The sequence below is a fragment of the Ursus americanus genome, chromosome 3, assembly GCF_024610735.1.
Source record: "Ursus americanus isolate L20-20 chromosome 3, mUrsAme1.1.p, whole genome shotgun sequence".
NCBI classification, from domain to species: domain Eukaryota; kingdom Metazoa; phylum Chordata; class Mammalia; order Carnivora; family Ursidae; genus Ursus; species Ursus americanus.
In genome coordinates, this window is record NC_142129.1 from 7,025,692 (window position 1) to 7,167,597 (window position 141,906).

At 48.0% G+C, this 141,906-nt stretch overlaps 5 protein-coding genes, 4 non-coding genes and 1 pseudogene across 9 annotated transcripts; 3 read left to right on the top strand and 7 right to left on the bottom strand.

The window, feature by feature from the left end:
• The first annotated feature begins 9,396 nt into the window (after positions 1-9,396).
• On the top strand, positions 9,397-9,468 carry TRNAC-GCA (transfer RNA cysteine (anticodon GCA)). The gene has a single exon. It is a non-coding gene; the product is annotated as a tRNA-Cys (tRNA).
• Positions 9,469-11,115: 1,647 nt separating this feature from the next.
• On the top strand, positions 11,116-11,187 carry TRNAC-GCA (transfer RNA cysteine (anticodon GCA)). Its single transcript has one exon. It is a non-coding gene; the product is annotated as a tRNA-Cys (tRNA).
• A 2,874-nt stretch (positions 11,188-14,061) lies between these two features.
• Positions 14,062-14,235, bottom strand: LOC123789692 (U1 spliceosomal RNA; annotated as a pseudogene).
• A 3,644-nt stretch (positions 14,236-17,879) lies between these two features.
• Positions 17,880-17,951, bottom strand: TRNAC-GCA (transfer RNA cysteine (anticodon GCA)). The gene has a single exon. It is a non-coding gene; the product is annotated as a tRNA-Cys (tRNA).
• A 1,017-nt stretch (positions 17,952-18,968) lies between these two features.
• Positions 18,969-19,040, bottom strand: TRNAC-GCA (transfer RNA cysteine (anticodon GCA)). Its single transcript has one exon. It is a non-coding gene; the product is annotated as a tRNA-Cys (tRNA).
• A 12,681-nt stretch (positions 19,041-31,721) lies between these two features.
• Positions 31,722-51,358, bottom strand: ZNF783 (zinc finger protein 783). Its single transcript, XM_045792390.2, has 7 exons — positions 51,199-51,358; positions 48,413-48,814; positions 48,199-48,325; positions 47,905-48,033; positions 37,852-37,980; positions 36,809-36,901; positions 31,722-34,912 (listed from the first exon to the last, which is right to left on the bottom strand). Exons 1-7 carry the CDS (start codon positions 51,220-51,222, stop codon positions 34,074-34,076), a joined length of 1,743 nt encoding a protein of 580 aa, XP_045648346.1. The 5' UTR covers positions 51,223-51,358; the 3' UTR covers positions 31,722-34,073.
• Positions 40,801-42,104, top strand: LOC123788811 (non-selective voltage-gated ion channel VDAC2). Its single transcript, XM_045792392.2, has one exon. The coding sequence runs from the start codon at positions 40,929-40,931 to the stop codon at positions 41,811-41,813; it is 885 nt and encodes a 294-aa protein (XP_045648348.1). The 5' UTR covers positions 40,801-40,928; the 3' UTR covers positions 41,814-42,104.
• Positions 51,359-57,175: 5,817 nt separating the features above from the next.
• ZNF212 (zinc finger protein 212) lies at positions 57,176-71,072 on the bottom strand. The gene is made up of 5 exons (XM_045792391.2): positions 70,970-71,072; positions 62,120-62,509; positions 61,623-61,749; positions 60,025-60,114; positions 57,176-59,263 (listed from the first exon to the last, which is right to left on the bottom strand). The coding sequence occupies exons 1-5, from the start codon at positions 70,991-70,993 to the stop codon at positions 58,401-58,403; spliced, it is 1,494 nt and encodes a 497-aa protein (XP_045648347.1). The 5' UTR covers positions 70,994-71,072; the 3' UTR covers positions 57,176-58,400.
• Positions 71,073-79,289: 8,217 nt separating this feature from the next.
• On the bottom strand, positions 79,290-101,785 carry ZNF282 (zinc finger protein 282). Its single transcript, XM_045792393.2, is given in 9 exon segments — positions 79,290-80,143; positions 80,145-80,181; positions 86,398-86,511; positions 87,638-87,751; positions 89,628-89,747; positions 91,100-91,219; positions 91,758-91,884; positions 98,758-99,177; positions 101,508-101,785. Coding segments are annotated over 9 exon segments (1,944 nt in total). The 5' UTR covers positions 101,673-101,785; the 3' UTR covers positions 79,290-79,416.
• Positions 101,786-103,769: 1,984 nt separating this feature from the next.
• Positions 103,770-135,148, bottom strand: ZNF398 (zinc finger protein 398). The gene is made up of 6 exons (XM_045792394.2): positions 134,834-135,148; positions 131,439-131,834; positions 124,778-124,904; positions 124,112-124,225; positions 114,909-115,022; positions 103,770-113,612 (listed from the first exon to the last, which is right to left on the bottom strand). Exons 1-6 carry the CDS (start codon positions 134,855-134,857, stop codon positions 112,459-112,461), a joined length of 1,929 nt encoding a protein of 642 aa, XP_045648350.1. The 5' UTR covers positions 134,858-135,148; the 3' UTR covers positions 103,770-112,458.
• Between the last annotated feature and the right edge of the window lie 6,758 nt (positions 135,149-141,906).

Consider the following 141,906-nt stretch of genomic DNA (forward strand, 5'->3'; position numbering starts at 1 on the left):
AGAGAAATGGTTGCGGGCAAGTAATGTCATTATTATTAAATGACATGAAAAAGCAAGTGCAGTGTGTAGGTTATGCTACCATTTGTGTTTATTAATAAAGTCCAAGAGAGCCTCAGTGTTAGTTACTCCCGTACAGACTGTGGAAGGTCGGAAAAGAAACTGTTTATCTGGCTTTCCTCCAAGCACCAGAAGAGGGAGGCTTGTCAGATGAGTAAGAGGGAGAATCTTGACTGCATAACTTTATCACATTTTATTCTTTAAATCTATTTATTTATTCTTTTTTTTTTTTTTAAGATTTTAGTTATTTATTTGTCAGAGAGAGAAAGAGAGCACAACCAGGGGGAGCAGCAGAGGGACAGGGAAGAGCAGGCTCTTCACTGAGCCAGGAGCCCAGTGTGGGACTCGATCCCAGAGCCACCCAGGCATCCCTATTTATTTATTCTTAAGATTTTACCTTTATTAGGGGCACCTGGGTGGCTCAGTCGGTTAAGCGTCTGCCTTCAGCTTGGTCATGATCTCAGGGTCCTAGCATACAATCCCAGGGTTCTGGGATCGAGCCCCCCATGGGACTCCTTGCTCAGTGGGGATCCTGCTTCTCCTTCTCCCTCTGCCTCTCCCTCCCTGCTCATGCTCTCTGTCTCTCTCAAACAAATAAAATCTTTAAATTAAAAAAAAAGGTTTTAGGGGCGCCTGGGTGGCTCAGTTGGTTAAGCGTCTGCCTTCGGCTCAGGTCATGATCTTGGAGTCCCGGGATCGAGCCCCACAGTAGGCCCCCTCCTCAGCAAAGAGCCTGCTTCTCCCTCTGCCCCTTGCCCCACTCTCTCTCTCTCTCTCAAATAAATAAAATCTTTAAAAAAAAAAAAGATTTTATTTTTTTGGTTTTAGGTTCACAGCAAAATTGAGAGGAAGGTACAGGAAATTCCCATATACACCTGTCTTCCACCACCCCAGCCTCCCCCACTGTAAACACCCCCCACCATCGTGGTACGTCTGCGACAGTGACGCACATGTGGTGACACACCGTGACCACCGGCGGGTCCGGACAAATGTGACACGCAGCCACGACTACAGTATCACGCAGAGTACTTTCACCGCCCCCCAAAATCCTCTGTGCTCCGCCTGTCCATCTCTCCTCCCCCTCAAAACCCCTGGCGACCGCTGAACTGTTGACCATCTCCGCAGTTCTGCCTTTCTCGGGAAGCCGTACGGTACGCAGCCTCCTCAGATCGGCTTCTGCACTTAGGAATAGGCACTAAGCTTTCTCCACGTCTTCTCCTGGCTCGCGAGCTCGCTGAGCAATGTGCTGTTGTCTGGCCGCACCTCAGTTTACTCACCCATTCACCTCCCGAGGGACGGTTGCGTCCCACAGCATACTTTTTTGTGCTTTTTGAACATTGTATCATCTGAATTCTGTGAGTTCAGTATTTATCTTTCTAAAATAAAATTTACAATTTAAAAATAAACTATATAAGGTCTCACCCCCCCAAGGCAGTGGGGAATCCAGCATGGGTCTGTTCGAATGTCCTCCCCCTTTCTGCTGTGTTTTGCCAGAATCCCCAGAACCGAGGCCCCCTCCTCAGACAGGCCCGCTCCGGCCTCTTCCAGGCAAGCGGCTCCTGTGGGGCTCCCCCACCCCAAGGCCTGCGCCCTGGCGCTCCCCGGTTCTGCTGGAGTTCTCGCCCGAGATGCTGTATTCTCCTGCGAGTCAGACTCCTCCGTAACCGGAACCGGTCCTTCCCATCTTGCTCCGGAGGCTCCAGACAACACCTCCCCGGTGCGGCCCACCTTGTTCCACCTTGCAGACAAACACAAGTCCATCTGTGGGATGGGGCTTGAAGCCTGCTTAAAGGCAGCCCACCCAGCCTGGCAAGCTCATTTTGCTTGTGCAAACACACACCCTCACACTCACCCACACAGAAATTCTCAAAGACTAGTAGAAGCATGTTAAGTGGACATAGGAGCCAAATTAAACAAGTGCCCAGGGGCCAAAGGTGGGACTATTTGAGGATCAAAAAGAAAAAATTAGTGTAATTGATTGAAACACATAAAACATGCATTTAAAAATCCATTAATTCATTAGGATATGTATATTTTTTAAAGCTCTCACTGGTCAAATCTGGAGGTTGCTAAGGCATCGATTCATTATTCTGAAAATTCATAAATAAAAGGAAAGAATCAAGCATTTGTTCTATACCTTTCCTATTAACTATATTCCAACAGAACCAAAGAGCTAATAAAGGGTATCTTTCCTTATGAACCAGTTCTGAGCTGATGAGGCAGAGGATTGGAATAAAACCATCCGCAGCTCCTCACGACATAACAGATGTCGGCAAGTACCGCCAACACCTGCTAAAACCATGAGATAAATGTTTGACGGGGAGATTGACGGGGTTAACAACCCCTCAACACGCCAGTCAATCCCAATTTCACAAAAAGAGAAACAAGCAGACATGAGGAGCCTCCTTCTACAAAGTTCTTCCTGTGACATCTTCTTGCCAAAAGTTGAACTCTGATCAAGCCTCTATCTCTCATGGGCTTGGCCATGTTGAAAGTTGTTAAAGCTGAATACGATGGTTAATTTTACGTGTCAATTTGACTGGGTCGCAGGGCACATAGCTACTTAGATAAACATGACTTTGGGGTGTGCTTGTGAGGTATTTCCAGATGAGATTAGCATTTGGATCAGAAAAACCTAAGTGAGGCCAGTTGCCCTCCCCAGTGCTGACGGACATCATCCCATCCGCTGAGGGTCCGAACAGAAGGGAAAGGCAGAGGCAGGGCAAATCGTTCTCTCCCTATTTGAGCTGGGACATTGGCCTCTCCTGCCCCAGACTAGAACTTACAGCAGCACCTCTCGGTTCTCAGGACGGGAGGCTTGGACTGGAACCACATCACCAACCTTCCTGGGACTGGAGTTTGCAGATGCGCGATCCCGGGACATCTCAGCCTCCACAATCACGGGAACCAATTCCTTATCGTAAACCTTTCTCTCTCCGTCCACCGCCACCCCCTCTGTTGCGTCTGTGTCTCTGCGGAGAACGCTGACCAGTACACTGAATGATGGATGCCACTACTTTTGTATATATTTGAGATTTTCCATAATAAAAAATTAAAAATCCCTTTCCCATAGATAAGTATTTTTAAATATAACAGAAGGAAATTACACTCCCCCATTTAAAAAAAAATGCTATTTTCGTTTTCTGGTTCTGATGAGGGTTTGTATCATACATTAATTAGCCCTGCGATGGTGTGTGAGGAGGGCAACGTCCTTCATTCCTCTTAGCACCGTGGAGATAGGCTGACTTCTTTTTTATAATTTTTTTTATTATATTATGTCAGTCACCATACAGAACGTCCCTAGTTTTTAGGCTGGCTTCTCAGGGGGAACTTGGCTGAGAAGCAAGGAGAACAAGGACGCGCGCTCCAGAACCATCACTATGGTCTCGGGCTCATTAGCGCCGTCAGGAGCATCACTAGCAACACAGCGAGGTCGCGAGTGCGTGGACGCGGCGACGAGCGCTAGCTGCTCGGTGCTCCTCCGGCCAGCGCGGCTCCTGCCTCAGGGATTGGCGAAATGACTCAGCTTCCCCAGAGATTCAGGGTGGGGGGCAGTGCTTTCCTCCAGCTCCTAGGACCCGCCCACTTCTGTGCCTAGGCGGGCTGGTGACACCCCTAAAACGTGAAGATAAGATCGCCCCGTGAGCGTGAAAGCGGAACCAGCACGCAGCGGATGGGCTTGGCCATCAGCAGAAGTGACCCCAGAGATGTGTTCTCGAGCAGGAGCCCTCAAAGCGACTCCTTGAGATGGGAATATCGGTAAAGGGAGCTATGACGTCATTAGCTGCATCATAGCCCAACAGCCGACAGTAACGGGGACGCCCCGTTATCTCGCAAATACTTCAGGAGAGAAACCACACAGTAGGGAGCTGGCCGGTGTTTCAGCTAGTCCTGCCGCGCAGACGGAGACCCGCTTCACTCTGTGCGTTAGAAACACGTCTCACAATCCAGTCACAAGCTTTAGTCCCAGAGTTAGACTGTCTAGGCTCCTGAATTTCTCTAAGCTTTAGTTTCTTCACCTGCAACTTAGGGATAATAATCGTGCCCAGCTCAGGGGTGGACGAGAAGCCAGCGACAATTCGCAGAAAGAGTTCAACACAAGCTTGCAGGAAGGCCCCTCCACGAGCTGTCCTGTAAGGATGGAGGGTCCTGGGGTCAGTGGAGGGAGGACAGCTGAGTCTCCCCACAGTTCAGGTCATAGTGGGGTGGTGACCAAGATTTCCTGCCCCTCTGGCTCCTATCCCACCCCAGCCCCCGCCCCCAGCCAGCCAGGGAGAGCTTGTGTCCTTAGCACCAGAGGCAAGGGATGAGCCTGTGGGTGCAAACTGTCAATGCTCAGCCCTCTGGGCGCTGGTGGACGCAGCATATACAGACTGGCGCTGCCGCCAGCTCCGCCCTGGCACGGAAGGGCCACACGGGCATGGCGGCCAGTCCCAGGGAGCCAAGCAGAAGATGCCCAGGGGACCAGCATGGCATCGGAAGGGCCCGGTGCTCTCATTGGCGTCAAGACCAGATGATAGACCGGACGCCCACCCGCCCCGAAGGCGGAGGCACTCCAAAGCCCCTTCAGAACTTAGGCACAGCACTGGGGAAGCTATGGGGGACCCCAGAGCTGAGTCATTCGATTTCTGTCATTCAACAGGATGGGACACAAAAGAGAGACCAAGATTCATACACACTTAGCAGGTCAGAGAGTTGAGACACGAGATGGGGAAGGGATGCGTGCACTCAGGAGACGGGGTGACAGGACTCAGCCACCTATTGGGGCGGCCGAGGACACACGGAGACGCCCGCCCTGGAGGGTGTGAGTGTTCCAGCCTCTAGAGAAGGGACAGTACTTTGGAACGGGCATAATTCATGAAAATGCTCTGTGGCCTGAGGAGAAAACCCTCAAGAGCACTCGATTCCATTTGCTCTGATTGTAGCCTCGCTAAGCAACCTTCTGACAGCGAATTCGGTTTCCCGGGGAACCTGGAGGGCATTCTGCTTCCTATGGATCTGGCTTGGAGAGGCGGGCTCCGGGGTCTGGAGAGCCGGGTCAGATCAGGTGGCCCCGGGGTGTGGTGTGTGGGTCCGGGAGCCCAGCTCCATACCCGGACGACCACACTGAGCTTCTGCTCGGGATTAGCGTCTCTGAAGCCGATTGTTAGCCCCGTGGTGAGGGGCAGAGTCTGTGTTGAGACCTGCGGGACCGCAGGGGAGGGACGTGAGGGGAGAACAGCTGCCAGGAGGGCCTGTGGGAAAGCGGTGCGTGAGCCACATCACCCACCGAGCCATGTCCCGAGCCCGACGTTTCACTTTGAGCAATCAATCCTAGGAAAATCATGCGACGTGGGCAACGCGTATGCTTCTGCTCCTCAAAGTGGTTCATAATCCTGGAAAAAAATCATCCACTTTCCAACACTCTTGACTCTTTTTTTTTTTTTAAAGAAAGGCAGACGGCCGCGTTCAGCACCTCATTTGCATGTGTCTGGAGTCGGAGCTTGACTAGCCTACATCCTCCTACAGACCGACCTGAGAGCTTGTTGAACGTTCTAGCACAGGGAGCAGCTACTAGTAGACCCACGAGCTGGGAACCATCCTCCGCTACCGGGAAGGCCAATCTCACTTCAGAATCATCTCAGTACAATAGTAGAAAATTCTACCCGATAGAACAGGACAGCATAACCAAGAAAGATTCAAACAGAAATGCAACGCTGGCTCAATACTGGAAATGCATCACCGCTGAGCAGGGGCTCTTTGAGAGCAAGCACCCCGTGCCCAACCCCCAGGCCCTCTGGCCTGTCACACCTGGGCTTGTCCTTGCCTGCTCCCCTCCCCTCAAAGTTTGGGGCTGCAGCTTTCTCCACCAGCGGGCCGGGTGCCTCCCCTGGGGTAAGCCCAGCCCTGAGAGCCTCTGATTAGTCCCAGGTCTTAGTTCCTGGGAAAGGAAAGCAAAACAGAGCGGGAGATGCAGAAAAAGAAAACAAGAAATTAAGCATCTTAGATGCGGAGGGAATGAGTAGGATCCCTCCGGTACCCAGTAGTTACTCTCGTTGTCATCATCACTGTCATCACCTGGGAAGAGGGGTGTTCAGGCAGACATAGGTTCCTGAGCAGATGGGAGATGGAGAGCAGCTTCTGATGGGTGTGGAGGTGGGTGCCCAGAGAAGGCGCTCAGGCAGCTCCCCAGGAGACCCCCCTGTGGGAGCACAGCTTGGGAAAGACTGGAATTATGGAAGTATCTTATTGAAAGGACAGAAGGAGGTGGGGGTATAGCTCAGGGGTAGAGCATTTGACTGTAGACCAACAGGTCCTGGGTTCAAGCCCTGATGCCTCTATGTGGTGGGCCTTTCACTCTTCTGGAATCTAGCTTTCCAACAAGTAGTGAAGACTGAGTGTGTCATGTTTACCTCCTCAGCCACACTCATTTCCTGAAGGGATAGAGGAAATCTGCCCTAGGCTTGCTCAGTGTTTCCCTTGTGCCTAATTACTACCATCCTGATTTTATTTGTTTATGCCAAGCTTGCTTCAAAAAAAAATTGAATCCCAGGCAGCTTGCAATAAAAGTTTACATAAAAGACCAACCGATCAAACAAGTATAAACAGGGCTGACTTATATGAGGTTGTCAAAGTCATGGCAACAGAAAGTAGAAGGGGAGATGTCAGGGGCTGGGGGCAGGGGGATGGGCAGTTATTGATGAAAGAGGACAGGGTTTCAGTTTGGGAAGATGAAAAAGGTCAGGAGACGGGTGGTGGGGTTGGTTGCACAGCCATGTGAGTATACTTAATGCCGCTGAATCGTATACTTAAATATGGTTAAGGCAATAAATTTTATGTTATGTATCTTTTACCACAATTTTTTAAATTGAAGGGGGAAAAAAAGGCAAGGACCGAACATTAGGAGAGGAGGTAAATAATTATTCCTGAGAGCCCAGGTTAGGAGAAGCTACTACTGCTGAATATAAAATTCATCTCTGAGCTTCCTGGTAATCAAACAGGAGTGGAAACATACCAATTTATCAAGGGAGTGAAATATTTCATTAGCTTTGGAAAACAGCAGGCATTCACGTGATAGGTCTTTATAGATGGAACACTGGAGAGATGGTTACTGACAGGGCAGCCATGTACAGATGCACAGGTTGTGTATTATACAACTCCACCAATTACACAGTACCCTGCAGTTATGCAGTATAATGACCCTAGATATTGGCCACATTTTACCCCCTTTACAAAAAAAAAAAGTAGAAACTGAGCAATATACGCATATGTATATAGGTGTGAGTGTGCATGTGTGTGTATGTGTGTGTGTGGAGGGGGCAGAATTTGCCAGTTAACTACCCAATATACATTCCTCCCTCTTCCTTAGTAACAGAACCCTGATTTTATACCAAGTATTTATGTCCCACCCAAAAGACCACATTTCCTGGCCTTTCTTTGGCTAGGGGAGGCAAAGAGGGATAATATGCAGTCATTGGACAAGACTTCTGGGAAAACTTCAGAGAAGGACAAACACAACATGTCCCTTTTTTGGCCCTTACTCCTGCTTCCTACTTGGAGCATAGATGTGATGGCTGGAGCATCAGCTGCCAACTTGGACCATGGGTCAACCTTGAGGATGGGATCCACATTTCGAGAAAGGGTGACCAGAGAGCTAAAAGGAGCCTGTGTCCATAAAGATACCCTGGAGTGGCCATGCCAGTCCTGGTCTGCTCACCCCCACACATCCTTTGCAAAAGAAAGGCGTGTGTGTCTAGCTTGTTTACACCACAAAGGAGATGTGTTTACACCACAAATCAAGATGAGTCAGAAGGCTCAGGCTCTTTCCCCATCAACAACTATCAAGCACCTAGCTCAGTAGGTCTGAGTTACTCACTAGAAAGAGGCTCTTCCGACAAGGCCACTTCCTTGACCAGGAAGCTCCCACTGTTATAGTCAACCGGGCGCTCCTGAGGTCTTCCTAGCTCCCCTCCACCCCGTGACAATGTATAGCAGTGCCAGGAAAGATCCTTCTACAGGAGCACGTTCTGCAGGGCACCCAGATCCACCTGGTCCAAGCCCACCTCTCTGTGGAATAAAGAGAGTTCAGGGGCCATGGGCATGGGGCTGCTTCCTTGCCTGTAAGCTCCCCCAGGAACTTCCTGTTTTTCCCTCTAGAAATGCACGGTACAGTAGTGAGTGAGTCTGCATACCACTCCCAACCCCCCCAGCACAACAACACTCGCACTCTCATTTCTGGTGGGTTACTAGCAGCTGGATGCAGTTCCTTACTGGTGGAGTATGATTCGCCGGCTGGTTGGAAACAGTAGTTCTACAGAGGGCTTGCATAACTATCTTAACAGAGTAGTGAAGTCATCCCTCTATTCTGGAGGAGTTCGTGGTCAGCATGTCCTTGAGCCTGGTGCCCTTCAGGATATGCGCTGCTGAAGAAGCGAGCATGAGCCTGGTGCCATTCAAAGGGCTGCCCGTGAGCTGTCAATGCTTAGAAATTCTACAACAATCTGACATTGGCCAGCTCTGGTGTGGTGTGGGGTGGGGAGGAGGGTTCTCAAAGTCTGCAAGTCTGATGCACTGCTATTGAGCCATGACAGATTTTAGGAAAATAAAAATAAAGCTGATCCTTCACTGCAGAAAGTTGCAAAAGCTTTGCTTGACTTCATCCCCCTTGGAGATGCATTTGTCAGCAGCGTGGAACATAAGGCACTTCAGGATTTAGCTTGCTGTGGCAGCCAGAGCCCTCGGGTCCAGCAACGGAAGCCAGATTGAGCCTCAAACGTTTATTACAAGTATCTGTCTCACCAGGGAAGAGGAGGGGAAAGGAGTCTCCAGGCAAGCCTTCTAGGAACAATGCCCCAAGCCAAGCCGCAGACCTGGCGTGCTGAAGAGACACCCACACCCACCAGCACCACCCAGGACGGCGGGCCAGTCTGTTTCCACCAGAAGCCAAAAACGCACCACATCTGTCCCAAACATTCAAGGCACCAGCCTGACACAGCCCCCAAATCACAGACTAGAAAGGATCAATTCGCTTATATCAAAATGTAAATTTTGATAAGACTAACATTAAAAAGCTGGTGATGAACATTCTAGTCATTGTTCATGAGCGACACCTTACCCCTGGACTTCGCTTTCTGCCTGAGTACCAAGCCAGGTACAGACTTCGCGCTGTCAGATGGAAGCTACGGGGATCTTCCAAGCTGATGCCAAGAAGGGATGGTGCATTTTTGGAAAAGGAGGATAGTCATGGCATGAGAGGGTGCGTTTACACTTGCCTGGACCTAGCAGTTCTGCACTGAGTCCGAATGAGCAGCCTGTGAGTGGAAGTGTAAGTTTATTAATTACACACCTTCCCTAACAGGAGGGGGTATAGCTCAGTGGTAGAGCATTTGACTGCAGATCAAGAGGTCCCTGGTTCAAGTCCAGGTGCCCCCTTCCAGAGCCTGCTTTTTCCTCCTTCACCTGAAATGACAAAATTGAGTTGTACAGACACCGTCCTCTAGTTCCCCAAACAAGGACAAAGCTGGCTTAGGCCTAGGAACCAGCACGCTTATGGTCATTCCGTAGACTCAGCACCACCCTGAAGACCAAGGACAAGACCAAATCCATCCCCAGTGTTCTCTTTGAGGGTCTGTTTCCCCAGAGCCGCAATGGTCCCAATTTCAGTATCAGCCAGGGTCCAGTCCAGAGGCAAAAGCTGCCTCCGTTATTTTAACAGAGAATTTAACACAAATAATGGTTAACGAGTGTACCAGTTTCTTAAAGCTGCTGTAACAAAGTGCCACAAGCTGGGTATTAAAAAAGAAATTCATTGGCGCCCCGCTCTGGGGCCCAGAGTCTGAAATCAAGGCAGTGCCCTCTCTGAAAAGGAGGGTCCTCCCTGTGTCTTTCTAGCTTCTGGTGTCCGGGGCCGACCTCAGCACTCCTCGGCCCATCGATGCACTTCTGTCTGCACATGGCTGTCATCTCCCCGTGTGTGTCCCTCCGCTTCCTACCAGGACCCGGCCATGCTGCGCCCCACCCCGCTCCACCGCGACCTCCTAGCTACTGTCTCTCCCATGACTCCATCCAAGCGAGGTCGCATCCTGCGGTACTGAGGGAAAGATTCCAGCAGACCTTTTTGGAGATCCAACCCATAACAACCAGAACGTAGAGAACGGAAAGACGACAAGGAGAGACTGAGTATCACGGAGGTAGTACCTGTAGGGAGCAGCTACCACTCCGGGGTGGGGGGAACCAACAGAGGGGGGAACTCGGGACATCTCACGGACTTGGGGAGTTTCTCTGTGGATCCTGGCCTCAGATCTCTAAGGAGGCACTGGTGTCCCCAAAGAGTCGTGGCAAGGCGGGTCCCATGAGCACCAACCTTCATGTGCCAATCACGGTTGCTCCTGGGATGAGCTGGGTCTGCTAGGTGATGCTGACAGGGACCACAGCGGAAAGAACAGGTGCTCCGACCGTCCCGTCTCCCTCCGAGAGCCCTATTGGGGACCAACCAGGAAGCCACCTGGCAAAGGATAAGCGTGGTTTACAGAGTCCCAGAGCCAGCATCGCAGAGCAGAGCACAGAAAGGGGGCCTTGGAGCCTAGGGTCAATCATTTCTTCAGGTGGCTCATCTCACCCAGCAGTTTATGGGTTGAATACGCGGAGATCTGAGGTGATGAGAGAGGACCCTGCCTGCCTCCGAGGGTGGAGCATTGTGTGGAGAACTCTGACCGATCTCCAGTCTGTGTGTCTTCTACCTTTTAAGTGGTGCGTGCTTGGCCAGCCACTGGGCATTCTGAGTCTCTATTTTCAGGTGCTCAGCACAGAAACCACGATGCAAGTGTCAGGATAGATCCTTCCAGCCATCAGGGCATGCTTCCCAAGTTACTGCTCTGGCCCCGGAACTGAAGATGGAGAGGTTGCAGAGCTGGGGGAGAAAGCAACCTGCTGCTGCTGCTGCTTCTAAGGCAGGGAGATGAGTCAGCAGTAAAGCTGGTCCTGCAACTCAGCCAACCGTGCTGAAGGGGCATCTGGGGCGGGAGCTCTGGGTGTGGCTGCACAGGGAAAGGGTATTAATTGGATTTCACTGGTATAGCAGGGGGTATAGCTCAGGGGTAGAGCATTTGACTGCAGATCAAGAGGTCCCCAGTTCAAATCTGGGTGCCCCCTAACATTTTAGCCACTAGTGTGGTAAGAAAGTTCCAATTTCCTCTTCTCTTGCTGAGTCTGTTTTCTGAGTTTTCTTGCAAAGGGTGAAAAAGCAGAGATCACACCCAGGCAGGCAACTCTGCTCAGGTGATGTGTTTGTCCCCTCTTCTGATCTCCCCGCACTCCCCTCACCTGGTCCCTTCACTCGCCAGTGTGTACTTGGTCTCCTGGCTGAGGGCGAGGACTTTGTCCTTTGAAGGTAGCCAGAAGGAAATCTGAGATCATCTATAAAAGGGCAATATTTCAACTGCTGTATGACTTATCAACAATTGTAAAGGAAGCCAGAAAGCAGTACAATAACACGTTCCATATGTTGAGAGGAAATCACAGACAGCTCTGAATTCTATTCCCAGCCAAACTATTCTTCAAGAACAGACAAAAGCTGAGAGAGTTTACTGCCAACATACTCTCACTAAAGCAAAATTTTAAATATACAATTTAGAGAAAAGAAAAGTGATCCCAGAATGGGAGGTCTGAGACACAAAATGGAGTGTTGAACAGAGAAATTATAAGATATGTAAATAAATCTAAACAATCTTTGACCACATAACACAATATTAATGTCTAATTTATTAAGTTTTTTTAAAAGATAAAACTAAAATATTGGTTAACAATAACATACAAGTAACAGAGTGATAAGAGTTAAAGTATCTTTATGTAATTTGTGAGGAGAATAAAAATATTGATTAACATTAGAATTTTAAGATTTGAAAGCAGAAATTTCTAGTGTATCATTTCAAAAGCTGTGATTTTGCCAGGCAAAAGGGGATAAAAGAAAGCAGGGTAAATGCTGGTAGTCTTGCTAAACACTCATTAATTCTAATAATTTCTTTGTTGATACTCTTTGATTTCCTATGTATATGCTCATACCATCTAAGTAGTTTGTAAGTTTTATTTCCCTTGTTCCAATCCTTATAGATTTTATTTTTTCTTAGCTTATTGTACTGACTAGGACCTCCAGTGTAATGTTGAATAAGGACGTTGATAGTAGATATCTTGCCTCATTCTGATCTCAAATGAAAAGGTCTCAAAATTTCACCATTAAGTACATATCATGAACTATACTTTTTCTAAATGGTCTTTATCAAATTAAGGAATTTTTCTTCAATTTCTAGTTTGCGAAAAAAATTCTATCATGGATTGATGTGAAATTTTCTCAAACCACCTTTTTGCGTCTACTGAGATAATCATATGATTTTCCTCTTTTAGTCTATTTACATGGTGAATTACACTTATAGCTTTTTATAAAATTAAACATACTTTGCATTCCAGATATAAATCCAGGTTGGTCATGAAGTCCTATCATATATATATATATATATATATATATATATATATATATATATTGTGAACTTGGTTAGATAATAATTTATTGAATTTTTTGTACCTATGTTTATCAGTGAGATTGGCCTATGTGTTCTTTATACTGTCCTTGTTGGGTTTTGGTATCAAGATTGTGCTAGTCTCACAAAAGGAGTTATAGAATGTATATATCTTTTCTATTCTTAGATTTTCATGTAAAAATAGTTATTGCTAATTTAAGTATGAGATAAAACTCACCGTAAAACCATCTTGTCTGAATTTTTTTGTGTGTGTGAAAAAGTTTCAAATAACAGCTTGAATAAAATAACTACTTACAACTTAGAGGACTATTCAGCTTTTCTATTTTTTCTTGTGTCAGCTTTGTTAAGTTGTAGTATTTTTTAAGTTCTTGCTCAATTTCAGCATAGCATAGTGGCAAAGTCCTTGCACTCCTAAGACAAAATACATGGGTTCCAATTCTGGGTTCTAGCTGAGTGGCCTTGGTGAAATTGATTAACTCCCTTAGCCTCGGTTTTGCCATATATAATATGGGCATTATGATAGAAATGAGCACTGTGTTAGTACCTCGTTTGTGGAGATGTTATGAAAATTGAACAAATCAATATGTATAAAGTACATAAAATCATGCCTGCCACATAGTAAGTTCTTTGTTCATGTTTGTTAGATTTTAAAATTTTTTGTATATTGTTTTTCATAATGTTAAATAATCATTATTTTAAAGTCTAAAGAATATGCAGTTTTTCTTTTTAATTTCTGATATAGGTTGATTTGTTTCTGTTTATTTTTCTTGTTAGTTTCACCAGAGGTTAATCAATCTTTTCTTTTCAAAAACCGACTTTTGGATTTGTTAGTCCTGTCTATTCTGTGTTCGTTTTCTATTTCATTAATTTCTGCTCTTTTCTTTCTTCTCTCATAGTGTACTTTTATCCAGTTTTTCTAACTTCTTGAGATGGATTCTTAGTTTATTTCTATTCTTTTCCAGCATATTGCTCAAAGCTACAAGTATTTCTCTAAATGCTGATTTAGTATCCATCAATGGATGAAGAGATAAAGAAAATGTCACACACACACACACACACACGTATACACACACATACAGGGGAATATTAGACAGCCATTAGAAAGAAGGAAATCCTGCCATCGGTAACAACATGGATGAAACTGGAGGGCATTGTATTAAGCAAAATAAACCAGACCCCCCCCTTAAAAAAAAGGTAAATACTGTATGGTATCATTTATATGTAGTTTTTTTTTTTAAGTCAAACCCAGAAACAGAGAGTGGATTGGGGGTTGCCAGGGGTTGAGGGGTAGTAAAAAAGGGGAATGTTGGTCAAAGGGTAGAAAGTCAGTTATAAAGTGTATAAGTTCCAGAGATCTAATGTACAGCATGGACACTATAGTTAATAACACTGTATTGTAAACTTGAAAGTTGCTATGAGAGTAGATCTTAAGCATTCACACACACACACACACGCACACACACACACACACACACACGTAACTATGTGGAGTGATGGGTGTGTTAATTAACTTTTTTTTTCAGTCCCCCACTACCACAAATTATGCAGTCGAGTTTCCCACATTTGGGGAAATCACAGGGGTCCGCTCATCCGGAGTGCAGTGAATGAGCCTCACCCTGGAAAGAACACCTTCATGATCGTGGTATCTTCCCTGCCAGGTAAATATGGGTGTGTTAATTGACTTGATTTCGGTAATCATTTCACAATGTATATGTAAATCATATCATTACATTGTACACTTTAAATATATTGCAATTCTATTTGTCAGTTATACCTCAATAAAGCTGGGCAGGGGGAGAAGCTAAAAATTTTTAATTATTCATGATGTTTTTGTCCCCTTCTGTTAATTAATGAGAAAGGTTTTTAAAATTTTTCTACTCTAATTCTAGATGTGTTGATATCTCTTTGTTATTCTGTCAAGTTTTTGCCTTACATATTGTGAAGCTATATTACTGGAAGCATAAAAATCAGGAATTCTTACATCTTCCTGTTAAATTCAGCCTTTGGTTATTAATAATTTCTTTTATCTCTAGTAATATTTCATGTTTTAAAGACTCTTTTGTCTGATAAAAGATACTCCGGCTTTCTTTTTGTTAATGTTCTGCCAGTCACTTATTTTTTCATCCTTTTCTTTTTCAATCTTTCTGTATCCCAAACTTTAGATGATGTCTTTTGTAAATAGAACACAGTTGGTTGGTTGTTTTAACCCCAGTATGATAATCTCTGTCTTTTAACCTAGAGCATTTAATTTATTTACTTTTAATGTAATTGCTGATGTATTTGTATTCAAGTCTACCTCCTTCTTTTATGCTTTCAATTTATAGTGCTTATTTATGTTTTTCTCTTTCTTCCTTTTTTTGTTTGAGATTTTTATAATGCTATTATTTTCTACTGGTTGGAAAAATATAAATGCTATTTCTTCTATTTTAGTGATTATGCTAGAAACTCCATATGCATAGTTATTTCTCAAAGTCTGTGGCTAACCAATGGCTTTACCCTCTACACAGGTAATACAAGCATCTTACAATACTTTAAAAAATATTTTTTCTTTTTTGTTTACAATTTCTTCTTCTTTTTTTAAAGATTTTATTTATTTGACACAGTGGCAGGGGAGCAAGCACAAGCAGGGGGAGCTGCAGGCAGAGGGAGAAGTAGGCTCCCTGCTTAGCAAGGAGCCCAACTGGGGCTCAGTCCCAGGACCCTGGGATGGGATCATGACCCGAGGGCAGCCACTTAACCAACTGAGCCACCCAGGTGCCCCAGCATCTTAGAATACTTTTAACTGCACTTACTTTCCTCCCAATTTATATGCAGTTTTTATCTTTTACATTATCCCATAAGTTGCGTTAACCTCACTATTGTTATTTTTATACAATGTTCACTTAGGTTTATTCAGATATTTACTATTTCTTTGCCTCCTTACTACATCTGTCCTTCCATCCAAATCATTTGCTGCTGCTTAGAATATACCTTTTAGAATTTCCTTGAGTGCATGCATGCTATGAATGAGTTATTTCAGTTTTTAATTTGTCTGAAATTGTCTTTATTTTACCTTCACTCCTGAAGGATATTTTACCTGAGCATAGAATTTTATGTTAACAGTTACAGTATTTCATGGGGCACCTGGGTGGCTCAGTCATTAAGCATCTGCCTTCGGCTCAGGGCATGATCCCAGAGTGCTGGGATCGAGCTCCGCATCGGGCTCCCTGCTCCGCTGGGAGCCTGCTTCTTCCTCTCCCACTTCCCCTGCTTGTGTTCCCTCTCTCGCTGGCTGTCTCTCTGCCAAATAAATAAATAAAATCTTTGAAAAAAAAAAGTTACAGTATTTCAGTAGATGCAATTCCACTGCCTTCTGGTTTTCATTGTTACTCTAGAGAACTCAGTTGTCAATCTCATTGGAACTCACTGAAAATAATGTGTCTGCTTTTCAACGATGCTTTTGAGTTTCTTGTCTGTGATTTTCTGCAATTTTACTACAGTAGCTCTGGGTATGGATTTAATTTTGTTTCTTATGTTTGAGATTCACTTGGGTTCTTTAATGTCAGCATTGATGTCTTTCCTAAGTTGCAAAACATTGTTAGCCTTTGTCTCTTCAAATGCCTCTACTTCATGGTCTCATTTTCTCTTCCAGGAGTCCATTTAAATGTACATTAGACCTTCTCATTGTATCCTCTAAATTTGTTACTCTCTGTTCTGTGTTTGCCATGCTTTTGTCTGTATGCTTTATAATGGATGTTTTATCATCCCAATGTTCTAATTCACCAGTTTGCTCTTTGGCTGAAACCATTCACTGACTGTAACATGAACATACTCATTGAATTTTTAATTTAGTTATTGAATTTTAGATACAAAATTTCTATGTTCTCTTTTCACATCTTCTTGGTTACTTCTTATGCTTTACAGCTTCCTATTGAAATTTTAAATCTTCTCTCTTATCTTCTTGAAAACAGCAAGCATTGTTTTTTGTTTGTTTCTTTTTAGTGTGTTTCTGACAGTTCTAATATAAAAAGTCCCTGTGTTTAGTTCTGTGGTCTGTTGTTTCTATTGATTTTCATTGGTGGTTTTTGCCTCCTGGTGTACGTAGTTATTCATGACTACATACTGAACACTATATGCAAAAATGTTTTTGTAGAACTAATTTGAAGCCAGGAGGAGATGATAGCATCTTTCATTCACTTTTTCCAGGTATCTGAGGGGCTCTAGCAGTCAGGATACCTTAATATAATTTCAAGGCTTGAGTTTTGTAGGCTATCCAGATGTCACAAAGACCAGCCACAAATTCTTGCAGGGACTGTTTTCGTTCAGCTCACCCTTCCTCCTCAGGGTCCGAGCCCAAAGCCAGAGATGGTTTTACCCATGTCCCTACTCTAGGTGGGCCCAGAATTCTGGCTTCTAGCCCTCTGGTCCTGAGAGACTTCCAGAAATTCACTTAGCCTCTCTGCTGCCTCTCCTGGACTGAAAACCATGATCAGGGCCAAAGCAGCCTCTCATGTGGAGCTTTATCTTTCTGTTTCCCATTTGTTCTGAATCTCCAACTTGTATTTCCTATTTAACTAGTTAGCTCTTTGAGGCTTTTGATGAGATGTTTGTAATATTTCCCCAGCTTTTCTAATTTGTCCTCAAAGGAAAGATTGGTTCAAATTACCCTCTTCATTAAGGAACATGGAAATTCCTCTGCAGGATTCCTTATACCATTATGTTTTAAATATTTTGACTAAATTTTTTAAAATTATTATATAAATTAGGGTCTACTTCTAGCCATTCTCACCAAGGAAATACTGATGCAGATTAAAAAAGAAAGAGTGGTAAGACAGAAAAGAGGGAGAAGGGAGACTCAAGTTGTCTAAGTCTGTGGCAGCCCCTCTGAGAGATTCCCAGGGACAGGACAGAGGCTTTGCTTTTGATAAGTTCTCTAACTCTTCCAGTCAATTCTGGGAAGTAGGAAGATGCATAGCCACACTTCACAAGTGGTAGCAGTAAGAACAAAGAGATAGCCTTCTCTCTGGAGATTATAACAAGGTTGAGAAAATGAGACATTAAGAGAAAGGAAGCAAAGTCTCCCCACAGGCTATGAAGGGCAAGAGTCTCCAGGTAGGTAGGACTGGACTGAGCCAACTTCATCAGCCTCTTCAGTGAAATGTGACCCCAGTAGCTATTGTCTGGATGATGCTCAGGGAAAAATTCTTGGAGCTGGTCCTGGTGCAGATCCTAAATGTTTATCCCAAGACAAAGAGCATTAATTTAATGGTTATTTGTAGGGGGAAGAGGCAGAAATGCCAATACCTGCTTCAGTAATTTAAAAGGTAAGAAAGGGGGCACCTGGATTTGAACCAGGGACCTCTTGATCTGCAGTCAAATGCTCTACCCCTGAGCTATACCCCCATCTGTCTATGGTTCCTCATTATCACCTTTTCACCCGTGCACTGCACTCAGGATCTCTGTGTCCATATTTTGCTGTTTTCTTTTTTCTCCACATCCCAGAAGGTGGCAAGTCTCCTCCACTGTGGTCCACTTTCCTGTCTTCCCTTCTCAACCTTAACTAGTCCTCCTCTCTCCTGCTCTCTTCCTCAGGCTGTGTAGCAATGGCATCAACCTTTACACCTGGAAAGATCATTCAAGTCTGCACTAGTCTTTCTCCCTAGGCTGGCACATAGTCATCAGAACTACAGTGGTTGTTTCTGGGTCTTAAGTGAACCTCACACTCAGCCCAGGGAGAGCCTCCTCCATACTCCAACCCTCGGAGGGTACTTACTGTTTTAGTCATTCAGTCACTCAACAAACACTCTTTGAGCACAATAGGTGCCGGGCTCTGCCAACCATGTTTGAGGACACAGACTAATAAAACATCCCTGTTCCTCAAAGAGTCTTAGTCCAAGTAGGAAACAAACCCATGAGACAAAATATTTCCACAGAGTGGCAGAAGTCCAAGCAGAGAGCTCTGGGAACAGGGAGTAAGAAGCTATGCAGCTAGGAAGTCAGGAGGGGCTTTCTGGAGGAAATGGACACGGAGGACCCTGCTAAAATGATGAAGCTAGGGAGGACAAGGAGGAATAAGGCCAGGCGAGGAATAGAACAAAAATGTTTTTTAAAAGTGGGTCAGGTGTGTCTGGAGATCAGTGGAGCTTGAGACTGATATCACAAGGAAGGTGTGCTCATCAAGCCAGGAAACATTTTGGAAGTCTGGATTCCTGCTAATGCAAAGAGGGTCCTCCCAGACATTGTCGCTGGGGAAAGCCTGTGACACAGCATGACTAGCTGTGACCTCAAGGATCCCTCACAACCACCCTCTCTATTGTCTAATCCTGGAGATGAGGACAGAACAGAACACAGGCACAGACACCATCAGAATTATTTGCCTCCTTCTTATTTACTACTTCATAGCCAAAAGTGACTTCAGCAAGGGGGCACCCGGATTTGAACCGGGGACCTCTTGATCTGCAGTCAAATGCTCTACCCCTGAGCTATACCCCCAAGCCTGCCTTTGAACCCTAATTGCACCTCTTGAAGTGTGCAGTTGACTTGTTTCTGGACTGCTACAGACAAGTTCCTGGAAGCAGGCAGCCTGCCCCATGACAGCCTGGCTCTCCTTATCATCACTCACTCATTCATCCACATATAAACACCTATTAACCAGCTTCTACATGCCTGGCTCATCCTTCCTTCTCCTTCCATTTCCTCTTCCTCCCTCTCTGGCTCACTTATCTCTGCCACCCCTGCTCCATCTTTGCTCTGATGGGCAGTCATTGGCTTTTCCATCTGAGTAGAAACTGGGTCCTCTCTTCCCTCCCTGCACTGCGGTGCTGAGCACGGATGGAGTAGCAGGTCTGGGACAAGAACCTGGTCCTGACACTACACCCTGAGACACAGAGGACGCCCTTTCTCCCTTTCCACCTTATGCTCATGCACTTAAGCTGCTAAATGCTGTGGAGGAATCAGGTGGACCAGTTCCAGATTCCCACTCAAGGAGAAAGCCCAGTCTGAGGAGGGGTGGAACACTGTGATAGCTTGCTTGTGAGCCCGGGGCATGGAAGATGCTGGGTTCCAAGACTGCAGGTAGCTCTGCGTGATGTGAGCAGCAGGGAATGAGGAGGCAGCCAGGGGAGGGCCTGCCCTCTAATCTGAAAGACTGGGCACTGGTGGGGGACACAGCCAAAGAAAGCTCCTCCCACCTCAGCCCCACCCATTGATGGAGAAGCCAAAAGAGGGTCTGAGTCCCTGTTAACCCTTCCCGGTGCCCTCCCCACCCCCTCCTTTGTCCCACAAAAGTAGCCTTCCCTACAGTCTAGCTGCTCATAGGGCTTTAGGGAAGCAACTCTTTTGTCCAGAAATACTGAGGAAGGCCCTAGAGCCCAGGCTGTTGTGCCAAGTCACCTTGTACCTGAAGTGATTTCATACTTTTTGTGCTCTCCTCTTCTCTCCAGGGCACCGGGACACACCAAAATTGACCACAGACTCCTTCCATTGGGTCCACAGGTCCATTGACCCAAGGGGGTGATATTTTTAGTTCCGACTAACTGTAGGGGAAGGAAGTGGCAACTAGCGAGCCAGTGCAGCTGACCGAGAGGGAACTGGTCCCTGACTGGGTGTCCTGGGGCCTGCCTCCAGTCTACAGGGGGATCTTCTGTGAACCCAGGTGAGCCCAGTCTTGTGAGCACCTTCCCCGGACAGGAAGCTGGCAGTGAGGCTGCTGGCTGGCCCCTGCCCCACATGGGACTCCCAGCCCTCAGACTCCTGTCCCACACCCATGACTCCAGGTGCCACTCCAGTCCCCTCTGGGAAGGAGACTTGTTTGAGCAGCTGTGCTTGGAAAAGGGCCTGAGGGGCTGAAACTGCCAACGGTGTGTGCCCTGGGGTTAGCAGGACAGGGATGCAGGGGAGAGAAGTGTCTTGTTGGGCTTGGCCCCTGGGAGGTGGCCAGAAAGGGAGACACAGAAAGAAGACTCTAGGAGGACAGCATGTGGGAGAGGTAGGACTGCTGAGGCCTTGGGAAGGGATGATTCTCCGACACTGTTCTCGTTAACTGTGGTTACTAAGAAAGAAACCATAAGTAAAAATAGCCAAAATGTTAAATTTCTCAGGAAAGCAAGAAATGTAGGTTCTAAGCAGTGCAGGGCTGTGTAGTTGTCAACGTGATGAAGTGAATTCTGGCAGAACAGGGTCACGGCAGCAGCGGGGAGAGAGGACAGGACGAGAGGCTCCCTGACCCGTTTGTTACACACAGTGTTCCTGCTGCATCATGCTGAGGAAGACCTGGCAACTTCTACACTATCGTACCAAAAACCAGAAATATTTGGGCTTTTCCATAGAAGATTTCATAAAGTTTTTACTGATATGTCATATTGCCAACCATCAAAGAAAATTGGTTTCCTTCTGAGATTGGGAGTCAGTGGCATGACTCTGAGTTAGGTGAGTCAGGCAAAAATTTCTTCAATATGTCACCAAAAGCTCACTTAATAAGCTGGAACTTCATCAAAATTAAGAACCTGTGTTCTTTGAAAGACATTGTTAAGACAATGAAAAAGCAAGTCACAGACGGAGAGGGAGTATCTGCAAGCCACGTCTCGGATCCAGGACTTGCACCAGTGGACAGAAAGAACCTTCAAAGCTCAATCATAAGAAAACGAACAACGCAAATGAAAAAATGGACAAAGGATCTGAGCAGATACTTCACCAAAGAAAACATATGATGGCAATAAGCACATAAAAATATCCTCAACATCGTTAGCGACGAGGGAAATAAACATGAAAGCCACAATGAGAGACTACATGGTGCTGGAACATAAATCAGAAAGGCTGGTGGGCAGCAGCGTCGGTGAGGATGTGGAGCGGCTGGGACGCTTGTCCGCTGCCAGGTCAGCGTGAAACGGTGTGGCCACCCAGGAGAACAGTCTGGCAGTTCCTTAAAAGATGAGGCATACACCTTCCCTACAACCCAGATATTCTAGTCCCAAGTATCTCCCTGAGGGAAATGAAGGCACATAGCCATGCACTAGCACACACGTGTCCACAGCAACATTATTTTTAAAGCCAAAAACTAAGAACAACTCAAACGTTTATCAACAGGTAAGAGGAAAAACAGCAGAGTAGGCCTACCATGGAATACTTCTCATGGATAAAAATGAAGGAACTCTTAATACACACAACCGTAGGGATAGAGCTCAAATAATTATCTTGAGTAAAAGAAGCCAGACCAAAAACAAACCAAAAAAAGGGGTGGGGGAGTACATATGCTCTGATTCCATTTGTATAAAATTCTAGAACATGAAACCTAGTCTGTGAACACAGAAAGCAGGTCAGAGGTTGCCTGGAGTGGTGGCAGTTATTTTAAAGGACTAGTGGCCGAGGGGTGGGAGATTCCAGGCTCCACCTCCGACACACAGTGTATTTCATCCCCGTCCCACCTTACGCTCCCTTCCCAAAGCTCTGTGGCCTCCATGGGCCCTCCGAGGGCGGCAGCCCCTGCTCTTCCCCAGCAGCACCAGCACCAGCAATCAGTTGCTTTCACACGTGGCGGGGTGTTCACTGCTCCTGGGCCACTCGTCTTTTTGTCCGGGAAACTGAAGAATGCACAGCTGATTCATCCAAGCCCCTGGAGTCCGTGGTGGTTCTGCGACCCACTCCCCCACCCCGGGGTATGGGTGACTTTCCCTCCTTCCCATCTCCATGAGCCTCTTGGGAGTGCTCAGAGCAGCCAACATCAACAGCCCTCTCCTCTGACTGCTTGTCAAGCTACATGTCAGTCTACACATACCTCTCACTCCTGGGACATGACTCCCACCTGGAGTTTCCCTTCTGGCCATCTGGTTGTCCTTCCATTGTCTTTCCACGCACGGCTCCTCCTCTTTAAACGGGGGAACTCCCCACTTGTGAAACCTGCCTCCTAGCCTCATGCTGCGGCTGGGGGGGGGACGGGGTGCCCTCCAGGATGCTTCCTCACCAGCCTTGCTGGCTTAGGCCTCTGCTCCTCCATGCTCTGGTCATGCTTGGTGATCTCTGCATCCATGCTGATGAGCCTCCATCCCTGGTCCCTCAGTGCCTTGACCTTGACTCCTCTTCGGCCAGAGGACACAGCTGGGACCTGGTCATCACTAGAAACTGTCCCACCTCCAGAAGTTTGAACTCTGAAGTTCTGCATCCTCCCAGTAATCTCTAACCCTCCCTTCCACCACATCCACGAACCTCCCTCTGCCCTTCTTCCCTTTGCCCCCAGCTATTCAGCTCTTTCCTGCCTCCTGTCACCCTCCCACCCAACACAGATGCTAGGCTTCGCCCCTGTGCCTGGCTTCCTTGGCTGTTCTCACGGGGTCCCAGAGGGGCCAGGGCAGTGGGGGCCAGGGCAGTGGGGACCAAGGCTGCTAGAAGTTCCGGACTCTGGGAGAGCCTGTATTCATCATATTTTTTATTTTCTGTACAAGCATATCTCATTTTATTGCACTTTGCTTTACTGTGCTTCACAGATTCTGTCTTTTTACAAATGAAGGTTCAGATGTCAGTGGAGGAAGTGGAAACAGCCAGAGGACAGAATCAGGAGTGGAGCCCGAAGACGGCACGGAGCTGCTGCAGAGTCCGGACCGAACATGAGCGGACGAGGAGCCGCTGCTTCGGGCCGCGCCAAGCAAGGGGCTTCCTGGGATGCGGCTCATCCTGGCGGAGACACCGAGACGATGCTTGAAACGACCACCGAGGATCGAGAAGGTGACCGCAGCTCAGCCGATGAGGCAGCGGCAGGGCTCGGGAGGACGGACTCCAATTCTGAAGGCAGTTCTGCTGCGGGTAAAATGCCACCCGGCAGCACCGGCTGCGGCAGAGAAACCGTGACGGACGAGCCGTCAAGGCGGCGAACCGCACGCCTGTCTTACGAACCTGCACGGCCGCGCCGGCCTCCAGCGCCCAGCACCCTGATGGGTCGGCAGCGCCGCCGAGACCCTCCAGCTGCGGCAGGACTGACTCGCCGAAAGCTCGGATGGCAGTTAGCACATTCTAGCAATAAAGTATCGTTCAATGAAGGCATGTCTGTTGCCGTTTTAGACACAATGCTATTGCACAGCTCACAGACCCAGCGTTGTGTGCATGGAACTTCCACACACTGAGAAACCAACACATTCCTTGGACCTGCTTTACGGCAGTATTAGCTTTACTGCAGTGGTCTAGAACCGACCCCGCAACATCTCCCAGGTGCGCCTATACTAGGGATTTCTGAGGACAGAGACAGGTGTCACAGCGGAAAGAGCCCTGGGCAGGTTGTCAGGAGAGCCAGGAGAGCTCGGCCCACAGGTGACAGGCCATGAGCTACGACAGAGGCTCTCAGGCTGTCCTCCGACACCACAGATCACCTTCAAGTCACAGAACATTTGGGGGTATTTTTTGCTGAGCACATGGCCACCTAAACAGGACCATGTTTCCAGGCCTCCGCTGCAAGCTAATGTGGTTGTGTGGCTGGTTCTCCTCAACAGGGTGTGAGAGGCTCTGCTCCTACGGCTACATGAAATGGGACAATTTATTCAGCCACTCTGCGCCTTGGTCTCTTGATCTATAACACGAGTAAACGAAAGGTTGCAATGAAGCTTCAGTGGGTCAATACTGATAAAGTACATGGTAAGTACTAAATATGCGTTACTTAAATAAGAAGTAAATACACGTGCTGTCCTTAAAGGGAAAGAGCACCGCCCCCTCCCTGCCTCCCTCTGACAGACTACAGACGGTACTGAGCCATCTAGAACCATGGCGACAAGGCCCCATCCTGGGAAGGGGAGAGCAACAAGCTGGAAGGAGCCTGGGTCTGTGACACTAAGAGCCTGTCAGGGGAGAGCCAGCACTCACCACTATCTTGCTGAAGCCACTGGTTCATTACTTTGTTTTGTTTTGTGTTTTCTCCATCCCTGTCCTGGCAGCCAATCACATATCCTACATTAACACGGGGAGCATGAGTCAATGTCCTTCAAGGGCTGTGACCTCCCCAATGGCACCAATCTCTAAGAGCCAACTTCAGAATAGGGAATGATCACTGCTCCTCCTTCCTGCCTCAGCCATCAGGGTAGGCACGATTCTTGTTAAATCAATGAACGAATGGAGAACATTCCAGGCCACCAATATCTAACTGCTACCCACATCATGCAGCACTGAGCCAGATTCTGTCCCTAGGATGACAAGGGTTCAGCATGTCCCTTTCTGCGGTACCTGGAGGCACCTGTAACAGTCATGCAGGGAAATGGCCAGTCCGGCCCCCGTGCCCGGGTCCCACACACCAGGCTGGCTCCACGATGAATCCGGGTGCTGGACACCAAGCTCCTATCCTGCAGCCAGCCCAGGCTCCCAGAGACGGAAGTAGATCAAAATGTGCCGAACCTTTTCCTAAAGGTTCTTAAGCCACATCGTTAAGTGAAAACAACAAGCTGCAAGGTGAGATGCGCACTACGATATTTATGTCTCTGCAACCCTGTATTTTTCCAGTTCCCACGTGTATGAAAATGCATAAGAGAGGAGTCTGAGATGTCGTACGCTACAGTGACAACATGGGGGTCCTCGGGAGGGGCAGGTCAAGAGACCCCTTCAGCTTCATCTGCACCTTTTACATTTCATGATGGGAATGTACTCTTATAAGAATACTCTTGCAGAGTCAAAATGCCAACACTTTCAAAGGGTAGAGGCTAGTTAGTCTCTGTTCAGAGATCGCCAACCCTGGTTCTCAAACATGGACCTGCCCAAGGTCCCTTGAGGAACATGCTGAAACCCAGACCCCACCCAGACCTACTGAAGGAGAACCCACATCTACACTTTCCCTAGGACCCCAGGAGGAAGAGCCTGCCTGTGGAAGCATCCAGTAAATAAAACTGTCCCTGGGGCCCCCGTGTTTGCAGCAGAGGGCGCAAACAGCTCCTGGAGCAAACCCTGGGGGTGGGGGGATGGAGGAAACAGAGCTCTCTCTTGCTGAGTCTGGAAAAGCTTACAGAGAGGGTAGAAGGCAAGAAAGTAATGTTAAAACAGCAGGGATGTCTCAGGCCACAGGACAGACCCCAAGTCCCCTGAGGACATCATTCCTCCACCTCCCAGTGCTCACCTGAGCCCTACTCAGGAGCAAACCCCAGCTCCCTGGCAAAGCTGAGCTGGGGTTAGAGGCCTCTGGCCTGGGGGCACGGCAGCCAGGCCCTGCTGGCTGTGCACCTGCCAAGAACTGTGGTGCCTGCCTTGGGCAACCAGTCCTGCCACCCTGGCCGCAGGGATCCAGCCTGGTGGCCGCAGGCACCCTACAACAGCTGCCCAGGCTCCTGCCCTTCGAGCACTCACAGCAGGGGAGCCGTGCTGCTACCGGCCCTCTGCCCTCCCGCTCACTGCCTCAGCCTGCTGCCCGGAGCCCCCTTACTAGGCCTGCCCTTGGTTGTCTTATACACGTCACTCAGCACCCCAGTCAACACCGGCCTTCTTTCAGCTCTGAGGTCAATGTGACTGCATTCAAACACTCAAAGAACTTGCTTCAAAAGTAAGCCTTTCTTCCCAAATAAAATGTCTGAGTCTAGAAAGCAAGGAAGAGGTGTCTTGGCAGGACCCTGTGTTCTGAGGGAACCTGTCCCCTGCTTCAACCACAGTGGTCCTGCTTTGCCCTGTGTTACAAGTTTCCAGCAGTCATTCAAATAAAGGGTTACTCGCCTAAAAAAAAAGCCTTTGAAAACTGCATGTTGAAGACACTGCTACCATCTGAGTGGTAATGGTAACTGAGCTACTGTTGTTCATCATTCATCTCATTTCCCAAAGGCCCGGGCCGTGCAGGAGGTGGCACAGGCACTCCCTGGGCGCCGGGACGCTGGGTCTAGCCCTCACAGCAGCTCACTGCACCCTCCTGTCTCTGTCTCTCCACATGGGGGGACTCCTGACACCAGAATGCCCTTCCCAGGTGACGGTGGAATGCGGGGCCTGCACTCCTCTCTAGGGGACAGGCTCTGGGGGCTCTCACCCTGCTCCGCTGCCTGCTCTGCCTCCCCTCTCCGCTGGGCTCCGGAGCTTGGGCTCGGCAGCGGCGCAGTCTATGAGGGAGGAAAAGGGGCCTGGTCTGCCATAAAGGCAGTGACGGGGCGCGGCTCACCCTTGAAGGGAAAAGGTGCCTGCCAGGTGTTTAGAGTAGGATCCACCTCCCTTCAAGATGTGTGGAGGACAGCACTGAGTTTGGGGGGGAGCAGAGCTCCCCCGTGCTCCCCAGGCAGGCAGTGTAGGTGACCAGCCAGGAGGAAGGCTCCCATCCTACTGCCCCCACAGGGGATAAAGTGGAATCCAAGAAAAGCAAAAAACCCAAAGCCACCTAGTCCAGCCACCTAATTTGACAGATGGGGAAGCTGAGGCCCAGGACAGGGAGTGAGTCACACGTGGAAGTCAGCAGTCAGTCCGTGCATCCTGCAGCGCAGGCCTACCACGGCCCTCCCTTCCACATGCTCCCCTGCGTCCCCAGAGCCTGGCATCCTCCCTCTTCCTGTGGTCTCGCAGCACATCAGGACCATCTTCTGGAATAGGAAAATTGGTGGCCAGGTAAGGGAAGGAAAGCACCTTGCTCTGGGCCTCAGCCTCCCAACTGGGGAAAGTGGACAAAAAAGCTAAGTGCTGAGCTGCTCAAAGCAGTGGGAGAACTCGGGTGTGCAGGCTGAAATGGAATGGGGGTGTGGCAGCTACGAAATCTGTTAGATCATGTCTTACACAAACACGCAAGTGCACACGCCCTGGCTCTTAATCCACAGCCTGAAGAACTTCTTGTTCCAGGACTCAACCTCCTTTTCTAGACCTGGGGCATGCTTACGAAAATGCCTACAGTATATCCTTCACCCAGCAGTTTCTGCACAACTCACAGTGTGCAGAGTACAGCTCAGTGAGTCCTCGAAGTGCAAATATAAATCAGGGGAAGCCTCAGCTCAACAGAGATAAACAGGCTGGAAGGGGAGAGAAGATGTGTGTGTGTGAGAGCTGCCCCTGATGTCATAGGAAGGGCAGTATAGTGAGGAGCGGCTGCCAATTCAGTCAGTCTCCATGAGACCTTGGGCAAGTCATTTAACCTCCCTGCATTTAATTTCATGTCATTAAACCTAAAAATGGGAATTAAGGATACCTTCTACCTGCTTGAAGACAGCTGATCAAAGGATCTCAAAGTGCTTTCTGTTCTCAAATCTAAGAGGCTCATTTGATTCAATAAAGGAATAAAGTCAAGGACTCTGGGCCTAGAAGCCCCCAGGAGCCAGCCTCTTACCCAGGGAGATCAGAGTCTTGTGGTTCCCTTTCATGTGCTTGCGGAGCTCCTTCTGCTGGTGTTCCAGGCTGCCCCACTCCTGCTCTGAGTCACATGGCCACATCTTCTGTTGTCAGGGACACCTGGAAGGATAGGTCCCCCCACGCCAATGTGAGTCACAGCCATTTCAGAGAACAGTTAAAACCAGCTCCAGGCTCCTCTCCCCATGCGCAAGCCAGAGGGCATTGCTGGCCAAACCATCAGTCAAATGCAACCTCATCTCCAGCACACCTGCTTCAGGTAAAAGCAGGGACCAGAGGCTAGAAGGATTCAGGATCAGTGCTCCTGGGTTCTCGTCTCCTCTCCCAGGCTCACACATATCTTCTGTGATTTCCCCTACCTGAGCCAGGCCTCACCCTCAGAGGTCATTCTAGAGCAGCAAGCACAACCATAACCCTCCCGACCGGCCCCACGCCATCTGCCACGCAGCCATCTCTGCTGTCTCACACTTCTCTTCTGAGACTTTTCAAGCCTTTTAAAGTCAACCGGTGACTGGCATCAAGAGCCAAGAAATCCAGGGGCGCCTGGGTGGTGCAGTCAGTTAAGTGTCTGACTTTTGGTGTCGGCTCAGGTTATGATCTCGGGGTGGTGAGATCGAGCCCTGCACTGGGCTCCACGTTCAGTGCAGAGTTCACTTGGAATTCTCTGTCCCTCTCCCTCACTCACCCCCATGCTCTTTCTCTCTAAAATAAATAATCTTTTTTTTTTTTAAAAAAAGAGCCAAGGGGTGCCTGGGTGGCTTAGCCGTTAGGCGTCTGCCTTTGGCTCAGGTCATGATCCCAGGGTCCTGGGATCGAGCCCCACATTGGGCTCCCTGCTTGGCAGGAAGCCTGCTTCTCCCTCTCCTACTCCCCTTGCTTGTGTTCCATCTCTCGCTGTCTCTCTCTGTCAAATAAATAAATAAAATCTTTTAAAAAATAAATAAAAATAAAAAATTAAAAAAAGAGCCAAAAGGTCAAGTTTTGGCTGACATGGCAGCGTTCCCTCCACTATGAGTCTAAGGACGCTGCTGAAACCAAAAAAGCCCTCTCCACCCGACCAAGTTCCTGTACCTTGGGGGCCTCCCCATTGCTGCCCGGGGGCAGCCTCAGGACCCAGAAGTTCCATTTCTCAGCAGGTTCTCCATGTTCTCCAGCAGCCTCTGCAGCAGGCTGGACTCCTGCAGCAGGGTCCCCAGCACAGCCCACTTGCCCTCCGGCTGGTTCCCGAACTCCAAAGCCATCTTCTCACAGTGAGGCAACTTCTTCTCAGCTGTTTCTGTCCGCCTCTCCCAGCTCTGAGGTTGGCTGCCTGGGACTCCATCATCTCCACAATCTGAATGGCGGCCGAGATGGCCAGAAGAGAGACTTCTGCAGACTGGATGTGAGCCTCTCATGGGAGGCCAGTCCCCATATGCCATTCCTGCAACTAGACACAAGGAGGCGAGTCAGCCACCATGAGAGAGGTACCAGAGCCATTCCCAGCTACAGGGTCCTTTGGATGGGGGAAACTTGTCCTGGATGCCAGCAGACCTTACTGGTCAGACCCCCAAACAGACCCTAGCTGGCAGACTTTCAAAGACAGTGGATGCTGGACACCACAGAGACCCCAAGGGAAGGATCTTGAACCAAGACCCAGGGGCAATGGAAAATGAATAACAAAGCATTACCATCATGAATGGACAGAGTATAATGGATTTGAATCATAGCTCTACCACATAATAGTGATATTAGCTTAGCCAATTACTTAATCAAACTTTCTTCTTTCATCTGGGAACACAGCCCAGCAGAAGTGAGGAAGTGAGTGGCCCAGAAAACTTCCCAGGAGACCAGTGCACACTCAGAATGCTATTTCAGATGTCAAGTGTTCTAGAGCAAACCCACCCCATTACTCAGGACTCAGAGTTACCTCTGAGTTGTTCTGGCTTCTGTTGTTCTGGCTTTGGTATCTCTAAGGCCTTTCTACCCTGACATGCACTGGCATGTGACCTACTGACCTGCCTATTAGGGCCCTATGACCCAGATGCCCTGTTTACCAGCCACAGAGTGTCCTCCACACTAGGAAGCCAGGTCCTAGCTGCCAAGAAATGGAGCCAGAGAAAGTTGAAAGCCAGCACTTAAGAGTAGTCAGAACAAGGAAATATTTCAAAAAATATCCTGCCCCAGGACATGGAAAATGTATTGTATATTACTAGAAGTAATAAAATAAGAAATTCAGGAATGCCTCCCTGGAGACAGCTGAGGTATAATGGAAACATTCCTGGAAATGGAACTTTACTTGAACTTGACACAGTACCTCTCCTGCCATTTGAATCCTGCATGTTTTGGGGGTAGTTGTGAGGATGAAGTGAACTAAAGGTGTGGAAAAGCATTCAGCGTGTATTACTGGCCTTGGCACATGTTATTATTACTAAAACAAACATAAAGGCTGAGAGCCGACAATCAGAATGTGTTATGAACCAAAGACTGATTAGCCCAATTCTGTGCAACCGAGGTTCTCCCGATACCTCCTCCAAAAAACGCTTCGCAAAACGTCCATCAGACACCTGTGCCGTCCTTCCTCCTGCAGCACAATTGTTCCTTCTCTGAGTCTGGCCCTTGATCGGTACAAGGTGTAGCCTGGAGGAGGAAGATCTGGTCTGCACAGATTCAGGATGAACACCTTCTAGTCCTGTAACGCCCTGTCACAAACCTGGCACTCAGGAATGTATCTAAAACCATTTCAAAGCTGTTTCTACCAGATGACACCTCTCCCTTCAGAGCTGTGGAAAAATCTCATCTTGACAGTTCTTTTCCCATAGACCAGGGACAGACTAAGTCAAATCTGAGCCTGAAGCACACATAACCAAAAGTCCTCGGTAATGCAGAGCCCCTCCCAGCAGCAGTAGGAAGGACTTCTTGGGGAATTTCGGAAAAGAGCAAGGAGGCCCTCAAATGCATTCTGACAGGAATCAGAGTTCGGGCCTAGAAGAGTTTTAGGGGATCCTCACAGTCAGTTGCAAGGCTGTTCCACAGGAGGAAGGTGAGGGCCTAGGTTGGTGGGAAAACGGGGGTGACAATGGGGTGATGGTCTCCCTAAGGTGTCAGTGCTGGGGGCGGGTGGGTGAGCTGAAGGGCAGGTCCAAAAAAGGAAAGCCCTGGAGGGTCTCTGGAGTGAGGACGTTCACTGTCCACCCTCCCTCCCCCAACCCCTCCCTTTACCCCCCCCCTCCCGGAGCTGGCTCTGCCAAACGTCAGGGCTGGCGGGAACCTCGGAAATCTTCCCACTAAGTTTGCAGACTAGCAAACTGCGGCCGAGAAAGGAGAAGGTACTTTATCGTTTCCTCAGACTGCTCCCCTTGGCCGCTGCGGCCCTGAGCGCGCGCTGCGGCCCGGAGCGTCCCGGTGGTCATCATCCCTCCACTCAAGCTGCGCCTCCCCAATTCCAGGACATCCTCCGAGAGGGCGGCCCTTACCGGCCCCGGCCTCTCCGCAGGCTCCCCCGGCTCTCGAGCGGCCATCGGTCCTGGCCTGCCCGAGGAGCGCGGGAAGGGCGGACACGCCGCGGCCGAGCGTGCCGGCGGCGTCGCGACAGCCCTGGCAGGCGGCAGCCTTGCCCCGAGCGGGACCCGCCCCGCGTCCCGGAGCCCGCTCCTCATTGGCCACCCCGGGAAGCTCCGCCCCAGACCCGCGCGCGGCCGGTCCCCGCGGCCCGGAGCCAGTCTCCCACTGGTCGGGCGGGAGACCCCGCCCCGCAGCGGACACGCAGGGGGCGGGGCCGGCGGCTGAGGGCGCCTGGCGCGGGGGCTGCTCTCACGCGCGAGCGCAGTCCCGCACCCCGGGCTGTGCGGGGCGGCGGGCCCGCCTGGCGGACGGACTGCCCTGGAGGGCTGACTCCCGGAGAGGAGGAAGCAGGTTATGCGCACACACTCATTCAGTTCAACGTATTTATTGAGCACCGATGAAGGCAAAGGGCCGCCACCATCACAGTTCTTCAGAGCCTTTAGCACCAGGACCCCACCCTTCCTTGTTTACGAATGAGGAAGCTCAGACACAGAGCTAGGAGCCAGTCGAAGGCCAACCCAGATTCTAGCCTCCAGGGTTCTGGGGCACCTCTCTGCTCCTGCACCACGCTGCATATGTCGGCTCGTTTCAGTGTAAAGAACTTTCTTTGAACATCCATCGAGTGCCACGCAAACTCAAAAGCCCTAACAGGGAACCTGGGACACTGAGAACTTTGGAAGAAATGGGAGGGCCTGTGTCCAGCGATCACTCCGTGTTTGTGCTGTTGCTGGAGTACCTGCGTTTACACAGGACATTCAGCTTTAGAAAGGTTTAGGAACTCTGAGCCTTGAGGCATCCCCAGGAAACACCTGAGACTGCAGTAAGCTCAGAGCAGTTCCATTTGCACCATATCCTGTCTGAACACTTGCTGACAGCCCAGCCCTGACTTGTGGGGTCCCTGGTGAGCGCTGGGGATGCCAGCGCAGACAAGCAGAATGCACAGCACAGGAGGCTGGCAGCTCTTCTTCCCAAGCCCAGGGGAGCCTTGGTGGGCTCTCACTGACTTGTATACTCACCCTTGCCCCAGCGATGATGGCAATGTTCCCATCTGCCCCCCACTCTGTTCATGACATGGGGGGGGGCGGTCAGAGCAGCAACAAGAAGTGGCACAGCCAGGGACCAGGCACCTGGAAGCCCGTCTGAATGCTGGCCCCTTCACATACTGCCCAGGTAAATACAACAACAATTAAAATAGCCGAAGACCCAGTACTCCACTTTAAATCACCCAAACCAAGGGCTGGTCTATAGGCAGCACCCAAAGTGGTGTGATCTACGAGGCACAAGATGCTAGCTGCCATCAAGACTTCTCCAGGAGGCCTGATGCTATTGCCCGAACTTCTACGGTTTGAACCTCGTTGCTTTGGTAAGAATTTGTTCCACTGAAATACAAAGGGCTCCGTGGGGATATAGCCCAATGGAAAAGTCTCACCTCGCTCTGCACCCAAGGGACCTTCCACTCACTCTAGAAAATAAAGGTCCTTCCTGAGGGATTTGGACTGGGGCAAAGGGCTGGAGATGAACATGGAAGAAAAAGGCGGGCCCTGAACTTGAAAAGAAGGACGAAACCAGGCTTCCTATTTGCCCCACTGCCTCTAAGTCTTTTATGACCCTGAAAACCCTAAGGTGAGGTAGGATGCACTGGGGTCATTACCCCCTTTGACAGGTGAGGAACATGAGGCTGAAGGCGGTTTAAAAAATCCACCCACATCTCCTAGCCTATCTACTACCAGCTCCAAATTCTTGGAAACCAACCACTCCTTAAACGTGACAACTCAGGCCTGGTAGCCCAGGAGTCCAAGTTGGCTGACCAGCCTCACCCACATCAGGATCTTCCTCTCTGGGAGGAGCTTCCTGGGCTGGGTCTGCATCTCCCCCCCCCCCCCCGCCCCAAGGTGTTCTACGGGGTCCAGTCCATGGGGTGTGCATACCAATAATACTGAGACCTTGGGGGAAGGGTCAGCCACTCGAGGCCTCAGTTTCCCCCTCTCAACTAATAACCAAAATCAGTCATGGATGTTGGGATATTGGGAATCACTCTAGGCCAAAGAATGCATACCCGGGAAGGCACCTGACGTCCAGGGCAGCAGCCCAACATCCCCACCAACACCCGGGCTGATCTGGACAGCCCCTCTACCATCCCCTCACACAAGGAGCTGGCAGAATAATTCCTGCCCCTCAGGGCTCCTGGTCCCCTTTACATCCACACTTAACACTTACAAAAGCACTAGAAAAACTCCGTAAGGAGAAAAAAAAAAAGCTTTCAAAATAACACAGCAGGAAACTCAAATTTCCAGTGCCTACTCTTCAAACTGTCCACTTTGCAGTGACCTCTGTGTACAATATCAAAACTGCAGGCCCTCCGTGTCTCTATCGCTCCCTACTGGAAGGGCCACTCCTCTTGCCTGTCTCAGGTACCTGCCCAAGGCTCTCCCAAAACCTGGCATCCTCTAAGCCTTAAGGGATCCTTTCTAAGTCAGGAATGTAGGAAAGGCAGCAAAGAGTGACAAACTCAGGAAACAGGAAATTGAGGCATCTGGTCACACACATACTGTCACCAAAAAGGCCACTGCTTCCCATCTAAATGAAAAAAAGATCTCCCCAAAGCTATTGCAGAACGAGGAACCAGCGTCAGGCACAAGGGGAAAGGCCTGAAGGCGGACAGAAGTCTTGCTGGGGGTACCCCAGGAGAGCCGGAGAACACCCCTGCAGGCTCCTGCCCTCTCAGCCCTCCTCGCTGTGGCTGGGCCGGGGCAGCGGGGGACTCCCAGGGAGAGCAGTGGAAGCAGGGAAGTGCGGGCCCGCCTGGCCTCGGGCGTGAGTCTGCATGTGGACAGCCAGGTGGTGGTTCCGGTTGAAGGCCCGGCCGCACTGGGGGCACTGGTAGGGCCGCTCCCCTGTGTGGATGCGCTGGTGGCGGAAGAGGTCGGAGGGCCGGCGGAAGGCCTTGCCGCAGTAGGGACAGGCCGGCCAGCCCTGGCTGTTGCCCGTGTGCAGGCGCTGGTGCAGCAACAGGCTCTTCCGCTGCTGGAAGAAGCGCAGGCACTCGCTGCAGTGGTACACCTTGCTGGCCGCTGGCCGCCGCCCCAGGAAGGACCGGCCGGCCAGGGAGCGGGGGCCGCCGGGCTCCTCGGGGAGCCAGCGGATGACAGGGCCGGGCACCACCACCTCCCCCGGCTCCAGAGTGGAGTGGGCCTCCTCCCAGCCAGGGGGCGAGCTCCCTGGAGTCTCCCTGTGCTCCTCCTCCACGTGGGTCCGCTGGTGAATGGTCAGATTAATCTTCAAGCGGAAGCTCTGCCCGCAGTCAGGGCAGGGGAAGGTCCGCTCTCGCCGGCGAGGGAGGATGCGCGGTGGCTCCCCCACGGCCCCTGGTGGCCGCGGGTCCCCCGCCCGCACCCGTGGCACTCCTGCAGCATGAAGCCGGCCAGGGCCCCCAGTCCTGCTCCTGGGCCCCTTGGGCATTCTACACACGGGCTGGCTATGGGCCTCCCCCAGGAAGAGCTGCTCAGGCATCATCTCGTCCTCAGATTGTGCTTCTGTCTTGATGACCACACCACCACCACCTGGAGAAAGGAATGCATTGATTTCCAGTGTGCCACACTAGCCCCCACCCAGGCCACTCCACCCAGTCCTGGCCTCCGGCACATCCCTAGCCCCATCTGCACCCACCCTGCTCCTGCTTTCACCGAGTCCTCTCTCTTCCAAGTGCTCACAGCACACGTCAGGGACCCTGTTCACTTGGCCCTACCAAGCAGGCACGGCCTCCTAACACCATCCAGGTTGTTTACTGTCACGTGGCCCAGATGCTCCAGCGGCCCATTCCTGGAGGACAAGCCACGGACATGAGGAGAGAGGAAACAAAGCTGCAAAACTAGAATCGGGGAGCCGGGGGGGTCAGAGGTCAGATGGAGTGAAAGACAACAGGTGGGAGGATGCAGGGGAGACCCTGGACCCTGAGATACACCGGCTGCACAGGATCTCCAAGAGTTCTGACCATGTTCGCTCCCATCTATGAATGACAGGGAGCCCTGGGGGCTGGGAGGTGGCGGGTGTCTTAGCCATACTCTGAGCTACTCATCCAGGTAACAAAGTTACACTGAGCATCCACTACCTGTCTGGCACTTGCTCTCGAGGGACAGGCGGGAGACACGAGGACCTAGGCTTCCTGGCTGGACCTCAGTGTGAGTCACAGTTGACTCTGACATGGGACTGAGGCATGGGAACTGCCAGGAGAGAGGAGGGTTCTGAGGCAACACAGAGATCCCTGATGCCAGGAAGGAAGGTCCTGGCCACTGGCCCTACCTGAACACTGTGCATTTCTCCAGATCCTTCAACTGCTGTTCCCCTCTGGGTCTTTCTGGAATCAGCCCCAACTACTGGCTTCTTTGACCTCTCCCAGCGCCCAGCAACTCAGCTGCTGCAGCCCAAGGTCTGCTCAAAGGCTGACAGCAAACCTTCCCCTCTGCCTATTAAAACAAAACCTTTAGCCCCTTACGAGCAATTTCCAAGGTCTAGAACAAGAGCGATTTCTATTCTTGCTGAACTTAAATCTCACCCCAGGAGACTGCTGCAGAGGACTGAACCTCTAACTGCTGAACCTTCTGGGCCAGCACCTGATGTCAAGACCTTGGGGTACTTTGCTCAGTGCAGCTTCCCGGCAACCCTCACAAATAACTCCCGACAGAACTTCTATTTCTATGTTGGAAGTGACCCAGCTGTTTGTAATTTAGTCCTACAGCTACAGAATCAGTTAAGAGTCTATAAGAATGATCTAAACTTTGCATCTAAATTATTGTATTTAATGGGCTACCATAGTATTCCTAAACTTAGGGATTAGTGTGGGTCTCAGGCCCTATACCATGTGAAGGCCAAGGTTCCCAGACCTCTTCATTTGAAGCCCGTCTCCAGCTTGGACTCCCACCATGCCACAACCCCAAGGTGGGCCCAAATCTCACCTCTGCCTCCCACCAAAGCTGGTACCGGGTTGGAACCAGGTGAGAACTGGATCCCTTTCTGTTAGGACAGAAAACCACCCCAAAGCCAGAATGGGCGATAATTGCTTTCTTTTTTCCTGCTCATCAGGGTGTAAGCCCGGTTTTGTGGCCTCTAGGTGGGGGACCTAAATTTAAATTGTAGGCCACCACATACAAACTGCGAGACATTAGAGGTAGTGTGCCTGGACCACGGCTGCCCTGAGGCCCTTCTGTCACCAGACCACAAACCTGGTGCATGCAGCCTGTGTTCAAGCAGCACCTTTCCACCAGGCCAGATGTGATGGGGGAAGCCCAGGACCTAGATGGTCTGGGTTGCCAATCCCCAGGACCTGGGGATGAGGAAGGGACCCCTTAGTAAGAAGCCCCTCACCAGGGCCCACTGCGCCACCTCCCACCCCACTCCCAAGGGCCCCTGAGCTCCTCTGAGACTCTGCTGTGGCCAAAGGGCCTCCTTCCATCACTCACCTGGCCCCATGCCGGGCAGGCTGTCCCTGGGAGGGGAGGTTGGAGACTCCCCACCTGAAGATTCTTCCTCCCGTTTCACCGAGGCTGGAGGCCCTGTGAGAGAGACACTGTGAGGGCCTTTCCTGACACCAGGCTCGTGCAGGGCGGAACAGGATCTCCAAGCAGACCCCAGATATGCCTGAATGCCTGCCAGGAAGAGGGGCCCCAGGGCTCTGTCCAGAGGACTGCCCACTCCATGGCCTCTGCTTCAGAGGTGAGAGGACAGCCGTGAAGGCCATGCCCCCAGTTCCCATCTGGGCCAGTGCTGACAACTCGGTCACCCTGATGGACCTCCAAAGGACAGAGGGTTTGGGGAGGCCCCTGGGGCACAGTGCCAGGTCTGCAGCAGAGCAGGGACAATGAAAAGGTCCTCTCTCCTTACACACTGACTCGGGAGGAGGGACACCAGGGAGGAAGGGGGATCACAGACAACGAGGCTCTGGATTGTATGCCGCGTGTTAGGCCAAATGCCCTCTGAGTTACACTGCATTTTTGTGAAAGGATGGACAGGAACTTCCTTTACACATGAGCAGACTGAGATCACTGGAAGGCGGGACTGAAGACACAGAGCCCCTCACAGGCCTCCAGAAAGAGGACATTTACTGAGGAATACACATGCCAGCACTGTGCTAGGCACAGAACATAGATCGTCCGGTTCATGTAACCATCGCAGGAAGCCTGAGGAGGCCCAGCACCTGCCTGTGTGTTCCCTTCTCCTCACTCCAGCCAGGCCAGAGGGCCTGGCCCCCAGCATGCCTCAGGGACCCACACTTCTGCTCAGACCATTTTCTCCTGCAGAAAATGCCCCTCGTTCCCAGCCCAAATCCGCCCTTCCTCTATGGCCTGTCTCAGGGGTCCCCTTCCCAGGAAGCCCATCCAGCTCAGCCAAGCCTGGTCCCTGCCATCTCTCCCACCCTCGTGCTTTAGCACTCGCTCTCAGTAGCATTTGTCCAGGCCTGTCGTTGCACTGCTGTTCACGCCGCAGCCCGGCGGCCCTCGCTCACCGCTGCTTGCTCCAGGCAGGGTCACCCTGGTCTCTGCGTCTTGCTGGTGCTTGTGGGCCGGCTCTTCTTTTGGCTCCTCCCGGGAAGGGCTGACAGGGCTGCGGATATGCTCTGGATGTGGAGGGAGGCCTGGAAAATGCAACTCAGTGACACTAAGGACAAAACAGAGATCCCCCTGGTGGCAGGAGCCTCTGACAAAGGGCTGACTGTAGTCACTGGGACTAGGGGCTGGGGCGGGGGGGGGGATCAGGTCAAACACAGGCTGTGAGAATTAAGTGGACTTCACTGATCCTTAGAAGCTAAAAGAGAAGGAAAAGGTACAGCATAGTAACATCTGATTGTACCAGACAAGTCATGACACAGCAAGGCCAAGGATGTGGCTTGTTAGGGCCTCCCAGCTCAGAACAACACAACAGTGCCTTCCAGTCCCAAGGCCTATACCAGGCTGATGTATAAGGATCCCCTTGGAAGCACCCCAACATTCTCATCAGTACTTCTGAGCAGGCCTAGGAAGTATGCTTTTAAAAAAGATTTTATTGTATTTTTTTAAAGATTTTATTTATTTATTTGAGAGAGAGGGAGAGAGAGAGAGCATAAGCAGGGGGAGTGGGAGAAGAAGGCTCCTGGCTGAGCAGGGAGCCTGACAGAGGGCTCAATCCCAGGGCCCTGGGATTATGACCTGAGCCGAAGGCAGACACTTAACTGAATGAGCCACTCAGGTGTCCCTGCAGGGTTTGTTTTTTTTTTTTAAGATTTAATTTATTTGACAGACAGAGAGAGTGTGAGCGTGAGCACGAATGGGGGGTAGGGAGGGCAGGGGGAGAGAGAAGCAGACTCCCTACTGAGCCTGGAGCCTGACACAGGGCTCAATCCCAGGACCCTGAGATCATGACCTGAGCCAAAGTCAGACACTTAACCAACTGAGCAACATGGGCGCCCATAAGTATGCATTTTTAAAAAGCTTCCTAGGGCAAAAGAGATGAACAAAGAGTTCACAGAGTAAGAAATTTAAATGGCCCATAAACAAATAAAAAGTACTCAATCACACTCATATAAGAAAGGTACCATTAAAAATGGGACCTGTTGGGACACCTGGGTGGCTCAGTTGGTTGGGAGTCTGCCTTTGGCTCAGGTCATGATCCCAGAGTACCAGGATCAAGTCCCACGTCAGGCTCCCCACTCAGCGGGAAGTCTGCGTCTCCCTCTGACCCTCCCCCCCTCATGCTCTTCTCACTGTCTCTCTCTCAAATAAGTAAAGAAAATCTAAAAAAACAAAACAAAAAACACTGTTGCCAGGGCGCCTGGATGGCTCATTTAAGCGTCTGCCTTCGGCTCAGGTCATGATCCCAAGGTCTTGGGATCGAGCCCCACATCAGGCTCCCTGCTCTGCAGGGAGTCTGCTTCTCCCTCTCTCTCTGCCACTCCTCCCCCTCATGCTCTCTCTCTCTCAAATAAATAAATCTTTCTTTTTTCCGTTTTTTTTTAAGATTTCATTTATTTATTTGACAGAGAGCGAGCACAAGTAGGGGGAGCAGCAGGCAGAGAGAGAGGGAGAAGCAGGCTCTCCGCTGAGCAGGGAGCCCCATGTGGGGCTCGATCTCAGGACCCTGGGATCATGACCTGAGCCGATGGCAGATGCTTAACGACTGAGCCATCCAGGTGCCCCTAAATGAAATCTTGGGGGAAAAAAAAAAGATTAGATATCGTGACCAAGTGGAGTGTATTCCTGGAATGCAAGGTTGGTTCGACATATGAAACTAGATCAATGGAATACACCATATTAACAGAATGAAGGGAAAACACCCCATGATCATCTCAATTGATGCAGAAAAAGCATCTGACAAAATTCAACACCCTTTCATGATAAAACCATTCAACAGACAAGACATAGAAAGAAACTATCTCAACATAATAAAAGACACATATGAAAAACCGACAATGAATATCACATTCAATGGTCAAAGAATGAAAGCTTTTCCCCGAAGATTAGGAACAAGGCAAAAATGTCCACTTTTACCACCTATTCAACAAAGGACTGGAGGTCCTAGCCAGAGCAAGTAAGCAAGAAACAGAAATAAAAAACATCCAAATTGGAAAGGAAGAAGTAAAATTATCTCTTCAAAGATGATATATGCAGAAAACCCTAAAGATTCCACAAAGAACTTTAAGAACTAGCAAATTAATTCAGCAAATTAGCAGGACAAAAGTCAACATACCAAAATCAGTATTTCTATACACTAATAATGAACAATTTGAAAAGGAAATTAGAAAAACAATTCCACTTATAATAGTTATCAAAAAGAATGAAACCCTCAGGAATTATTAAACCAAGAAGGTGAAAGACTTTTACAATGAAAACTACAAAACACGGCAGAAAGAAATTAAAGGCATAAGTAAATGGAAACATAGCATGTTCATGGATTGGAAGGCTTGATATTTGTACGGTGTCAATACTACCAAATTGACCTACAGATTCAATGCAATCTCTATCAAAGTCTCAATGACATTTTGTACAGAAATAGAAAAACCCATCCTAAAATTCATATGGAATCTCAAGGGACCCCAAAGAGCAAAAACAATACGGAGAAGGAAGAACAAAGTGGAAGGACTTCCTGATTTCAAAACTTACTACAAAGCCACTGAAATCAACACAGTGTGGTAGTATTGGCATAAATAGAATAAACAGAACCAAGACATAAACCTTCACATATCCGGTCAGATGATACTTGAGAAGGGTCCCAGGACCACTTAATGGAGAAAGGACAGTCTGTCTTTTCAAACAAATGGTGCTGGGAAAACTGCATATCCACATGCAAAAGAATAAAGCTGGATCCTTATCTAACTCCATATACAAAACTACCTCAAAATGAATCAAAGACCTAAATGTAAGACCTAAAACATAAAACTCTTAGAAGAAAACATAGGACAAAAGCTTCCTAACAGTCCTTCACTTCGCCCTCCAGCCGGGGTAGCTACCGCCCGACCCTGAGCAAGCCCAGCGGCCTCAGCTGCGAGCCGAGCGGCGGTAGCGGCCCCTCTCAGGAGACCACCAGATCACCTCTTCCTGTGGCCTCGCCATGGCGACCTACGGACAGAGCTGCGCGCGGCCAATGTGTATTCCTCCATCGTATGCTGACCTTGGCAAAGCTGCCAGAGATATTTTCAACAAAGGATTTGGTTTTGGGTTGGTGAAACTGGATGTGAAAACAAAGTCATGCAGTGGTGTGGAATTCTCAACGTCTGGTTCATCTAATACGGACACTGGTAAAGTTACTGGAACCTTGGAGACCAAATATAAATGGTGTGAGTATGGTCTGACTTTCACAGAAAAATGGAACACTGATAACACCCTGGGAACAGAAATCGCAATTGAAGACCAGATTTGTCAAGGTTTGAAACTGACATTTGATACCACCTTTTCACCAAACACGGGAAAGAAAAGTGGTAAAATCAAGTCTTCTTACAAGAGGGAGTGTATAAACCTTGGTTGTGATGTTGACTTTGATTTTGCTGGACCTGCAATCCATGGTTCAGCTGTCTTTGGTTACGAGGGCTGGCTTGCCGGGTACCAGATGACTTTTGACAGTGCCAAATCAAAGCTGACAAGAAATAACTTTGCAGTGGGCTACAGGACTGGGGACTTCCAACTGCACACTAATGTGAATGATGGGACAGAATTTGGAGGGTCAATTTATCAAAAAGTATGTGAAGATCTTGACACTTCAGTAAACCTTGCTTGGACATCAGGTACCAACAGCACTCGCTTTGGCATTGCAGCCAAATACCAGTTGGATCCCACTGCTTCCATTTCTGCAAAAGTCAACAACTCTAGTTTAATTGGAGTGGGCTACACTCAGACTCTGAGGCCTGGTGTCAAGCTTACACTGTCTGCTCTGGTAGACGGGAAGAGCATTAATGCTGGAGGCCACAAACTTGGGCTTGCCCTGGAGTTGGAGGCTTAATCCAGCTAAAAGAAACCTCTGGGAATGGATATCAGAAGATTTGGCCTTAATATATTTCCAGTGTGACCAGCAGGCTTTTTCCCCCCCAAGAAGGTGATCAAAACAGGATGATCTAAACAAGAGCTGTATTTTAAATATTTAGACAGTTACTTGTTAGCTGGTTTCTAGTTGAATTGGTTATCTATCTAGTTACCAATGCTGCAGTCATGCAGTCACCTATACATTATTTAAATGTATTTAACTGTTAAATGCGCTACCCACCAATAATGAAATAGACCTTTATGAAAACTGTGGGGGGAAAAAAAAAAAGCTTCCTAACATTGGATTTGGGACTGATTTCTTGGATAGAACACCAAAGAAATGGGTAACAGAAGAAAAAAACAGACAAATTGGACTTCATGAGAACTTTTTAAATTTGTGCATCAAAACACCCTATCAGGACGCCTGGGTGGCTCAGTCGGTTAAGCCTCTGCCTTGGGCTCAGGTCATGATCTCAGGGTCCTTGGATAGAGTCCCACTTGGGCTCCTTGCTCAGCAGGGAGCCTGCTTTTCCCTCTGCCTACCTGCTCCCCCTGCTTGTGCTTTCTCAGATAAATCAATCAATCAATCAATCTTTTAAAAAAACAAAACAAAACAAAACCCACACACTATCGCCAGTGAAGAGGCAATCCACAGTATGGGAGAAATATTTGCAAGTCACATATCTGATAAGGGACTGATACCCAGCATATGTTGAGAGCTTCTAAAACTCAACAACAGAAAAACAACCTGACTCAAAAATGGGCAAACAACTTGATTAGATGTTTCTCCAAAGACCTATAAATAGCCAACAGGCACAAGAACAAATGCTCAACATCACTCATCATTAGGGAAATGCAACTCAAACTACAGTGAGACACCACTTCATGCTCATTAAGATGGCTACTATTAAAAAGAAACAACAGAAGAAAGTAAGTGTTGGCAAGAATGTGGAGAAACTGGAACCCTTTCACACTGTTGGTGAGAATATAAAATGGTACAGTCACCATGGAAAACAGTGTAACAGTCCTCAAAAAATTAAAAACAGAGGGTGCCTGAGTGGCTCCGTTGGTTAAGCATCTGCCTTCAGCTCAAGTCATGAGCCTAAGGTCGTGGGATCAAACCCCGCATCAGGGTTCCTGCTCAGCGGGGAGCCTGCTTCGCCCTCTGCCCCCTGCTCTTGCCCTCTATCTCAAATAAATAAATAAAATATTTTACAAATTAATTAAAAATAGAATTACCATATGATCCAGCAATTCCACATCTAAGTCTATACTGAAAAGAACTGAAGACAGAGTCTCCAAGAGGTATCCGTATATCCATGACCACAGCAGCGTTATTCACAATAGCTAAAACATGGAAACCACCCAAGTGTCCATCTACAGATGAATGGATAAACAAAATGTGGCATGCACATGCAACAGATTATTTAGACTAAAAAAAGGAAAGAAATTCTGACACCCACTACAACACAGATGAACCTTAAGGACATTATGCAAAGTGAAACGAAGCCAGTCACGAAGAGACAAAGGTTGTGAGACTGCACTTCTGTGAGGTACCTGGAGTAGACAAAATCATAGAGACAGAAAGCAGTACTGTGGTTGCCAGGGGCTGGGGAAGGGGATACAGTGAGGGGTGACTGTTTAATGAGTATAGAGTTTCAGCTTAGGTGAAAAGGGTTCTGATGGGATTGCATGACATTATAATATGTTTAATACCACCAAACAGCACACCGAAAATGGCTAAGATGATTAAATTTTATGGTATGTGTACTTGACCACGACAAAAAAAGAGAAAACAGGGATGAAATACTGATACACAGTACAACGTGGATGAACCCTGAACACATTACGCTGAGGGAAAGAAGCCAGAGTCGAAAGACCACGTATAATAAGATTCCATTTATGGGAGACGGCCAGGCAAACGTACAGTCAGGAAGACCTGTCGTTGCTTAGGGCTGGGGGAGCTGGGAAGGGGCTGGGGGTGAAAGTCGGAGGGTACAGGGATTGTTTCTGAGGTGATGAGAGTTATAAACTTGACGGTGGTCTTTGCTGGGTGCACATATCTCTGAATAAGCTGGAAACCCCTCGACTGTACAGGTTAAATGGGTGAGATGTATGGGGAGTGAATTATAGCTGACGAAGCTGTCGCTTAAAAGAAGCTACACGAAATACTTCTTCTGTATTAGCCAGGCAAAAATTCCGCAAGTGTGACCACACTGTCCGCTGGCAAGTGTTCACAACACCGAGGGAGATGCAAATGCCACAACCCCCATGGAGGGGTTTGGGTGATAAATTCTCAAAAATCTCCGTATTCATTTACCTCGGACCCAGCAGTGCAGCTGCTAGGACTCTATCCCAAAGATAGGCTGGCAAAAATATGAGCCGTCTTATGCACAAAGTAGTGTCTACACATTATTTATAGCAGCAAAATATTGGAAAGACCCTCAGCGTCCACCAGTAGGGACCGGTTAAACAAACTATGGGATCTCGCACTTTGGAACATTCCCCGTCCATGAAAGGAAGGAGGAAGATCTCTATACATACATACGAAGGGATCTCCAGGACAGATTGTGTAAGACAGGGATGGGGGAAAACAAATGTATCTGTGTTACTACTGATCTTTTCAACAGGAAACACCGGAAGTATAAACAAGACGCTAATAAAAATGGTTATCTATAGGGAGAAGGCGGGGACAAGAATGGAAATAAGACTTCCCTGAATGTATCCTGTTAAACCATTTTGACTTTGCAAACAGAACGTATCTTACGTATTCAAAATGTTACATGAACAGGTAGAAAGAGCCGTTTCTAAACATCTAAAGTAGGGGCTCCTGGGTGGCTCAGTCAGTTAAGCGTCTGCCTTCAGGTCAGGTCATGATCCCGGGGTCCTGGGATCGAACCCCTCTTCAGGTTGCTGGCTGAACAGGGAACCTGCTTCTCCCTCTCCCTCTGCCCCCTCCCCCCTACCACCCCATTCATGCTCTCTCTCTCTAATAAATATTTTAAAAATAAATAAAATAAAAAATCTAAAAATAAATAGAAACAAATGAACTTAACTGTATATCAAGTTGGTGACATGACCACATAGAGAAAGTAATTATTTCAAGTGACTTTATTTATTTATTTGACAGAGAGTGAGCGAGCGAGAGAGAGAGAGAGAGAGAGAGAGATCACAGCAGGGGGAGCAGCAGAAGAATAGGGAGAAACAGGCTCCCCACTGACCAGGGAGCCCAACATGGGGCTCGATCCCCTGACCCTGGGATCATGACCTGAGCCAAAGGCAGTCACTTAACCCACTGAGCCACCCAGGCGCCCTCAAGTGACTTTAAAAGGCATTATTTTGTCTAAAAGTCCTGAATAGAATGTGTTCAGAGGACAAAAAGAGCTGCAAAAAAATCTCAGCCTTCAATCAAAAGCCTAATTGTTTAAGATTTCCATGTAAAAGAAAAGTGATATTCAAGTATAAGATCAAAGAACATTAAATTTGAATGAGAAATATCACTACGCACTCGTGATTTTTTTCCCTTTCCAAAAATACATATTTTCTCAAAACAAACAAACATATTTTCTGAAAAGGCCTAGAAGTAATGCCAAATATTAGCCACTACTAGCACTCATATTGTGGTCTCCAAATAATCGTCACTGAAAGGAATCAAAACTCCTTGGAGAAATTTGTATTCCAGGTCTGGGGCAGGAAATACACTAGATGATTCTAGAACATCTTATGGTACCCGAAAGGCAGTGAAGTCACATCAAAACGACCTAATGGCCAACTTGAAGGGGCTCCCATGAGCTAAAGATGGGACAATTTAAGCACAAAAAATAATGGCTGTGAACGATTGGCATATATAAAATAATCAACAATCTATAAAGTCATAAAAAAAAGTCAAAAAACAAAACAAAAAAAAAGCCCAAGTATTGGTCACCTTTGAAGGCTTCTATGGCAGTAACTCTTCACTCTGAAAACTGATGAAGGAAAAGAATTAAGCTTCTATCCTGCCTTTTCTGTACAGACTATATTTCAGGGTAACTAAGAGTTGATTAGGGAAATTCTTTATAAAAAGTGCGTAAGTACGACAGACTCTCACCACTTTGCAACCCCTAACGGAATAACCAACCTGGGCAACGATGTTCAATGTCCTGAGGTGAGAAGGTGATGGGGAGCTTCATAACAGAAGGATCGAGCTCAGGATCCCCGGGAGGCAGGCAGACGGAGCCTCTGCGCCTCCTGACGTGCGCTGCCAGGGAGGACGCAGCACCACCGCTGAAGCCGTCCTGCCCCTAAGGTTGAACCGGACTCTAAAGAAGCCTCCTAATCCACCAGTTTATAGGACATGCAAGGAACAGCGGAAAAGTAAATGACACCAAATCCAGCATGTGGGAAATGATGGCATTTAAAAAGATAAATGACGCTATGGGGCGCCTGGGTGGCTCAGTCGGTTAAGCGTTTGCCTTCAGCTGGGGTTGTGATGTCAGGGTCCTGGGATCGAGCCCCGCATTGGGCTCCCTGCTCAGCGGGGAGCCTGCTTCTCCCTCTGCCTGCCGCTCCCCCTGCTTGTGTGCGCTTGCTCTCTCTCTGATATAAATCAATAAAATCTTAAGAAAAAAAAAAAGAAAAACGACGTTAGAATGTCAACAAATAGGGGCGCCTGGGTGGCGCAGTCGTTAAGCGTCTGCCTTCGGCTCAGGGCGTGATCCTAGTGTTATGGGATCGAACCCCACATCAGGCTCCTCAGCTAGGAGCCTGCTTCTTCCTCTCCCACCCCCCCTGCTTGTGTTCCCTCTCTCGCTATCTCTATCTCTGTCAAATAAATAAATAAAATCCTAAAAAAAAAAAAAAAAGAATGTCAACAAATAAATGATATTAGAGAGGGGCAGGTGAGGCTGGTCCATTAACTGAGGAGCAGAGCAACAAAATGTGGAAATGTATGTATCCGCAGAGGTACTGACACAGGCCACAGGGTGGGTAAGCCCGGAGCAGGACAGGTCACACACAGTAGGACTCCATTTACGTGAAATGTCTAGAATAGGGAATCTAAGACAAAGAGAGCAGCTGAGTAGTTGCCTAGGGCTGGGGAGCAGGGGGGAGGGAAACAGGAAGTTAACGCCCATGAGTAGAGGTTTCTCTTCGGTAGGCAAGGAAAGTTCAGATTGTGGTGATGGTCACAAAACCGAAGATAGTGAAAACACTGCGCTGTATACTCTAACCCAGGAATTGGCTGGTATGTTAACTATATCTCAATAAGGCTGTTACATGCGGGGCAGGGCGGAGGCTTTCACAGGCTTTTTAACAGACTTTTTATAAATCGAATGCAACAGGTGACTTTGGTGTCCCAGCATTAGGACCCAACACCTATAGAAAAGAGTTTCGAGGCAATCGGGGAAAAGTGAACATGGAATAGGGATGAGACGTTAATTTACTAAGTGCGACACTCCTATTTCGGTTATGTCTAGAGAAAGGGAAGAGATGGAGGAAGCCATTTGGAGGTTTGCTGTACTCTTCTCTCTACTTCCATTTATTATTTTTTTTAATTTTACTTAAAAAAAAAAAAAAGCCTCCCAGAAGACTCTGATGTGCTGTCAACTTTGGAACCGCTGCCCTTACCACACCAGCTCTGGGGACTAAGTCGGCCCGGCCCCTCCCCTGAGAGGGCCGTTTCCACAAAGGGAAGCCAGTACACCACAGGCCTTACAGCTGCAGGTTCATGTCGGGAGCAGAGGTGGAAGGGGCAAGCAAGAGGGGCAGCAATAATGCTGGGGCTAGCAGGATCACTGTTAGTAATAAGCTCCCACTTACACAATACTCAGCAAGTACGAGCCTGACGCCTGCCATGTCCCAGAGTCCTCACAACAACCGACCACATGACGCCAGTACCGCTGGCCCCTCATTCAGAAGCAGAAACCGACCGGCTCTAAGACAAAACCTTGGCACCCGCCCCTGACTAGGCTGGCCTAGGACAGAGGGGGCCCCACTTTGGGTTCAGGGCCTGTGCTCCCTTCGTGGCCTCACTGGTCTGGAAAGCCCAGGAGAGCAGTGTGCCCCACTCACTCCCCTGTCCTGCCCCCACTCACCAGGGCTTGGCCTCCTTGGGCGTGCTGCCTCCTTCTTACTTCTCTCCTCCTGGCCCCACGGGCCTTCAGGACAAGGGTCCTCTCCCCTCTCCATCCGGGTCAGGATGTCTGGTTTGGAGATGGCATAATCTGCATACAGAACAGAAGGAGAGCTGGGTCAAGACTGGATACCCGCCACCCAACTGCCCACAGAGCTGGAGAGACACCGAGAAGAGCGGAAGTCAAAGCAAAGACATAGACTGCTGGAGGCCCATCTGCGGACACAGACCCAGATCCCCACCTATGCAGCCTTACCCAGGGACACCAGCATCTCGTAGTTGCCCCGCATCACGTGCTTGTAGAGCTCCTTCTGCCACTCGTCCAGCTTGCCCCACTCCGGCTCAGAAAAATACACGGCCACGTCATCAAAGGTCACGGGCACCTGGAACCACAAGTGTCACGCATACTCACCCACATACTTATAGGCACAGTCCCTCGGGCTGCCCCACCCCAGGTGCCCGAGGGATACCTTGGGGATCTCCCCCTTGCTGCCCGGGGGCAGGCGCAGGATCCAGAAATTTCGGTTTCTCAGCAGATTCTCCATGTTCTCCAGCCGCCTCTGGAGCAGCCCGTACTCCTGCAGCAGGGTCCCCAGCACAGCCCACTTGCTCTCCATGTGGTTCCCGAACTCCACGGCCGTCTTCTCGCAGTCCGCCAGCTTCTTCTCAGCCGTCCCCGTCCGCCCTTCTAGGGTCAGCAAGCGGGCCAGGCAGGAGTCCACCTTCTTCTCCAAGGCCTGGATGGCGGCCACCACCGTCCACAGTGTGATTTCCGTGGAGTACAGGTAGGAGTTCTTCTCAGCAGCTGGCGGGGGTGACAAAGAAGGTGTGGAAGGGCTTTCGTCCTCTGTCTGCTTGTCCCTCTCTGGAGCCTGTCCACAAGAAGAGAAAGGGGAGATGGCTTCAGAATGACACCATCAAAACGCATACTTCAAAAAGAAGCCTCACAATGACACCTGCCCCAGTAAATCCCCAGTTGGGATCCTAAGGGCATCAGGCAACAGTGTGGGAGGGAGGCAGGGACCTCAGTGAGGAGTGCAGCCGCAGGGACAGGAAACACTGGCTGGACCAAGGTGTTAGCAAGTGGAAAACGGGAGGAAACACATGGCCAAAGACAGAAAGCATCTGCAGTTCTCAGGTGGCTTCCAACTTGGATCTTAGTCTCCTCTTCCTCTGCAAATGAAGGGACAGGCTTGGAAGCACAGAGAACATGAGATTTGCTGCCAGAGAGCACGGGTCCAAGCAGCAACTCTGCCGCTCCCAAGCTGGCTGACTTTAGGCAAGGTTTTTCACTCAGCTTGAAGTTCACTTCCACATCTAGAAAATGGTACTCACATGAGAAGATTGTGAGAATGAATGACACAATCTTCATTGAAAGCACTTAGCGCGATGTCTAGCATGTGGTAAATACAATGCACGCAAGCCCCATGTTGATTCAGCTAAGATGATAATGATAAGGATGTTGACGATGATGCTGCCCATGGTTCTGGCTCAGGGACGCAGCAAGAAACAGTTCACAAGGGCTGTTTTTCTCCACCTTTTTCATTCCATCATCCTTCGGCACTTTGGAAAGAGCTTCTAGAGTGTGCCTCGACTCTCCCCAGTGCCTGATGCTCCGAGCGTGTGCAATGGCCCAGTCCCAGTACCTCATGCTAAAAGCCTGTTGGGGGGCGGCTGGATGGCTCAGTTGGTTAAGCGGCTGCCTTCAGCTGAGGTCATAATCCCGAAGTCCCACGATCAAGCGCAGTGTCAGACTCCCTGATCAGTGGGGAGTCTGCTTCTCTCTCTCCTCCCTGCTTGTGCTCTCTCTTGCTATTTTTGTCTTTCTCTCTCTCTCTCTCAAATAAATAAAACCTTAAAAAAAGAAGAATCCAGGACTATTCTACATATCTGCCTGGGTTTTGGTTTGTTTCACCCAGAACGTTAAGTTCCCCGAGGGTATATGTGATTTGCTCTTGTACTCCCCGCTTCTAAAGAGTGCCTCTCTCACTGCAGATGCTCATTGAATACCTACTGAATGAATGAATGACCACACAATTAAACAACATTCATTCAGTAACGACTTCTGACCACCTGCCATTGTAAAGGTGCCATGGGGGAGTGCAGAAAAAATTATGTGGTTCTTCCTTCTCCAGGAGAAAAATTCTGTACAGAAACAGAGTTCAGGGACAAATCTGTCCCGCTTGTGGAGTTTCTCGGGAATCTCAGGTACTATAAGATAGCAGAGGGAAAGGAATGAGTGGATAGGAATGGTCAGGAACAGTTCTGAGGGAGTGGCCCGGGGCTAGGTGGGAGCTGGTGATGTCACCATGCCCTTACAGAAATGCCTTGGAGGGTATTCCGCAGGGGACAGGGCCACCCCCTTTCTCTCCCTTGCACTCAGGGAATCCTAAGGAAAGCACACACCAAACTCATTAATTAAAGGAGAGGGAGAGGAAGTTCCTCATTTAAAAGGATCCACAAAAATCAAGGTTTCAAAAACGTCACTAAGAAGTATTAATAATAGAAGCCACTTACTGAGCCCTGTTCGCAAGTGATTTTCTGGTGTGTCAAAAATAGCCAAAGGATTCTTTTCTTGAAACTGGGCATATTGCACATTACCGGCCAACATTTTTAAATAATCCAAATAATCTAATCCAACATGCTAAACTAATCTTAAAAAAAAAAAATCTACCTACAATCCCTCTCGTAAACAGCATTCAATACCTTTCTCTTAAAAGAACCCTGGGTACCTTCGGGGGGTGGGGCGTGTAATTCCAAAGTTCTGGCCAAGACGTCGGGCTACGGCCTCGACCAGGTGAGTGACCTTGGGCCGGTCCCTTCCCTGAGCCTCAGACTCTCCGGATGTCAGAACCGCATGGGGCTTGGCGACCCTGTCCTCCCTGCGTGCCTCCAACCAGACAATGGAGGGGGGGGCGGGGGAACAGCCACTCCGTTGCAAGGCAAGGCCTGTCATCTGAAGTGTTGCTGGGAAGCCCGGCCTGTCCCCCGCCGTCGGGGCCGCCCCGCCGTCCCGCCTGCCGTTTGGGCCGCCCGGTCGGTCGGCCCGAAAGCCCGGCCCGGACGCCAGCTCTAGGCGGCGGGGCGGACCGAGCTGGCGCGACGCGGCAGGCGCCAGCCCGGGCGGAGGCGGCGAGCCAGGAGGCCGCGCGGCGGGGCCGCTCCACGCCGGCGGGGCGGAGACCCTCGCGGCGGCGGCGGCGGCCGCCCCGGCCCCGGCCCGGCCCGTGAGGGCGTCCGCGGGCCGGGCGCTTACCCGGGCGGGCGCCGCTTCGGCCATGGCTGCTCGCGTCCTTCTCTCGGCGGCTCTCCTCGGCCGGGCCTGTCGGGCCTGGCGCAGCGCGCAGGCGGAGGCGGGGCGGAGCGGAGCCGCCCAGCCTCGGAGCTCCTGCCGGGCGGCCGCGAGCTGCGTCCGAGCCACGTGCCCCGTCGGCCCTTTAAACAAGAGCTGCGCTCGCGGCCCGGCCCGAGGGTGCGCACAGCGCCCCCTGCAGCCCGAAGGACCGCACTCCCGCGGCCCACGGCCTTCGCGCGCGCCCGCCGGCCCGCACGGCCTCGGGGGTCACCCGTGGGGAGGCCCTCCCCGCACCCTGGCCTGGGCCGCGGGAGTGGACGCCGGCGGCGGACTCCCCGCGGACCCTGTGCTGGCGCAGCTTGGTGGGCCCAGCCCTGGCCCTAACCCCCCTCCAGGACGTTGGGGCCCCAGCGTCCCACTAGGGAGAATCGAGTCAGGAAGGACACTAAGAAAATGTGGGAGTTTCCCTCTGTGTGGGAGAGGAAGGGCAGTCCTTGCCGGGAAATCTGAAGTATATGTAGATTTACCATTTTAACGCCTCTAAAGCACCTTAGTTTGGGTATACGCGTTATGTCCGGCGGTGGGGTAGGGTGGGACAGACACAGGTTTAAAAACTACTGTTGGGGCGCCTGGGTGGCTCAGTCGGTTAAGCGCTGCCTTCCGTCATGATCTCAGGGTCCTGGCATCAAGCCCCACGTGGGACTCCCTGCTCAACAGGGAGCCTGCTTCTCTGTCTCCTCCCTGCTTGTGCTCTCCCTCGCTCACTCTCTCTCAAATAAATAAAATCTTTAAAAAATAAATAAAACTAGTTTCCCAGAACAGACCTCAGGAAAAAATTATTTCATTAAAAACAAAAAAACAAAACAAAACCTCTCTCTCCCTTCCCCAAATCCCCTTTGGGAATCCTGGGTCTCCTCCTCCTTTCCCCGGGGACTTACTTCCCCAGCAGACACTGCTCAGGGATGCTTCTCCGAGCCCTTTGGAGCCTTCTATGCCACACCCAGTCTCCACTTGCACATCAGCCACCAGGCGGGGATCTTCTGTAGCTTTGGCTCCAGGCTGAGAGTGCAGCAAGAGTAAATTCAACACTTAATTCAGACCCTGACACATCTCGAATAAACCACTCAAGCTGGGACCCATCTTCCTCATCTGTAACCCAAGAGCCTTACTTTGGAAAACCAGAGTTAACCACTGAATATAAAGTAAAACATGCTATATGCAGTTTAAGTTTTATATTCTATCTTTCCTGAATTTCACGTTCATACCTAGTCTTAGAGCCTAGAGCCTATAAACTTCTGGAGAAATTATTCTGCAGTTTTTCTTTTTTTAGTATTTTCTCCTTTTGGAGGAAGGGGAGAAAATTATTTGCCCATCTATCTGATCCAAGCAAAAGCATGGTCAACTGACATATAATAAAGAAACTGATACCTTCTCCAAGTAAGGTGCACCCCTAGACGTGAGGGCAAGCTTGGGAAGTTTACTTTAAGAAATACAATCAATATATAGCATCATTCTTGTGGAGATCTTTGTTGAAATAACCCAACCGAATAACTTACAAATGTGTGCTGAAAGCATTAGGGGCATCCTTAGGATCTCAGGGGGGTCGATCAGACTAAAGTATTAAGGATTATAAAATACTGGTAAGTTGTGAGCTTGTAAGATTTAATGCCCAGTGCAAAGAGTCTGGAAAATGGATTGGAGAGGAAGAAAACATTAGTATTTAACAAACTGTTCAGGGAGTAGTGCTCTACTTTTTGATAGCTGTCTTTGATTTTTAGAAAGTTTTTTTAAGTCAGCAGTACTCAGACTTCAGTGTGCATCATGCACCCCTGGTGTGCTTGTTACAACAGACTGTAGGGCACCTGTATCAGTGTCCGGGTCTGCGGCTGGAGGGGGTGGCGGTGGCCAGAATTTGCATTTCTAACTAGTTCCCAGGTGGTGCTGATTCTACTGGCATGGTGATCACACTGTGAGAAACACTGTTTATCACGTTCCTACAGCTGCCTCCCATTCCCATACTCTGATCTTATAAATATTTTAAACAAAAAGCACAAAACCTTTACACCATGACGTGGTTTGCTGAGCAGACCAGCCTGGTATAGCTCGAATTACTTACATCCTTAATTATTAAGTTTCCTGTGTTTGCTCTTTTTTGGATAAGATCTCCTGAGCCTGAATAACCTCTTGGTGAGCTGACACTGGATTTCCCAAGTGGAGGTGCAGACCCTGGAGGAACAGGGGTGACTCCAAGGTGCAGGTCACTGAAACAGCCCATCACCAAGCCTCTCCTGCAGAAGGTGGTATCCTCAGAAGTTGAGGGCCAAAAAACACCACCTAGGGTCACTCAAGTGGGGTCAAGATACTCAGGTGCTAGTGTCCAGACCAAGCACGTTCTCAGCGAAGACATAAGGGGAGCTTGGAGAAAGAATGCCTAGAACACCCCCCCCCAATTTCCAGGCATGTAATTTAGATTAGAAAGCGGACCTACCCAGAGTTATAAAGCATTAGGAAAGTAAGCATTAGCAGAGAAGACCAGAAGTAAAACCAAGTCCCCTTTCCTCCATGGAGCTTTCCCTAGTTCAGACAATACTGAGCCCCCTATTCTGTGAATAGCCATTATACATGTTCATTCAACAAATGTGGTGAGCATCAATGTGCAAAGCCCCAGTGTGCAGAGCTGTGGAGTCTGGTCCCTGTTCAAAAAGCATGACATCCTGTGGATCCTGCCTTGACGGTCTTGTCCATCCATCATTGTCTGTGGTTCTCTTCCCCGCTGCAGCTGCACCCAGTCAAGTCCTCGTTGGCTCTTGTTGGTGTCAGAAACCCCCTAACATCCCCCACCCCAACCAAAAACAAAAACATGATAGAACTCTCATTAGGTTTATTCCCAAATCACAGCTAGAATCAGGTCACCCTTTTGCTCACTCTCAGCTCTCCATTACTAACTCAATAAAATCCAAACTCCTTAACCCGATCCCAACCTATCTTTCCAACCACATCTCCCACTACTCCCCTTCTCACATCCTATCCTCCAGCCAAATCAAAGGATTTAATGCCCTCTTGCTCTTGTTGCTCCAACTACAATGTCCTTCTTCCCAACCTTAAAGGTCCAGTTCGAAAGTCACCTCTCAGTCTTCCCCAACACCTCGCAACTAAATATAATTGTTCTCTGAATTCAGACCTATAGCCTCACTTGAGACATGTAATTTTCTAATTGTTTTAGATTCCCTTAACAGCCTGTAAACCCAAGAGCAAGATCTCGCACTTAACTGTGTACGCCCCTTGCAGGCCTTGCACGTGGGGGCTACTCGCTTATGAGTGCACACACGAACAATGGAATCTTGCACTAGTCTGGGAAAGGGTTATGCAAATGTGCAGCACAGGGAGGAGACAGATTTTGATAGAATATAAATTCAACTAGGGCAAAGACCTGTTTTGTACACTTATGTATCCCAAGTGTTTAAAACAGTGCCTAGGTATCAGGTGTTTGATATGTATTTGTTGAATAAAAAAGACAAATGAGGGAAGCTTTCATAGAAGGGGGCTTATAGGGGCACCTGGGTAGCGCAGTCCTTAAGTGTCTGCCTTCGGCTCAGGGCGTGATCCTGGCGTTCCGGGATCGAGTCCCACATCAGGCTCCTCCACTGGTAGTCTGCTTCTTCCTCTCCCACTCCCCCTGCTGTGTTCCCTCTCTCGCTGGCTGTCTCTCTGTCACATAAATAAATAAAATCTTAAAAAAAAAAAAAAGAAGGGGGCTTATAAACTGAGTTTAAAATAGAATTTGGTTCACAGAGAAGGGAATTCCTGGAAAATGGAAAGCATGGCTTATTCACTAAATGGCAGCAAGCCCGACGTGGCAGCAGCACAGACAGTGAAATGTGAAAAAATTCGGAGCAGGTTAGGTCTGTCAAAGTGTAAGTTCTATACTAAAAAGCTTGCTCTTTACCAGTAGCCAGTCACATCCTTATAAGTCTTGGAGGAGAGCCCATGTCCCAATTCGTGGGACAGGACATTAACTCGTAGCAAAAAGGATGTGGTTACGGGTAGGAGAGCAGTTGGGTTATTGGAGAGTTTAGGTGCGTAATGATCAGGACCCTACCTGTAGGAACAGGAAGATACACAGATTGGAGTCACTAATGTTTGGCATTTAATTCTTCCTCGTGTTGATTTAACCTAACTTGATCATCTCTATCCTTCAGATAGCTCCACTCCCTGTTTCCTTCTCAGCACCTAGCAGAGCTGGCTTTTGATGGACAGTTAAAGCAGGAAGGAGGTTGATATTTTTTTCTCTCTCAAGAAGGTATTTCTGTGTAGAGAGACTAATCTGGAGATCTTGTTAAAATCTCCAGATTCTGAGGCACCTGGGTGGCTCAGGTGGTTAAGCATCTGCCTTCAGCTCAGGTCATGGTCCCAGGGTCCAGGGATTGAGCCCCATGTTGGGCTCCCTGCTCGGCAGGGAGTCTGCTTCTTCCTCTGCTTCTCCCCCATACTCCTCTCCCTCTCACTTGAGTAAAATCTTTAAAACACATCTCCAGATTCTGATTCAGTGGGTCTGAGTCTGCATTTCCACCAAGCTCCCAAGATATGCCGATACTGCTGGCCCACGGTCCACACTTTGGGTAACAAGGACTCAAAATCCAGCCTGGACCCGAAGTGCCTGAGTGTGGTCAACCAGAAGCAACAGCACCCATGGTCAAGTGTACAGGATCTAAGGCAAGATGGCCTGGGTTCCCAGCCACCACCACCTGCTACTTCGCCTCTCAGAATGCTTCCCACATCTCGTGTGTAAAATGGAATATAATCATACCCACCACATAGGGTTATGTGAGGAATAAATCCATTTTAAAAGGAGTGCCTCACACATTGAACGCTCAGTAAATATTAGCCATTACTGAGGTCCAACTGCCTAATGCACTTATTCTCCTGCCTCAAGGAAAACAACATTGCCAGAGAACCAGAATCCTATCCTGTACTTTGTTTTTCTCCCCACAATGCAAAACAAAGACTGGTCACATTAAAACACTCAGTTGGGGGGCACCTGCGTAGCTCAGCCGGCTGGGCATCTGGCTCTTGGTTTTGGCTCAGGTCAAATGAGATGAGTCCTGCATCAGGCTCCACGCCTGGCACGGTGTCTGCTTGAGATTCCTTCTCCCTCTTCCTCGTGCTCTCCCCCTCCCACTCATGCTCTCTAAATACATAATACATATATACATACACACCACTCAATTGGGACATCAAAATAATCAAGGATGAGGTATAGGGGAATCTATGAGCAAAAGTTTGAGGCGAGGAGAATATAGAAGGAATTTAGGAGAGTAGCTCCTTAGGTTGTCCTACATCTAGTGAAGCTGAACACCTCAGCTGAGCACTGTGCCTGCCCTACAATTTCCCTCCATGCTCAGTTGCTCCACCAAGACAATCCCATACTACAAGGACCCAAGTTTACTTTTATCTATTTATTTTATTTATTCCTTTTTATTCCTATATCCCACTCGCCGCTCCCACAGGCAACTGTAATGCCTTTAAGGTTTAACTTTGGGTTTCTACATGTTCTTGCCAAATGTTTTGTTTTGTGTATGTACATTTTTAATGTACATAAATAGTATTGACATAGATATCTCATTCAATCTCTTACATTTCCCACTCAGCATTATACATTTCTCTAAGCCAATATCCGTAAGTGCTACCCAGTAGTCCCCGGCGCATACCATAGCTTACCTGCCCTACCTTCCTACCATCTCCAACAACCAACACCCAGACTGTCTGCAGCCCTCGACCACCACACACAGGGTCCCAAGAATACTCTCATACATGCCCTCTGCTCATCTGTCCTAAATTTAAGTAAAAATGCAGGTCAGACTGGGACTTCAGGCCTCTGTCACTGCTCCACGTCTGCCACCTCCTCCACCTTGGTATTCTTGACAAAGGGAGAAAAATATCCAACATGAGTTTTGTTTTTATTTTTGCTAGTACCAAGTTTTATTCTAGGCAACTGTAAATCATCAAAGGGGACATTCACATCGGACCCAGAAGCCCACTCCCATCTCCCCAAACAACAGTGGGGCAGGCATTCAACACTCCTGAAAAACAAGCATTTTTGTGCTTTTTCTCCATCACCTCTGGAACAGTCAATCCCAGAACTAATTTGGAAAATGTGTAATCTACACAATCTCAAGAAACAACTGGTGTATTAAGAACGAACTCCAATACCCACTGGAACAAGTCAGACAACCGAAGTAACGCAGCAGTCTTCTACCCTGGGCGGCAGCAGAACCCAGCGAGGACCACGTCGGAAGGGGAAGAGGATGATGGTGAGAAACCTGGATTCCCGAGCAGCAGCAGCACGTTCTTGGCTCTGTCACAGGACTCTTCATTCTCAGCAGGGGTTTTGGGGTCTTCCCTACCACTCTCCTCCTCTTGCTCCTCTGGTTTCAGTTAGCCCCATATGAACAAGGACCACCACAAGGAGCTCAGCACTCTGCCCCCGATATCTGACCTAACTAAGTGTGGATGGGCTAAAAGAGCCCCATAAACAAATCCCTCGTAGAGGGTAGGCCCAGTCCCCATGTTAGGAACAACTTCTACAATGCTGGAAATTAAAAAAAACAAGTGTCAGACTGTATTTTTTTAAATCAACTAAAATCTAATTCCAAAAAAGTTTCCTCAGAACAGGGTAAGCAGTCACTTAAATTATTTCTTCTACTTATTTTTAACAAAGAGACTACAAAAGAAGAGGAAAGAGAGGGTTATGCGTCCCAGAGCTCTTCCACATACCTGCTTGCTCCACTGACCTGACCCAACCTCACGGGGAGACCTGAAATGCTGGGACAGGACCTGGAACCAGCCACCAGTCCCTGCAGGGTCAGAGAGCCAACCCCAGCCCACGAATATCAGCCCCGATGGGAAAACTGAAGACCTGAAGGTGCCAGAGACAACAAGCTCCACAGCAGGGTAGAGACAGCAGAGAGAGGAGTGGCCCCGAACTCCTCCGCTTCCACAGTTCAAAGGACAGCCTCTGGGCTGGGCCTGGTCTTAGCCAAGGGAAGGCAAATCAAAGTGACTCTCCTCAGGAAGCAGTCAGTCCCTGACTGCACAGTGTCTCTTCGGGGGGACCAATGCCAGCCCCTTCTGCCCCCCCCCGGACGGATAAGGGGCTGGCACTCTTAAAGCAGGCCATTGGGCCTCCCGGGCTCCAGGGCCAGCCCGCCCCGCTCCCGCTGGTGGATCTTCTGGTGCTGCAGAAGGTGCTGCTTCTGGACAAAGCTCTTCTCACACTCGGAGCAGCTGTAGGGCCGTTCGCCCGTGTGGATGCGCTGGTGCCGCACCAGATCAGACGGATGGCTGAAGCTCTTGCCACAGTAACCGCAGATGAGGGAACTCCGGCTTTTCCTCCAAGGGATGTGGCCAGGCAGGGCAACCAGGCTGTTGGGCGAGAACCTCTCCTGGACACAGTGGCCAGCACTGGGCCCCTCCTGCAAGTGGCAGCGCTGGTGGGTCACCAGGCTCACCCTGCAGCTGAAGCTCCTCATGCACACATCACACTGATGCAGCTTTGCCCTCTTGGACTGGGGCTTAAGTTGCGGCCTGGGTCTAAGGCTCTCCTCTGGCTCCGACGATGTGTAAGTCCCCCACCCTGAGTGGGTCTGCAGATGTGTAGCTAGCTGCTGTTTATAGTGGAAGCTGATCTCACACTCGGAACATTCATAGGGGCCAGAAGCGTCCCTTTTCAGCTTTAGACCCTGCCCGCACTCCTGACCCAGATGCACCTGCCTACTAGGTTTCTGCTTTGGCGGGCAGCTCAGAGTTCTGCCACTGCTAGGGTCTCTACTGCCCTCAATGGGATCCTCCAGGTGAGTGTCCCCGGGGCCTGAATCCAAGAGGACAGAACCACCCTGACCATCCCAGAGTTCAGCATGTTCTGGGCTCAGGAAAGCCTGCTCTTCAGCAATGCCAGAGAACTCTCCAGGAAGATCCGCAGAGCCTTCCTGAGCATACTGTATCTCCTGCTTGATCATAACCCCTTCTGCTGCCGAGAGAAAGACCAACAAAAAAGATCACATTCTGGCACTGTCGGTTTCTTCAGAGCTAAACAAACACCTGTGAATTTCAGAAGAGCTCAAATCAAAGCACCCCAGGATAAGGGCAGTAGGCAATTTGGAGAAGGACACTGGGTTCTAAGACCTGAAAAACTAAACCCATTTTCAGGTAGAGAAATCTGAACAGATTATTTTTCTAGAACGATGTTATAAATGATAGTTCTCTAAGGCTGTCCATAAATGTGTATTCAATTCCTGTAAAAAATGGCAAAATATACTATAACTATACTAATTTAAGAGTTTAAAAATAATAAATGTGAACGATTAAAAAACAAAAACACCAACCACCCTTAAACCTAATGCTTAAATATTCATGTATCCAGCCCCAGTCTTCCTGCACATTCCCCCCAAATACCTGGCTTATAAATGCTCTGCCTCCCTCTCACCCAGACAGCTTCACTCCTAAGATCTGACCAACCTCAATCTCCAGCAGGTTTTCACTAGAGCTACTCTATTCTGTACAGTAGCGTAGACATGAAGTAGGATATGGTCACAACACTTAAGGACTCCCTGGTGGTAATAAATGAAGATGCATATATGTAGGTGAACTTACAAAAACCATAAAGAAATCTAAAATAAATAATACCAGATAAGGTTGCTGATAATCAGTGTTTGGCAGTTTAGCAGTGGGGAAGCTCATTATAGGCTGCAGGGAGTGGAGAGAGGGATGGAATATTCTGGATCCACTCACCTGGGTGGACATCACCAGGACCTTCCTCCTCCAAGTCACCCAGCATCCCTGCACCCAATTCCGCTTCTCCTTCTGGCTGGCCAAGGACCTCTGGGTTGGAATAGGCAGTGTGAGCCCAGGAGATAGTAAAAGCACACTGCGCACTGGTCAGTTGCCAATGAGCAAGGTGACCAATGTCATGGGGTTCATATTAAAAGTTCAAAAGATTAAAAGACTACTGTTCTTCCCACTTTCCCGCCAGTGGCAGCTTGGGACAACTGGGAAATGAGAGCCAATTCAAAACATCTCCTCAGTCAGCGGCTGCCTCCGACGCTCCTTCATTAGTCACCGTGGCTCCGGCAGTCAGGCTCCCCAGCCCACTCCCTTTTCCGCACCACCCCGCCCTCACTCGTACATGGTCTCAAGTGCCGCTTCCTTTCAGCGTATCTCATTTCACCCACGTTGACACACTGTGAGGTGAGGGGGCACCATTATCCCCAGCTGGGACAGACTAAGAAAAAGCCACTAGCAGAGCACAGAACTCGGCCCACGTCACAGACTCCCCTCTGCTATTTCCTTCTCTGCTCCAGTCACACTGGCCTTTTTGACACTCCTCCATGGACCTCAGTGTTAAAAGATTTTGTCAGAGGTCCCTGGGTAGCTCAGTCGGTTGAGTGCCCGACACCTGGTTCTGGCTCAGGTCATGGTCTCAGGGTTGTAGGGTTGAGCCCCACGACAGGCTCCATGCAGTCTGTCTGTCCCTCTCCCTCTGTTCCTCCCCATGCTCAATCTCTCTCTCCAATAAATGAATAAAATATTAAAAAAAAAAAAAGATTCTGTCTACCAAAATCTAACAGCTAATATTTTATATATAAAGATGTACATCTATTAAGCAGCACTTCTAATTAACACAAAATAGACACTGAGCTCACAGGGACTGAATGTAATTCCAGCCAAGGCCAAGAAAAATTTTTTGGTTAACTTGTGCTGCCTGCCTCATCTCAGGTAACAAAGGATTTCCTGTCAAACAGTTTTAAGTATTAAAAACAGTATGAGGAACCCTGGTCACATTACACTACAATACACATTACACTATAATGATGACATCTTTTCTACTAGTAAATATTATCAAGAACTATGTGACCACAGAAAAGTAATAATATACAACACCAAGACCTTTCCAAAAGTCTTCATGAATTGAGGACCTAAAGACTCCCCATTTCTTTTTTCTTATTTTTCAAATTTTTATTTAAATTCTAGTTAGTTAACATATAGTGTAATATTTTTTCAGAATTTAGTGATTCATCACTTACATATAACTAATCCGTGCTCAACGCAAGTGCCCTCCTTAACGCCCATCACACATCTAGCCCATCCCCCTGCCCACCTCCCTCCATCAATCCTGTGTTCTCTATCGTTAAGAATCTCTTACGTTTTGTTTCCCTCTCTCTTCCTCTCTCTCCTTTTTTTTTTTGGAGACTCCCATTTCTCAACCCAGCCGAGACCAACAGAGGACCCAAAGCCAACTAGAATCACAGGTGTAGTCTGAGTCACAAGCTACTCGGCCAGGGATGTAAAGATGTCTGAAAGAGAATTCTCCAGAGAAAAGTGTTACTTACTCAGAGAGACCAAAGTCTCATAGTTGCTCTTCATCACATTTCTATAGAGCTCCTTCTGCCAGTCCTCCAGATTTTCCCATTCCTGCTCTGAGAAACAGACTCCATCATTTTCAAGTGACCTGGACACCTGAAATCACAAATGTCGTACAATGAGTGTCTCCCGTCATAGTCATGAAAGAAAAGCCAGCAACTCAGAATCTTAAATAATAAAGGGGAGGGCTCCCCATTTAGGGTCTTTTGTTTGTTTGTTTTAAAGAGGTTGCTCACAGGTGACATTTTCTTTTAAGATTTTTATTTATTTATTTGAGAGAGAGTGAGCAAGAGAGAACACAAGCAGGGTGAAGGGCAGAGGGAGAAGCAGACTCCCTGCTGAGAAGGGAGCCCAAACTAGGACTCGATGCCAAGACTCCGGGATCATGACCCAAGCTGAAGGCAGACGCTTAACTGACTGAGCCACCAGGCGCCCTAGGCTAACCTTCAATTCCCAAGGGGACTACCTTAGGGACCTCTCCACTGCTACCCGGGGGCAGCCGCAGGACCCAGAAGTTGCTGTTTCTCAGCAGGTTCTCCATGTTCTCCAGCCGCCTCTGGAGCAGCCCGTACTCCTGCAGCAGGGTCCCCAGCACGGCCCACTTGCCCTCCAGCTGGTTCCCGAACTCCACGGCCGTCTTCTCGCAGTCAGCCAGCTTCTTCTCGGCCGTCCCCGTCCGCCCCTCCAGGCTCTGCAGCCGGGCGGCCTGGGACTCCATCTTCTTCTCCACGGCTTGAATGGCAGCCACCACGGTCCACAGCGAGAGCTCTGTGGTCTGCAAGTAAGAGCTTTTCTCTGTCGCTTGTGGGGGCGGTGTGGAAGAAGTCAAAGGTGTGGAGCGGCGTTTCCTCCTGTGCTGAATGAAGAATCAGACACAGGGTCAGTCGGTGTCGCTTCCAAACATCAGGTAAAGAAAACTATGGGTCCAGTAGGTCCAAGAGTGCTTAGAATTACCTAGTTTCTACTTTTTTTTTAAAGCAGACTCTTTTATATTCTGATACTGCAAATTACACACACGTACAGTATGATAAGAAAATACTAAAAAGTAGAAAGAAAAAGTTATGTGAAATACCACCATTATGAAAAAAGCTATTAGAATTCTGGTGTATTTCTCTAAGCTTTTTTTAATCTTTTAACTTAGTAGGTTTTTCCACAAAGTTGAAATCATATTGTACATAATGTCTTATTACCTGCACTTCACACCTGGCATATTCTCCAAGACAAACAAAGACACAATTCCTCAGCAGGCCCTATAGGGCTCAACTCATTTACCTCTGCACCCAAGCAGCTAGTAGAGTGAATAACACCAACTGAATCCTTTATAAATGATTACAGACATGATTTGATGAAGCCTACTGATATTTTCCTTACACGGTTCATTTTTATGATCTGTCCCTGAGGAGGAAAATCACTACAGCTGAAGCTCAACATTACTAACGTCAACATGTGGGGAGTCTCCCCACAGCTCCCTTTGACCCCCATGTATCACTCACTGCATGTTCATTTCAGTCCTCAACCCCCAAAGCTTCTGGTTCTTTTATATGGCATACACTTTCTTCAAGGCTGCTTCTCTATCCACAAGGACACTGAGACCAAGACACTGAGAGGAAAGAGCTGTGAAAGAACTGCTGGGGCCAGGACTTAGTGTCTGGAGAAACGGGACAAAATGAACCCACATGGCACAGAAACGAACACGTAAGCTTGGCCATGACCTACTCCAGTGACTCAACTCAGTCAGTTCATTATTGAAACACGTGGATTTAAAGTTTAACTATCCCCCCAGGGGCGCCTGGGTGGCACAGCAGTTGGGCGTCTGCCTTCGGCTCAGGGCGTGATCCCGGCGTTATGGGATCGAGCCCCACATCAGGCTCTTCCGCTGTGAGCCTGCTTCTTCCTCTCCCACTCCCCCTGCTTGTGTTCCCTCTCTCGCTGGCTGTCTCTATCTCTGTCGAATAAATAAATAAAATCTTTTAAAATAAATAAATAAATAAATAAATAAATAAATAAAGTTTAACTATCCCCCCAAAAAGGATTTGAATAAAAGTTTAATGTAAAAGATAAATACAAATGAAACAAAACAGAACATCAGATTGTTGGACAAGCTCCTTTCATCCCATGTTCTGCTTTTCACTTTCAGTCGCTCATCTCTAGCTTTTTCAAGCCTCATTAGCCTTTCTGCGGCCCAGCATTTTGTTGCTTGCTTGGCACAGGAAGGTGGGTCAGGATCTAAGCACTAAGCAAAAGGCAGAAGAGAGGTGTTAAATCAAGCTGCTTCTTCTGTTTTAAACTATCTGTTGAGATGGAAACAATTCAAATGTCCATCGACTGGCGAATCAATAAACAAATCACGGTTCATCCATATGTTATGGGTTGAATTTTATTTCCCCAAAAAGGTATGTTGAAGTCCCAACCCCCGGTACTTCAGAATGTGATCTGATCTGGAGAGAAGAATCTTTACAGAGGTAATCAAGTTAAATGAGGTCATCATATGGGCTCTAATCAAATATGATTTGGTGTCCTTATAAAATAGGGGAGAGATCTGGACAGACACAGAAGTGCACTTAGGGAAGACGATGTGAACACACACAGGGAGAAGACAACTATGTGACAATGGAGGCAAAGGTCAGAATTCTGACCAAGAATTCTGGTCAGATGCTTAACCATTTGAGCCACCCAGAAAATGCATGGGGCCACCAGAAGCTATGAGAGAAGTCTGGAACAGATTCTCTGTCGTGGCCCTCAGAAGGCATCAAGTCTGCGGACACCTTGATTTCACACTTCCAGCCTCTAGAACTGTAAGACAGTACACTTCTGGTGTGTAAGCCCCTCAATCTGCAATACTTCGTTACAGCAGCCTTAGGGTGTACACCATACAATACTGTTACATTATTAATATATTAATAATTAATGTATCAAGCATACATTAGCAGTAAGAAGGGAACAAATTATTGATACACCTAACAACATGGATCTCAAAATCATTATGCTATGTTAAAGAAACCAGACACAAAATGCGACCTATTCTATTGCATTTACACGACATTCAGGAAAGACAAAACTGTAGGGACAGAAAACAGATCAGTAGGGGCACCCAGGTGGCTCAGATGGTTAAGCGTCTGTCTTCAGCTCAGGTCATTATCCCAGCGTCCTGGGATCGAGCCCCATGTCGGGCTCCCAACTTGGCTGGGAGTCTTCTTCTGCCTCTCCCCATTTGTGCTGTCTCTCTCTCTCAAACGAATAAATAAAATCTTAAAAAAAAAAAAAAAATCAGTGGTTGCCAGGGGCTGGGGGTGGGGGAAGGAGAGTGAATGCAAAAGAACACTTTCTGAGATGATGGAAATATTCTATATTTTGGTATTATGATGGTGGCTGCACATTTATCAAAGCTCACTCAACCATATGCCTGAAAAGTGAATTTTACTCTATGTAAATTATCTTAGTAAGCACGACTGAGAGTATCAAGATAGAAAAAAATGTTAGCTGCCATGAACGATGCCATAAACAAAGGGTAAAAACAAACAGGGAGAGGACATTTCTAAACAAAGTATAAAATGGAAAGAAAAAAAATAATCCCAAATAAAACTGCAAACTCTCAGTAATTATGAGAGCAGAAATGCAGGTGGTCAAGAAGCACTTAGGAGTGCAAATACAACCAAGGGAAACCACTTTTCACCCACCAGGCTGACACACTTGAAAAACAGGGATACGAAACTACATTCAGAGGTGACTAGGATATAAAACTGGCACTTTCATTAACATTCCTGGAAGGAATGAAAAATACTACAAACTTTATGGAGGGAAATGTCATAAAAGTCACTAAAAACCCTTTCACCTAGCAATCCCACTTCTGGGACTCTATCTTATAAAAAACAAATGGTATTACTTACTAACACCCATACACAGATGATTACTGGTAATATTCTTTAAAAATTCAAAGTTTGGAAATAATCTCGGGGTCTATTCATAAAGGAATAGTTAAATAAATTATGGCACAACCAAAAATGACACTATAGTACCTTTAAAAATAATGAGTTAGACCTGTATGTATGGTTTGGAAGAGTTCTCATCATATCATGCTGATTAAAAATCTAACTTTTAGGGAAATATATTTACTATGATCCCATTTTCCTAAAGAAGAGAAAATACATGAGTGCATGTTTGTTTCAGCCCACAAAAAGGTCTAGAAAGATATTCACCAAACTAAACTGTTAACATGACTTACCTCAGGGAGATGAGAAAGAGATATTTTAATCTTTCCTTGTAAACTATTGCTTGTTTGACTTCTTCAATAAACATGTATTTTTTTTACATAAAGTCCATGTTTAAGAGTATTCCTGATGGCAATAAGAAATATAAAAAGTACACTTACATTGCCCAACTTCTGAATTTTCTGGGGCAGTCCTGCTCGGATATTCTATCATACTGTCAGATCAAGTATCATACAATGGGCCTGCCACTATGGTCTGAAACCTGTCACCATTAAGACACGGTCCCTGTTGCTAAGAAACCTTCAATCTGCTGGAGTGAAAAACTAAATAAATAACATTCTAAAGTGGTATCTAAGGTGGACTAGACAATATTTAAGTTCACTTCTGAGATACCATGATTTTTTAATATTGAATAGTTAAAAAAAAGAAAACTTACACAATACATAAGATGTACCAGGTAACGGCAACAAATCTTCATTAACTACCACTCAGTTATACAAATATCACCTCTGAAATCCTCTGTACAACTCCCTAAAGTAACTACTATCCTGAATTTGATTTTTCACTAGCAATCTTTTTCACATTTTCACCAAATGCTTTTTTTCCCCAGAACAATATGGGTTATTTTAGTTTTGCCTATCTTAGGACTTTATATAAATGGAATCCTTCTTCCACAACTCCTGAGAATATCCTGCTGCTGCAGATGGTTGTAATTAATTTCCACTTCTGCATAATATTCCGCTGTGACACTATCACAATTTACTTTTCCATTCCACTACTGATGTGTCCCCATCTTTGTAATTACAAATAGTGCTACAACGAACAGGACTGTACATGGCTCCTAGCAGACATGGGTAAGTTTCCTGAGGGTATAGTCCTAGGAAGGAATTGTAGGCTAACAGAATATATACACAACTTGAACTTCAGTAAATAATGCCAAATGTTTTCTAAAGTAGTTGTACAAATTTCACGCCTGTCAGAAGTACCTAAGTATTCCGGATGTTTCTCAACTATGTCAATACTTGCTACCGTCAGACTAAAATTTTGTCCCTCATGGAGGTCTGAAATATGTCATCGTGGTTTCCATCTACATTTTCCTTGATTACTAACAAGGGTAAGCATCTTTTAAGTATATATTGGCCATTCAAATTCCTTCAGTAAACTACCAGCTCAAGTCTTTTATCCGTTTATCTTTTGGGTTATGTGACTTCCTTTCTATCTCAGAATTTCTGACAATTCTGGATACTAATCTTTATCCATGCTATACGTGTTGCAAACATTTTCTCTTTATGCATCATCTTAAAAATTCACTTAATTATTTTTTTATTAAAAAATTAATGTAGGGGCGCCTGGGTGGCTCAGATGGTTAAGCATCTGCCTTTGGCTCAGGTCATGATCTCAGGGTCCTGGGACTGAGCCCCACATCAGGCTCCCCGCTCAGCGGGGAGCCTGCTTCTCCCTCTCCCTCTGCTGTTCCCCCTGCTTGTGCTCTCTCGCTGTCAAATAAATAAATAAAATCCTTAAAAAAATTATTGTAGTTGAGTTTCATCAGAATTCTTTTATGATTTGAACTTCTGGGTCAGGTGAAAAAAAATATCGATATCCCACAATACTGTCTTTTAAACACTTCATGGTTTTGTTTTCACATTTGAGTAACTCAACTAGAATTGGTATTTGTGTATGGTACAGGGCTAAATTTTCATATGGGAACTCAATAGATCTAATATTACATGGTGAAAAATCCATCAATTTACCCAAAGATTTGTAATGCTATCTCTGTAGTGAATCAAATTTTCATACATGGCAATCTGCATCTGGGATCTCTAGTCTTGCTCTGTAGGGTATTTTTCATATTGCCTTCCCAATATTACAGTTTTAACCACCATAGCTTTTTAAAAAATAATTATTGATATTTGGTAAAACAAGTCCTACCTCCTTGTTTTAGAGGATTATCTTGACTATACTGGATGTTGATATTCTTTATACACTTGAAAGGTCTCACGGGCACCTGGGTGGCTCTGCCTTTGGCTCAGGTCATGGTCCTGGGGTCCTGGGATGGAGGCCCACATCAGGTTCCCCCTGCTCTGCGGGGAGCCTGCTTCTCCCTCTCCCTCTGCCTGCCATTCCCCCTGCTTGTGCTTTCCGTCAAATAAATAAATAAAATCTAAAAAAAAAAAAACAGTCTCACAAAAATATCTTTAGAGATTTTGTCTGCATCCAATCCATAGATAAATGTATCCATACACAGTCTGCCACTCCTTTTTTAAGGTATTTTTAAATATCTTTCAATATTTTAACATATTCCCTAGGTACTTGTTCCAACCACTAATTACTACACAACAAACAATCCCAGTATTTAGAGTCTTAAGACAGCATCTACTTTGCTCATGAATCTGCAATTCAAGAAGGCTTTGTCAGGAACAGTTTGTCTCTACTCCACTCCGTGTCAAGTGGAACAGATCACTCACTGGCAGGCAGGCTCTGTGAAAACACCTGAAGAATCCCAAGCCACACAGAGAAAGCATGTGGAGATATTCTGTTCCACAGCCCAACCTAAGGTCCCAGCCTACAGTCAACTGCCAGAACACACTTTCATTTCTAATGGGGCTCCTTTGCTCTCTTCATTTTTTCTTCATTAATCTCTCTATACAGGCATACCTTGGAAACATTGCAAATTTGGTTCCAGAACACCACAATAAGGCAAGTATCATAATAAAGCATGTAAAATGAATTTTTTTTGTTTCCCAGTGCATATAAATTTACACTATACTGTAGTTTTATTAAGTGAACAATAGCATTATATCCAAAAAAATGTACATACCATAATTAAAAAATACTTTATTGGAAAAAAGAAAAAAAAAGGCTAACCATCATCTGAGTTTTTAGCAAACATAATTACTGGTCACAGAACACCATAGCAAATATAATAATAATGAAAAAGTTTAAAATATTGTGAGAATTACCAAATTGGGACACAAAGACACAAAATGAGCAAATGCTGTTGGACAAGGGCAGCTGAGAGACCTGACACAGGGTTGCCAAAAACCTTCAATTTGTTAAAAAACAAAACACAGTATCTGCAAAGTGCAACAAAGCAAAGCTCAATAAATTGAGGTATGCCTATACACTGATATTATGTATTAACAGATACATGGATTAAAAAAATGTATATCTGTGCTGTCTAAAAGCCACTAGAAACATATGGCTATTTAAATCTAACTTAATTAAAACTGAATTAAAAATTCAGTTTCTCAGCCACACTACCTACATTCCAAGTGCTTAACAGCCATATATTTCTAGTGACTATATTGAACAGTGCAAAGCAGAATATTTCCATAATCTCAGAAACTTCTATTGGATGCACTACACCTTAATTTTTTTTCTGCTTGGTAGAAAGGAATTGTTACAGTCTTCTATGCTAGTTTTCCTGGTAGTTCTGTCAGTTTATTTTACATATTTTGAGGCTACATAATTACATGCAAAATATTAGAAATGTCATATCAAGCTGATAAATTGAGTCTTACCATTACAAAAGTAGTAGTGGCCTTCAATCTCTAGCAATATTAATACAGTTGAACCAATTTTCTTTTGATTATATTAGTCTGATATGTTTTCATACTGTTTTATTTTTTTAAAGATTTTATTCATTTATTTGACAGAGAGAGAGACAGCCAGCAAGAGAGGGAACACAAGCAGGGGGAGTGGGAAAGGAAGAAGCAGGCCCATAGCGGAGGAGCCGGATGTGGGACTCCATCCCGGAATGCCAGGATCACGCCCTGAGCCGAAGGCAGACGCTTAATGACTGAACCACCCAGGTGCCCCTCATACTCTTTTATGTTCAACCATTTGTCTTTTAGTTGTATCTCTTACAAACCATATAGTGACAACTTCTTGCTTTTTAACTAGAACATTTAGTCCATTTACATTTATTGTAATTGTTGATCTATTTTTATTGATTTTTTGCCTTTTTTGTGCTTGTCTTTCTTGCCTTCTTTTAGGTTATTTTTTTTTCTTATTCTATTTCCCCTTCTAACTTGTAAGCTTTACAGCCAATTTCTAGTCTTTTAGCAAGTATCCTAGATGTTACAGGAAGCATATTTGTAAGACCTTTGAACAAATGAATTCTGATCTCTTTCTAACTTTTACACCAATGCTGCCACGTATTTTAATTTGCCTTTGTTTTTAACTTCACAAAAGATTATTACTGTCTTATTCAGTCAGTATTTGTTCAGATTTACCCATTTCCATGAATCACCATACTTTTCTTACATTTTCAGACTTTACATTTGGGATAATTTTCCTTTTACCTCGTATATCCTTTACATTTTCCAGCTCCTAGATGACTCAGTCAGTTAAGCCACTGACTCCTGATGCTGGCTCAGGTCATGATCTCAGGGTCATGAGCTGGAGCCCCAATTCCAGGTCCCTGATAGGCATGGAGCCTGCTTAAGATTTTCTCTCTCCTCCTCTGCCCCACTCCCCCAACCCACACCCCTCCCCCAGCTCTCTCAAAAAAGAAAAGATTCTCTCTCCCTCTCCCCCTACCACCCCCCGCAGGCTCTTAAAAAAAAAAAAAAAAAGATTCTTGCTCCCTCTCCCCCACCGTTCGCGCTCTTAAAAAAAAAAAAAAAATCTCTCTCCCTCTGCCCCTCCGCCCCCTGCTCGCGCTCTTTAAAAAAAAAAAAAAAAAAAATCTCCTTCACCGCCCCTCCCCCCGCCCCCGGCTCGCGCTCTCTCTCTCTCCCCTCTGAAGAAAAAAGAAAAATCTCTCCCTCTGCCCCTCCCCCAGCTCGTGCGCGCGCTCGCTCTCGCGCTCTCTCTCTCGCTCTATCTCTCAAAAAAACAAAAAACAAAATACAAATAAAACAAAAAACACAAAACAAGCCTCGGAGAAGTTTCTTGGCAACAGTGTGTGTCGCTGGGGCTCCCGCCCGACGAGGAAGGAGCCCAAGAGGGGGAAGGCAGAGCCCTGGGGTCGTGTGAGGAAAACGGTGTTCGCTAAGAGCAGCCCGGGGAGCCCCGGGACCCCTAGCCCCACAGGAGCCCCGCCCCGGCCAGGAGCTCCGCCATCCCGAACGCGCCCGCGATCCGGCCGGGAGCACCCTTACCCGAGCAGGCGCCGACTCCGCCATGGCTGCCAGTCGCCGCTCAACACCCGGGCCCCACCTGATACCCCTCGTGCTGCGTGCGGGTCCGGTGGGCGCCCCCTGCCCCTCCTCGAAGCCGCCACCAGCGCCGTGTTGATACAAGGTGCATTGTGGGAGTTCGGCCCTCCCGCGCCAAGAGCCGCTCCAGCGGCTCGTCCTCACCTCGCGGGATTTCCAGCGCGCCCCCGTGCGGTAGGAGGACGAACAGCAGCTCGCGCTGGGGCTGGAGAGTGAGACCACGGAAGGGCTTCCTCCCTTCAAATCAAGTGTAGGTTGAGAATTTAAGGCAAACACGGGCCTTTGTGTGTCTTCTACGTGCCCAGCACCCGGCAAGGTGCTTTGAAGGATTCAAAAATGTATAAAAGTCAGACTTTGCTCTGACGGAAGAATATGTAATTTACTTGAGGAAAAGAGATATGGTGCCAGATGGCATGTGGTTTTATTCTATTTGTTCGTCTGTTATTTGGCTTTCTAGAAACTACAAATATGCTTTCCACATCAACAGTGTGGGGTCAAGGTGCCCAGGCCAACCCACTGTATCCTGTTAATTATGGTAATCACATGCCTTGGAAAATCCAAGAGAGCCCTGCTTTCAAATGTTTAATTCAGTCCCCATGTTACTGTTGAAGGAGGAGTTTGGGATTTTGGTCTGGAAAGCATATGGCTGCATTTCCATTTGCTCACCCGATACAAAACACGACTGCAACCGTACTTGACTAATTTGTACCGCGTGGTCTCTATAGAGACAGGCAATGAACTTCCACTTTGAATTATAGTCCCGAAGCGCTTCCCCTGAGAACTAAACTCTTAAAATCAACAGACTGGCTCTTTCTTGGCATGCAGGGCTCAGTTCAGACTTGACCTCTTCAGAGAGACATTCCCTGTCCATCCTGCCTACAGCCCAACACCCTTCTCTATCCCAACACTCAATCCTGATTCTCTGATGCAAAGTTTTCATAGCATTATCACTAACCGAAATAACTTCAGTTTTTCATCACTTTACATGGTAATGATGTGTTCCTTTCACTAAAATGTCCCTCCACAGTATACACCATGTCTTGCACACAGAAGTGCTCAGAAATATCTTTGGTTATACACAACTAATGAATCATCGAGCCTTACATCGAAAACCGGGGATGTACTGTATGGTGACTAACATAATATAATAAAAAATCATTATTAATTAAAAAAAAAAAAAAAAAAAAAAGAAATATCTTTGGATGATTGCAAGGTGAATCAGAGAATAAGTGTAGGTAAAGTCACCTCCAAGAGAAGGCATAATGCCCACGGCAACCAGATCAACAAGAGACTGACCAAATCATTAATACATCTAAAGAAACGATGCGTCAAGCTGAGGAAACCAGTCAGCAATTGAGATATGTCTAGGGTTTGACCTACTCTCTCAGACCAACAAAAACTTACTGTCAGACAGAAAAAAATGTATGTCTGTGGAGACAGACATACCAGGACATAGGAGACTGGGTACTGGGGTCGTTAAGCGGTTCAGTTCTAGAACCCTCTATTCTGTTTCTGTGTTCACCAGTCTGATGATGCAGGTTCCCATGTAGCTACTGGGAGACAACATGCAGGTCAGGCTGATACAAATGTCCAGTCCGCCCCTGGAAATGATTAAACTGATGGGCTGGCTTATCCATCGGTTCCTTGATTCGGCACCCCTGACTCTGAGCCTGGTACAGTGGGAAAATATTTAGATCAAATTTCCAGTGTGCAAAGGAGACAGCACCAGGCACTGGTCTGAATCTCATGGGCTTGCAGAGATGGTGTGCATGATGCTTTAGAAAGTGGAGCCAAGGATGGAGCCAAGGATGGATGAAATAGGTGAAGAGGATTAAGAGCACACTTATCTTGATGAGCACTGAATAATACAGGGAATTGTTAAAGCACTAAAAAAAAAAAAAAAAATAGAAACCATTTTTTCAAATTATAAATGTTTTAAAATTGGGGGCAAAATAATAGTGTCTATATTGATATTAAGAGAGAAAGAAAGAAAGAAAGAAAGAAAGAAAGAAAGGGAAGAAAAAGAAAGAAAAAGAGAAAGAAAGAGAAAGCGAGACCATTGATCTCTCCCGCTTGCTAGATGTGGGCAAGTCATCAACTTCTTGGCACCTCCATTTCCTCATTATTAATGGGCAGTAATAATAGCCCATACTTCACAGAGTTGTTGGGCAGATTAAATGAGTTAGTTCAAGCGCTTAGAACAGTGCCTATCAGGTGAAGAGTTCAAAAAGTGTTCCTGATCACTGTTACTCTTTGTGTTCCGTCTCCTTCCCTCACTAAGTGGCGTGACCTATGCTCACTCTGCTACAATGTCTTCCCAACCCAGAATATGAACATCACATTCTTGAGTTGTTGATGGGATTAAAAGAAATCACATGTGGAAGTAAAGTGCTCGTGTCTGCTGAGTGCCTGGCGCATGGCAAGCCCTCAGTGACCAGCGATTTCTCAATTTGGTATGTTTTTGCTGTGGCAAGGTCCAAGCCTTGAGCTGCGATGAATTTACCAACATAAATGTTACCTTGTTCTGTGTCTTAGAAGCTTCCCATTTGTCCTTTCCCAATGACACTCAGATCTTGACACAAGCCTTTAAATAAACTTTTCGATAAGGCTCATAATTATTCCCATGGGTGGCAGTGGTATTAAAGCAATCGAGAAAATGTACTTAGTACCTGTAACCTGTCATCTGTCTGTAAAATACGAATGTAACATGCAGAGCTGAAACTGACCTTAGACATTATCTCACCCACATCCTCGTTTCTAGTGACAGAAAAAAGTACCCTTTGAATCACATATAATACAAATTAAGTTTTAAATAATGCTTTAAAAATATTTTCCTTGTCCTTTAAATGTTCTATTGTGCATACGATTTATAACATACATATGAACATATATACATACATATATGTATGCCCATTTTTTTACTGGAGAAAGTTTATAGACCATGGCTTTATTCCACTTAGTCGAGACCCTTTCTATTCTGTTCCCCTTATTATCCTGAAAGTCTCTAGATGGCAGAGATCAGGTCTTTTGTGTTCCTTCTCTCACATAAATAACCTCCTGGGGGGCGTGCCCAGCAGGCCTCAGCTCAGTGAGACTCCTAGAATGAACACATCTTGGTTCAAGCTGCACACCTCCTCCACCCCCCGTATATGTAAGTGTGTATGGACACAGCAGTTAACACACACACACACAGTGTGTCCACAGGCAAGTGGACATCTGTTAGATTTGTCAACCTAGCACTTTTCCCTTCTTCTGGGCATACATGCACCTCCCTCTCTTTGGAGACAGCTCCTCCCTAGGCTCCAGCCATGTGCTTAGAGTGGGTATTGCCATCTTGTTCCATGACAATGCCAGCCTGGGCACAGTGACTGTTGAAGGGTGGGCATGACTCAAGCCAGTCCAATCATAGCATCCCAGCCTCCTGGCCACAGTTATTGAGCCAGGGGTGGGCATATGACTTAAGCTGGACCAATCAGAGCTCTTCCCTGGGATCTTTCTAACTAGAGCTGAGGGGACAGGTTAATTTCCTCTGTGGTGAATCTATAAATATATGAGTCAGGAACAGTCTTGTCCCCGTTTTTTGGAGTAAGGTGGTTTGAAAGAATGATCCCATCATACAGAAAGGAGCAGAGATGAGAGACGCATTTTTGTCTCTGTCCAAGATTGGTTGTTTTATTGTTTTTTTGAATCCGTGAAGGATTCCAGGTTCCTTCCAGAAACTTCCCCCTTTCTCCATAGTTGACTAGTCAGCTTCAGGTGGAGGAACTGGGTGACTAGGTGACAAGGTGCTTGTTTTTTTTGGTTTTGTTTTGTTTTTTCTGCATATCCTTTTATCCATTTTGAATTCTGAATGAATTAATGTAAAATCTATTTGAAACTCCATAAATGTATTAAAACCTGATGCAGAATTCCTCTTAGGGTTGGAAGAGCGTTTTGTTTTGCAAGAGTTTTACTGGCCATTTTAATTGTGGAAAAACAGGCCCTAGGGAATGGCTTGGAAGGCAGAAGGTGAGGAAAGATAAAACTAAATTGCTCTCCATAATAAATTAGGATTTGGGGGTTTCCTTGGATACTCTGGGAGGGAGGGCATGAGAGACCTCAGAAAGGGGGAAGAGAGCTGCTCTTTAGGGAGGTAGGTAAGACATAAGATCAACAATCGGAGATGGTGAATTCTGAGAAATTCCTGATGGTGAAAACTGTTCAGTCTTTTAAGAATAGAGTAAATATTTTCGGTCTAATCTTGGATTGTATGCTGTTCTAGGCTGAGATGAGACCCTCTCTGTAATCTCCAAAGGATAAAAGTCTGCTACACATAAAATCTTATCTAGAGAAGGCAAAGAAAAGGCAAAGAGCTGTCTGGGTTAATGCAGAGCTGAGAGCAGACCAGCAGCATGAGGCAGACATATGCAAATTTGTGAATCCAGGAAGCATGAGTTAACAAAGGAAAATGAACCTCTCCTCACCCCCACATCCTTGAAATTTGGGGCAGGAGCTGCTGGTTGGGGACTCAAGTTATATTATAATAGAGGATATTGGCCCCGTAGGGATTGAAGTTGTGGGGACACCCCGATAACCAACACTGGCTTTCACTTCTAAGACTGGATATGGGATCTCCCTTGACTCTTAATGGGACACAATTCAAAGGCAGTTTCCTCTTTTAACAGGAGAGAGGAAACCTATAGAAATTACTATGCTGGGGGATGATGTTGGTTTAAAGTACATCTCAAGAGATTTGAATAGAGGTTCTCAATCTTTAGGACACAGTGCCAGCATCACACTAGAAGATTCTTAAGGAAGGGAGCCTATGGGAATCTCACTGGCTGGTGTGGGCCGGGAGAGGGGAGTGAGATTCTCACACCCAAGATCCCTCTTCTCAAGAATTACTCTTTTAGGGGAGCCTGGGTGGCTGTCAGTTAAGTGTCTGCCTTCAGTATGGGTCATGATCCCAGGGTTCTTGGATCCAGTCCCGTGTCCGGCTCCCTGCTCATGCTCTCTCTTGCTGTCTCTCTCAAATAAATAAAATCTTAAAAAAAAAAAGAAAAAAGAAAGAAAAAAAGAAATATCCCTCCACAATAGCTCCCTGAGTCAGTGGCAGATGGAATGGCAGCCATGGCCTCCCCCAAAATGGTCCTGCTCAGGGCCCCAGGCTGATAGGATGCTCTGTTGCATGTTTTTCTAACAATCAGTTGGGCCAATACCATTAAATATAGTCATAGGCTGGTTCATCTTGAGCCCGGTGTGAAGTTCCCAAAACCTTGATTATAAGAGAACTGTTCACTTGTCATTGTTCATTTTCAGTGGTGTCAAGCTTAAACTTGCTGTCTCAAGACTTCCATTTTCACTCCTTCTGACCTCTCAGAGCTATACACGCGGGGCTTCTAAAGATTTTTTAAGTAATCTCTATACCCAACGTGGGGCTTGGCCCCGCAATCAAGAGTCACATGCTTTACCGACTGAGCCAGCCAGGCACCCCTGGGCTTCTAAAGAGTTCTAAGGGGACGATGAGTGATCTGTGGCACAGCAGATCCCACCCAGGCTAATTGGCAACCTGTCCATGGAATAGTCTTGGCATTCAAGGCCTTCCATGGCCTGGCCTTGACTCACCTTGAAACTACATCACCTACAACTTCCTCATATCCTGAGTATGAGCAGGCCAGTCTCCTGTTTTACAATCCTAATTCCCATCTCCCTGTTTCATCTTCACCTTGACTCACCTTGAAACTACATCACCTACAACTTCCTCATATCCTGAGTATGAGCAGGCCAGTCTCCTGTTTTACAATCCTAATTCCCATCTCCCATGTTTCATCTTCATCCCACATTGCTTTCCGCCTCCTCTCCCCCTGCCCCATCCAACTCATCCTCCGAGCCTTGACTTCTCTGGTACTGGAAGGACATATAAGAAGCTCTTAGCGGAGGATCTCTCTCAACAGGGAGTCCAGTAGGAAAGAGTTTTACTCTCTTTTTTTTTAACCATTTAAATTTTTACTGCATGCATTTTTTAAATTAAAATAGTTAACTTTAATTAACACATTATCAGAAGGAAAATAAAAATCCACCTTCAAAGCAGGACCCTTGGCCTTTGTCCTGCTTTAGTAAGTGGACTCCAGGGTCCATACTGAGGACCCCAGCTGCCTGGTGGAGGTCCACACCGAGTGTCACCACCTTTAATCAGCTCCAGGAGTGGAGCTCACTCTAGGACATGCCCAAGGCCAGTGCCGGAGGCTGGGGTGTCTCATGGTGTAGCCGAGGGACATTTGGTGCGGTGGCATCTGCCAGACCAGGATGTGGGAACCAGACAGCCCTGGCCCTCTCACTGGCTCACTCACTAACCCTCTTTGGGAATCAGCTCCTTGAGGTTAAAATAAAGGGAGGGACTCCAGCTATGTGTTCAGGTGTTCCAAACCCATGTCTCAAACGTGAGTTCTCCCCCTTCTTCGCACTCTCAACAGCCACAAAAATAAATTAATTTAAAAAATTAAAAAAAGTTGTTGGTCTTATTCTCCATGATTTAGATTATGAAAATATTGATTTCCTGCATATACTTTTTAAAGCAGAATACTGCCTCCTCCCAACCAAGACACTGGACTAGAGTGTTCCCTCCTGCTCTGAACAAAACAAAACTCCACTGAACTTGAACTTCTCAACTCCTTAGAAAGCAGAAGGAAGAAAAAAAAAAAAATCCCAGTTAGCTGGATTCCAGTTCACTGAGGCTTCACTGCACGGAGGCACGCTGCAGAAGCCCCTGGCCTGGTGAAAATGCAGTCTGCAATCTGGACACCGTTTATTTAATTTCGAGAATTCCCTTTGCATGGCAAAAAGGGGTCTGAGGAAAGCAGAGCGGCGCCGATGAGGGGAAGGGTGGAAGCAGAACGCTCACAAACGTGGTGCCGCTGCCGGCTGCCCACCGTGCTCCCTGAGCTGGGAGAGAAGCAGGATCCATGGGAGGAGCAGGAAAAGTCATTCTTGACACAAACAAGGGTCTTGGGGCGCGCCACCCCATCCCAGTGCCTGGTCATGCAAAATGCAGAAATGGAGACCGTGGCCCCTCAGGACCACGGAGCAGTTGCACCAACTCAAGGGAGTCCTTTGGGCGCCTCCCGAGGCGCCTGCAGGGTCTGGGGCCGAGTAGGGACTGTGTCCATGTCCTTGAGCATGGTCGGTTAACAGATAGCACCAGCTGGGAGGCCCAGGGCAGGAGACTGAGGCTCTCAGACTCTAGCACCCACTTGCCTGGCCTTCCTGGCAAGAGACTCCCTTCCTTGCCGGCTACTCCAGCAGCGGGAGCCTCTCCCGCACCCCTTAGCCCTGGGGGAAACTGGAATAAATCAACAAAGTGAGGTCTGACCCAGGGCACCAGCTGCCTCTGGAGGGCCGGGTCACTATGGGCAGTGAAAAGATGCTGCACCAGATTGAAGGACTGGAGGTGGGAAGGACAGGCTGGGGGAGGGGACCTACTGCCCAGGAATGCCTACAAAGGAAGAGCCTTTCAGATGCACAACCCAGGGCATTGTGTAGCTGACCGGTTCCTCAACCCCCAGAAGCCCCAGCAGTTGGCCCCCTGCTGCTTCTGAGTTTTTGGTGGCTCAGGGGAAGGAGACAGGAGAGAGACCAAGAGAGGCCAGGCCAGAGAAGTCTCTCAGACATGGGAGGTAGGCAGTGTGTGTGGTGGGGGACACTGCACTGGGGTCAGGAGCCCTGGTCCCAGCCCTGCCGCTCTCTTCTTGTGTGATCCTGGTAAACCATCCACCTGGGTCTCTTTTCTCAGTAGGGACAATCCTACCCCACGTACCTCAGAGGGACAGGCTAAGGGTAAAAACGGATAACGGATAGAAAACACGTTTAAAAAAGTATAAAGCGCTATTAGAACGCGAGGCAGTGCTGTCATCAGAGATGTTACCCCTTAGCTCATCCCTCATCTCCCCGCCACACTTCTGCTTCCTTACTCAGCATCTCTTAACCTTAGGGCCTTATTTATCTCAGAGGGCTTCAGAGACTCTCTAGTTGCTTCCCCCGATCACAAACTGTGACTCCAGTGGCCCAACGGGCACGCTAGGTGTCTGAGGGGGATGCCCGAAGCCTCTCGCCTCCTCACTGTTCGTTCTGGCACCTTCCCTGGGGGCAGATGCTCAGCCAGCCCCTTGGTCCACCCTATGAGATGAGCTGGCCATCCATTCAGGCCGGACAGGTCTAGGGGACCCCTGTCCAACCCTTGGGGGACCCTGTCTGGAGTGCAATTCCTCTTCCCAATTTCCAGCAGGTGGCAGGCAGAGGGAGGGAAGGCGCGCCGAGAACCATGGGCAGGACCAGGGGTGCTCCGGCCGCCTCCCCAGGCCCTCCCCCCCACCCCCTGCTCCTGCCGCCGGGCCCTCCCCTCCCCCAGCCCAGCCCTAGTCGTGCTCGGGCGGTGCCTGCAGCGGCCGAGGGGCGCCGAGCCCGGGGCCGCCGCTGTGCACGCGCAGGTGGTCCTTGAGCGACTCCTTGTAGCGGAAGCTCTTGCCGCACTCGCCGCACGTGTAGGGCCGCTCGCCCGTGTGGATGCGCTGGTGCTTGAGCAGGTTCTGCTTGCGGATGAAGCTCTTGCCGCAGAGCGCGCACTGGAAGGGCCGCTCGCCCGTGTGCAGCCGCTGGTGGTTCTGCAGGTGCTCCTTGCGGCTGTAGGTCTTCTCGCACTCGGAGCACTTGTAGGGCCGCTCGCCGCGGTGCGTCATCTGGTGGCGGATGAGGCCCGAGTGGCAGTTGAAGCTCTTCTCGCACTCGGCGCACTCGTACGGCCGCTCCTTGGTGTGGCTGCGGTGGTGGATGATGAGGCTCTTGCGCACGCCGAAACTCTTGCCGCACTCGGGGCACGAGTAGGGCTTGCTGCGCGCGCCGTGCAGGAGCAGGCTCCGCCGCAGGCCGCCCTGGCAGCAGCTGCCGCAGCCCCCGCCGCCCCCGGGGCCCCCGCCCGCGCCCCCGCCGCCTGCGGCCCCCGCCTGCGCCCCGCCCGCGCCCCGCTCCCCAGCCAGCGCGGGGAAGCCTTCTTCTGGGGGCCCGGCGCCCGCCGCGTTCGCGTTCTCGGCCGCCGGGAGCACAGGCAGGCTCTGCGGAGCCGGCTGCGGCTGTGGCTGCTGCGGGGGCGGGCGGCGGGTTCTTCACCAGCAGCAGGCTGTCACCTGAGGGGGGGGGGGGGGAGACACGGAGAAGTGACGTGCTGACGGCGCTCTGTCCGCCCCGCACCCCCGCCGTCCCTGAGAGGGGCCCAGGTCCTTGATGGATTTCCCCTGTGGCTTCGTGCGAGTCGCAGGCAACCTGGGCCTCAGTTTCTCTGAAAACTGAGGGGGCTGAGCCAGGCCAGTGGCCACGTTCCCTATGGCTCTGGGGCTCCTTGACCCTGACCCGTCCCAAGCCACGGGGCGGGGGGGGGGGGTACCAGAAGTGCGTGGAGCAGGTAGCACGCAGTTAGGAGAGGAAACACCTCCAGAAAGCAGGGGCTGGGATGGGGGTGGGGGTAGGGGTGGAGCTTTGTGGAAGTCACGTTGGAAGGCAGAACTGGCAGGAAATAATAGGACTTAATTGCATTCTGATGTTCAATGCTAATTTAAGGAGAATCTCTTGACTGGGGGAAAGAATGTACTAGAACGTATCCAAGGTGAAAGCCAGACAGGTGGCACAGAAACGAAATGCAAGGAGTGGGGACCAAAACCATGCTGCGATTTTCAGTCGTGTTTCCTCTAAGCAAGTGGCCTTCGGACTCGAACAGCAGCATGGTCCCGGGGCCCACCCTGGCGTCTGACCCCATCTGCACCTTGACCACACGGGACCGGGGCTCTCTCACCCCGGTGTGGAGATCGCTGCCCTGCCAGCCCTCCCAGAAAGCACTGCTGTGGCCCACAAAGGGTGGCCTTTTCCTCGGATCCTTGGTTCTCCGCTACCTTGGCAGTCAGTGGGGCACCAAGTCCAGGCTCTGAGCAGCCGAGCAGCGAGCCCAGGCCCAGCCCTCTAGACTTCTGCTTCAACTCCTTTGTGTGCCCACTGTATTTAGGGGTCTTTTTATTCCTTCACCGCCACCCCCCCCCCAGGTGCCCATTCACAGTCCTCTCTCCCTGGAGGAGTCTCTCCTCCATGAGGGGCAGTTGGTGGACGAAGTGGAGAAGCCTTTGTCCCCAGGTCTTGTTGGCATCCTCGACCCAGGTCCCATCTGCTCCCGAGGCCATTTCTCAGGCCACCTCAGCCAGGCTTCCACCCTGCCATGCTCTCAATGTCTGACTGAGGCCCGTCCTCCTTACATGACACCCCTAAGCACATGGGGCTCAGCCTGCCCTCTCCATTCCCATCAAAACTGAGCAAGCAGAGAGCCCTCTCCACAGGACAGGGGCCAGCAGCCCAGGCTGAAGTTACTCTCCTGGTCTCGCTCCCGGTGCCAGATCTTCAATCCTGGGGGCCTGACTGTGGGCCTTGTTTGTCCCTCCACACAATCTGCGCCTCTCACCCCTTCATAGCTGTTATTCTCAAGAGGACCCCAAGGAAACCACACGCATAGGGGCTGTTTCCTAGGAAACCCAGCCTGAAACAGTCCTAATCCTACCGTGATAACTCTTCAGACACGGTGTGTGCGTCAATCCGCTTTTCTCACCCTTTGATCTCCCTTCCTGATCCAGCGTGGCTCCCGTGGTCAGCGCTGGGGTCACTTGCCATGAAACGTCCTTTATACCTCTGCTCCTCTCTTCTCTGCCCTGCTTGCCTGGGGACCCCCAACCATACTCAAGCAGCTGAAGACAGCTGGAGAAAATTGCACAAATCTCAAAAGCACACCGCCCCCCCCGCCCCAGCCAGCCAGGCACCCTATTGCACTTCTCAGTGTGCCCTACTTTTCCATTCTCTGCGAGGATGTCGTCACACCTTCTCCTCCAAGCCTCCAATGTGAGGACTTCCACTCCGGACCTCACTGGCCAGGAACTGATTCAGACAGAAGCACATGACCTCGTTCTGGCTGATGACATGTGAGGAGGAGGCTTCTGGGAGTTTCCTCACTCCTTAGAGTGTAGGAAGGATGGCCCTTCCTTTCCCTCTGGTCTGGAGGTGACTGCTTGGAACAGCTGCCGCCATCTTGTTCCAGCCATACCAAGAAAGCAGAGCCAAGAGCTGGAAAGAACCTGGGTCCCGGATGATGTAGTCTCATCCTTGAATCCACTGAGGCTGAAACCGAACTTCCTCTTAGTTTGAATCAGGGTTCTAAAGCAAATGGAGAGCAGCCTACTGGACACAGTGGTCCAGTTATCCCCCAAGTTAACACTCTCCCGGGACCCCATGTGCTCCCAAGCTCCAGCTACTGTGTCACCTCATCTCTCTTCCTTTTCATACCAATATTCCTGTTGAGTTCTCCACCCTTGATTTTACCGTTCGCTTTCAAACTCTTGACAGTCCCCACCCACTGGGTCCCAGCACAGCACCGAAACTACTGTTGTCAAGGTCACCGCCAACCTCCAACCTGCCAAATCAATCCACCGTCCTCTTCCCAGTCCAGGATATTCAACCCCTCTGTGTTTGAGCTAGTCGACCCCTCCCTCCTGGAGGAAGTCTCTCCTCTTAGCCTCAGGGATGCCGTGCGCCTCTCCATTTCCTCCAGGCTCACACCTGGGCCTCTTCCATTCGTGGTCTACATTCCCCCTAGATCTCAAAGAGGCTCCAGCCTTAAAACAGCCTCGGTGTAATAAATTTAGCAGGTTTTTGTCCTTGGTTCCTAGGAGGTAGCCTCTAAATCATTGGAATTTCCAGGGTGATAGGAGTGTCTTTGTTATTCATGGTAGGCTCTGACGTTTTATGCTAACAGGGTAATTCGTGGTAAGTGCCTGAACAGTGTAAGCTAAAGGGAGGACTCAGGATGGGGGTTGGGTATGCCAGAAAGGCCATCCACAGGATTAGAGGGCTGGGGCTTTGAGCCCAAGCTCTGGGGGAGGGGACAGGCTAGAGAATGAGATCACCTCGCCGCCATTAGTTCAATCAGTCATAAGTATGTAAAGAAACTCCAGTAAAAACTGGACACAGAAGCCTGGGTGAGCTTTTCTGATAGGCAATACTCTCCGTATTGTCACACATCACTGTGCTGGGACAGTGACACTCCAGATCCCACCGGGGACAGACAACAGAAGCTTCGTGTTTAGGACCCTTTCAGAATTGGTCCTATGGATTTCCTTTTGGCTAGTTGTGATTTGAATCCTTTTGCTCCAATACATCTAATTATAAGTGCAGCAGCTTTCCTGAGTCCTGTGAGCTGTTCTAGTCACCTGCTGAACCTAGGGGTTAGTGGGAACCCCTGGATTTGTAGCCAGTGGGTCAGAAGTGAGTGGGCTGGGAACCCTCGAACTTGCAACTGGTGTGTGAAGTAAGAGCAGTCTTACGGAGGAGGACACCTCACCTATGAAGTTTGGTCTAATTCCAGGTAGTTGGTGTGAGAAGTCGTTGCAAGCTACAACCCCCAAACTCGTCTAGCCCGGAGCGCTCCCTTGAACGTCAGGCCCCGCTACATTCACCTGCTTACGGGATGCCATCTCAGGTCTAACAGGCCCGAAGCAGAGCACTGGGTTTACACAGTAAGTGGCTCTTTCCCCAGGACTCAGCATTTCAGTCAAGGGTGCTGCTGCTCTCCTGGTTCCTCAGGGCCCAGCCCTGGGTGTCACTCCTGACCGCTGGCCCACCACACACAATCCCTCAGTGACACTTCCGGAGTCTGTCCTGAATCCGTCCACTTCTCTCCATGCCCACTGCCCCCATCCCAACTAGATGACCGACGGCCATCTCTTCACCCGCTCTGTATCAACAGCGTTTGCTTCCTAAAGGGCTTCCCTGCTTTGGGCTCATGGTCCCCACCCTACTCCAGTCTGTTCCCGAACCTATCTTTTTATTTTATTTTATTTATTTATTTATTATTATTATTTTTTTTTTATTTATTCGACAGAGATAGAGACAGCCAGCGAGAGAGGGAACACAAGCAGGGGGAGTGGGAGAGGAAGAAGCAGGCTCATAGCAAAGGAGCCTGATGTGAGGCTCGATCCCATAACGCCAGGATCACGCCCTGAGCCAAAGGCAGATGCTTAACCGCTGTGCCACCCAGGCGCCCCCCGAACCTATCTTTTTAGATCGTAAACTAGGGGGCATTTGGGTGGCTCAGCTGGTTCAGCGTGTGACTCCTGATTTTGGATCAGGTCATGATCTCAGGGTCCTGGGATCAAGTCCCACGTTGGGGCTCCCTGCTCAGTGGGGAGTCTGCTTCTCCCTCTCCCTCTGCCTCAGGCTCGCTCTCGCTCTCTCTCAAGTAAATGAATAAAATCTTTAAAAAATACACATTCTTTAATATACAATTGAGGAATCCCTTTTACTAAAATGTAACGTCCAGTTAGGCTGAAGTCAAACAGGACGCCAGATCTTTCTTGCATACCCCCGGGGCTGGGGAAGGAGTTTGGCAGGAACAAGTACCCTATAGTTCTGTGTTTTACTTTCTACTCCCACTCCCCTCTCCCTTTCCAGCTCCTCTCCAGAAGACATGATTCCATGTCTTTAAACCTCAAAGAAACTACAGGTGACGTACTATTTTCGACATTAACAAGTGGAAGGCAGGCCCACTTTGGGAGAAAGTCAAGAGGCTCTGGTGACTGGGCCGGTAGCAGGAGCATTTCCAGATGCTTCTGTCACCCAAACTCTGGACACTGCCACCCTAGTGCTAAGGTTCGAAGGCCTCCCAGAGATAAAACAATACGAAGCAAACGGTTCTGTGACTTGGCATACCCAAACCCAGGAGGTAAAACAGTCTGGTCACTTGCAAGCCTCATAACCTCCGCACGGACTTCCCTAGATCTGCTCCCACCACCACACAGGTCTCCAGGAAAAGGCTCGTCCAGGCCCACATACTCCCAGCTGACTTGGAAAAATCAGACAGTAGCATCGAGGGACAAAGATTTGGGCAGTTCCTGGCACGAGGTTGGATGGACTAGTATGACGTACGCCTTCAAGGCCAGAAATAGTGGCCTGAGCGCCATCAAGAAAGAAGTGGAAATTGCTGTCACTTCTTCCCGTCCTCACAGACAGAAGCCTGGCTTCCCCTGTCCCATCCCACCCCAGCAGCAGGTCAGAAGAGGAAGCACTTGAAGTTCTGTTTGAAACGAGGGCATACGCTGTTCCTCTCCTGCCCCCTGCCCACTCCTCCAGTCCCAGCCTGCCCTTCCAGGCTGGACTAAATTTGTCTCACAGGCACTGGGATCCACTTACCCGACTTCTAAATGGCCTTCCAGATCAGAGATAATCTGTGTCCTCAGCTCTTCCCTGGATTTTAAGCTCCTGGAGGGTGTCAGGAGTGTGCACAAGGGATATGTTTAGCTGCTTCTTCAACACTCTGACCAGCAGACACTAAGTCAGCCGTCTTGAGAAGAAGATGGTAGTGGGTCTGGCAAGGAATGCCAGCCAGACGCTAAGAGTGTTAAAGAAATAATTCACGAACATATGCCTAAGGTCACTGGCCAATGAGCGGAACTTCAAAAAAAGACCCAGGAGACCCAAGTCAGGTGAGACCTGTTGAGGGTAAAAAAAACCAAAACCAAAACAAAACAAAAAACCCTCTCCCTGTCTGAGCTTCAGTATCTTCACCAGTTATTGTGGGGTGTCCGCTCGGGGCTGGCTTGGGACTCTGGCCAGTGTTCCCGGTATGTGAGCCGCCTGCCGCCTGCCGCCATCACCCCTGCTCAGGCACCAGTGGGTCAGCCCCTCCCAGCCCGCTCTCCTTTCCCTGCGCTTAGAGGCCGAACTGCATCTCCCCAAAAGATGTGTTGAGTCCAAACCCCCAGGACTGCAGAAAGTGACCTTATTTGGAAATGGGCTCTTTCCAGAGGTAATTAGTTAGGATGAGGTCATACGGGAGTAGGGTGGGCCCTGATCCAGTCTGACTGACGTCTTTAAAGGAAGACAGCCAGGTGAAGACACAGACCCGCCGGCAGAACGCCACGGGAGACAAAGGCAGAGACCGAGCGTGCACAAGCCAGGGAACGCTCCCCATCGCCACAAACGCCAGAAGCTAGGGCTAGGCAAGAAAGGGTTCCCCTACGGCTTTCAAAGAGGGCATGCCCCTGCTGACCCCGACTTCGGGCTTCTGGCCTCCAAAACCTGAACACACAACACATTTCTGCTGTTTTAAGCCACCCAGTTTGTCGTACTTTGTTAGGACAGCCCTAGGACAGAAGCACACCTGCCATCCTCCGGAAGGAAAGGGGACAGTGCCTGGATACAGACAGGCGAGAGGCTGCCGCGACAGAACATCACCTATGTGGGGCAGGGGGAGGCAGAGGCAAGCAACCACCCCTGTGGACGGAAGACCCAGGGGCCCCAGGGGGCGCATTACTCACTGGGGCCAGAATCTAGTCCGAGCTCTCCTTCCATGGAGTCGCGGGGGCCCCATGGGTATGGCTGCTCCTCCTGCTTGATCCATGACAGAATGTCATGCGCTGAGATCAGAGACTCTGTGGATAGAAAGAAGGCAGTCTGAGATGCTGTTCACTTCCACTGAGCCTCCCATCAGAGCTTAGAGAACCACCACGTGCAAAGGCCACTGCTGGCGCTCGCAGGACACCTGACAGTTGTGGTCTCCCTGTCTCATGACTGGCCCTCCTCACCCCCCCAGCTGCCCTCAGACATGGCATCTCGCTTGTGCTCGCTCCATCTGGAGTTGGCCAGGGAGGAGGAGGCCTGACCCAAAGTCTCTGCGGATGCAGAACTGAGATCAGAACGTGCATCTTCCAGCTCTGTCCACGGAGCCCCGGAGCAAACTGTAGGTCCAGAACAGGCCAGAGGGAAGCCTGCTGTCTGACGGCCCGTGGAACCAAGGGCTGAGTAGCAGGACCTCAGAACCAGCAGTGGGAGAAGCGGTGAACAAGGGTCTCGCAAGAGCTGTAGTGCAGACTGCTGACTCTATCGGGAAGGGTTAGCTTTCCCTCCTGGCCTGGGTCCCTTCAGTTTCTCCCCTGTGAAGTCGTAGGGTCGAAACGGCAAGAGACTTTGTGTCTGATCTTCCCTTCCTGGTATGTGGGGGAGGATGAGACTCTGGGGTCATAACCAAACAAGAGGACACTGGACTTCTCCAGGTGTGTAAGCGCGTGTACGTGCGCGCGCGCGCACACACACACACACACACACACACACACACACGTGCAGGCCCCGACAGGTGGAGCTTCTTTATTGTTCTATTGACCCCACCCAGAAGTTTCTTGGAAGGCATTTAACTAGTGTTCATCCACGAAAACTTGCAGAAAATGTAAATTTCTTTCTTTCTGTTACAGAAATATACACAACTTTTAAAAGCCTTTCTAGTTATATTTATTGTTCGAAAACTGTGGTTGTGGAAATAATTTTAGTATCAGTTACGTTGACACAATAAATTATCAATGTAATGATTCGTTTAGAAAAGCCCTCTGTACTTTACGAATGGTTATTTTCCAAAATCTGTACGAAGGTGGTAACTGAGGAACACGCTGTGTTTTATTCTCTGAGCCTTTCACTGGCCTTTAACCAGAAGTGATCAGATTCCCCAGCATACAGAACTCAGTAAGAGTCTCCTGTCCTTGACATTCATCCCGGTGTCCTGCTCACCTGAACTGGGGTCCGTTGGAATATCTCTCTCTGCCAGATCCTGCTGATCCCATACGCACGGGTGCTCCTCCTGTTTAATCCGGGACAAGAGGTCCTGGGCAGAGGCCGGTGAGTCTGTGCAAACAGAGCAACGGAGGCGTCAGGGGACACAAAATGCCTGTACGTTTGTGCGACGAGTAAATCTCTCATTTCCTGCAATTATTTCTTTTCCCTAAAATCCAGGCATAATTAAAGGATGCTAATTAATTGAAGGTGTAAGTTGGCTTGGCCCCAATTAATGGGGCTTTCACTGCAATAAGGGTATACTGTAGGGAGGCGTCATTCATGGTGACTTCCAGAGAGTCTGTGCTTTGGGAACGTCAGTCCTGAGACTGAGACTCAGCTCGAGCACAGACACCACCATGGACAGAGGTATTCCTGAGGGGATTTTCCAGAACAGGATGCCTTCCATGAAACCGTTTAGATCCACCACTTTATTGGGATTTTTCTTTCTTCTTCTTTTTGGATTTATGTACTTATTTTAGAGACAGAGAGTGAGCACGTGAGCAGGGGGAGGGAGAGAGGGAGAATCTCAAGCAGAATCCGTGCTGAGTGTGGAATCCCACGTGGGGCTCGATCTCATGACCCTGAGATCATGACCTGAGCCCAAACCAAGAGTCAGACGCTTAACCCACTGCGCCATCCAGGCGCCCCTTATTGAGATTTTTCTGAGATGCATGCTACGTCTTCTTTCTTCTGCGGTCTGTTAAACCTCATTTAACTTTATTGCCTTCTTATCTCTTTCAGATTTCTTTGAAGATACTAATACCGTTCCTCCCTCCAGGAGCATGCCTGATGGAAAGGGACCGGCCTTTCCCCCACTCAGATGCCGCTATCACTTACCTGGGGGTGTGAGGCCCTGACTAAGGGGGGGCTAAGGTTTGTGGAGCTCCAACCTGTGGATAAGTACGTTATTAGATCTTGTGATGGGTAATTTTGTGACAGCCAGTACCCACATAGTTGGCCAGACATTATTCTATATATATATATTTTAAAGATTTTATTTATTTATTGGAGAGAGAGAGAGTGTGCGCACAAGCAGGGGGAGCAGCAGGCAGAGGGAGAGGGAGAAGCAGGCTCCCCACTGAGCAGAGAGCCCGATGTGGGACTCGATCCCAGGACCCTGGGATCATGACCTGAGCTGAAGGCAGATGCTTAACCGACTGAGCCACCCAGGAGCCCCCCAAAGACATTATTCTAGATGTTTCTGTAAACGGATTTTTTTTTAGAGAAGATTAATATTTAAATCAGTAACCCCTGCCTTCCATAATGTGGGTGGGCCTCATCCCAACAGGTGAAGGCTTCCATCGAAAAAGATGGACCACCTCCAAGGAAGAGGGGATCTGGCCAGCAGACTGTCCTGGGTCTCCAGCCTGCAGATTTGGGACATGCCAGCCACCACAATCACTGAAGCCAGTTCTCAAATCAGTCCGTCGGTCTCTCTCTCTCCACATGCAGACAAACACCCTGTGGGGTCTCTGGAGCACCCCAACACTCATACGCTCTCAGAGGCTTCTCACACAGAGTCCAGCTGGAACGCCATCTGAGAGGAAGCCCCCAAACTACCCCACGGGCACAGAGGCAACAACCCATAAACACCTGAAAGCCCTTCCTGGTCCAGAGCAGGTCCTACGCACTGATACATTCCCCGACCACAGTGCTTCATCCTGAAGTGTCTTACACTTCGGACTTCTGCCCTGATTCGCCTTTCCAAGGGGAGGAAGGAAGTTAAAAACTGATACAAAAAGAGAGAGGAAACAGGCTGAGCCAAGCCCAGATGTGCTATGTTCGTGCCTATGGGAAATCCTAGCTCTCTGCCCATCCCGGACCCAATCCTCCATTTCCAACTCTGGCCTCTGGCCTGCCACACACGATGGACGATGCCCGGGGCCTGCAGACCATCTGGCCCTTTCCTGCCTCCCCAGCCTGGGCAGCTACTGGGCTCACTCACCAGTAATGGACTCCGTGGGGATGGCTCTTTCCTCCAGGCCCCGCTGACCCCGGACACACAGGGCTTCCTCCCGCTTCACCTGCGAGGACGAATCCTGAGCAGGCACCAGGGGCTCTGCTCCTGGGGACAGAGAAGCATGTCATTTGGTGTTTTTTCTGAGCAATCATCATCCAGATGTTCTTGGGGTCAGGAACGCAGCCGACAGCACTTGTCAGCACGGGAGCCTCGGGTTCCTGTGGGCAAGTGCGGGGGACCCCGAGAAGCAGAAGGTCCCAGGAGCAGAGAAATAATCAGTGTTCAGGACAAAGGGGTAGGCCAGGCCTCAGGATGAGCTGTAATAAGGCTGGGAGAGAGTTCCAGAAATGGCCCCGCCTGGGTTTGCTGCTAATCAGGACGAGGTACAAGATGTTCATTTTCATTTTTCACCCCAGTCAGAGAGAGGTGGCCAGACACACACACAGAGCAGACACACACGTACACCCACGTGCACACACTCACACACACATATCATTAGCAAGCCTTCCGCCTGGCCTCATCCTGGGTAGTGCACAGCGCCCTCACACGTACAAGACAATGACATATCCTCTCTGTAGCCCCCAAGGCGTGACAAACAGGGTGTGTCCTTCCGATGCCCGTGGTGCGATGTGCTGGCCCTGAGAGCAGGCGGCTCAGGTGGCGGGGCGGGGATCCGAGGAGGAACCCGAAGACTTGGATCCTTGTTTCCACTGTGCCCCCAGCCCAGCAGGGGAGCCACCTGACCTCTCTGCCTCTCGGCCTGCTCGTTCCACCCACAACACGGGCACAACGGCCACCGTTCCAGTTCACGCACGGGGATGGATGACAACAAGGTGACACTGCTGAGGTCCAGAGCCTTAAGCGTGAAAGGCTGCCCCAGCGGCTGACCTCAGCACCTGCAGCTCTTAAAGATGGGGAGGGGGCCGTTCTGATGAACCGTCCGCAACAGGCAACGGCAGAGACAGAGAGCCGATCAGTGGGGGCTGGGGGCTGGGGGGACGTGGGAGTGACTGCTCACGGGTCCAGGGTTTCCCGTGATGAAGAGGCTCTGGAATTAGATCATGGTGATGGTTGCACAACTTTGTGAAGCCCTGAATTATACACTTTAAAAGGGCGACTTTATATATGGCACACGAATTCTATCCCAACGAAGAGAACAGACTGGAAAGGAGGGGGCCGCCTCCGAGCGACCTTCTAAGGGAACGTCCTGAAGAAGGAGGACAGAGTTTGTACCATAAGGCAGAGAAGACAGCTCAGGCTTGGCTGTACCCGGGACAGCACCGCTCAGGAGAGCTGAGGCCCTGAGGAAAGGCCTGAGGACACAGCCGGGACTAGAGCCCTGGCCCCTTCGTCCCAGCGAGAGCTGACCGGGGCGGCGATGTCAGGAACTAGATCTCCTCGGCTCCTCTCCTGCCCTGCCCTGCCCTGGACCTGGAGCTCTTTTCAGCTGCCGTCACCTGTGTCTGGATCCATGAGAATTTCTCTCTCTTCTGGGTCACGCTGCTCCCACACGCAAGGCTCTTCCCTGGGCTCCACCTGGGACGGAGCATCTGGCTTGGGCACTGTACCCTCCGTGTCTGGAATGAGTTGGAGGGGAAGGAAGGACACAGTGAAGCTGACCAATGGATCCTGACCTAGAGCAGTGGCAGAAGTCTCCCGTATCCCAGACCCCCTCCCCACCAGAGAGCCCCTCTAGGTGGCAGCCACGACCTGTGTCAGCTAATCTCTTCGGAGGAACCCTGGAAACAAGTTCACAGATTCCCAATTTCTGGTGTAGAAATAGCGGGACTCCGAAAGCCAGGAGCAGACAGACTGGCTCGTCCCAGGCTATGGGGAGGTAGCGTGTAGTCACGTGCCGATGATGTCATTTGGCCATATTCCAGAACAAAAGCGGCACAGCGCTCAATGCTAGAGTGACAGGCCCTGCTACTGGGTTTCTGTCATCTGGCTATACTCATTCTATCTTTACATCATTATGCACGATAGTTACTTGCATTTCCATGAGGGATGAACACGAACGCTTTGCTGGGGGTGCTGCGTGCGAACGTGGGCTGATAAGCATTTCGCTGCCCTCTGCACAGACTGCTCGCCCCGGAGGAGGGAAGGATCTCTTACCCAGGGACATCAGGGTTTTGTAGTTCTCCTTCACAAGGTTGTTGTAAAGCTCCTTCTGCCACTCGTCCAAGTTCTTCCACTCATCCTCAGAGAAGTAAACAGCGATGTCGACGAACGTCACGGGAACCTTGGCCAAGAGGAGTTTTAGTGTGGCACCTGCTTGCTTCTCCCCACAGCCTCCCCTCCGTCGGCCATGGGGCCCCTTCCACCCCAGAGCCTGCTTCTGCTTGCCATGGCTCCCTGTCCCCCAGATCCCAGCCCAGCCTACTGGAGTGGAGCCAGCCCACTCCATTCCTGATCTTCTCGTGCTCCCCCAACAAGGATGGTCAACACTGCCCTTTTTATGAGGCATTTAACCATATCTTCTGTAATTGCAAGTTTAGGGAAACTTGATGCCTCAAGGTAAAGCAAAGTCAATGTGCTGCTTTTGGCGCTCAGGGTGACAGAAGTGTGGAAGGTTCTCGGCGAGGGGATCAGTGAGCTGAGTACAGTAAAACCCTGTCATAAAACCTGTATTTCCAGTCGGGTTACCTCAGTAAGGTACACAGTTACCTTCCTGTCGTTAAAACACGTAAATTGAAGGCATGTGCTAAGACTCCAGGATCCCGATGGGTTTCGCTCACCGCCCCGTCCCAAGCATCCAGAGGCACAGAGGCGGGAGCCAGGAAATATTTGGCGAGTACGCGGAACGGCTGTTGCCAACACTAGGACGTGCCCCCGCAGCCTGGGTCCACCACCCCGATGCCGGGCCTGTTATTCTAGGCAGTCTCGTCTGTTCTACAAAACTGTTACTTCGGTTCGACAAGCGTCCTCGTCTGGACTCATCTCAGACGCTCACCGGCATGGCCTCGCCTCGCCTCGGACCACATCGCTCAGGACAGTGTCACTACATGACTTAACATCCGAACTTCCCTTCTCGGACACACAGCCTTGCCCCCCGCCCAAGCCCCCCGCTCTCACACCCACGGGACCAGCCTTTCGCTCGCACTTGGAGGTCCAACCCCTCCCTTCTCTCCGGCCCTAATTTGAGTCCACTGGTCTTCGCACATGCGCACGAGGCCAAAGCTAGGCTATGTGGCACCTTTGTGCCCATCAGGAAAGGACAGCCCTCTGGGCTCCAGGCCCACTGGTGTCCAGCTCAGTGAGTGGGCAGTGCCTTTACATGAAGTAGAAATGGCTGCTCTCCCATCAGGCGTGCATAAGCCTACGGCTCTCCTGTGCAGGTGTGGTGTGCACACTTGTATGCCACCCACTGACTGACAGCTCACCCACCAGCCGTCTTTACATAGAACAGAACTTTTAATTTCCTGGACCTTCCACCAGACTGGGGCATATCCCTAAGCTGCGAAAACCGATACAGACCACTTTCTTCACTTTCATTTCCTGCCCCAAGACAAAAGTCACAAAATTCTGCAGGGGACAGCCACCATAGTTCATGCCACTCGTCCCAAGGCTGATCTGGAAGCCTCTGGTGGCTCTTGTGGATATCTCCTGTGCTCTCTGGGAGGCTTCTTTCAAACTCTTCCCTCTCCCCCGCCCCTCCCCCCGTCTTCCCCATCTGTCCTGGATCCTGATCCCAGGTAGCTGCTGGCAAACTCCCTTGCCCTTCTCACCAGTGCCAACCCCCCGCTAATGTGCCCTTTATTTCTCCTCCAGCTTCTGTCTGTGAAACTCAACCCAAACAAACTTTTCTCTTTGACATCTCAGGCTCTCCCTCGCCAGCGGCTTTCCTTTGAGGGTCATCCAACCTAAGATGAACCGCCACTCAACTCTGCCTTCTCACTGGAAACACCCCAAGAGACCCGCTATGTTTTCTTCTTCACAATCCATGCATCGTTTAGCACCTTCAGATCTGTGTAGGAACCCCCAGGCTCTGAGACCATACCCTGGAAGGCAGTCAGTGGCCTCTTTGGGTACGGTTAACTCTTCCTTTTCAGACCTCTTTGCAAGGGCAGATGAGCTTTCTGGAATCTTCTTCTGCTTGTTTTCCACAACTCTGCTTCCTCCTGACTGCCCAGCTTACTGCCTTCTCTTCCTCCAACCCCAAGGCTCTGCCCTTACCCTCCCCTGTTCCTTCGCCTTTTCCTCAGCAAGTTCACTCTTTGCACAACTTTAGTGGTTACCTCTTTGCGGACGATACTCTTAGTTTTCCTTGCTCCCTTCAGAGTTCAGATTTCAACAGCCTCTGATTGGCTCCTTTTATTCATGTTTTTAGTACCTCAAAGTAAATGTATCCAACACCCGAGTTCATCGTCTTTTCCAACATGCCAACTCCTGTGCCTCACCTCACCATTTCTATGAAGAGTCGCAATTCTGGAATCATATTCCCACAGTTGGAAAGCGACATCACTACATAAAAACCTCCCTGTGCAGAAGTCTGAGACCGGCCAGAGACGGCAGGGAGCCTCAAGTCTACCCGGACAGAACAGACTACCTGTGAATTATCTGTCAGCCAATTAACAGACACACTAGAATCCAGGAGGCACGAAGGATCCGATAGACAACAGCCTTCCTTGAATCCGACAGAGAATGCACTTAGCATGGCCAACAGTACACCATGGGCTATCGCTATTACTAGCAACATTAATTAACTTTCTCATGGTGCTTCACAGTAGTGGGTTTTAAAATATGTCCACAAATTCTTTGGCCGTCCCTTCAAAAAGTAGAGCCTAGTGTCCTCCCCTTGAGCGTGGGCAGGATTTAGTGATTTGCTTCTGACAAACAAATTTAGGAGTGACATGTACAATTTCTGACACTAGGTCAAAAAAGACAGGACACCTCCATCCGGGTCTTTCTCTTGGATCACCCACTCTGGGGGGAGCAGCTGCCATGCTGTGAGGACACTCAAGCAGCCGTGTTCGGAGGTTCACACAGTGAGGAACTGAGGCTTTGCCAACAGCCAAGTGAGTGGGCCGTCCTGGAGGCAGATCCTCGAGCCTCAGCCAAGCCTTCAGATGACCATGAACTCAGTCAATAGCTTGATTATACTTCATGAGACCCTGAGGCAGAATCACTCAGCCAAACTGCTCCTGAATTCCTAACCCACAGAAACTGCAAGATGGCAAAGAATTACTATTTTAGGCTGCAAAGTTTCGGGATAATTTGTCACACGGCAATAGAAAACTAAGACAACGGGGTACATAGTGTTGTCCATCAACAAAATCAGTGAATCCTCACAACCCGGGTCATAATGTGTTATCATCTTCATCTTACAGGTGAGAACACCGAAACTCAGAGTGACCAGTTGGGTGTTTACTTAAAAAATGACTTACTTATACTTCACTGCTTTCAAAAGAGGGACCGAGGAGGCTCAGAGACAACGAAAAACATACTTGACCAGTTATGGGAAGACAATACAAGCCAAGATTCAAACCCTAGTCCTCTGATTCCAGACCCCATAATCGTTCCACCATTCCACGAGGACACAGGTCACCTCGGGACTCCTAATGCCTGATCCCACACCCAGAACACACAAAGGTGCCATGGGAGGACACAGCCCCGAGTTGAGACACACAGCACAGACAAGAAAGGGTGGTGTGTGAGGACATGTTGATTGTACCAGAGAAGCAGTGTGCCAGACCATACCAAACAGGGGTCTCTGCGGCTGCAGCGACAGGGGACAGCCTAGGGAGGAACCAGACCACTCTTACAGCTCAGCTCTACGAGGCCTCAATCCACCACTGCCAAGCAACTCTGCTGGCAAAGTCACTGGCTTGGCTGCCTCGGCTGACACGGAGACCTAGAAGACCCAGTCCGTCACGTGGCAGCGGGAGCTGTCCGGCGGGACAGATACTTTCTGGATACTGACTAAAGCTGGTGCAGCTACAGGAAAGGAGACACAGCGGTGAACCAAGCAGAAATGACATTCTGGGCAGGGAAGACCATCCAAGAAGACAAAAAAGAAGGAAGTATTTAAGGTGCCTGATGGCTCAGTGCCTTGGAGAAAATGGGAGCAGCGACAGGGAAAAGAGTGTGCTGGGATTGGGGGGGATGTGGTTCTTTGGTGTTGGGGGGCCATGGAAGGGCAGACCCCTGATGGAAGTGATGGGAAGGGAGCCAGGCAGGCTCCCAGAGAGGGAGCTTTCCCATGGACGGAGGTCCCTGAGGTGAGACTGTGTGGCTGGAAAGGAGTGGACAAGAGGGGCAGAGGGGAGATGAGGTCAGAAAGGTAGGGCTGGAGAGGGGGCCCCTGACAGAACAGGGGCTTTTATGCTGCATGAGGTGGGATGCCATTTGGGAGTTTAAGCAGAGGTAACTGATTTATATTTTTAAAGAATCACTCTGGCTGCTCTGCTGAGAGCAGATTGCATAGGATGAGGGACAAGGACAGAGACAAGGAGACCAGGCAGGAGGCCATGGCAACTATCAGAGGTGAAGTGACAGTGGCTCTCACCAGACGATGGTGGCAGCAGAGGAGGTGGAAAGGAGTGGTCAACCTGGGGACAGTATTTTGAAGAAAAGGCAGATGGCATTTACTAATATATTGGAAGGAAGGCTGAGAAACCCCAAAGGCTTTGGCTCGAGCCGCTGGAAGGGTAGAGTTGTCTTCGTGGACACAAGGAGGGGGTAGAACAGGTTTCAGGTGGAAGGCAGGAGTTCAGTTTGGTCGTGTTACATCTAAGATATTTATTGAGTCTCGCTGCATTAGCAGGTAAGCATGTGAATCCGGCATTCGAGAAGGAAGTCTGGGCAAGAGACACGGAAAGAACGGGCAGGGGGGACTGCATTTGGGAGCTGACAGCACACAGGCTGCATTTAAACCCTGAAACTTAGTGAAATCATGAGAGAGGAAGCGTAGATAATGAGCCAAAGGTCAACACCCAGCCCTGGACCACTCCAAACATAAGATGTCGGGAAAAGGAGGTGAAGCCAGTGAAGGAGGCTGAGCAGGAGCCACCAGGAGATAGGAAGAGAATCAAGAGAGGTCACAGGGAAGCCACATGAAAAGGTGTCTCAAGGAGGGGGTGGCCACCTGCATGTGATGCCACCTTCAGAGCAGAGAAGATGAAGGCAGAACTGTGGACATCACCAGGGCTTTGGCAAGAGCAACAGGATGAAGGGGCGAGGGGCAGAAGCCTAACTGGCAGAGGCTCCAGAATGATCCAATCAACACCTTACTGAAACACTGAGAATAGAGGAACATGTTCAACGAGACCATGGAGGATGCAGCAGCAGAATCCGGACACACAGAAACTCAAGAGGATGCGCGGCCTAGTTTCTACAGATGGATTTCAAGGAAAAATGAAAGAGATGCAGGAGGAACTGACAGATTTAACAAGACTTAAAAGACATAGCCCCTTCTTAAGTTCTGATTCAAGCAAACTAATAGAAAACAAATTAAACCGTGTTTGGAAGAAAAGAACATCTGAATACTGATTGGATATTTGAGTGGGCTGAGCTTTTGTGGTGGTGGTAGTAACACTGAGCTCTTATTTCAGAAAAAGAGTCTCTCCTTTCTGAGCTACACAGTGAAATATTACCCCAAATCCCAAAACAAAACAAAACCCTGATGTCTCAGACTGGCTTCAAAGTAAAACGGGAGGGGTGCCTGGGTGGCGCAGTCGTTAAGCATCTGCCTTTGGCTCAGGGCGTGATCCCGACATTCTGGGATCGAGTCCCACATCAGGCTTCTCTGCTGGGAGCCTGCTTCTTTCTCTCCCACTCCCCCTGCTGTGTTCCTTCTCTCACTGGCTGTCTCTCTGTCACATAAATAAATAACATCTTTAAAAAAAAAACCAAAAACCAAAATAAAACGGGAGGGGATGTGGGTGGGGCTTTAGAGGAAACAAGACTGGTCGAGAGCCAACAGCTGTGGAGGCTGGATGATGGGCACGTGATGGTTCCTCACAACTATTCTATCTATTTGTGCGGATGTTTGAGCTTTCCATAATAAAAAGGTCAAAAAGGAGAGGGAGAGAAGGAACTGGACACAGCAAATGCAACACGTTTAAGGAATTCTGCTTAAAGCGGAGCAGAGAAATGAGGCCCTAACTGGAGGGAGAGGCAGGGCCTAGGAGGTCTTCATCACAAAGATGGGTGATGTTCTAGGACGTCTAGAACGACCAGAGGGGGAAGAGCTGATGACGCAGAGGAGAAAGGGGAGAAGGCAGGGAGGCCGGGGGAGGCAGTGAAGGGTGGCAGGGTGGGCCGGCGAGGCCGCAGGCTCGAGGCAGCGCCGGGTGGATGAGCATAGTGGCTGTACGTGTGCCTCCTGTAGCGACTCCGTTCTCAGTAGACCAGAAGGCTGGGTCATCGACCTACAGTGCAGTGTTGATGATCCGGGGGGTGGGGGCGGGTGCAGGAGGACAGGGATTGGAAGAGGGAAGTGGAACATGAATTCTGAGCTGCAAGAACGGCCCGCAGAGGGGATGGTCACAACTTCTCAGGAATTCCCGTTAGCGGGGTTTGTCTCAGCTGCATTCAAATGAGCGTGTACAAAGATAACCAATGACAAGAGGTCCTGTGCAGGTGCCAAGTGGAAAACCCAAGCATGAAGAGTGGCAGGAGTGTGCAGACACCCAGGTATCTCGGGGGTATTGGGAAAGGTGACAGGAAAACCTGACAGAAGCAGGCAGATTCTGTGGGCAATGGTGGAGGGCAGCCTGATGGAGGCAGACCATTCACGACTAAGTTGGTTAAGTGGAGGTAGGCTTTAAGAGACGCTGAAATCAGGGGCACCTGGGTGGCTCAGTCAGTTGAGTGTCCAACTCTTGATTTTGGCTCAGGTCATGATCTTGGGGTCATGAGATCGAGCCCCACATCCAGCTCCACGCTCAGCAGTCTGCTTAAGATTCTCTCCCTCTTCCTCTGCCCCTCCCCCCACCCATCCACGTGCACTCTCCCTCAAAAAAAAAAAAAGAGACAGAGAGAGAAAGACATTGAAATCATACAAGAGGGATCCACAGAGTTCTGTGGGAAGGACTGGCCAAATGAAATCAAGAGTTTTGCTCACATGTGTTGGTCCTCACTTCCATCCCTGCCCCTGGGGACCACCACGTACCTTGGGGACCTCCCCCTTGCTGCCCGGGGGCAGCCTCAGGACCCAGAAGTTCCTATTTCTCAGCAGGTTCTCCATGTTCTCCAGCCGCCTCTGCAGCAGCCCGTACTCCTGCAGCAGGGTCCCCAGCACGGCCCACTTGCTCTCCATATGGTTCCCGAACTCCACGGCCGTCTTCTCGCAGTCCGCCAGCTTCTTCTCAGCCGTCCCCGTCCGCCCCTCCAGATTTAGCAGCTGGCTGGCCTGGGCATCCACTTTCCTCTCCACGGCCTGAATGGCAGCCACCACGGTCCAGAGTGAGATCTCTGCCGTAGGCAGCTGGGGCTCTCTCATCATGCGGTCAGGGAAGACAGGTGCCCTGTCTGGGAAGGGCGGGAACTGAAAAGGCATCGGTCGCCGGGCATCCATGTCCCACTCTTGAGCCTGTGTGCAGAGAAGAAAGTGACAGCCTGGGCTGAGACCCTATGTGAGGCGGGGAGGGGGGCCTGAGAACAGAGAACAACTAATCAGATGCCCCAGATTCTCGTTCTTCTGCTATGCTCCCACCCCCCCCCCAGGCTATGGTGTTCATTCCTGTCCCCAGCAATGAGTCAAGGAGCCACCCAGCCGACCTTCCCATTTCTTGCCTGCAGGAGTCAAGATGGTCACTCGTTTACCCACCTGACCCTTCGCAAGTCAAGGCTGTGGACCCCCACCTACAATGTCACCTACCACTTTCGCAGCACAGCTGCGCTCTTCAGGGGCTAGACCTGATGATGAACTCTCTCTAGAGTGGCCTAGTGCCTTCTGATTCAAAGGAAGAATTCTGGCGTAAGTCATCTGACCCTAATCTCCTGTGCAATCTCTAAGCAGGTTAGGGCAAGAATGATTATCTCTGCTTTAAAGATGATGGGATTGAGGCACAGAGACGTGGCTGGTCATTCCACGGCCCCTGGTTTCACCGCCCACTGCAGCAGCGCTGGGTGCCGCGGGTAACAAAAGCACGGTTCAGGGAAGCGCTGCTGCCCCCAGACCCAGCAGGGCTGTGACCAAGGGAGACCCCAGAGAGCCCAAGTGAGTGAGCAGACGAGCAGGTTTCTTTCCATATCCAACTCTTGAATCACATTTTCTAAAATGCAAATAGGTTTGCCAAGAAACGTCATTCACTGAGGAGGGGAGGAAGGGACATGCCCGAGAAGAGACTTCCCAGTCTCCTTCCTGACCCTCGAAGGTGAGGTGCCATGGGTCCACGTTGGGAGCTGAGCCCTACAACCAGGAGACGGTGGTCCCAGTTCACTGGTGACCTGGGAACTGACCCCATACCATACCAGTACCCGGGGCTTTCTGGCCAACAGCAGGGCTGGTAATCAACTCTCCTTGCCACGTGGGCTGGGAGGAGGTGTCATTTTCTTTCCTCTCTGTTGCTGCTGACAAGGCCCTCGGGCTGGGCAAAGCGGAGGCCTGCGCTGAGAGGTGACGTGGGCAGGCCAGCAACAGGCATGCCAACTGCCCTCTCTAACTCCAAGCAGCTGTGATAGCCACAGAGGAACATCCCACAGCTTCCAGGGAACTGCTCCGAGACATGGGATAAAGGGGAGCAGGGCCCTGGGTGCCAGAGCCTGCTAAGTAAAGAGGCGATGTTTCCGTCGAAGCCATCCATCGGAGCTCATGTAGGCCTTGCTCCTCACCGCCCACAAGGGCTGACAGTGGAAGTTCAGAGCGTCACGGGGCCCAAATGACTTTTGGAAGGTTTGGAGACCTAAGACTGAAAAACGATCCCACACAACACAGCAACGCCTGGCTAACTGGGCAAAGCAGGGTTGAGACAGCGAGCCAGGAGCAGAGGGGGCTTCTGCGGGGTCAGCCGGGGGGGGGGGGCAGTTCCCACACTCTCCCCGGGAACACTACTCAGGACTCGTTCAGCACCAAGTCCTCACGTCGTACACAGTACACGACTCCAAAGCACCGACTCTCGACCTCGGCGCACACTGAGAGCCTTACGGAGGTTCAGGAACTGACTGCTGTCTACTCTCCACCCAGAGACGCTGATTTCACTGGTTTGCGACGAAGTTGGGCGTCAGGAGGCTTAAAAGCTGCTCAGGTGCCTCCAATGTGCCCCCAAGTTTGCCAACGGCTGAAAAGCAGGCACAGTCACCTCTCAATGGCCCCCTTCCTCCGTCACGCCCGGTGCAAGGGAAAATTGAATGACTCGTTATACTTGGTGAGAGATGGCAATCCAACATTAATAAAAATCTTTCTGTCGAAGGGGCGAGGGTGTGCACCCGATGGGGCACTCGGTGCGCACACGGCCGGGGCACAAGTGCGGCGGGCCGAGCGCGAAGGCGAGCCCGGCCGGGGTGGGTGCCACGGTCACGGCTCCGCTAGGTCCCCGCCGCCTTCCCCGCGGGGCGTCCTCCCGGCGCCCGCACCGGGCCCGGCCAGCACGCGGCCTCGGGGCCTGCTGCTCGGCGGCGCGCGCGGGCCGGGCCTGCTCGGGCGCCGGGGCCGGGCGCGGGACTCGGGGCCGGGCCTGCTCGGGGCCGCTGCGCCCCGCCTGCCGCGCGAGTCCGCCGGCGCCCCGGCCCACCCCGGGCCTCCGATGCGGCGCCCGCGCGCCGAGGGCCCTCGGGCGCCGACGCCCCCCACTCCCACCCCACGGCCCCCCGGCGCCCGCAGCCCCGCGCCCGCACCCCCAGCCCCGCGCCCCGCAGCCCCGCGCCCCGCCCCCACGGCCAGGCGGCGCGGCCATGGCGCTGGGCGGGGGCTGCACCCACCTGCATGGGCGGCATTCCCTCGGCCATTTCCCCGCGCAGCGCCGGCTCCTGGTGGCAGACCTCCTCCGGGGGCAGAGCCTGGGCCCAGCTCCAGCTCCCGCTGTCCAGCCCCAGGCCCTGGATGCCCAGCTGCTGAGGCTGCGGCCGTGTTGACACAAACTGCATCCTGGGAGTGCTGTTCCCCGCTCGGGCCGGCCAGGGAGAAGAAGAACGTTTTCCAGGCGCCTTCCCCCTCGCCGGGGCCGGACAGCTCCATCTACAGCCCGTAGGAGCAAACAGTCCCCTTCGGCGGCGCTCCCCGCCCCTGCGCAGCCAGCTCGCCAGCCAATGGTCTCCGAGCTCCTACCCGCCTGCGGGGACCGGCGGGGGCCACTTCGCGGCCCGGGCCACTCCCACCGCCGCCCCCAAAGTGGCCCTGGGAGGACATGCTCGTCAGAGCCCTCCGTGTGGGATGGCCTGCCCTAAAGTCCCAAACCATGCCAGGTCCTGATTTCTGTTAATTCTGCAAATATGTATTGGGCATCCCAAAGGAAAATGGTGCCTGACCCTTTGGAAAAATTTGCAAGACTAATTGTGTCTCTATCTTCTGGCCTTTGCCCTTCCCTCATCCCTTTGCAGGCTTTACCTCCCACTCTTCCTCCCCAGTCCAAATTCACTGGGACCAATTCCAGGCCTTTGCATTGGTCTGGATGGTACAGAAGTGACCCGGGTAACGTGTCAGAAGAGGGCGGAACTCGACCTCCCAGGTAAGGCTCACCGCGTTTTAACAGCAGCCTCTTCCAAAAACCTTTAAACGTAGGTCAACATCACTTCGAAACATCAAGCCAAATCAGAGGAGGAACCAGGGGAAGGCCCAGGTAGGCTGATGGAGAAGATAGGGTGAGGGTGGGAAATCCACTCGCTCATTCCACAAATATTTACTGAGCAGCTACTATGTGCCAGGTGCTGCTTAGGCAGAGGGTGGGCTTTGCATTTGCATATACCTGAGTTTAAGTTCCAAGATCACAGCTCTCTAGCTGTGACTGTGAGCCATTTAACTTCTCTGAGCTTCCCTCAGTCTCTTCAAATAGAAAGGAAGCAAATAATGTCTACTCCGCAGTTGTACAGTCAAATGAGATGAGATCAGGGCTTAGCACATAGCAGGCACCCAACAAAGGTAGTTACCCCCCAAAGATAAGTTTTATCATTATCCTTAAAATTGTATCTACTTTGTTTTCCTAAATGACTAGTTCCTATCTTCTTAAGACCGAGCTCTCCAGAGCCACTTCCTGCCCTATGTAGAGGCGGACCTGCCACAGAATCACCCCAGACGGGGACCCTCTGCACTTAGTAAAATAAAGGGCATTATCCGCCCAAGTGAGACGTGTGCTTAGAGCATCCTATTCAGAAGAACAACTATCAGATGCTTTCTCTATTAGGCGTCCTTTCTGGATACAGAATGAGTATCTTGTGGACTGTCTGATCCTCAAGGAGCTTACAGGCTAGTGAAGGTTCTATTCCCAGAAGTCAATGATCTCCTTCCCTCCACTCCCTGGCCACAGGCTGTCCCTCGACTGTAAATACCATGTCCACTGTTGTTGGGGGAACAAGCAGAGTCTGAAAAGTTCCAGGTAAATTCATTTCCACGAGTGAGACACATCAGAGTACATATTCTGACCTACCAATCATCAGTCATCTTCCCGCTTTCCTAAAAGTGGCAAAGAGAGGCTGGGTTAGCCCCAAAGGTTTAAGCCATCTTTTCAGTAGAAAGCAGTTAAAACTACTTCCCCTTAAGCATTAAACTAGTTATAATACTAGTTATAATAACTGGCTTACACAATAAGTCACCATCATAGTACATCCGCTGCACGTTTCTCCTTCACAGAGGGTGGATTTTCACAAAGCCAGCCTCTCTTGAAACCCCTGCAGCCAGCGTGGCTGCCCAGGGCCACGTTCACTGCCACGATATGCGCGAAGCCACTCAACTCAAACAGAATTTAAATCCACAGGTTTCCTTGTACTAGCATGGTTTTATAAGTGTCATACCTAGAAACCATAGGCCACCAGAACCAGTAGTGGCTGCAGCAGGGGGGGACGTAAGTGGGGGAGGTCAGGGGACACCTCCCAGAAGGAAAACAAGCCCGGCGTGAGGAGGGGACTGCTGTGGCAGCACTGGCGTGGACCCTCTGAGGGGTACTGCAGTGACCGAGGGACTGACGGGGCTGGGAGCTGTGCTAGGAAGGGAGCGATCCTGTCCCGGCAGAGCTGTCTGGCCGCTAGGCTTGTTTCTCTGAATCACTGGGTAACCGTGAGGCAGTTATCTAAATTACTGAGGGACACAGTCGGCAGCTGGGTAATGTGGATTAGATGTCAAGTATCATTGTTAATAAACATCTCCTGAATGGGAAGGACCCAGGACCGGCCCCTCCGTCCCTCAGGTGGGAGCTGCTTTTCTTCTCCTCACTAGGAATTCTATAGCTACTGTTCTGGACAGGGTATTCGAAGTGATAGGTGCTGAACCAGAAGATGTGGGAGAGGCCACAGGGAGAGGATGCAGAAATGCCAGAATGTTTATGCATCCCAATGGTTAATTTTATGAATCAATTTGACTGGGCCAAGGGATGACCAGATGGCTGGTAAGACATTTCTGGGTGCTTCTGTGAGGGTGTTTCCTGAAGAAATTAGCATTCGAATCCGTAGACTGGAGAAGATGCGCTCACAAATGGAAGTGAGAAGCATCCAATCCCTTGAAGGCCTGAATAGAACAAAAAGGCAGACAGGAGCAGATTAGCTCCTTCCTGGAGCTGAGACATCCATCTGCTCCTGCCTCTGGACGTCCACTGTCCTGGTTCTTGGGCCTTTGACTCAGAATGAATGACACCACTGGCTTTCCTGGTTTCCCAGCTTGCAAATGGCAGATCATGGAACTTCTAGACCTCCAGAATTACATGAGCTAATTCCTAGAATAAACCTCCTTTCAGAGATCTCTGTGTATCCTTTTAGTTCTGTTTCTCTGGAGAACCCCAATGCATGTGTCCATCATTCCCTAAGTCTTTCTGGTGCTCCCGTGCACTCCAAGACCCATCAGCAACCGCAAGCTTTATTTGAGAAAAGGAACCTCCAGATTCACTCAGCAAAGTGAACAGGGTAACCAGATTCGCACTTCTATCTCAGTGTCTCCCATGCCTAATTTAACAAGCAGCCTTAATAAGGACGACAATGTAATCCATGGGAAGGAGAAAGGAGAGCAGCTTCAGCTCCCCTCACCCACTGGCAGATCTGTGGTTACAACTTCCTGTCTTCACTTGGGGATCTAGTTATGCCAACCTCCAGAGGAAGGGTAACCTGTGGGTGTCCACGTCCCTGGCATCCTAAGTGTGCCTAAAAATCAGAGGCAGGGCTCATGGAGGAGAGGGCGCTACTTAGAAGAGGGAGAAAGTGTTGATGTGGGGATCACAGTAAAATATTTTTTATAACACAGTTTTCAGGTCAGTTTGCTCTTGCTAATGAGTTTTCAACATGTTTGCCTTTTCAGACCCACTTTTTGCCGACATTTTTATTCAAACTAAGTGCGTGCACACACACACTTTCCCTCTTTCTCACTAACTTCTAAAAATTCCTGCTTTTCAGAAAGTTTAGAGAAAATGCTACTTTTTCCCTCCTGAGTTTATTCTCAGCCTACTTCAAATAGGCATTTCATCACCTTTTTTACAAGTCTCGACATAGTAGATGAGTGAAGTTTGTTGGCTTTTCTTCAGTTCTTAATGACTGTGTGGTACTTTGCTCAGTCTTAATAAACACGTAATTGCTTGGGTGACTAAGTGAGTTAGCTACTCAACAGTTCTACCGCAACGGGTACCTGGCGCTTAGGGAGCCTGTGTATGCAGAAGGCAGGTTTTGTGTTGGAAATGAACAATTGCACTATATTCTCTCGAATCTTCTCAGTGGGTATCCCTTCAACTTTTAAGTGTGGATTTGATTACTAAAAATGGTCAAAATTCATTCAAAATGAAGTCCTGAGTGCATACAGAATAATACTGGTTTTCCTAAATGCAGCAGATAGGGTGTGAAACCACGTGTTATTGTTAAATCTGAGCTGGTGAACTATGGACTCTGGGAAACAAACTGAGGGCTTCAGAGGGGAGGAGTGTGGGGGATTAGGATAGGCCGGTGATGGGTATTAAGGAGGGCACATATTGCATGGAGCACTGGGTGTTATACACAAACAATGAATCATGGAACACTACATCAAAAACTAAGGATGTACTGTATGGTGACTGACATAACATAATAAAAAATTATTATTAAAAAATTAAAAATAAAAAATAATAAAAAATAAAACTAAAAAAAAATCTGAGCTGGTGATGACATCATCACGGTCCCTCTCCATTCTTCAGCAAACTGCTAGCGTCACAGAAGTCAGGGTACAGCGCAGGCACCCGTCTGTGCTTATCCAGGATCCTGCCTGTGTTTCACAGACCAGGGCTCTGGACAGCGCCTGCGGTGGGCACAGCGGAAGTGAATGCTGCTTTTCCCACGGCCTCTAGAGGTCCTAACTTAACTACGGAGACCAGTTAGAACTTTTTCAACAGCAGTTCTCACAGCCTTATCTCCCACTAAGTTATGACGTCCCATTGTAGATTCATCTGCCCTTTATTAATCTCTGGACCACAGCCCCCTGCTCCAGTAAAGCAGGCTAACTGGTCACTTCCAGTCCAATACTTTTCTCATTCTATGATCTTCTAAACTTGCAGGCACACTAGAATCACGTGGGGGAACTTAAACAAACAAAACACCCAGGCTCTGCCCCAGGCCAATTAGATCATGCCAGGGTAGGCCCTGGCATAAATATATTTTTTTTTTAAGTTCCCCAAGTGATTCTAATGTTCAGCCAAGAACAAACCACTGTAACAGTCTCCCTCCCCATGTGCTTGTCCCAGCCTCACGGGATCACTATGCAGAAATGAACATCCTGAATTATTACTTAGTGGCTATTAAATATAGGATTGGTTTAATTATTGTTCATTGTTTTTATCCTGCTGTTTACTCAGTGAGGTTGGCTTGTAGATATTGTTTTTCTTACACAGTTTTTTTAAACTATAATTCAAAGCCAAGTACTGACTTATTTGTACTGCTTTCTGTACTTTCTGCTTGCTTAACCCAATCTCTCCAGTAATATGCCTGCTTTCCTAACTTGTTAGAATTCCTCGTTTACATAAAACTGGTTATCTTGCATACGTTGCTGGTAGAAGCCAGTGCATTAAGTGGGTTGACCCAACACTTTCTGCAGCACTTTGTTTTCAATCTCTAGCTTCTCCCCAGCACAGGCAAGCAAACTGGAAGCAGAGAAACGACCAACAAAAACAACATCTAGGAAATTGTTGAACTGGTCAACAAGTAATTCTGCGCTGACTACATCAACAGTTTCCTAGGCCTGCGATGTTCCAAAGCACTTCTGAAGACCTTTCCTCATTTGAGCGCCCCAACACCTATGTAAAGTTGGTCAAGTGGGTATTATCTTCATGCTAGGAATGAGAAAACCCAAGCAAGTTTATAAACTCTGGCCTCCTGACTTCCTTTCCAAAAACTTTACCATTCCAATAATCCTTATTCTTATAAAGTATTATAAATGCTGTACATAAAATATTCTACATTATAAACACAAGGAAAAATAACCACTGAACGACCCCAGTACCCTAGAACCATCATTATTATTTTGGTAGGTCTCTTTTTTCCCTATGCTTTAAAAAATTGCAATGAAATGCATACTGCATCTCTAAAACAAAATTTTATCGTTTTGCTAGGACTTTGTCAGTTCGTGTGGCTTTGGAGTAATTATAATATGGTTAGAATGAGATTATAAGAATGCATACTTCTCCAAGGTGTTTATTCAAGGTGTGTCAAAGCAATTGCTCAATAGGGCAGAATGTGGGGAGAAACCAGACCCAGATGTAAAATCTTAAATTCCATGATTTTAGAGCTGGAAGGGACTTTAAATCACCATCGTGTATCTATCTGAATTAGGAAAATGAAATCTACACGAATCGAGTGCCTTTCTCCATATTGAGTAGGTAGACAATGTTCAGCTGGGACCAGAATCCAGTTCAGGTGGTCTTCCCACCGTGCAGTCGTGCACTGAGCACCCACGTCTCTGCCAGCACAGGGCCCATGAGGGATACAAAACAAGACATGACCTCTGTTCTTGGGTAGCTTACTTTCTGGACCGGTTTCAAGATTTTACAGTAAATACTGACTTTGCTGATAAACACAAAGCCACATAGCTCAGTGAGATTTCATCAAATATTTTAAATGTACCTGGCAATGTTTGAGAGCGTGGCAGCACACTGCTTTTGAGGCTTCTCTGACTGGCCTGTACTGATCTACCTTCCTTAGTGGTTGATTGGTCCTCGGGGTGAAATACTTTTTTGAAGAGGCAACTTGACCAAGCTGACAAAAGTCATTGTGGATGTGTATATGATTATGGCCAGAGTTACAGTTTAAAAAGAAACTGGAGAAGGGTCGTAAAGGGAGGAGTAACACCCCAGAAAGTGAGAGATTGCTCCTTTTGCAAGATATATAAATAGTACCTTCCAGGTCCTTTATGCTAAGGACAATAAGCTCTGGTCTATAACAGTCCTAATGAAGTAGAAGTCTTTGAAGGAATCCTGTCACAAGTGGGGACACTGAGATTCTCGCCTAGCCTAATAGTACTAGAAGTGCAATCTGGGCCACATTTGCCATTCCCAAGTGAATCTACGGGCCCGTGGACCCTGGTGTTGGGAACACAGGCCCCTTCCTCCTCACTACAGCTGTCTAACCCAAGAAGAGCCTGTAACCCAAGGGCAGCCAATCCAAGGGTTGGCTGGAAGCTTGTGTGACCTGGTGTAAGAAGAGGAGCTGGGCCAGAACCCCTGCTTTAGAATCTGAAGAACAACAAAAGAATCAGAGCCGCATGGTGTCATGGTACACAGAAACTTGTGGGAGCCAGAAGGTAGAAAAGATAGGGCACAAGAACAGATTAAATGGAAGCAAAAGATGGCAGGCAAAACGCTGAGACATCCAGCAATCGTGGGCTTCCGTAGAGCAGCCTGGATTTGACCGTCTCTCTGGTCGGGCCTGGACACCTTTCATGATAGTTGTCATAGTGGCGCTTTCTGTGTCAGGCTCTGTGCTAAGGACTTCACACTGGCTTCCTTTCCCTCAGAGACACGGATCTCGTTCTCACTGCTTTACAGATAAGGAAACTAGGCTCCTGATGGTGAAGTAACATATGTTACTTATGATGATGCCAGGACCCGAATACAGGTCTGACTCAGAGTCTAGGCCCATTACGCTGTGCTCACCCACGTGTGTCCTTAAGTTAAGGTTCTGTGCGCTCCCCCACCCTCCTCCTCCTCCACTGCCTGCCGGTGTGACCTCACTTGAGGTCCTTTTGCTGCGAAGAGCCTGACACTTCCCTAGTTAAAGAATGTCTTGTATATGGACCCTATGAGGAGTGAGTGCTTCCTTTGTAGAGTGAACAGAACAGGGTCGAGGTATCCACCAAACACACAGAGAAATCTGATGATAGGAGTTCCTCATCTGTGAGCCATTTGGGGAAAGACTGGCTTTTACTCATTGCTACTGAATAGCCCTCAGATAGCTTTTCGTTGTCTAAGAAGCTGAGATATGGGGGGATGGGGGGGGAGAAGGACTGGGGTCCTTCTGACTCTCCTCAGAGAAAATGTGAGCAGAATTTTCCATCCCATTTGGAATGAATAAAGGAACGGAGACAGTGAACGTGTTATTCCCCAGTAAGCCATAGGGTCTGATCCTGGTTGACGTAGGCATGGTTACCCAAGTCTCTCCAAAATGCTCCAAAAAGAAGCCCAGTAGAGTCCCCCCACCGGGAACTTTGCCGTCCTGATTATTAACGATGAGAAAGTTATGTGAAGCACTGCTCTAGCCAGAGCCCAGCTATGGTGTTTCCAATATCGAATATCCAGCAAAAAGGATCAGAAACTTCTCTCACTTTCTAGGCAAGCAATCAACTTCCATTTATTTTCACAACTGTGGCTGAAACAGAGGCTCATCTAACGGTGACAATGAAACACGGTAAGCAAAGAGTGAATCTGGTCATAGTCCACCTCTGGACCTACTCTGAGGAGACAGGCCTATTTGTGTGTGACAGACTTCTTAGCGCAGGGGGCAGACTGATGAAGAGCGCATTTCTGGGTTCTCCTCTTTCCTGCCTGTCTTGTCCTGACAACCAACCCTCAAGTACTTCAACTGCAGTTAAACGCAGGGGTTCTCTCAGGAGCCCTTGATGGACCAAGTTTCTCCACACACTGAAACCTTCCCGTTGGACTTAACTTTTCCACCGAGCACATTTTATGTATCTGCTCTTGAATCTTAAGCAAACAAACTCTAGAGCTGGCCTGGAGTTCTACCTGGTAGAGGATGGGTGCTGGGAGAGGAGACCAGAATGCACAGTTGAAAACCCCTGGTGTGCATGGGGCTGAGGATTAAGAGAACACCTACTTCCATCATTCTGGCCTGGCCCTGCCCATTCCCTTTCACTCAGCGTCATGGCTCTGCCTCATTGATATTTGAACCGTGTTCACACCCTGCCAAAGTTTGGGTCCCTGCTGGCTACAGTTCCTTGCAGAAAGGACTGTGGGATCTATCTGCAGCATTTTAACCTACAGGTCTCTCTCATTAACAAGCTCCATGTCCTCATTAAATCTTTGAGTAAAAAAGAATTTCTGATGTTATCTAGACCAACATCACACCTAATGTAGGAATCCCTTTCAAGCACACCCTGGCAAATGTTTAAATGCCTCCAGAAAAGGGAGCTCACCACCTGAAGATAGTACTTTAATTCTTCTCTCTTTTAATTAGGAGACCAAGGTGCAAACCAGAGCTGGGTCTCACACCAAATTCCTAGTGGGTCAGCAGTGAAGCCAAAACCTTGGCTTTGGGAGCCCCAGAACCCCCACATTTACGCATGGTATGGGTCCAGATTCTAGCTAGAAAGCTCTCAATCCCAATATGCCAGGGTTCTGTTCATCAGTTGTCTTGGTTTGCTCTATACTGGGTTTTTTCATGGCCTTCAGACTATAAATTATGGCAGCAGACTAGGTCTCACACCCATTTCTTAGGTCTCCTGTGACCCCCGGTATTGTGCATGTCACGGAGTCGATGTCTCATAAATGCACTCATTCTAAAGAGTAGCGCGTTCAGACAGAGCCTTCCCAGGAGCGAAGGCTAACACTTTTCCTAGTGTGTTTAGGCAGAGCTAGGCTGGGTGAAGCTTGGGCTGGGTGATAAGGAAAAAATGGGTCTCTCCCTTATCATTTCATCAAGAAAGTGTTCTAACTACTTGTAGACCTTGTTTCCAGGCATCTTGAAAAGATTCAGGGGAAACAGAGTATAGGAATAAACAGCTTTACTGCCCAAGACTTAGGGCAATCTCTGTCTCCCACCTCAGGCTCGCAGCAAGAGTAAAACAAATCGAGTTCAGTCAAGTTTCAACAAGAATGTCTCTGCTCTGATTTAGGGGTCTTATTTGGCTTTGCCTGTGTAGAAGCCAGAGATAGAGAATTTTGGCAGAAGAAATGTGTCACAAGTTTTATTTTTTTTTCTGTTTTTTGCTTAATTTCTAGAGGTTCACTTTTTTCCTTTCACCAGGCTCATTTTGCAGATGAAAATTTGCAGTCTCTAAAGGGAAAGGGACTTATGCCCAACTGCAAAGCTGCTGAGGAGTAGGACCACACTCAGAAGCTCTCCTCTGACTGAATGTCCCCAAAAAAGAACACATGGTAGCCAAGGTCCCTAAGAGCAGACCAAGCAGCAAGAGGCTATCCTTGTCTGTATGTGGTGCTTAGCACTCAGGGATCTACAGAGTTCCTCAATCTGCCCGATGCCAACAGGGAGAGTCAGAAGGGGTGCACACACACTGTGATGGCCCCAGAAAGCTGCATTATAGCACATCGTCTCACTACGGAGGAAATGAAAGCTGAGCTCCACTGGCACTTTGTGAAGCTCATAACGCTTCCGGAAAGTGCTGTGATCTTTTCTGCTGAGAACTGTCAAGAATATGAGACACCAAGAACAGAAAAATCAGCTTATTAGCTTGGAAATACGGAAAAATTTGACGTAAATGACTCCTTATAAGAAACATGGTTCAGGCACAAATTTTAGGCTGTTCTGGGCTAATTTCGCTGGGCTCTCTAGATTTTAAAGCTAGCGCTGAGAACACTGCTCCCACTTTTTTAACCAGGACCTCGGCAAATGTTCCTGGCAGTTTAAATGCCAGTAAGAGCCTGAATTCTGCAAATCAAACTATTCAAAGAACTGTTCTCCTTAAGACACTTCAAAAGTCAGACTTCTTGCCCCCCAATATTAAACAAAATGTGTTAGAAGAATTAATCTAGGAAACCTAGGGAGGCAGTCTTGAGTTATCATTTCGGGAGAGGCAGCACATGAGCACATGAGCAGACTAGCTCCTATCAGGGAGAAGCAGTACCGTGGCCTGAGGCTCCAGCACTCTCCTCTAACAACCATCTTACCATCAGGGAATTAATAAGGTTCCATTAAACATCCTCATGCCTCAAGATGGGCTTCGGATTCTGGAGGCTCTTCCCATGCACCTGTCTCTACCTAGAGCCACAATCATTATCAATTTATCACCCTGTGATGGATTAACAGGGGTCAAATCTTGCTTTCCAACCTCTGCAACGTTCTTATATAACTTCTGTTTAGGTAATACTTTTGTAAAGATCGGGATGCTGGGCTCCCTTCCAGGTCTTTCTGGGTTTCAAAATGTGGTGTTCTTGTGATGTGGTGAAGTTCCAAAATTCCAGCATGTCTCTCGTCAAGTGTCTAAGATCCCAAATTCCTCGACGGGCCACATAGCGATTACTGCAGGGGGTGGAGGGGCTCGCGGGCACAGATAACCGGTGAGCACAGATAACCATGAAAGGAGCGAGGTTTACAAAACTCCCCCTCCGCTCCCTTCCCCATACCACTGGCTGGCCTCTAGACCTTCGGTGTTAACGGCTAGGCCGGAGGTCTCGAGCCCAGGGAGGAGGGGCCCCGGGGGTTCGGGCGGCTGTCCGGACGGGTCACTGTCGCCCCCGCAGCCTCCACTGTGGCCCGAGCGCAGGTGGTCCTTGAGCGTCTGCTTGTAGCGGAAGCTGCGGCCGCAGTAGGCGCAGGGGTAGGGCCGCTCGCCCGTGTGGATGCGCTGGTGCTTCATGAGGTGGTGCTTGCGGATGAAGCTCTTGCCGCAGTGCGCGCAGCTGAACGGCCGCTCGCCCGTGTGCAGCCGCCGGTGGTTCAGCAGGTGCTCCTTGCGCATGAAGCTCTTACTGCAGTCAGTGCACGGGTACGGGCGCTCGCCCGTGTGGATCATCTGGTGGCGAATCAGGGCCGAGTGGCCGTTGAAGTCAATGCCGCACTGGGGGCAGGAGAAAGGCCGCTCCTGCGCGTGGCCCCGCTGGTGCAGCAGGAGGCTGATCTTCAGGCTGAAGCTCCTGCCGCACTGCGCGCAGCGGAACGGCCTCTCGCTGGCGTGAGCGCGCCGGTGGCTGGTGAGTCGCGCCTGGTCGGCGAAGCGCTTGGGGCAATCGGGACAGGGGAAGGGGCGCTCGGTGCTGTTGTGGACCCGAAGGTGGTAGGTGAGTCTCGACGGGTGCGTGAAAGTTCTGGCGCAGTGTGGGCAGGTGGGGGGCGTCTCGCTAGCGTGGGGCTGGGAGCTGCTGCTGAGGTCAGCCTGCTGGGGAAAGTGCTTAGGGCACTGGGCACAGGATAAGGGGTGCTCACCTGTGTGGCTGCACTGGTGAGTCAGCAACATGTCTTGGCTGAGGCTCTTGCCACAGTGGTGGCAGGAGAATACCTGCTCCCCAGCTGGAGGTGGCAGGGGGTAGCTACCCAACTGAGTAAAAGTCACTTGGCCCTCAGAGGCTTCGGCCAGGTCAGTGGCTGGACGTCCAAAAGGCGCCATGGATGCCGACGGCTGGCTTTTGAAAGCTACATCTGAAAAAGTATCCTTTGCTGGTGGTGGTGGAGAAGAGAAGGCCACTGGGACCTCTGGGCACAAGGAGGCTCTGGCAAGGCTTTCGGCTTTGATGACGAGCTCTTCATCTGAAAGAAAGGACTCAGAGTCACACCTGTCAACAGCTGTCTCGTGGTAACTCCCGGTAATCCCACCCAGCTCTAGCCGAGTGCTCCCAGCTCTTAATTGGCTCAGATAGGAAGCTCGGTGGAGGTCTGAGATAATCATCAAGGCATGTAGAGTCCCTGCGGCAAATCATCAGAGAGCTCACCGCGGGCCCTCTTCAATGCCCCCTGCTCCGAAAAGGAGAAACCCCGGCAGCCACCTTGCCAGCGCTCCTTTCATTAGGTCTCTCCTCTGCTCCCGGACTTTGAGTCCGCTGCCTTTTGTGACGAGGCCTAAAATTATTCATTCACCTGCTCCTACTTCTCTTCAGTTTGCCAGATAAATCCTTCATGACTGTTAGCTCTCCTTACTTTCCCTGAAAATCAAGCCCATGTTTCTGCCTCTGCATCTCTGCTCATTCTGCCCTCCCTTTTGTAGCGTGCATCCCTCTCCTCCCATCTTCCCAAAGTATCCCCGACCTTATCACACCAATCTTAGAAGGCCCAATTCTGGCTTCACAGCCTGCTGTGGGCCTTATCTAGACACCCAAACTAAAACTGACGTATGTTCTCCAAACTCCTCATTTCTTTTATAGAAGTTATCCGTCCCACTCACCCTGGAGACTTAACAGTAGGCACGCCCAGTACTGATGTGTGTGTGCCAGATATAAATATCCCAAGGAGCAGAAACGGTTATTTTTTATTTCTGTTTCCTAGAGTCTAAAAGAACATGGGGAATAGAAGATATTTAAAAATAGGCTGCATTAAGTCACATAAATGACTGGGTTCCTTCTGGCCTTGAGATTCTCTTCTACAATTCAGATGGCAAAATACAGATGGCGCTAAGGATCTTGGAAAGAAGCTATTTGCTGCTCCTGCCATCAGTTTGTCCTGAGGGAGAGCTTGTCGTCCACATTTGTGCCTCTCCAAGGATACTCTTGTCGCTAAGGCCAGTCTCTTCCCATTTTTGTTCTATCCTTTTCGACACAAGCCTCAAGTGTTCTTCGGTCTTTCCCGGATCTCAAGCCTTTGGTCCCTCTGTGTGCACTTATTTTTCTTCCTCTAACAAATCTACTTTGTCTTTATACTTAAAAGAGTGTGTTTTCTCACTTAAAATTTATCTTGGTCTGATCTCATTTTCATCTTTCACTTACTTGAGCCTGTCTTTTCTCCCCTTTCCCATTCTTCTTCCACTTCCTTGCCTCCACAACCCCCTCCTGCCTGCGGCTTCCTCAGTTGGTCTTGCCCTAAGCGGAGGCTGGGTAGGGATTCCTCACTCACCAGCATAGGCGCCCTTGTGCATGTCACTCTCCTTGGTCTCCTGTGGGGCCCCCACCTGGGGCTCTTCCTCTTGTTTGATCCAAGACAGAATATCTGATGTTGAAATGCCAGGCTCTATTTGGGGGGAAAAAGAGAATGGCTTTCAGGGTTCGACTCGGAAAGTGAAAATGATCATGTGGACTTGTTGAACACAGTCTTGCCCAAATATTTATCTCTAATTACAAAACCAAAACTGAACCAGCCTTTAAAAGAAAGCATATAACAGCTGGAGAACCAGTTCAAAATGAAGCCAAATTCACGTGTTTTTACATGATATACTCAACTTGAGTGACTGTTTTCATTTTAAGACAAATCATAGTTTTCATTTTGGAAGAGGACACCCTGACACGCACCTAGAATTAGTCAGCAGTGCTTTCCATTTTGTTAGCACTCGCACTTCCAAAATGTTTTAACTTGCTCTCACAGCTTTTTTTAATGAAATAATGAAGCAGGGACTATTTTCTCCATTTCGGTAGAGAGGGCCCCCAGAGGTCAAATACATTGCCAGTAAGGAAGTATTTATGGTGAAACGCTGTATTATCAAAAGTTTGCTTTAGGGGCGCCTGGGTGGCTCAGTCGTTAAGCGTCTGCCTTCAGCTCAGGGCATGATCCCGGCGTTCTGGGATCGAGCCCCACATCAGGCTCCTCCACCGGGAGCCTGCTTCTTCCTCTCCCACTCCCCCTGCTTGTGTTCCCTCTCTCACTGGCTGTCTCTCTCTCTGTCAAATAAATAAATAAAATCTTAAAAAAAAAAAAAAGTTTGCTTTAAAATATAACAAGAAGGGGCGCCTGGCTGGCTCAGTCAGTTAAGTGTCTGCCTTCAGCTCAGGTTGTGATCCCAGGGTCCAGGGATCGGGCCTTGCGTCAGGCTCCCTGCTCAGCCAGGGAGCCTGCTTCTCCTTCCCCCTCTGTGATCTCTCTCACTTTCAATCTCTCTCAAATAAATAAATAAAATCTTTAAAAAATAAAATAAAATAAAATGTAGCAGGAAAAAAGCAGAAGAAGCCAAGACTGACCAAAAAAGTTTTTCTTAGATGTTAATTAAAAAACAAAGACATTCCCAGAATTACAAAGTCAGGTCCATTTAAACACAGATCTGACTCCTTAGAAACATAATTTTCAGGTTCCCAATTTTGGGTTCTAACAGATCATATTACTTCTGCCTATTAAATGATACAGCGCATTGTTTCCTGAACCCCCAGGGAGAGGGGAGAATAGTCTTTGTGAGTCCCTCAGGCCTGGATGGGGGGGTCTTTTGGAAAGAAAAAAGAACAGCCTGTAAAGGCTTTGCACATAACATGGCTCATTTGGTCAGTACAGAAACAGCTGTGTGTGCTATTCCAGCCAAGGCCTATATAGCCTTTTTTGGCCTAAAAGGACAAGCTGGCAAGCTGACAAGGTGCGGAGAGAAACTCAAACTATATTATTTCTCAAAAAAGCCTTATAGGCAGGTTCTGGTTTTATGTGTAGCAAATAGTCAGAACTCACTGTTTTGCCCAAAGCCTTTTAAATCAGAGACCACTGAAATCTAAAGGTGTGCCCAAAGCAGAAATATGAGGTTGGACAAGGCTGAGGCCCAAAAGACTGGCAGGTTGTGCGGCGAGACTGGGAAGATACAGGTTTTGGCCCGCACAGCAGACTGCTTTTCCAACTCCCTACTTTAAACTACAGGATGAAATGTATTAAACATAGTCCAACCTTATCTTTCTTTTCTCCCAGATTTTATACCCACACACGTCCTTATATATAAAGAGAAAAGCAGGAGGGGACAGACTGGGTTTAAGGAAGAGGATCTTTTCGCAGATCCCAGAGGATGAACTTTCTATTCATCAAAACCATGAGACTTTTAAAATGCATAATTGCTTCTCTTCATCAATTTTCTTTTTTTTTTTTAAAGATTTGATTTTTATTTATTCGACAGAGAGAGACAGCCAGCGAGAGGGAACACAGGCAGGGGGAGTGGGAGAGGAAGAAGCAGGCTCTTAGCGGAGGAGCCTGATGTGGGGCTCGATCCCAGAACGCCGGGATCACGCCCTGAGCCGAAGGCAGACGCTTAATGGCTGCGCCACCCAGGCGCCCCCTCTTCATCAATTTTCTGAATGAGTTAGTGCTCTAGAAACCTCCCAATGTCAATCACATGGTTTTGACCTTTTTTTTCTTTTTTCCTTTTTTTTTGGTTTATCATTATGAACTCATAGAATGTTATCTGGTGAGTTTTAGTCCATTGCTCAGATTGTCCCTTCTTTGGCCAACAGGAGTCCCTTCAGAGCAGCTCTGTCTTTTCACATCATCAAACATCTAGTTCCCTTCATTTCTGGTGTGACAGATTATCTAGGTTCATCCTGTACATTTCCTGCTTCATGCACACAATCACTGATCTGAGAAATGGAATTCAGAGACTGCAATCTGGATGATAAGGACGCGAACTGCTCATAGGTTGTTGTTGCTTCTAGCTCCTCTCCATGGACAGAGCTATTAAAATACGTATCTTCTAGAAAAAGTGTCAAGAGTTTATGTTAATATTTATGATTCATATTTAAGATTACAGGGTTTTAATTAAATCCTTTGATTTTATACTTGTGTCTTTTCTCCCTTACCCTGAAAATTTTGGTTCCTGATGACATTAACATAATCTTTCGCTTTATCTGAATACTTGTGTCAAAATAATACCAATATTATAAACAAAAATATGAACTCAATTTAAGATTATCTTGTGAGGGGCGCCTGGGTGGCACAGTGGTTAAGCGTCTGCCTTCGGCTCAGGGCGTGATCCCGGCGTTATGGGATCGAGCCCCACATCAGGCTCTTCCACTATGAGTCTGCTTCTTCCTCTCCCACTCCCCCTGCTTGTGTTCCCTCTCTCGCTGGCTGTCTCTATCTCTGTCAAATAAATAAATAAATAAATAAAATCTTAAAAAAAAAAAAAAAAGATTATCTTGTGATTCTTTTAGTCTTCAGGATATATCCCTCTAGGGATATATAGTTAAAATATTATGTTTAGTCATTTGAAAGAAATCTATTCTATGTATTTATGTTACACGCCTATCATACAGTAATTATTTCAGCCTGTGCCTGATTTTTTTAAATATTTGTTTTTTAAATTATGTAAAATATTTATAAGGTTCCAAAATCAAAACTATAAAACAAGATACATTCAGAGAGGACTAGCTTCCACCCCAAATCTACCTCTTCTTGTATAGGTAATCACTCTTACTGGTTTTTGTTTTATTTTTCCATTGTTTCTTTGTAAAAATATAAGCAAATATATATACATCTTCATTTTCCCCCCTCTTTATATGGCATACTATCCAAACTGTTCTGTACCCCAGTATCTTACTTGAAAATATATTCTGGGCATCTGTGTATAGCAGTACACAGAGATCTTTCTCATTCTTTTTTATAGCTGTACCATGTAGCGGTACCACTGTTTATTTGAGAGTGCCCTATTGATGGGTATTTGGATTCTTTCCAATCTTTTGTTACATTAGTCAGGAGCCAACCATAAAAGCTATGGAAGGGTAAAAAAGCAACCCAGTTCTCCAGAAATGTAAATGGCTGTTGCTATTAGAACCCACTGGGTAAGTATATCTTCACTGAACTTGGGAAATCCCAGGAAGCTAACCCTTCCTGTTGAATAATGATGCTAAAAGTTCCTCTGGTCATTTAACTAGATCAGTACAACTAACGAAATATCGATTTGATTAAATAAATGGGGCTTGGCACTATTGTCATAGAATGCACAGCATACTGTAGTGTCTGCTATCATTTGGTGGGAGTAGTGGCAGTAGAGTCTGAGGACCTTTTGAAAGTGAAATGAAGGAGCAGAAGACCCTGAACACTGTGATGGCCTGACACAGACACCTGCATGGTGACAGTATTTGGCAACTGCCGGCCAGGCCACCACAACAGCTCACACAGCACAGCCCTCACAGGCCTGAGGAGCCCCAATAGTGGATACTTACAGAAACCCGGAATGAAAGTAAAATCATGGGCTCATGCCAGCAGCAGGCTTTGGAGAAAGCCAGAGAATAGAGAAAAACTGAATACTAATCAGGTAGAAGGAAACGGAAAAATGCCAAGGTTCTAGGTTTGAGAGGAAGTTAGAAAAGCTGAGGGGTGCCTGGGTGGCTCAGTCAGTTGAGCTTCCGACTCTTGATTCTGGCTCAGGTCATGACCTCAGGATCATGAGATCAAGCCTTGCATAGGGCTCTGGGTTCAGCGGGGAGTCTGCTTGAGATTCTCTCCCTTTGCCCCTTATTCTGCTCGTGCTCTCTAAAATAAATAAAAATCATTAAAAAAATTAGAAAAACTGATTACAAGAAAATATGAAAATTCAATGTCTACACTGGTTGAATGTCATTTTAACTATGAGGAAATCTGATTGTGTGTGTGTGTGTGTTTTAAACAGGTAAGGACCCATGCTGTCTGAAAAGAAGCTGGAACCCTGAGGTTCTGGAATATGTACAAAGGTATAAACCAAGTTAAAATGGTGCTGAGATTAAGCAGACAACAAACAATACTTGACACATGAAACAACCATTGGTAAAAATATAAAAACTTTCTTTTGAAACTTTCTCTGAAACCGGTGTGGGACTAAAACTTACCAGGTGAATGTGTTAAGTATTGTGTAGTAAGTTAAACCTCTAAGTTTTATCACTGCCAGGATGATTCTTGTTCTCAACCAGGATAAACTAAAATAAAAGGATTATCATATTGGGAGGTGCCTTAATCACTGATTTTGTTTAGGTCACTGGACTAGAGTGAACAGGTGTAGACAGGGGATCATGGCGATGTACCCGCAACAATGACCATGAAGTCTCCCCACAACTGCAAGATTTAGAAATGAATTCGCTTTACTTCTAGGTCATTCTACAGTCTTGGCGTGAGTTCATGGCTTCTGAACCAAAAGAAAGGCAAAGATAATGGACTTCCAGTAATTATTCCATTTGAATTCCTGGGTCAAGTTTTTCTCCAAAGAATTCTAAAAACTTGGTAGTTCAATATTCAAACTATTAGTGACCATATAATGGCCACACACACACAGCTGGTCTGCTCTTGGCCCTAGTGATACAGTCAAAGAACGGCAGAAAATCTCAAGATTATATTTTTCTGTGTTCTCCCATTCACTACTACTCTCCACTAATTGTATGCAATTTTATCCAAGATACTAGGCATCAATAACTATTCCCTAGGGAGATATGATAATTTTTCTTTCCCTTCATTGGATTCAGATGATGGGCATAGAGACAGAATGTAAAATTAATTCCAAGATATTTGGACATAAAAAGGAAGGGGTGACACATGGTACCATTACTATCCTCATATCCATTCTACCCATTCTACCCATATATTTAATTATAATGCGTAGCTCTTCTAAAGCTCCAAAATGAAATACAATAATAAATTATGGGCTTTATGTTTTAAGAAATATGGACAAAATCCAAATGTATTTTAGAAAATTGAGGTTTCTAAAAGTACATCAATATTCCAATATAAACACACTGGACTAACAACGAATTACACTGTATGTGAAAATTGATTTTTAAAACTATGATGTTATTTTAGAGAAGAGAAGCTGCTTGCTGAAAAGCAAAAAAAAAAAAAAACTTTGGGTATAGAGATTACTTAATTAAAAAACAACTCTAAATGAAGAATAATCTATCAAAAAGATATTTTATTAGTTATATCACTAAAGTGGCCTAGAATTAGTACCTCTGCCTAGTATTTGTGTGGAACAATCTGTTACGAACCCTAATAAGCAGACAGTTTACTACTATTCTCTAGTGAAAGGAATTGGGATTTTTTTTGCGTGTATTAGGAGAAAGAAAATCTGAGAGGCAGCCTGAGACTGCCTGCTGTCAGAAGGGCCAGCCAGCAAGGTTTACATCCCTATGCTGACAGAAATCTTCTCCTCGATGTTAGGAGTGCTTCACCAGGCCTAAACCGTTTGTGCAGTGTAGTGAATGCTGAACGTCTGTCTTCCTTCCAGGAGTCTAGAATTTTGGTATGTGTGAGGCAGAGGATGCCTACGTGACCAGCTCACAGCGAAACCCCTGGATGCTGAGTCTCTAATGAGCTTCTCTGGGAGGCAACACTCTGCACATGTTGTCACAACTCATTGCTGGAGGAACAGCATGTGTCCTGTGAGACTTTACAGCAAGAGGACTCTGGAAGGTTGCCCCTCGTTCCCTCCAGACTTTGCCCTGTGCGCCTTTTATCTTTGCTGGTTTTGCTCTGTATCCTTTTGCTGTAATAAACCTTAACCCCAAGCAAGACTTTATGCTGAATCCTGTGTGTCCTCCTACTGAAGGACAGAACCTGGGGGTGGCCTTGGGGACCCCCAGCACAGCCTAGAGCATGTCTCTGTGTGTGTGTGTGTGTGTGTGTGTGTGTGTGTGTATTTTCTTAAGATTCTATTTATTTAAGAGAGAGAGAGCGCGTGCGCACGCGCACATGAGTGGGGGGAGGGGCAGAGGAAGAGGGAGAAGCAGGCTCTCTGCTGAGTGCAGAGCCAAACTTGGGTTTTGATCCCTGGACCCCGAGTTCATAACCTAAGCCAAAGTCAGACACTTAACCAACTGAGCCACCCAGGTGCTCCTGGAGTATATATATATATATTTTAAAGATTTTATTTATTTTTGTGACAGAGAGACAGCCAACGAGAGAGGGAACACAGCAGGGGAGCGGGAGAGGAAGAAGGAGGCTCCCAGCGGAGGAGCCTGATGTGGGACTCGATCCCAGAACGCCGGGATCACGCCCTGAGCTGAAGGCAGATGCTTAACGACTGCGCTACCCAGGCGCCCCTCCTGGAGTATATTTTTAAAGGCAACAAGTACTGAGGTGCCTGGGTAGCACAGTCTGTTAAGTGATCAACTCTTGATTTTGGCTCAGGTCATGATTTCAGGGTCATGAGATCAAGCCCTGTGTTGGGCTCCGCACTCAGTGGGGAGTCTGCTTGAGATTTTCTCTCTCCTTCTACCCCTGTCCCCCACTCACACATGCTCTCTCAAATAAATAAATAAATCTTAAAAAAAAAAATACGCATGCCTGGGTGGCTCATTGAGTTAGGTATCTGACTCTCGATTTTGGCTTAGATCATGATCTTGGAGTCATGGGATTGAGCCCTACAGCGGGCTTCTTGCTCAGCGCAGTCTGCTTGTCCCTCTTCCTCTGCTCCTCCCCCTACTCTCTCTCTCAAATAAATAAATAAATAAATAAAATTTTAAAAATGCTATATATTGATCAGTCCAAATCATCTGAATCCTATACTCAAGTTCTAGTAAATATCTAGGTCGATAATCAGCAACGTAAGCTAAAACTACACAGAATCAAACCAAAGCATTAAAGAAATTCAATGCCTACACTGCTTGTTTTAATTTTATGTGAACATGTATTAACATATTTGGTTGACCACCCACAAATGGAGTCTCAAAAACCATGGTAAAAATGAACTGACAAGATGGCAGCTAAATGAAACTTTCATATATCATTACAAAACCAAGTTACTTACATCTCTGCCATGTGTCCCCAAAAGTGAATGACACACTAATTTATACTAGCTGAAAACTATGTCAGATAACTAATAACGTAAACTAAGGAGTAATTTCCAATAATTACTGTAATCAAGTCACCCATCTTTCTGATATGATTTTAGATTTACTGTTTATATCCATGATATAAAGTTAATCAAGTTCACCTGTTACATTGCTTAATACAATCACCCACACATTCCTTTTTTTTTTTTTTAATTTTATTTATTCATTAGAGAAAGAGAGAGCACAAGCAGGGGGAACAGCAGGCAGAGGGAGAGACAGAAGCAGGCTCCCTCCCTGCTGAGCAGGGAGCCCGACATGGGGCTCGATTCCAGGACCCTGGGATCATGACCGGAGCCAAAGGCAGACACTTAACTGACTGAGCCATATTCTTAATAATATGTATGGGGGCGCCTGGGTGGCTCAGTCAGTTAAGCATCTGCCTTTGGCTCAGGTCATGATCCCGGGGTCCTGGGATCAAGCCCCAAGTCAGGCTCCCTGCTTTGCGGGGAGCCTGCTTCTCCCTCTCCCTTGCTGCTCCCCCTGCTTATGCTTGCTCTCTCTCTCTGTCAAATAAATAAATTTTAAAAATCTTAAAAAAAAAATGTGTGTGACAGATAACATGCATTCCTCAAAAGTCAGAGAATGTTAAGTAAATTGTATGTAAACTGTATGTAGTTAATTGTATGTAAAATTTGCCTCAAAAGAAAAAAATATCAAACTCTAGGTTAATGATATTCATACTGAACTATTTATAGGGGAAATGTATTAATGTCTTTATTGATTTGGAAATACATTGAAAATAGTATGGATTGATAGGGACGCAGAGATGGATAAATATGGGCTATCGAAGTAGAGTAAATTATTAGTGGTAGACTCTAGGTAGTAGGTATCTAGGTATTCACTGTAAAATTATTTCAACTTTTCTCTCTGGAAATTTTTGTAATAAAATGTTAGGAAAAAAAGCATATGGGAGAGGGGAGTAGGCTGTAGGAAAAGTTCATCTGATAGAGATGTCTGAAGGGTGAACTTTCTGTGAGCTTTCTATCCAGCAAAGAACAAAATGATGAGCTTTTTCTGAGAGCAGAGGTGGGACTTGAGAGAAATAATACAACTGGACTTGGGTGAGCAGTTTTTCCCACACAGTATCAAGTAGCTACCAACCAAATAAACTAGGGAGAGTTCACTAATGCTGGCTGGCTCCCAAACCAGGCAAAGTCCGCTTGGCCCAGGTGGACATCCTTGGGCTCCACTGGTTCAGTGCAGACTCCCAGCCCGCCCCCAGCATTTCTGAACAGCTGGGTGTACATTCACTGAAGCCACTTTCCTTCATATGAGCATAACTGCTTCCCCTGCCATCTAAGGACATATTTATTTTACTAAATAATTCTCAGAACTTTGTCATGGAATACCATTAACAGCCGTCAGAGGCATGGTACTGATGGAAGAAGGCAAAGGACCAGCAATCTCTAAGTGCTCTCTCCTATTTAAATGCCTGAAGATCCATTCATGGTCTAGCTGCTTTAGCATGGAGAGGCTCTGGAAGCCCCAATCCCTGCTTACTCGGTTCTGAGCCGCTGTCTCCGACCAGGAAAGGGAGATAAGGAGTGGATAATCTCTTCTGCTACTTACCTTCGCTGGGGTCTGTGGGAATCTCACTTTCCTCTGGTCCTGTCTGCTCCTCTGTATTATGTTCTCCTTCTGGCTGAATCTGAGATAAGACATCGGGTTGATTCATGGCATAATCTAGGAGAGGAAGAAGGGAAAGGGGGGATGACCAAGAGATCAATGAGGATGACAATGAATTGCCATTAAGGCTGAGCTGTAGGCTTTGAGGTCCACAGTCCCAGGGGATTTCTTTCAGAATTTTTATCATTGGCCCCATCCATTCACCTCTTGTACGGATGCTGTCTCTTTGGAAAGCATGTAAGAAGAGAGGGAACATGTGGGAAAGGCACGCGTGCCACGTTAGCACTGCCTGCCTGCTACCTTCACCGAGGGACAGGGACAGCGTGCCTCAAGGTGCAGAACAAGGCCCTTTCAAAGTGAAGGACACCCATGGAAACCACCCCGCTGGCACAGCCAGAACCCTTAGCTGCATTCTCCGTCCTGCAAATTGGCAGAAGAAGAGATTACGATTTCCCATTAAGCAAGGGCAAATTGGAAATCTTTGGCTCGCGACCAGAATGTGAAGTGTGTGAGGAGAGTGAAAATGAGGACTGCTGGAGGACAAGGGACTGTTCGAAGCCCCGTTGGAGCTGCGGTCGCCTCATTCAAAAGGTGACAGCTTGGCCTCACCCATGGAGATGAGAGACTCGTAGTTGCCCTTCATGATGTTCTTGTAAAGTTCCTTTTGCCATTCTTCCAATTTTTCCCACTCCGGAGTGGAAAAGTAGATGGAGATATCATCAAATGTCACAGGCACCTGAAATTGTAATCACGCTGGGGTTAGTCCCTCCTGCTGCAATTCAGTCATGCAGGAGATCTTACCGAGAGCCCACTTGTCACAAAAAGCTGTGTGAGTTGCTGGAAAGATACAGGAAAAACTGAAGGCACAGATCCAACCTCCAGGAGTTGAAGACATTTTCAAGGAGAAAGGTAATAAACTTTAGGGCTCTGAGTTTTGGGAGGTTAGAGGATATTACTTGTAAACTGTCCCTCATAGAGATAGGCACAAACGCAAAGCAGTATTTAATTCACACAACATATTCTGAATGTCCACTAAGTACAAGGCTTATCCTAATCATCAAGATTATAAAAAAACGGTTTCTGTCCCAAATAAGCATATGGTTATATTCAAATTAAAGCCATGGGCCAGAACTTTTGTGTACTGAGCTATAATGGGGCTGGGATGAGTCTATACAATACTATGAGACAACTGGCTTATATTTTCCAACTGCTTCATTTGTGGAATTTCTTTTACCCCCAACTAGAAATTTTGTTCTTAGGGACTAGAACTATAATTCCTCGTTTTACACTTTGCTCAGCATCTAAAGCCAGGATGGGGACAAGTATAGATACTCAATAGCATACTTTCATCTAACATCACTACACAAGAGATTTGTGATATGTTACAAGAGAAACACACATGATAAAATAATGATAAAAATAAAGGATCAGGATGGGCTTCTGGTTCAAGACTATGAACTAACCACATATGTATTTCCCTTCCCTCCTAGAGTTCTACTGAAATGACAGTAAGTAAGATCAGCAGGGACTAAATCTAAAGCAGTGCCAAGAATGGGGAGAAGCCATCCCTGGACCAGAGTTTTTGATGAGCTTCTCACTGAGACACAGAGGACGGCCATGTGCTGGGGCTCACGGTGCGTGAGGAAGCTGCAGCTCTGTGACCACGCACAGGAGGGACTACAGCTGAGGAATCCAGAGAATTCCAAGCTCAAAGCTGGCAGAGACACGGAGTAGGAATTAAGGGGATTATAGACTGCAGTTTGAAGGTTTGTCTTCGGAATAGCAGGGATCCCCCCACTGCTATCTCAGCAGCCCTGGTAGAGCGACCGAGCAGTAGCGCTGACCCCAAAGCTGACACCACAGACATCACCTCTAAAGAAATGGAACAGCCTCCCTGGAGACAGCATGCAGTCCCAGCGTGGGTGTTGACAACACAGCACTGCCTTACTCCTAGTCTCTGGGTGGTCCCTACACTCCTTATTTGCTCCTTGCCACAGCACCTCAAAGTGAAGCCCACCCAGATCTAGCATCAGTGGAGACAGCTCTCTCCTGTAAAGGAAAGATCTTTTGGCTAAAGACTCACATGGCGGTGCCTGGGTGGCTCAGTCGGTTAAGCGTCTGCCTTCGGCTCAGGTCATGATCCCAGGGTCCTGGGATGGAGTCCCACATCAGGCTCCCTGCTCATGGGGAATCTGCTCCTCCCTCTCCCTCTGCCCCCCTCCATGTGTGTGCTCGTGCATGTACTCTATCTCTCTAATAAATAAATAAAATCTTAAAAAAAAAACAACCCTTTTAAATAGACTCACATGGTGGCAGAGAAAACAGGCCAGCTTCCTATGATTAATCTATTAATCAGTCAAATCCTTCACTTATGAATATATAACCTAGCATTACTCAATATTAAAAAAAAATTACAGCACCAGGATGAACAAACATTACAAACTATCCTAGAAGGCAAAAAAAACCACAAACAATGAACTAACAAATCAACCAAACCTCTAATACATATTTCCAGGGACATTCAGATATTGCATCCATTTAAAAAAATTCAGGCTGCTTCAAAAAAAGAAGCTAGAAATAAAATATTCTTTTTTTTTTATTTTGTTATGTTAGTCACCATACAGTACATCATTAGTTTTTGATGTAGTGTTCCATGATTGTCTGCATAGACCACCCAGTGCTCCATGCGATACATGCCCTCCTTAATAGCCATCACAGGGCTAGCCCATCCCCCTACTCCCCTCCCATCTAAAACCCCGTTTGTTGCCCGGAGTCCATAGTCTCTCACAGTCCAGAAATAAATATTCTTGAAAATTAAATTGTTTAAAAATGAGAAAGGCTGGAAAGAAAGGTCAGGGAACTCTAAAAAGGTGAATAACAAGAAGGGAAAGTTAGAGACAAAGATGATGATCCATCTTTCCAAAAAGAACAGGAGAAATGGGGATGAAATATTATAAAAATAGAATTATGGAAGAAAAGTTCCCAGAGCTGGAAAGACACCCATTTTCTGGCTGAAAGATCATACCAAGTGCCTGACACAAATATTAAAAGACCTAAATCCAGACACAACCTCAACAAATTTTAGAAAAACAAGAACAAATGGAAGATGAAAACTTTTAGGGAGAAGAAAACAGATTTCTTACAAATGGATTTGGTATTTATTTGGAATACCGAGATATTAATTTGGAATTGATCTGGCACTAAGGTTTTCATCAATGGCATTTGATGTTATGAGACAAAGGACCAATGCATTTAAAATTCTGAGAGAAACAGAATATTATTTAGCCTTAAAAAGGAAATGCTGACACTCTATAACCTGGGTGAACCTGGAAGGTGTTACGCTGAGTGAAATAAACCAGTCACAAAAGGACAAATTGTGTATGATTTCACTTATAAGAGGTCCCCAGAATAGTCAAATTCACAGAGACAGAAAGTAGAAGGGTGGGTGCCAGGGGCTGGGGCAGGAGGGCTGGGGTTAGTGTTTAATGGGGACAGAGTTTCAGTTTGGCAAGTTCTAGAGATGGCCAGTGCTGATGGTCGCACAGTCATGTGAATGTACTTCATGCCACTAAACTACATTAAACGTGGCTAAAATGGTACGTTTTATGTTGCATTTACTTTACCACGATTTTTTAAAAAAGATTTTATTTATTTATTTGTGAGAGAGAGAGCAGGAGCAGTGGGGGGGAGACAGAGGGAGAGGGAGAAGCAGACTCCCCACTGAGCAGGGAGCCCAATGTGGGGCTCGATCTCAGGACCTTGAGATCATGACCTCAGCCAAACTCAGATGCTTAACCAACTGAGCCACCCAGGAGCCTCTATTTTACCACAATTTAAAAAACCGAAACCAAGAAGAAAACTGTGGGAAAATTATTCTGAACTTGGTCCTCAAAAGTAAGGACAGAATAAGAGCATTTTCAACAAAGCAAAGATACAAATTTTACTTCCCATATTTAAAGCTTATAAATCTTCAGTATATTCTAATTTCATGAAGAAATCATTAAGAAAAATCACGTTATTTTATATATGATTTTGGAATTTAAGATGGAGAGTTTATATTTTTTAAAAATATTTCATTTATTTGGGGGGGAGGGGCAGAGGGAGAGGGAGAATCCCAAGCGGACGCCCCACTGAGCATGGACCCTGACATGGGGCTCCATCTCACAACCCTGAGATCATGGCCTGAGCCAAAACCGAGTCGTGCGCCACTCAGGTGCCCCAAGAGTTTAAATGTTATCCATTTATCCAGATAAGACAATGGATACACACTTTAACTTACCTTTTCTGCTAATCTTATGGCAAATACTAAGTCTAAATTATCCCACAGAACTCCGGGAGAGGCTGCAGACACAAGTGAAACACACTGGGGAAGGTTCTCTGTCAGATGCGGACTGATGTCCCTCCGTGCAAACCTGGACAGAGGCGTCAGTCATCATTCTCTCTTCACACTCACTCTTCCCACTCACTCTTCAACCCGCCCCCTTGCAGATTTCTACACCCCCCCACCCCATACACATGCATGGGGCCAAGAGAACTCTTGGCAAAGTCACTGGCTAGATCTGTATTGCTAAATCATATTCTGTCCTCATCTTTCTAGACCTCTCTGTAACATGCAACCCAAACAACAGCTCTCTCCTTGAATGCCTTTTGTCCTTGTCCTGTGACCCCACATAGTGCCCCCTCTTGTTCCCACTTCTCTGGCCACTCCTTTGCAGCCTCTTTTGCTGGCTCTGCCTGCTCCGGGAGCATGGTCCTTGGACTTTCTCTGGCTTCTCCACTTTCTCTGAGGCAATCAATTCCAGTCTCATGACTTACAATATGATCTGTGCACCAGTGACTGCCAAATATTTCTCATCTTTGAGCCGTGGAGACCACTTAACATCTCTCCTGAATGTGTCACGGGCATCCCAAACCTAATACCGCCAAAAGAGAAGTCCTCATTCCTTCCCACTCCTCAACACATTCCCCATCCCAGTAAATGCCACCACCATCCATCTGGTTCTTCAAGCCAGAAGCCCAAGAGTCAGTAAACCTAAGGTGGGTTAAGAGCATATGCTCTGGAGCCAGCTGGGTTATGATATCACTCTATTATTTGTATTTCCTCACTATATGATCTTGGGCAAGTTAGGGTTCTTTTTTTTTTTTTTAAGTTTATTTTAAAGATTTTATTTATTTGACAGAGAGAGCGAGCATAAGCAGGGGGAGTGGCAGGCAGAAGGTGAGGGAGAAGCAGGCTCCCTGTGGGCAGGGAGCCTGACGTGGGGCTCAATCCTCCTGACCTGAGCTGAAGGCAGACGCTTAACCAACTGAGCCACCAGGCGCCCCTAGGGTTCTTATGAAAATAACTAAAGCACTTAGAACAACAAGTTCTAAGTGCGTTATCATACAGTAAATTTACAATGATCATTGTTCTTCGTTCCTGACTCCCTAATTCCCATCAGTGACTCCTACTCATCAATTCCACCAAACGTCCTGAATCTGCCCACTGTCTGTCTCCACCACTGCTACCCTTACCCAAGCTACTCTCATCCCTCCCACTGTTACAGCTGCCTACTGTTTCTCCCTGCTTCTGTTACAACCTTGACCCATCCTCCACAGAGCAGCCAAAGCAATTCGTTCAAAATATAAACCAGATATAACTCCTCTGCTTAAAACCCTCAATTTCGGGGCGCCTGGGTGGCTCAGTCGTTAAGCATCTGCCTTCGGCTCAGGGCATGATCCCAGGGTCCTGGGATCGAGCCTCACATTCCTCTGCTGGGAGCCTGCTTCTTCCTCTCCCACTCCCCCTGCCTGTGTTCCCTCTCTCGCTGGCTGTCTCTCTCTGTTAAATAAATAAATAAAATCTTTAAAAAAAACAAAAAACCCCTCAATTTCTCTCCATTATGCCCCAAATAAAACCAATTCCTTACCTTGGTCTCCAGACCCCTATATCAGTGACTCACAGCCCCAGTTGCATATTAGACTCCACTATGGAGCGGTAAGATTTATGCTGGGGGGCCTAGGTGGCTCAGTTGGTTAAGCATCTGCCTTCAGCTCAGGTCATGATCCCAGAGTCCCGGGATCAAGCCCTGCACTGGGTTCCCTGCTCAGCAGGGAGTCCGTTTCTCCCCCAGTCCCGCCCCCCCCACCTCATGCTTTGGTGTACACTCTGAAATAAATAAATAAAATCTTTAAAAAAAAAAAGAAATTAATGTTTAGGCCCCATCCGGGACCCACTAAATCAGAATCCCTATCTGTGATGCCCCAAAATGTAAAAAGTCAGGGCTGAAAAACACTGCCCTGAAGACCTGACCCCTACCCACTTCTCCAGGCATATGCCTATCTCTTCACTGCACACCAGCTAATGGGCCTTTTCCCCTGCCCTGAGTGCTCCACGTTTGTTTGAGTCTTCAGGACTTTGCACTGGGGATTCTCTCTGCCTAGAAAGCTCTTTCTCAGATCTTCTCACAGCTGGGTCCTTCCTGTCATTCAGTCTCAGCCTAAGTATTAGCGTCTTTATGATAGCTTCTCTGAAATCCCATCTAAAATAAATCACCAAATAGCACTTTTATTTTTATCTACACACTTAAATGGATTTATTTTCTTGTTCATTTATATTATCTTTCTCCACTAAGACTCAAGCTCCAGGGAAGCTTATATGAATTGTTCAGTGTTGTGCTTTCAGGATATAGATATGGAGCAAACAGTATGCGCTCCAGGAAACTAGCTGCCTCAAGGCTGTATTCCATAGCTTAAGAACGATATTTATTTTCTTTCGGTTTACGGGCTACTCCCTCCAGCAGGGCCGGTCCCTAGTACCACAGCACACTTCTATAAAGGATGCTGAAGGACAGGATCATGTCAACCCTAGATCTACAGAGCCCCAAACCCTTCTGTTAACCACTTATTCTACAGCTCTTCCCTTGCCCTCCTCTTTTTCACCAGAACTACCAACAGACTTAACAGGCTGATTTAAATGATACTTAATTTAGTTTCCACACCAAGATGGAGGCAAGCAGGTTAACAAAGAAAAAAGTGACTCAGAGGTAAAGGGCAGGAAAAAGCATAAGAGGAAAAAAAAATCTACCTGCCAGGTATCAACTCTGAACTGGAAAGAGTTTTCCAATCTTAAGTTTGACACTTCAGTCATCGCTAAATTGAACATGAAATGCTTCCCAAATGGATAAATAAAAAACACCTTCATCTTTCCTTTAGCCTGATTGGCGAACACTGTCCCTTCCTCATCTAAGGACTAGTGGCACCACTCTCCATCTAGAAGTGAGGGCCTTACCTTTGGGATATCGCCTTTAACGCCCGGGGGCAGGCGCAGGATCCAGAAGTTCCTGTTTCTCAGCAGGTTCTCCAAGTTCTCCAGCCGCCTCTGCAGCAGCCCGTACTCCTGCAGCAGGGTCCCCAGCACGGCCCACTTGCCCTCCAGCTGGTTCCCCAGATCAGCCACTGTCTTTTCACAGCTGGCTAGCTTCTTCTCTGCTGTCCCCGCCCGTCCTTCTAGGTGTAGGAGTCGCCGGCTGTGGACCTCCACCTTTCTCTCTATAGCCTGCACGGCTGCCACCACTGTCCACAGGGAGATGGCTGCAGTCTGCAGGTGCGCCTCGTTTGCTGCTGGGGGCGTGGGAAGAGGAAGGGGCTGCAGGGATGTAAGGCATTCAGAGTCCCATTCAGAAGTCTATATGCAGTGGAGAGATGAGACAAGACATTGAGTGTTGGAAGGAGCCCTAACCCAAACTAAAATAAAAGGACTGCTTAACTGATTAACCAGCTGAGATGACTCTAACTAGAGTTTTCATACTGCCCGCATTAAGCTTCATCTTTGTGGAGCTCATCAGCATCCAAAGCCAAGAGAATTGCTTTGGTGGTTCAGAGATGAATTAAGACAGTGAATGAGTGAGACTGGATCAAGAACTAACTTGGCATATTCCCTGGGATGCTAGGGCCCTGGAGCCAACTGTCCAGAGGCTCAGGTTGCTGCTGTCCCCTCTATTTCTGGAAAAGGCCTAAGTGCACCAGATCTTTCCAGGTTTCACTGAACTCACTGCCCTCTGATAAACACTTTATTGACATACGCTTTGGCCCTGTCCACCACCTTGTCACAAACCACAACCATACCAATCAGTAATAGCAAATTAAAGCTGAGAATGTTGAGCACGGAGAAAACACGATGGCTACTGTCAAATATTTGATGGCTATAAAACAGAAGGCAGAACAGCCTTAATATTATACTGCATATACTCCAGAGGGCAAAACTAGAACATGGAATTTTCAGGCAGGCAAATTCTGTCCTATATACATAATTTTTGAAACTAGATCTCTCCAAGAAAATAACAGGCTGCCTCATCACTGAAAATGCTGTGAAACAAAAGTGTATTAAAAAAAAAAATTCTGACAACAAATAGGAGGTTGGACCAGAATGACCTCTACAAAGCCTTCCAACTCCATGAATCTGATAATGCCCTCCCTGGCCACAACCTCCCATTTCTCCAGCTCACCTGCTACTTGCTCTGCAATCCTACTAAACCCCTCACCATGTTTTCTGCTCCTGGCTTACCAGCCTGTTCCAGGCTTTGTTTTCTTCCTCAGTTGATCATTTCAACCACCTTCAACCCCTTTCTGTCTCTCTGCCTCACCAGCTCCAGCTTTGAATCCATCTAATTGTTCTTTCTCTCTTCCTGTAAGCAAGCTGGGAAACCCTACTAAAGGAAGTCACACAACAGGGAAAACTGGTGTCACCACACAGCGATGGTTTCTAAGCAAAGCAGGAATTCAATGCTGCCTGGTGCCCTCCATGCTTCTCTTCCCATTCCATAAAGTGGCCACTACAGACCCCCAGCACACTCCTTAAAGTTTTAGTACAGCGCTTCTCAAACTAATGTGCATAAGAATCATCTGGAGATCTTGTTAAAATGCAGACTTTGATTCAGTAGGTCTGGGAGGAAAATTGCGATTCTGCATTTTGATGCTGATGCTGCTGGTGCAGGGAGCACGTGTGGAGCACTGACTCTTGTCCACTGCAGGCCACCTCAATCTCAGGGGACAACATGGCCTCCTACTCTGATAAGAAAATTAGAGTAATGAGACTGAAACTCTCTTTTGACTTTCTCCTTTTTTTCCCCACACCCCCTCCCACTTCAGACTCATCAGTAGCTTAATCCATGCTTTCTCCCTTCCCACAGGAAAAAGTTTCATCCTATTTAAAACTAATCTCTCCACTTAGGCTGTGAATGCCAACTTCTTCCACATTTTTAGAGATATTGTTCTTTTCTCTTTATGGTATTTCAATCTCTCCCGAATCTTCTAAGATAGACCTGCACTTCTCAATATGGTAGCCACATGTGGTTACTGAGCACTTGAAATGTGGTTATTTTGATTGGGATGTGCCATAAGTATAAAATACGTACCAGATTTTGCACACGCAGTATGGGGAAAAATGTAAAACTTCATTAAGTTCTTAATATTGGTTATATTATTAATATTCATTATATAACAAATTATACTGAAATATTGTGTATGCATTGGGTTAAATAAAATATACTAAAATTAATTTCATCGATTTGTTACTTTTTGAATGTGACTACTAGAAAATTTAAAGTTAAATTTGTAGTTTCCACTATATTTCTTAGATAGGGTTGGCACAGAGACATAATCATCTCTACCACACTAAAAAAATATATATATCGGAAAAAGGAAAATAAGTCTTAGGGCAGAGACTGCATTCCCCTCTGCCCTACTCCCCACCCTACTGCTACTGTTCTCTCTTTTCCTTCCCTTCTCACTTTCCAGGCACTCCTCAATTGCTCATTCTGGCCCTGACCCATAAAACGGCACTCCTTGGGGTGACTAAAGGCTTCTTAGCTGACAAACCAAGGCATGTTTCAATCCTAGGTTACTGGACCCGTCCCCGTTCGTCCTACGTGGCTCTTGTGCGCAGGGACTCTCTTGGTCATCTCTGCAGCTATAGCAACTGGGAGAGGGCTTGGCACGCCGCGGGTCTGCGGTAAACACCGGCGGAATGAATAAACACATATAAGCTTATCCCACCCTCGGAACCCGCACCAGTCCGTCATTCAGCAGCCCTGACCGAGGGCCTCCTGCGTAGCGGGCATTGTCAGATACTGGGCACTGGGGATCCCTGCGCTCACGCAGTCCTTCCTCCCGCCTCGCTGTTACCGTCACCGCCGCCTCTGCGGTTGTGCGAGGCTCAGGTGGACGCACCGAAGGTGATTTTGTGCGGACGGCTCCCGGAGCCGAGAATGGCTGATGCAAAACCCAAACCGAGCGTACTGCCCGAAGTCTGGCGGGCTGTAGGGGGGCTGACACCAAGCGGCAGGAGCCCCTCTTCACTCAGTCCTCTTTCATTAGCGGAAGAGGCGCTCTCCGCCACAAACGTCCAAATGGGAAGGGGGAGCCTGGGCCTCGCACCCAAGGCGCGGGGACTTCGCGATGGGGGAGGGGGCGCGCCCTCCCAGACCCGAGCTCGGCGTGGGCGTCTCACCCGGCGCCTCAGGCCCCTCCCCGCCAGCGGGACCCCGGTAGCGCCCGTGCTCCGGGGCCCGGCGCCTGACAGGCCGGGCGTCCCGTCCTGCCCCGCTCCCTCGGGTCCGCGGCGCAGAGCCCTAGGCGCCCAGACCGTCCCGGGCTCGCGGCGCTCGGCGCGCGGGCCGACCTTACCGGAGCCGGGGCCGCCTCAGCCATGGCCCTGCGCTGTGTCCGACCCGGCCCGGAGTCACCGGAGTCGCTGCCGCCGCTGCCGCCGCGCGGTCCCACACAGGCCGGCCCCCGGCCTCTCCGCAGGCGGCGCCCGCCCGGCCCTGCCTTCCCAGCCCGGGCTCGCGCGGCTGCTTGGGACGCGGGGACGCAGCGGAGGCACGGCGGCCGGCCAACGAAGCTGGGTGGCGGGCAGGCTCAGCGGCGCTCGGCCCGCAGCGGCCCCTCAGCTGGCGCTTTGTGGGCACCGAGCGCACCTTGGGAACGGCTCCGGCCTAGACGCGCCGCCCGCCCGCCGCCGCCGCAGCGCGCCCCCTGCCGGCCCCGGCGGCCACTTCCGCCCCGGCGGTGCTCGTGCGGCGCCCGAGGGTTGTTTTCTCGCTTACCCCCCGAGGCTTTCATAAAGAAGAGCTCAGGGCCCAGCCCCAAACCCGGGCTCTTTCTGGGGAGCGCTTTTCTTCCTGAAGGCCCAGTTAGTAGGCACCGCCCGAAGGGAGGCGCTCCGGCGGGAGGGCAGCCCAACTTGGAAAGGTGGCAATGGGCGGGGTGCGAGAGCTAAACCCGCCCGAGCGAGCCGGTGCGTTATAACAAGTGGCACAAATCTGTGATGGAGAAACGTTCATCGTTTGCAGAAATAGCAAATGTGGCGAACAAGGCGAAGCGGCTCGCGTCTTACGTGGCCCGTGTTAGGACCAAAACTGAAGACTACAGTCGTCTTTACCTCTCAGATTATTGAGGTTGTGGTTTGCTGGGTCTATACTAATGGACAGGGGAAAGCCAAGCGTTATCTATGGAGGTTGTGTGTTTCGGGTTGACAGAGCGTGTGTTACAGTTACGATAACCACATAACCCTGAGTTTCTAGCACAGTCCTCATTTCAAAGATGCTCAACATGAATGAAAATCCTCCCAAACCTGTATTTCTACAAAGGAATCAAGTCAATGTCCATAACAAAGTACCGAATCACAAAAGAATGAGAACCATCCTGTTGGGGCACCTGCTCTTGAGCGCACAAGCTATTTTTAGACTGTAGCTATACCTGTAGTTTGAAGTCTGCGGAAAAATATATTTTGGTCAAATGGTGAGTGTTTGATCGTTAAAAATTGCTATTCTTTAAATGCGAATGTCAACATAACGGAGTGAACTTGTAGAAAGAAAAAAAACCACGAACTTTCTTGGAAAGGAAATTCATTTTTATGATTTCATCATTAAAAACATAGTAAGGCAAGAACAGTAATTTCTCAGCTCTGGCGACTGCTGGATGCTCTTATGGCCAATAAATAGGTACATTTACATTACTAAATAAGATACTTTCACCTGAGCTTCGTGGAGTAGCAAGGCCACTTCTGCCAGTATAATGCGGTAATACTGCCACCAATTTATTGTGTTTCTTCCTCTAATAGGAAATTATTATGGCAAAGACTTTGTTCTTTTTTAATTCTTGACCTTGATAATTAATTGGGCAATGACAGGATTCCAGTGAAACACTTTCACCGACTGAAGTTTTGTGTACTTTCAAGAAGATGCATGATATTTTCAGAAGCAGATTTAAGATGGTTGTATTCATATTTTTAATTTCTAAAATTCTTGTCTGTTCTTGCCACTATACACAATCACTAGTGAAAAATTTGTCCTTAAAGTTTGGATTTAGAAATATGACAATGAAGCGATTTAATTACTTTTCAAGTTAAGAAAATAATCAAAGTTTCCATGTGTATTAGCTTTCCTTGTATGCACACCAATTTCAGCTTCTTCCCAGGAGAAGAATCAAAGGAAGATCTTTTCATCAGGAATCATTGTGCAGGAAATACACTCTTAAGGTACATCAATTTATTCAGCAAGTTCCAATACACAAACTGCTTTCTATGTAACCAACCATTGGTTATTAGTAAGTTTCGCTACTTTGCTAATGTTCTCTGGGAAATACAAAATTAAGGGCTCATTGATCAGCCTTTGAAAGACATATAGCTGCTATTCCACCTTGTTTAAATATCTTGTATATGTATGTGACAAAACAATTTCACAATCTCTTGTGTATTGTATAATTTGTTATTGGCTGAAGAAAAATTATGGAAGGGGTCTACAATCTTTCTGCTTGCAGCCATTTTTTATTACTTTTTTTTTTTTTTTGGTAGGCAGCAAAGTTTATTAAGCAATAGCAAAGTAATAGTACAAAGCTCCCAAGGAGAGAGGGGACCCCAGGGGGTTGCCCTTTTATTACATCTTTTAAAGCTATAACCATTTCCTGAATATAAAACTGACAGGTGCAAACAAATTACAGTATGCTTGTGCTCATAGCCTTTACCATATTTGTTCAAGAGTCAATGATAATTTTGTGCATTTGTCTTTACTGATTTTATATTCCATCAATATTTCTCAAAGTCAGATTCACTGTGTGAGACACAAGAATCTTTTTTTTTAAAGATTTTATTTACTTATTTGACAGAGAGAGAGGGAGAGAGAGAGCACAAGCAGGGGGAGTTGCAGGCAGAGGGAAAGGGCGAAGCCGACTCCCCGCTGAGCAGAGAGCCCAACTCTGTCCCTGGGATCATGACTTGAGCTTGAAGCAGACGCTTAACTGAGCCATCCAGGCGCCCCAAGAATCTTTCATCAAGTAAGGAAAGTAATCCTCTATGTTGTCAAACCTAAAAAATTAAGGTTGATTCTTCCAACCTTGTGTCCAAATGTCACACCATATACTTTGGGAGCACGTTGAACATTTTCACTAATCTTTCTGTGTATACCAAAATATAAACTAGAATAAAGTTTTTGGGAATGTTTTCTAGGGGCTCCTGGGTGACTCAGTCGGTTAAGCGGCTGCCTTTGATCCTAGGGGACTGGGATGGAGTCCTGTATGGGGATCCCCGCTCAGCAGGGAGTCTGCTTCTCCCTCTCCCTCTGCCATTCCCCCCACTGTGCTCTCTGGCTCTATCACTCTGTCAAATAAATAAATAAATAAATAGGAATGTTTTCTAAAATAAATCAATATTTAGAATCCATAGCCTCGGCAAATCTCAAAAAACCTTCCTCTTCCGCTGCTGAAATGGTTATTAATCTATTGCAATTATTTCTAATGCCGTGAAGCATTAGCCCTCATAGATACTAAACTGTGAAGTATTGCCTTATTTAAAGCATTCTTGAAAAGTTGTTTAGAGAGAACAAATGTATTTTGGGTGTCTCATTTTATCTAAATGTTCTTTTTTTTTTAATGCTGTCTCTATGTTTTTAATCATGACTCAAAGATGATTTATCATATATGCGTTGTACATGAGTTTTTTCGGCTTTGTGAAATTTTGAGGTAGCCATGTTGACATTCTGCTTTTAATTTATCCTCCTAATACGTGAAAAATTACAAAATAGGGTTTTTTTTAAATTCACAGACTAAATGGAATTAAGTAATTAAACACTAGTTTCTCTATATATTTTTATAAAGTATTTTTTATTTTATTTTATTTTTCTAAGTAAGCTGTATGCCCAACATGAGGCTTGAACTCATGACTCCTGAGATCAAGAGTCACATGCTCTGCCTACAGAGCCAGCCAGGAGCCCCTCTACAGATTTTATTTAGTGTTATTAATGTAACTGCATCAAAGAATTCTACAGTAATTAGAATTATGATATAATCTAATCTTTACTATTTTGCCCTGTGGTAGTATTTATATGTTTATTAATATCTGTAGGCTCAAAAAGGATATGATATTCTTCCTAAAGTTATCTGGATAACATTCTTTCAATATTCACATTAACTGTTAACATATTTATTTAACTATTTGAAAGGTTTTTTATTACATAGAACCAACATCTTTCACAATCCTCAATAATTATTGCAGCATTTTACTTTTGCAATATTAAAAATACAATCATATATACTTCAACTGACTGTTAGCAGTTAAACATATAAAGCACATCATCAAATTTAGCATTTCAAGTTACCAAGTTATCTAGAATTTAGAATACCTACACTTGAGAGTAGATATTCAGATATTTTTTTAAAATAAGATTTTATTTATTTGAGAGAGAGAGAGTGAGAGAGAGCACGAGCAAGGGGCGGGGAGAGGGAGAAGCAGGGTCCCCACTGAGCAGGGAGCCCGATGTGGGGCTTGATCCCAGGACCCTGAGATCGTGACCTGAGCCGAAGGCAGATGCTTAATTGACTGAGCCACCCAGGCGCCCCTTCAGATATTAACAATAAATATGAATGAGACGCCATGTTTGTGTTATTGAAGACTGATGCACCGATGGGACATGATAGAAATCTACCCAATGGCACAGTCATCACTCTTGGACGGGTCTAAGAACGACACTGAGCGAGCGTTCAGCTATTCCACTTTGCAATGGCAGAATTGGGTCACACTGAGTCTGAAGCCAAAGGTCAGTGCACCCCCAGTACACATGCATGTAGCTTTCATCCAGGCACACGTGAAAGATCTGGCAACTGCAGTGATCAGATTACCGTGGTTGTAGATGAAAATTTCCATAATTCCACCCAGAACAGACACGAACATGAAATGAAAGTAGCTGTAATAAGTAGGACATAGGAAAGAAAACAAAACATTTCTGTGTCTTGGGAGTTTCAGGGAAGGCTTCCTGGAGTAGGTGATACGGTAGCTGAGTCTTAAAGGAAAAACAGAAGTTATCAGACATCCTGAGAATGGAACATGGACATTCCAATCATAGTCAACAGCAATGCAAACTCCTAGAGGTGTGCTCAGCACGGGATATTCAGAGAACTCTACATGGGGTAGTGCTGCTAGATCTTAAAATGTGGAAACGTGGGGAGGAGAGCATGCGTGCATAGGATTAGAGAGGTTGGCAAGCTAAATGAATTTATAGAAGCTTGACAAAAGGGGTTGGAAAGAATTAAAAACAAATACCAGCCAGGTAATAAACTAACATTGAGCTGGTGATTAGCATTTACTGAGCACTTTACACAATCATCTCTTTGAATCCCTACTTCAACTACATGAGGCAGATGCTGCCAATTTTTTTTACACCTCAGTCTATGTGAAATTTTGCTGGGCGATTCTCCATGGTGTTTCTACATGTGTTGTGACAGCTTTCATCCTGGACAAGCTTTCCAAGGATATTTGTTTGGCAAACAGCCTGGGAAAACAGAGGTAGTGTCTCCCTCTGGGGGAGAAGGCAGATTTGTTTCTTCATCAGGATAATAAAGATACCATCTTCCTCCAGGTCCAAGATTGCACATGCGTGCTAGCATCACTCTAATAAGATTAGAATAGGACTGCCGGGTGAAATACTGGATACCCAGTTAAATTTGAATTTCAGATAAACAACAAGTGTGCCCTATACAATACTTTAAAAATTTTATTTATTTATTTATTTGAGCAAGAATGAGAGAGTACAAGCAGGGGGGAGTGGCAGAGGGAGAGGGTGAAGCAGACTCCCCGCTGAGCAGGGAGCCCGACGTGGGGCTCAATCCCAGGACCCCGGAATCGTGACCCGAGCTGAAGGCAGACACTTAACTGACTGAGCCACCCAGGTGCCCTTCTTGTGTTTTTTATTTTAGCCATTCTGACAGGTGTGAGATGATATCTCATTGTGGTTTTGATTTGCATTTCCCTGATGATGAGTGATGTTGGGCATCTTTTCATGTGTCTGTTGGCCATCTGTGTAGGTCTTCCTTGAAGAAATGTCTGTGCATGTGTTCTGCATATTTTTAAAAAATATTTTATTTATTTACTTGACAGAGAGAGAGAGAGAGAGCACAAGCAGGGGAAGCAGAAGAGGGAGAGGGAGATATGGGGCTTGATCCCAGGACCCTGGGATCATGACCTGAACAGAAGGCAGACATTTAACTGACTGAGCCGTCCAGGTGCCCCTGTTCTGCACATTTTTAATTGGATTATTTGCTTTGGATTTGGGAGGGGGTGTTGAGTTTTATAAGTTCTTTATATATTTTGGATACTAACACTTTATCGGAAATGTCATTTGCAAATATCTTCTCCCGTTCTGTAGGTTGCCTTTTAGTTTTGTTGATCATTTCCTTCGCTATGCAAAATCTCTTTATTTTGATATAGTCCTGATATTTTTTCCCCGGATAGTTACTTTTGATTTTGTTTCCCCTTGCCTCAGGGGACCTATCTAGAAAAAATTTGCGATGGCTGATGTCAAAGAAGTTACCACCTGAGCTCTCTTCTAGGATTTTTATGATTTTAGGTCTCACATTTAGGTCTTTAATCCATTTTTAATCTATCTTTGTGTATAGTGTAAGAAAATGGTGCAGTTAATATTCTTTTGCATGTTGCTATCCAGTGTTCCCAACACCATTTGTGGAAGAGACTGTCTTTTTCCTGTAGGATATTCTTCTCTGCTTTGTCAAAGATTAATTGACCATATAGTTGTGGGTTTATTTCTGGGTTTTCTATTCTGTTCTGTTGACTTATAGGTCTATTTTTGTGCCAGTACCATACTGTTTTGATTACTCCAGTTTTGTAATATAACTTGAAGTCCATAATTGTGATGTCTCAGCTTTGTTTTTCTTTTACAAGAGTTCTTTGGCTATTCTGGCTTTTTTTTTTTTAAGATTTTATTTATGAGAGAGAGAGAGAGAGAGAGGGAGATCACAAGCAGGGGGGAGAGATAGAGAAGCAGACTCCCCACTGAGCAGGGAGCCCGATGTGGGACTCAATCCCAGGACCCTGGGATCATGACTTGAGCCAAAGGCAGATGCTTAACCAACTGAGCCACCAAGGCATGCCCCACCCCTTTCCCCCCATTTGGGTTTTATGTGGATTTTAGAATTGTTTGTTCTAGTTCTGTGAAAAATGCTGCTGGTATTTTGATAGGGATTACATTAAATGTGTAGATTGCTTTGGAAGTATGGACATTTTAATAATATTTTTTCTTCCAATCCATGAGCATGGAATGTCTTCTCATTTCGTTGTGTCATCTTCAATTTCTTTCATTGGCATTTCATAGTTTTCAGAGTACAGGTCTTTCCTCTCTCTGGTTAGGTTTTTTCCTAGGTATCTTATTATTTTTGATGCAATTAAAAATGGTATTGTTTTCTTAATTTCT

Coding starts and splice junctions, on each gene's coding strand:
- LOC123788811 (XM_045792392.2), top strand. CDS start 40,929: ATGGCGACCTACGGACAGAGCTGCGCGCGGCCAATGTGTATTCCTCCA.
- ZNF398 (XM_045792394.2), bottom strand. CDS start 134,857: ATGGCTGAGGCGGCCCCGGCTCCG. Junction 131,835..134,833: donor CTGAGGCGGCCCCGGCTCCG/GTAAGGTCGGCC, acceptor CACTGCATATAG/ACTTCTGAATGGGACTCTGA. Junction 124,905..131,438: donor TTAAAGGCGATATCCCAAAG/GTAAGGCCCTCA, acceptor TTACAATTTCAG/GTGCCTGTGACATTTGATGA.
- ZNF212 (XM_045792391.2), bottom strand. CDS start 70,993: ATGGCGGAGTCGGCGCCTGCTCGG. Junction 61,750..62,119: donor GCAGTGGAGAGGTCCCTAAG/GTAGTCCCCTTG, acceptor TTGTGATTTCAG/GTGTCCAGGTCACTTGAAAA. Junction 60,115..61,622: donor TGAGACTTTGGTCTCTCTGA/GTAAGTAACACT, acceptor ATTCCAACCCAG/AGGTCCTTGGCCAGCCAGAA.
- ZNF783 (XM_045792390.2), bottom strand. CDS start 51,222: ATGGCCGAAGCGGCGCCCGCCCGG. Junction 48,815..51,198: donor CCGAAGCGGCGCCCGCCCGG/GTAAGCGCCCGG, acceptor TCTTGTGGACAG/GCTCCAGAGAGGGACAAGCA. Junction 48,034..48,198: donor CGAGATGCTGGTGTCCCTGG/GTAAGGCTGCAT, acceptor TTCTGTATGCAG/ATTATGCCATCTCCAAACCA.